The sequence below is a fragment of the Canis aureus genome, chromosome 30 (genome assembly GCF_053574225.1).
Source record: "Canis aureus isolate CA01 chromosome 30, VMU_Caureus_v.1.0, whole genome shotgun sequence".
NCBI lineage: Eukaryota > Metazoa > Chordata > Mammalia > Carnivora > Canidae > Canis > Canis aureus.
The window spans coordinates 40,060,179-40,200,744 of record NC_135640.1 but is presented as its reverse complement, the minus strand read 5'-3'; the positions used below and the strand labels follow the sequence as shown (position 1 = coordinate 40,200,744).

General features: G+C 53.0%; 3 protein-coding genes and 3 long non-coding RNA genes across 8 annotated transcripts; 3 read left to right on the top strand and 3 right to left on the bottom strand.

Moving 5' to 3' along the window:
* The first annotated feature begins 2,033 nt into the window (after positions 1-2,033).
* On the top strand, positions 2,034-29,019 carry LOC144301676 (uncharacterized). The gene is made up of 3 exons (XR_013368415.1): positions 2,034-2,188; positions 15,592-15,692; positions 28,565-29,019. It is a non-coding gene; the product is annotated as an uncharacterized LOC144301676 (long non-coding RNA).
* A 488-nt stretch (positions 29,020-29,507) lies between these two features.
* On the bottom strand, positions 29,508-30,492 carry LOC144301675 (uncharacterized). Its single transcript, XR_013368414.1, has 2 exons — positions 29,949-30,492; positions 29,508-29,704 (listed from the first exon to the last, which is right to left on the bottom strand). It is a non-coding gene; the product is annotated as an uncharacterized LOC144301675 (long non-coding RNA).
* A 1,612-nt stretch (positions 30,493-32,104) lies between these two features.
* On the top strand, positions 32,105-33,393 carry LOC144301674 (uncharacterized). Its single transcript, XM_077878718.1, has one exon. It carries the CDS (start codon positions 32,279-32,281, stop codon positions 33,137-33,139), a length of 861 nt encoding a protein of 286 aa, XP_077734844.1. The 5' UTR covers positions 32,105-32,278; the 3' UTR covers positions 33,140-33,393.
* A 4,154-nt stretch (positions 33,394-37,547) lies between these two features.
* On the bottom strand, positions 37,548-38,704 carry LOC144301691 (uncharacterized). Its single transcript, XM_077878733.1, has one exon. It carries the CDS (start codon positions 38,658-38,660, stop codon positions 37,548-37,550), a length of 1,113 nt encoding a protein of 370 aa, XP_077734859.1. The 5' UTR covers positions 38,661-38,704.
* Positions 38,705-76,231: 37,527 nt separating this feature from the next.
* On the bottom strand, positions 76,232-87,031 carry LOC144302002 (uncharacterized). The gene is made up of 3 exons (XR_013368923.1): positions 86,921-87,031; positions 77,469-78,809; positions 76,232-77,255 (listed from the first exon to the last, which is right to left on the bottom strand). It is a non-coding gene; the product is annotated as an uncharacterized LOC144302002 (long non-coding RNA).
* A 17,188-nt stretch (positions 87,032-104,219) lies between these two features.
* TMPRSS2 (transmembrane serine protease 2) lies at positions 104,220-139,961 on the top strand. Of its 3 annotated transcripts, none has more exons than XM_077879276.1 (14): positions 104,220-104,358; positions 113,256-113,326; positions 115,511-115,733; positions 119,892-119,978; positions 120,716-120,835; positions 126,088-126,214; positions 127,682-127,792; positions 130,884-130,927; positions 132,367-132,538; positions 133,762-133,937; positions 134,924-135,019; positions 135,971-136,113; positions 136,450-136,602; positions 138,531-139,961. In XM_077879276.1, the coding sequence occupies exons 2-14, from the start codon at positions 113,312-113,314 to the stop codon at positions 138,540-138,542; spliced, it is 1,479 nt and encodes a 492-aa protein (XP_077735402.1). In that variant the 5' UTR covers positions 104,220-104,358; positions 113,256-113,311; the 3' UTR covers positions 138,543-139,961. The 3 variants fall into 3 exon arrangements, with proteins under 3 accessions (XP_077735402.1, XP_077735404.1, XP_077735405.1); XM_077879278.1 differs by having other exon boundaries at positions 104,285-104,419; XM_077879279.1 differs by lacking the exon at positions 104,220-104,358 and adding an exon at positions 110,327-110,600.
* The last annotated feature ends 605 nt before the right edge of the window (positions 139,962-140,566 follow it).

The window sequence follows — 140,566 nt, the reverse complement described above, 5'->3', positions numbered from 1 at the left end:
CACCTGGTCAGACCTCATGTCCACACAGCGCATCCGAACTTAACCCAGTGTCACCTGCTACCTCATTTCCAGTCCATTAGGCCATCTTAGTATCCTCCGACCGTGGAGGCCGGGCAGCTTTTCATCCCTCCCTCTCCCACTCCTGCTGACCTGCCTCTGTCTCAACTTGGACTCCGTCTCCTGGGGACTTAACTAATCACATGCCTTTCCCTCCCTTATACTATTACTCATGAGATCAGAACTGAAAATGACAACATTGTAAACAAAATAATAAATTTTGTTTTAAACTCACTTTACATTTATAAAAAAAAACATTGTATTTTTATATTACATAGTATAAAAGTATTATATTTTATTAAAGTAATTTAAATAAATAGAAATATTTTTTTAAATAGTTTTGCTATAGAGCATACGACCTCTATGATTTCCTTGCTGTCTGAGGATCTTATATATAATCTCACAATTACATCATTCCCTTAAAGACTTTTTTTCCATTCCCTTATACTTTCTCCCCTGAATTCTTACCATCCACCCCAAAATAAGTTTGTCCATCCCTCAGTAAGAAAAAGAAATTCACTAACAGCAGCAAAAAGGCCCACGAGAGTATCTGAGGTATGATGCCAGGCAGGAAGGGCTGAGCCCTCTGCTGGGCGCACAGGACCCCCTTGTCCCTTTACAGAAACGGCTTTAGATTTCTAAGTTTTCTATCAATATTTACTTCTGTTTTCTAGTGTAGCACTATTCAGACTTGTAATACTGGTTTCAGAGCATTTTTCAGAACACCCAGGGGTAGTTCTTTCAAAGTGCATTGAAGAAAATATATCATGCAAAGTTCTATTTTGATCATTTTTTTTGGTTAAAGATTTTATTTATTTATTCATGAGACACACAGAGGGAGGCAGAGACACAGGCAGAGGGAGAAGCAGGCTCCCTGCGGGGACCCCAATGCGGAACTCGAAACTGGGACCCCGGGATCATGCCCTGGGCTGAAGGCAGACGCTCAACTGCTGAGCCACCGAGGCTCCACTCACTCCTCTGTTCTAATGCATATATAGCTATTTTCCAAACTTGCATCATTATTAAAAACATGGTGATGAATAATCTGGTACATAATATCCCTTTGCACACAAGTAGGGGTGTACAGTAGATTCCAGAAGTCAGATTATTGGGTGAAAATATACATATGGTGTTGCCACTCGGGCGCCCCCATTTTGATCTTTTTTTTAAAATTTTTTTGAACTGTTTTTTGAAGTGATAGACCTTTTTTTCTAAATTTTTAATTTTTGTACTTATAAAGATATATTTTGTATATATCAAGTAGTCTATTTATTTAACAGACGTGCATAAGCTACTTAAATAGAACCGAGAAAGAGAGTTGACATTCAACATATGCTGAAGGGATGACTTTTTTGATGCCTGTGGAGACCCTAGTCATAGTCTAATCAAGTGTCCATTTCCTGCCACGTCCTATGTTATCAGGGAAAAGCAAATTAAAACAATAATCCAGATGCGACTCTGCACCTACTAGCATAGCCTGAATCCAGAATTCAGACGGCGACAGAGCGACGAGAGCGCTCATTCACGGCTGGCGGGGAAGCAGAATGGGACAGCCACCTTGGAAGACAGTTTGGTGGTTTCTTCCAAAACTAAACCCACTCTTACCATATGATCCAGCAATAATCATGCTTCTTGGTGTTCCCCCAAAGGCATTGAAGACTTATGTCCATAAGGAAACCTGCACACAGACGTTTCTAGCAGGTTTATGCATAACTGCCAAGACTTGGAAGCAACCCAGCTGCCCTTCCAGTGGGTGAACGGATGAATAAATTGAGGTCCATCCAGTCAATGGGAGAGTGTGCAGCGCTAAAAGGGAATGAGCCATCACTCCGTGAGGAGGCCAGGGAGGATCTTAGGTGCCTATCACTAAGTGGAAGCAGCCCCCAACCTGAAAAGGTGGCAGGCTGTAGGATTCCAGCTTTTATGACATTATGGGAAAGGCAAAACCACGGAGACGGTCAAAATCAGGGGTTGAGGGTGAGGAAGAGACACAGGCAGAGCAGAGAGGCTATTTCGGGCAGTGGAAACCCCCTATACGATGCTATCACAGTGGACGCATGTCACCATATCCTTGTACAAACCCACGGAACATAGAGCACCAAGAGGCAACCATGCAAACCATGGAGTCTGGGTGAGTATGATGCGTCAACGTAGGGTCGTCCTTGGCGAAAAAGGCACCTTTGGGTGAGTGATGTCGGTATCAGGGAGTCTGCAAATGCGGCGGTGAGGGTCCGTGGAAAATTCTTCTGGCTTGCTCTCAATTTTATCATAACCCCAAAATGGCTCCAAAAAATATATATAAAATATTAAATGAAAAAAAAAGTTCCATCCCCAGGGATATTGCGTCACTCTGGTCTACCAACTGCCCAAAGTCTCCCCTCTGGGCCCCCGTTTGTCACAGTCTTCCGGGTGAGGCTCCAAGGACTCACCCAGGCAGAGGCCCGCATGGAAGGATGCCTTTTCCATCCCAGCATGAAGCATGCCCCCCGGGGGGTGGGGGGAGGGGAGGATTCGATGTGTTTGGTGGATGGGTGACTGCATGAGCGGCCAGCAGGCACGGGCTCATTGGCCACAGGGGACGGGGAGCCAGGAGCGTGCGTTCTGTGACTTCGTGGGAACGCACGGGCGCTCTCTGAGCATCCAGGCCGGAAGCCAGGACGGGTTTGCACCTGGATGTCTGGAGCCCCCCCCCCCCCAGTGAGATTGGGGTGCCTCTGGCTGTCCTCGCGGCGCCTGCGCCCAGCACCGCAGGGGAGGGCGAGGGCTGGGATGCCGGGGCTTGTTCCCAGCAGGAGCCGCAGAGCTTCCCACACTGCGCTCGGGACCCAGATCAAAGCCCCGGCCAGGCCCTCCGGCTAGAGTTGCTGGAGGCGGGCGCACATTCCTGCGTCTTGGCAGGAGGCGTCCTGGCAGAGGGCAGGCAGGGATCCGGGAGGCTCTGCCTTTGTTTCGAGGACGCTTTCTGAACCCAGATGCACAGATGCTCTCCTAGAGGCTGAGGCCTGGCCTGGCGGGATGGCCTGAGTGCAAGGCCGTGGGCCACATGGGGGTGCAAGGCTGTGGGCCACACTGCCACGGTGCCCCCGCTGTGGTTCCACCTGATGTCCCCATCCTTCCCGCCTGTGCCCGCGTGTGGGGGCCCCCATCACTCAGACCCTCTGCTCCCCGGCGCGCCACCCCTAGAGGACTCGGCCCGCCGTCCTTGGTTTGCCCACGCTCAGCGAAGCTTCAGCAATGACGGGAAGCCTAGAGCTCCAGCAACTGGATTCAGGGCATTTAGCAGGAACCGGTTTTGCTAAAAAAAATAAGAGCCAAAGCCTCTTTCATCGTTGCAGCGCTCAAGACAAGGGCAGGGAGCCTTCGGATCGCCTTCCCGAATGCCCCAGAATCCAGAGCAGGTGTTTGCAAAGGGACAAGAGGGGGGCTTCACTTCAGGATTTCCACTGCCTCTCCACCCCCATTTCCTGGGGACGGGTGCTTCTTTTCGCCCAGCACCCTGCGTTTCTGGGGCTGGGTAAGCCCAGGCATCTGGGAGAGTCGGGGCGAGGCTGGCTGAGTCAAGGCAAGGGCTAGAGCTCCCTCGTCTGGGAGCTGCAGCTTCCTGGACCCAGGTGTGTGCTCTGCTCAGGTTCAGCCAGGGTCCAGCAAACAGGAGTCCCAGACAGCCTTCGGCGCACAGGACCGGCTTGTCTGTGCACGACACGTGTGGGGTGGAGGCCCAGAAGCTGGGCTGTGTCCCTGGTCCCGAGGGGCTGATGCTGGTGCCACGCCGCCTTTCTGGCCCGGGGACCGCCTGGCCACCCACCCTCCACTGAGCCCCTGTCGTGCGGGGTCCAGATGCGCCTCACTGGCCGGCGGCTTAGGGCAAGACCTTGCCATCTCTGTGCCCCATGGGTGCTGTTCAGTGATGTAGCCTTTCACTGCATTCCCCCTTCTCATAAAAATTAGAGGCAATTGAACAATCAAGGTGATATAAAACCCGGTGCAATAAACCACAATGTCTCTAGATGTAACCCGCGCGAGGCAAGCGTGGAAGCCGCTAGGCAGGAGAAAGCGGATCCCGGGCCCTGGAGAGGGGGACCCCTGGAACCCCAGGACCCCTGGACCCCAGGGCTGACGGTGCTGGTGGGAAGGGAAGCCAGAATGGAAGAAGAGGCTCAGGATGAGAGAAATGTGTCTGAGACAATCATATCCAAAGGGGCCGGGCAGGTGTTTTATTATCTTTTAACTCACTGGACCCGGGATCCCACATTTGCACCTTCGCGCCCAGGGGATTCGTTGGTCACAGGGTGGGAACGTTTCGACCAGGCGAGCCTCGGGGCGGCCCACGAGCCCCGCAGGGAAATGCCAGGAGAGGAAGGCATCTTCCAAAGCCGACGTTCGACCGCTGACTTGAGTAATTGAAAGCAGGCAAACAGGTGTAAATGAAAGTAAACAGACAAACCCCAGAGAAGGTTCTGGGGTGTCCCGGTAGAGCAACAGGAGCAGTCCTGGGCCTTGACTTCCTTCCCCCTGGACACCTTCTAGAGACGTGGAGTGACTCTTAGACCTTAGTCCTTGAAGAGACGCACGATATTTATCAATATCTAATTTATCAATATTTAATTCATCAAGACCTAATTTATCAGTATCTAATTACACGATATTTATCAATATCTAATTTATCAATACTTATTTCAAGACCTAATTTATTAATATCTAATTACACGATATTTATCAATGTCTAATTTATCAATATTTAATTCAAGACCTAATTTATCAGTATCTAATTACACGATATTTATCAATATCTAATTTATCAATACTTAATTCATCAAGACCTAATTTATCAATATCTAATTACACGATATTTATCAATTATCTAATTTACAATTTATCCCTCGTACCTTAATTCTCCCGAGCGCATGACCCCGGGCTGGTGGTTTCCCGCTGCTCCTGGCTCACCTCTCCTCTCCAACATCGTGCTCCCGCTGCCGCAGTCTGCCCGTGACCATTCCTCAGCGCGTTCCTATCATTTGACCTGGACTCCATTCATTTTGAAACAAGGAATCGAGGCTTTTTAGAAAATGAATTTAGGGTACCCCGGGTTGGGGGCTCAGTGGTTTAGCGCCACCTTCGGCCCAGGGCATGATCCTGGAGTCCTGGGATCGAGTCCTGCGTCGGGCTCCCTGCATGGAGCCTGCTTCTCCCTCTGCCTGTGTCTCTGCCTCTCTCTCTCTGTGTCTCTAGTGAATAAATAAATAAAATCTTTATTTAAAAGAAAATGAATTTACATCATCTCAAGCCCCTGTGATCCCTCCAGACCATCCGTGGTGGCCTCCAAGAAAACAGCAGAAGCACAGCCCCAGGTACAGCCTGACCCTTCTCAGGAAAGGGCCGATCATTGGCACAGGTCAGGGTGCAGGTCGCCGGGGAGCCCAGGGGAGAAGGCACGTGCCACCCTGCCCCCTGCTGGCCAGAGAGCGCCAAGTCCCGTCCCCCCCCCCCCCCCCCGCCCCCACCTGCCGCCTGCATCCTAACAGCTGGAGGGGGGGCATGAGTGGGTGGGAGGTAATCACAGATTGCCCTTGACACATCCCCATCCCCAGGCCTCTGGGGAGCCAGTGAGCTTGCACAGGCTCAGCCCAGTGGAAAGAGAGGGGAAAAAGTGGGCCTTTTGCTCCTTGGCGAGGGGGAGGAAGGCTCCCCACTGTCCCCATGGGCCATCACGACCTAAGGCGCTTTAATGAGTGACCCCTGCCCCCTGGCCCAGTCTGGACAATGCACCCCAGTGTGAAGCCTCTGGAACTTACGCTGCAAGTCTCAGGCCCCAGCAAGGTGACCTCTTGCCTTCATGGAAGCCGGGGAGCCAGGGGGGTGCATAGCGGCCAAGGTGAGGCCTCCCTTCCTACCTGGGTCAAGCGCATCAGGAAACTCCGTCTGGCCTGGCGGAAATACAATGCTGGCCGCGATCGGGCGCCGCGGGTGTGGTGGTAGGCTTGCCGGGAGCCGCATTGGCAAAGGTTAAAAGAAACAGGTAAAATTAATTCCAATCGTATGATTTAACCCCACGTATCCAAAATACTATGGTTTCAACATGTAATGGTACAAACGTTAATAAGGACACATTTTACCTTGTCTGCGCTGTCTCCGAAGGCCAGTGAGCGCTTGGCCCCACGGCACCTCCTCCGAGCAGCCTCGCGGCCGGCCGCTGGGTCCGAGGGGACACAGAGCTCCAGACAGAAGGAGCCGCAGATGCCACAGTCCCACCCCTCCCCGCCAAATAAACTTCATGCCACAGCATTCGACTCAGCTTCGAGCTGGAAACAAGGAGTGTGACTTTCCTTTGTCCGAGAATTTAACTCAGATCTGCCAAAAAGCCTGGGTACCATGGCACGGGTGAGGGATGCGAGGCGGCACCCGGGGAGCTGTAATCACGGGGCTTTCGGTTGGGGGGGGCTGATTTAGATTCAGCACCAAAGAGCAACGCCGGGACAGATCGGGCGCCCGGGACGGCGACACAAAGGGCCACAACATGCTGGAAGCAACAGAAATGTGTTCTCACCACCGTGGGGGCCAGAATTCGAACTCGGCATGTGGGCAGGGCTGGTCCCTTCTGGAGGCCCCGAGACAGAGTCTGCTCCACCTCCCCCCTCCCTGCCCCGGCCAGGGCTTCTGGGGCTGCCGCAACTCTGGGGTAGCTGCTGGGCTCGCACACCCGGCACTCAGCCGCCTGCCTCTGTTCTCACATGTCCTGTCTCTCCTCCCTCTTCTGTGGACACCCGGGATTCCTCGGGTCGTGGGTGTCCCCCCTCCAGCCTCCAGCCCTGCCTTCGCACAGCTGTCCCTCTGTGACCTCTCCCCCTCCAATAAGGACACCGGTCACGGGGGGCAGGGCCCACCTGCTAATACAGGAGGAGCTCATCCATGGGTTGCACACAGGCCGCGCCCAGAGCTCTTTCCTTTTTTTTTTTTTTTTTAAGATTTTATTTATTTATTCACAGGAGACACAGAGAGAGAGAGGCAGAGACACAGGCAGAGGGAGAAGCAGGCTCCATGCAGGGAGCTCGATGTGAGACTCGATCCTAGGTCTCCAGGATCATACCCCGGGCTGAAGGCGGCGCTAACCGCTGAGCCACCCGGGCTGCTCGAGCTCTTTCCTTTTACTAATATCACCTACTTGGATGGTGGAGACAAGCATTGACAGCGCAGGTCGTGCAGTGAGACCGGAAAGGGCTGGCCTGCCTTTATTAGCTTTGCCCCTTGTGTGTGGCAGCTGGCAGAGGCTGCGTCTGCCGGGACTGTGTGATGCGCGCATCAACTCAACCTGGCTTTAATATGGGACTCCATGGCTCTCACTCCCGGGAAGTCTGGGAATCCCGGGGTGGTTTGATCCACACGCTCAACAGTGGCATTGAGAACTTGTGGACATAGTCTCTGCCTGCCTCAAGGGGCCTCCCTCATGGTGACAAAGAGGCTGCTGCAGTTCCAAGTATCCCACCTTCATACGGTACCACCCAGGAGAAAAGAACTCTCGCTTCCAGAATGTGTCTCAAAAAGCTTTTTGTTCTCTCAGGCCTCAATGGGGACAAATGTCACCCGTATCTTCACAGCAGTGAGCTGCCTGCAGGCTCATTTCTGAAGCATCTGTCTGGTCATGGGAATTCTGTGTACTGATAACCTTAGGTCAGGGTCGCCGACTAATCCCTGGGCTCTCAGACAGACTCATCTGGCTGCGTTCGACTGACCGAGGCCTCCGTCCTCAAACCTGTGACCGTGACGTGACTTGAGGGAGCTCAGGAGGCTGCAAGTATCTCCCTGCAGGAACCCTGTGTGGCGGTGGCATCTGACCTGACTTTATTTCTAGAAATGATCCTAAGGAAACCCCCGGAAATATAGGATGCGTGATTTATGCATGAAGATGTTCATTTTGGATTACATTTATTTATTTGTTTGTTTGTTTGTTTATAAATATTTTATTTATTTATTCATGAGAGACACAGAGAGAGAGGCAGAGACACAGGCAGAGGGAGAAGCAGGCTCCATGCAGGGAGCCCGACATGGGACTCGATCCCAGGTCTCCAGGATCACGCCCTGGGCTGAAGGCAGGCGCCAAACCGCCGAGCCACCCGGGCTGCCCTTGGATTACTTTTAAATTGCAAACAGTTGGAAGCAATCTAAATAAAATCGGTTAGCTGTTTGATGGGATATTATAGACCCATTTCAAGGAATATTTAATTACACAGAAAAATGGTGATGATATTTCAAAGGAAAAGTGCACAGTCTAAACCCAGCTTGGTACCCATGGCAAAAAAAAAAAAAAAAAAAAAAAGGAAGAGCATATACCAAAAAGTGGACCATCTCTGAGAGGTAGGGTCTTACCCAATAAGGTCACATTCTGAGGTCCTAGAGGTTAGGACTGGAACATATGGCTTCTAAGGGGACACAGTACAGCCCATAACTGTCTGCATATATATGTTTAGACACACACACATTTTTTAGAAAGATAATAATGAAATAGAAAAAAGTGCCTTTTCTCGGCCAGTGTAGAAGGATGCCCGCTGGCCCCGCCAGTCTCTGTCCCACTCCCGGCCTCCCCTCTCCCTCTTTCCCCGCAGGCCCGGCCCCAGCTGGCGATGCCGGCCCCCACATCCCCCCTGCCCCTTGCCCTTCTGACTCCGTCTCTGGTGGCAGCCTGCTTTCCTCTGTCCTCTGGTTGAGGACCTGCAGACCAAAGTCACCATTATTCACTGACGCACAGCAACTCGAGGCCAAGAGAAGACCCCGCCTTGGGAGGATGTGGACCGCGGAAGAGGGTTGGCTCCCGGCCGGTTGCGGAGGCCGGTCTGCTCACCTCACTTCCACGGAGCTCCCTCCAGAACGAGCCCCGGGCTGAGCAGGGGCGCAGGTGCAGAACCACAGTCCCCGCCTGCGGGGAGGTCCCTGTGGGCAGCACGGGACACAGGTGCACAGACACCAGCGTCAAGGCTCCTTCTGCAATGCGGGGGCTTCCCAGGAGGTTTCCTGGGGGAGGCAACGTAATAACGGGGTGTCCAGACCTCGAGAGCAGGCTAAAGGGAGTGAGAGGGCACAGATGGGCAGGAGGGCATCAGTCAGGCTGGGCACACAGTGTCCCTTGGGAGCCTAGCGGGAGGCGGCACTGGGCAAGGGCTGGAGCAGGGCTTTACCCTGGATGCCACTGGCAGGGCTGTGTAGGGCTGAGGAGGGGTAGGGGAGGGGTCATAGGATGAAGGCCCCGTGTGGCCAGGAGGGGCTATGGGAGTAAGGGGGCAGCTCCGGGGCCTCGGGGGGAGAACCTCACCCCTTCTGACCTTGGAGGTGGCCCAGGACAGAGAACAGAGCTGGGCCGGGTTTGAGCAGCAGAGGGGAGCTTGCTTCCAGGAGCCGTGGAGCTTGAGCAGACTCCGGGACAGTGTGCTGGAAATTTCCAGCAGGTGTGGGAAGAGGGTGCAGATTATGGGCTGGGGGACAGACGCCCCCAGTCCAGGGTGTAGCCGGGAGAGCCCCAGTCCCAGGGACACCTGGACTTAGGGACGCCCTGGCAGGATAGGGGCTGGTGGAAGGACGGCTTCCATTCTAGGGCCTTCTGCGTGGACGTGGTCAGCTGGGCCTATCGGCGGGGGATTGCGTAGCCTGCAGGGTCCAGGTAATCCGGGGTTGGCCCTCCCTGCCTCCCCCTGCACCCACGGCTCTTTCTGCAGGAGGCCCAGGCCCTGCCCTCCAGCGTGGCTCTCCCTTCTCTATTGCACTTTCCTTCCGAGCTGGCATAGGGCCACCGTGGCCTGGGAGAGCTCCTGCCCTCCACGGGGTCGCAGCAATGCCACATGGGGGTGGGGGAAGCACCGCAGTCGGCCGGAGGAGGTGGGGCCACATCGGGGCATGTGTCCCCTGCGGAAGTCCGCATGCTGGGACTGGAGGCTGGAAGCCAGAGAGGGAGGCGCCTGTGGAGGGCCATGCTCTCTCCAGAGGCCCCAGGGCAGAGTGATTCCCGGCCACTGTCCCAGCTGCTGGGGTGGCTGGGGACTCTCGGCATCCTTTGGCTTGTAGACGCGTCGCCCCCGCCTCCGCCCGTGTCCTGGTGCATCTCTCCGCCTGTGTCTCTTTAATCCAGGACACCATCGTTGGATTTGGGGCCCAGCCTTGTCCAGACCGGCCGCCTCATACCTTGGTTACGTCTCCCCGATTCCGAACGAGGGCACATCCGCAGGCGCCCGGGGCTGGCACCTAGCCCCAGCTCTCTGCGGGACTCGGGGAAGCCCCCGCGACTGGAGAGAAGCCCACATGCCGCAATGCGGGCCTCGCGCTTTGCCCCTCGGGCCCTGGGGAGCTAGCCGTCCAACGAGAAAGGCTCCCCAGGGACCGGGGCGTGGTGAGGGAGTAGCTGAGAAACCTCAAGAATGCAGAGCCCCAAACTTCCTTAACCTGAGACAGTGAGAGTCCCGGATCAAAGCATCCCCAGAACAATGCCCCGGGCCGCGGTGTCTTCCCCCGGTGTCTCGTGTCAGGCTCCCGCCCGCTTTTAACCCCGGCCAGCACCGCGTGCGCCCGGCCTCCGGCTCCCTGGGGCTCCCCACCGAAGTCACCAGGCAGGCAGGGGCTGGGGCTCCGGGGCTGCGAGCCACCTGCCCGGCTCCTCCCCGGCCGGGGGCACCTGTGCCCACCGGCAGTGGCTTTGACTTAGGTCCTTCTCAAGCCCTTGGGACCTGCTCCCCAAGCCTCTGCGCTCCTGCAGCCTGAGCCCTGGACAGGCTGAGCTGGGCGTCAGGAGCCTGCGGGTTGGGGTCCTGGCCCACCTCTGCGCACTCGGGGTGGGGGTGGGGGGCGGGACTGGCGCGTCCCCGCAGGTGGAAGTCATGCCCCAGGCTCGGGATCAACCTGTCTCCCAGATTCCAGCCCAGCTCTGCCTGTGCGGCCTCAGGGACTTGGCAAAGGTGCTCAGCCCTGGGTGGCTCGCTCTCCTGTAAAGTGGGCCAGTGCGAGCACCGCCCCCAGGGCCGTGCGGGGTGGCCGGCACCGTGCCCTTCATGCTGCAGTGCGGGGCCTGGCGCTCGCTCGGAGGGTCCCCGCTCACCTGTCACTCTGGGCCTTCCTTTCCTCGCATAACGAGTGACATAACCCCCGGGGTCCCTTCCAGGGTGGGCGCCAGGCACACTCTAGCCCCTGCCTGAAAAGATAAATGGGGACATAGTAACAACAACTCCAAGAGCCTGCTTATTTGACTGGGGCAGTGTCAAGCAGGGGTGCTGGGGGCGCGCCCCCGACAGAGGCCAGGAGAAAGATTTATGCAAAGTGAGGAGACGAAAATGAAATGGTTTGCTTGCTGCAGCGTGAAGCCTAGGTGGCTGCGGTGATTGGATGTCCTTAGAGCTTTGGCTTGGCGACCTTGAGGCATCTGCAGACTCAGTTTGCGTTCTGCTTAGGCAGGCCCCAGCACTGGAGTCACCTCAGTGTGACGGCCTCCTTGTTTACTTAATTCACACCCTTAATTCACAGTCCCCAAGGCAACCCTGCCCCCTTCTGCACGGTGAGGACCACGTGGGTTCCCTAGACCAAGCCTCTGGCCAGGCCGACCTCACAGGCTGTGACCTTGGCAATCTCACAGGGTGGAACTCACTGGGTCCTGAGGTCAAAAGACCCGAGGTCTGCAGCTCACAGGGCTCCAGGGTCCCAGGGCCCCAGGGTCCCAGGGTCCCAGGGTCACAGGGTCCCAGGGCCCCAGTATCCCCAGCTCATAGGTCTCCAGCCCACAGGTTTTCCAGCTCACAGAGTCCCAGGGTCACAGAGTCCCCAGCTCACAGGGTTCCAGGGTCTCAGGGTCCCAGCTCACAGGGTTCCAGGGTCTCAGGGTCCCAGTTCACAGGGTCTCCAGCTCACAGGGTTCCCAGCTTATAGGGTCCCAGCTCACAGGTCCCCAGCTCACAGGGTCCCCAGCTCACAGGGTCTCCAGTTCACAGGGTCCCCAGCTCATAGGGTTCCAAGGTCCCAGGGTCCCAGCTCACAGGGTCTCTAGCTAACAGGGTTCCAGGGTTCCAGGGTCCCAGCTCACAGGGTCTCTAGCTCACAGGGTCTCCAGCTCACAGGGTCCCCAGCTTATAGGGTCCCAGCTCACAGGGTCCCCAGCTCACAGATCCCCAGCTCACAGGGTCCCCAGCTCACAGGGTTCCAGGGTCTCAGGGTCCCAGTTCACAGGGTCTCCAGCTCACAGGGTCCCAGCTCACAGGGTCTCCAGCTCACAGGGTTCCAGGGTCTCAGGGTCCCAGTTCACAGGGTCTCCAGCTAACAGGGTCCCCAGCTCACAGGGTTCCAAGGTCCCAGGGTTCCAGCTCACAGGGTCCCAGCTCACAGGGTCCCAGCTCACAGGGTCCCAGCTCACAGGGTCCCAGTTCACAGGGTCTCCAGCTCACAGGGTCCCCAGCTCACAGGGTTCCAAGGTCCCAGGGTCCCAGCTCCCAGAGTCTCTAGGTCACAGGGTCTCCAGCCCACAGGGTCCCCAGCTTATAGGGTCCCAGCTCACAGGTCCCCAGCTCACAGGGTCCACAGCTCACAAGGTCTCCAGCTCATAGGTCTCCAGCTCACAATGTCCCCAGCTCATAGGGTTTCAAGGTCCCAGGGTCCCAGCTCACAGGGTCCCCAGCTCACAGGTCCCCAGCTCACAGGGTCCACAGCTCACAGGGTCCCCAGCTCATAGGGTCCCAGGGCCCCAGGGTCCCCAGCTCATGGGGCCCCAGCTCACAGGGTTCCCAGGGTCACAGAGCCCTGGCCTCAGAAGGGTCTGTCCTCAGAGGGCCCCTTGCCGGGCTCAGTACTATGCCCCTGCCACTCAGAAGGTCTCATTACTACTTGAACAAAGGCCTTGCATGTTCATGTTGCCCCGGGGCCCTCCAAAGCATGTGGCCCTGCTGCCCCCTCTAAAGGGACCCTTGAGCTTCCCTCTCGCAGACTCAGGCTGCATCAGGGCAGGTATGTGACCTCTGAACCTGCAGGAGAGGGGAGCTGTGAGTACCTGGGTATAAACCCCCACACCAGACGGACCCCAGAATCTGGGCTGCTGATCCGTGTTCGCATGAGTGGGGGTGGGCACCAGAGAAGGGGCAGAAATCTCATCGGAGGAGCCTGGCTGGGGGCCGGGGGCCGGGCTGTGGGGGCTCCTGGGGACAGGGAGGAGGGTCCCCACTAAGGATGGGGAGGACTGAGCGTGTGTAGGGCCAGCAGGACAGGGAGGGGAGGACAGAGGAGAGAGTCCCAGAGCGAGGCCGGGGAGCACAGTGGGGGTGGGGGGCAACGGAGGAGCTCCCCATCTCCCTGCTCCTCTCGGAGGCTGGGCCGAGCCTGGATGACGGAAAGCCCAGTGGCCCCACCGGCTGGGCCTCTCTGCGCAGGGAGTGAGGGCCTCTCTTGCTGTGGGCCAGCACTGAGACGGCGGCGACCACCGTGGGGGATGCAACACCTGCTGGCCCAAAGCAGAGGGTGGCAGATGGTGGGGTCAGCATGTTGGCCCGTCGAGGCTGGTGGAGCCAGAAAGCATGAAGGCTCAGTGCTTCCTGCCTGTGAGCCTGCAGGGTTTTACCAGGAGGGTGGGAAGGAGCGAGGGGCCGGGGCCAGGGGCTGGGGGGGCTGCAGGTACAGGTGCTATCAGCCCCGGCCTGCGAGGTAAAAGGACAGGGGACGGCTGTCCCAGGGGCTGCTGGGCAGGGGCACCTGAGAGCCAGAAGGATGAGGGGTCACAGCGTGCAACGCTCAGCATGGCCTTGCCCGGACCGAGGCCTGGCCTCAGCAGGTGGCCGCTGGGGGGTGTCCAGGTGCCCCGGAGTGCCGGGTGCCTTGTGTCTCTGTGGGCCTGGGGGCTTGGGGCCTCCCCGAATGGCCTGTGTGCCCCTGGAGGCCTCCAGCCCACCGTCATAGGAAGTAGCCCATGGAGGTGGAGACCGAGCGTCTCTTCCAGAAGCTCTCTGGTTGGCATCGGCCGGCGGGCCCGGCCTGGTCGGCTCATCCGGGAGCAAGAGTGTGGCCGGGAGAAGCCAGTGTCTCCTGACGCTGCCCCAGGAGATGGGACGGCGCGAGGCTTGCGTGGGCACAACCGGATAGTGAGCCCTCCCTGCTGGAGCACATGCACCTCTGCAGCCCAAAGAGGCGGGTGGGGGACCCGGATGCTTGTGGGCCCCCCACCCCCGTGAGCACAGGCTGGGCGCTGCGGGCAGCTCTTCCCAAGGCCTCCTTCTCCCAACCTCACCCCGCCTCCCCCACCTGGCCTTCAGGATCTTGCACCGTGGAGCGCAGGTCTCAGGGGAGGGGCGCAGGGGCTCTGCACCCCCATATGATGGGCAAGGACCCCAAGGACCAACATTCGTTTTCTGGGGTGACCGTAAGGAACGGCCACGAACCAGGAGCATAAATAGCCGAATCGTGTTCCCTCGCAGTCTGGAGGCCAGAGTCAGAAACCGGGGTGTCAGCGTGCCTGTGTTCTCTCTGAGAGCTGCAGGGGGGGGGTCATTCCTCCCTGCCCCCCCTCCTCGCTCCAGCCTCAGTGGTCACGTGGCCTCCTCATGCATCTGTGTGTCTCTAGCTCTTTCCAAGGACTCCAGTCATTGGCCCAGGGCCTCCCCCCGTTCCCCCACCGATCCTGGGGGACCTCATGGGAAGCTTGATCACACCTGCAAAAACCTTAATTTCAAATAAGGTCACTTGAGAGTGACCAGCGTGTGTTTTGGGAGGACGTGATTCATGGCACACCTGGGACTCTGCTTCTCTTTCAAGACAGTGCGTGCTCCCATCTGTTTACCCCTCCCCTCTCCCCCCTGCCCCTGCCACCTCCCACCCCTCTCCACCCGCTGCCCCAGGACTTCCTCCAGGACTTGGCTTCCCTGCCCTGAGCACCCCCTGCCCCCACCAGGAGGTCACCTTCCCCAACTCCCACACTCAGCGGGCTTCACCTCTGCAAGCCTGGCCTTGACCCCCTTCCGCAGGCCTGTCCCTTTCTGTCCCGCCCCCTCCCTGCCAGAGCCTAGAAGGAGCACAGGCTGCAGAGTCCGAATTCCATGGATGGTGCAACCGGGTGGTGCTGGAACCTGGGGCGGTCACCACGCTCATTTTGGCGACTCCTTAAAGGGAAATGCAGACCAGATGGTGCACGAAGACCATCGCGGCAGGGCGGGCTCAGGAAGGCCCCCACGGTGGAATGCACCCCGTGGTCCCACCACCATCCCGCCCGTCCCTCCCAGCCATCCTGTTCTGAGTGGCCTCCCACCCTGGCTCATAAGTAACCCCTGTGTCCTCCACAGTAGACTCAAGGGGTCTCATCCATCCCTCCCTGCCTGAGCACCCCACCCCCTGCCGAGCCCAGAGTCCTCGCCCCCATGGGGCCCTGCAGCCTGGCCTGTGCTCTGCTCACCCCGCGCTCCCCTCAGCCACAGCCATCCACTTCAGCCACTATCATCGCCGCACGATCAGTGATGTACTAACTTTTATGGAGTCTGTTCTCAATACAAAATTAATATAGTCTCATGCTAATTTTGTGTGTGTGTGTGCAAATTCCAGGGGGAAAAACAAAAGCTTAAAACCACCTGTATTCTCACCATCCAGAAAAGAAAAAAAAAATCACTTGTAACCTGTTGGGGTCTTTCCAGCACTTCCTGTAGGTAAGTGCTAGGGCTGGAATGTTTGCGTGCCCCCAAAATTCAAATCTTGAAACCCTGATGTCTGGGGTGAGATTAGGGGGCAGGGCCCTCGGGAGGTGCTGGGGTGAGGAGGGTGGGGCTCGTGAAAGAGACCCCAGAGGGACCCCTGGGGCTACATTTGGCTCAGGGCGTGATCCCAGGGTCCCAGGATCAAGTCCTGCATCAGGCTCCCCGCAGGGAGCCTGCTTCTCCCTCTGCCTGTGGCTCTGCCTCTCATGAATAAATAAATAAAATCTTCAAAAAAAAATTTTTTTTTAATGAAAGAGACCCCAGAGAGCTCCCCGTTTCCTTCCCCTGTGCGGATGCAGTGGGAAGAGCACTCTCACCCCGCCATGCAGGCAACCTGCAGAAGTGTGGGAGGCGCATTCCTATGGTTCGTGAGCCCCCCAGAGCATGGTATTGGGGTACAACAGCCCCAACGGGCTGAGCCAGTCAGTTCTAAAGCAGAAGTTGAAAGGGTAAGGTTTTGGGTCCTGCTTCGTGGCCTTGATAGCACAGCACCCACAGCCCTGTGCCACCCCGGGGCCTCGGTGTGTTTGTGGGCTCAGCCCAGGGAGGCTGGGAGCCAAACTGGGGGGCTGTTGGGCCCACGAGGGAGGGCGGGGGCGCTCCGGCTCCCCTGCCCCACTGCCGGCGGGACAGCATCTTGCTTTCGGTGTGGGGGCCACTGTGCAATATGTTTAAATGTTCAAAGAAGCCTTTTAGTGCTAAACTCTGGGGGGACCACTGTTTAGTGCCCCCTCCTGGGGTCCTACACGGCGAATACATCTGACGCTAGTTAGTGGCTCTCTATGGAGACACGTGTTGGGGACTTTGATCACTGTTCCAACGCAGGGGACCTCATGGCTGTGGAGGTAGCTCCTCGTGCCTCCCATGAGAAAGGCCGCTGGCAGGTGGAGGCCACCACCGACCCCCCACGGACGTGCCCCCTCACTGGACACCGGTGTGTCCAAGTGCACTTGCAGCCGCGGCGAGTGGACTGGAAACCCAACAGTCAGGGCCGTGTGACTCTGAGGCTTTAGAGTCCAAGTGCCAACATCTGAAGTCACCTTTAGGGTAATAAATAGGACATAAAAAGAGGGAGAGAGGGAATCAGGGGGGAAGCGAGCTGGGCAAGCTAGCACAGGGTGGAAGAGAAATTTATCTGGGTTTGGAAGCAGAGGGGGAGGTGAGGAGGGGGAGAAAGGCAAAGTGGGGGCAGCCCGGGTGGCTCAGCGGTTTAGCATCACCTTCAACCCAAGGCCTGATCCTGGAGACCCGGGATCGAGTCCCCGCAGGGAGCCTGCTTCTCCCTCTGCCTGTGTGTCTGCCTCTCTCTCTCTGTGCCTCTCAGGAATCAATAAATAAAATCTTCTAAAAAATAAAATAAATAGAATCAAATCAAATCAAATCAAAATCCACTGCGGGGCCAGGGGCCCAGCAGTCAGGAGCGGGACGCACGCTGGGAGCTGTCCTGGTTCGCTGCTGAGGGACACTGCCCTGCGGGTCCGCGCCTCTCCCGAGGCCCCCTCCTGGGGGGCGTGCGGCACAGCCGGCGTGGAAACCAGGGTTTTCTTACTTCAAATATTCAGCTAGACCATGCAGGCTCCAGTAACGAGCCGCCAGGCCCGAGCCTGGGCCCTGCCCACTGTCACCCCCCCACCCCCACCCCCACCCCCGTCTGTCCCTGGCCAGTTGACCTTGTACCGGACAGGGACGTCTTCTCTTATTTGATAAAAGGGTTCTCGGGGCCGTGAGTGGGGTGAGGACAGGGTACTCCGGGCCTTTGCACACCAGGTATTCTCAAACTGGGTGCGACTAGCACAGGGGTGAACTCTGGGTGGCTGGACGGCCCACTGAGGCCAGATCACCCCCCCAATCCCCCACCGCTGCGATCGGTGGCAGGTACGCCTCCCCCAGGCTGCCGCTTTGGCATAAGGATTCTTTTGAGATTAGGGTGCCTGAAACCCAGCCTGTGAAGACAGGCTCTCCGGGTCCCCTTCCTTCCTAAGAGCAGGGGAGCAAAGTCCCACAGGAATGGTGCCCTCTCTGTGCCGGGAAGAAGGGCGCCTTCCCGTCACCAGAGGCAGGAAGTTCCACACAAACAGCCCCTGTTAAAATAACTCCGACCTCTGCCCTCCCAGCCCGCCCGCCATATATTATAGCGACGTCCACATTCCCCTCTCAGCTCAACTTGCTGTAAATGCACTTAGGTGGTGCCCGTTCTTGGGGTCATTTCCTTATGAAGGCTCGCACGCCCCATGGAACCTGCAATAAATGAGAGTGTGCTTTGCTCCTGTCCTCTGCCCTATGTCCGCTGAATTCTGGGGCCCAGCTGGAGAGCTTGAGGGGGAGAGAGAGCTCGGCCCCCCACTGCTGCATGGCACTAGGCACGGATCCATCAGATGGACTCTGGCCGTGGTGTAGAGCAGGGCCCTGGGGACCCCCTGAGCCAGGGCTTACCTCTTTGGAGAGGACTGCACTTGGAGGGTCTTGGGGAAGCAGCTAGACTAGGACCGGACTTGCTTCAGGGACACGAGGTACAGCCCTGCAGGTGCATCCAGCTGAGCACTGTCTCCACCCTCAGCTCTGCACACACTGGCCCCCCCAGCTCTCTGTGCTCCCCATCACCCCTTCTGCAGACACCGTGGGGCCTTATCGTTTCCTAAGAGTAGTACTGGCTCTTGCTTTCACCTGTGATCCCCTACATGCACCTTGTATGTGGTCGGGGTTCATAAGCGTGGGGTGAGTTGAAGAAATGTGTTTGTTGACTGAATGAACAACTCTGCAGGCACGAAGAGGGCATGACTGTATATGGTTATGTTAGCTATTGCTGCGTAACAAATTGACCCAGGGTGCTTGGATCACTTATCACCTCACAGCTTTCATGAGTCAGGAATCCGGGAACGGCTTGGCCGAGTGTCCCTTCTCCAGAGCCCCTCCTAAGGTTGTGCAGCAAGGTCGCCTGGGGCCTCGATCATCCTAAGGCTCAGCTGGGCCCGCTCACTCAGCAGACATCAGCGGGATTCGGCTCCTTGAAGCCGGGCTGTTGGTCAGAGGCTCCCCTCAGATCCCGGCATGGGGGCTCGGGCCTCTGGGACAGGGCTGCTCGCCTCCTTGGAGCGTGCAGGCAGGGCAGGCCATCGAGAGAGGGCCCCGCAGGGTGCAAGTCGGTGCTGAAAATAATTGTGGACGTGATGCTCCATCACTCTTGCTTTCAGTCCATGAGAAGCAAGTCAGTAGGACCGGCCCCGGCTCCAGGGGAAGGGACGGTGCAGGAGGTGAGCACCCCAAGGTGGCATCACCGAGGGCCGGCCTGCCCGGAGCCCGCCGGCCGCCCAGCGCTGAGCACTGGGGTGGAGCCGACTGGAAGCAGCAGCAGCAACAGCAGGGACAAGTGACACTCGCCTCCTGCTAATTATGTGCCCGCCCCTGGCCCAGGGCTTTATGTGAAACACCTGCGGCTCCCCAGCCCCATCGTGTTGGTGTCCTCAACTATCATCTGATAACACGGAGACTCAGGCGGTGAGTGGCTTTCCCACGGTGATCCATGAGGGACGGAGCCGGCCACCAGCCCGGATCGCCTTGGCTACAAGGGTTCAATCCCACTGAGTCTCCATCTCAGCCTTTCTCACCCGTGAATGATCTCCTCTAAGCAGGCTTCCCGGAGGAGGTGGCACCGGGTTCAATCGTGAAGGTGGCAAAAGCCTGTAGCTGGATGACACAGTTGGAGGAAATGCCAAAGTGCCGAGGCTAGGTCCCCCCGACCTCCGCGGCCGGAGTCTGCTGCTGGGAATGAGGAAGCAAAAAAGCATGTCCTCGGGCTACTAATTTCACTGCGTGTTCTGGAACCTGCTACCATATGAAGTGCGCTTCTGCCCTGACATTCCTGACAACACCCTGTTGCCACCAGCCAAGGTTTACTCTTGGCAAAAGGACACGCGTGGCCTGGGTTTACAGGTGACCAAGCACCAAACAATGACCAAGCTGCTGTGCCAACGCTCCAGTGATCCTCTCGTTGTGGGGCCTCACAGAGGCATCGGCGCGAGGCCCGCTGCTTGCGGGGCTGCTCTGCACACGGGCGTGATGAGCCACAAAGGCAAGACAAATAATTGCACAAGGACGGGGAGGCAAGAGGCTAACAGCAGCCCAGGCCCGCCCCGGAGGAGGTCCGGCCCTCGCCTCGGCCGGAGCTGCCCCGCTGAAGCCCCCCCCGGATGGCCTGTCACTTCCAGGAACGGACACAGAGCGGGAGCGCCACCCGTCCCCGGGGCCCCAAATCCATGAGACCTTTTCTGGGCTGCAGGCCCGTCTGTCCAGTGTTATAGGTTGAAGGGGCTGCGCACTGCAGGTGAATGAAGGTGTCCTTACAGGTCGGGTGGCCCCGGATCAACACGCAGGAAAAAAAAAGGAGACGGTGTTTGGGGTCAGTAGCGCTGTGGGGTGGCCTCGGCCGTGGTCACATCTGCAGCACTTATCTTGCAGGCTGTATGTTCTGTGGGGCTCCTTGTGTGGCGCCCGAGTGTCCTGGTGCGGAACCCTCAGGGTATGGGATGGAGGGGAGCTCCCCCGGGGGCGGCTGGAGGAAAGCACGACACACAGATGGCTCAGAAGCACAGGAGTCGACTCTCTCACGGTTCTGGGGACCGGAAGGCGGAGACCTGTGTCACCAGACAGTCAACAGACTGTCGCTCTGTTCCTTGCCTCTTGCAGCTTCTGGTGGCAGCCAGAAATCCCTGGCTGGTGGCTGCTTCGCTGTGTTCACGTGGCTTCCTCCTGTCCGGTGTGTGAAACCTCTGCCTTTCTTTCACAAGGACATGCAATGACATTTAGGGCCTTTCTGGATGACCCAGGACAATCTCCCCATCTCAAGGTCTTTAATCACACCTGCAAAGCCATTATTATTATTATTATTATTATTATTATTATTATTATTATTATTTGCCTTTTCAGGCCACATTCATAGGTTCCAGGAATAGGGCTGGGTTCCTTGGGGAAGCACCGCCTTCCACAGACGGTGACCGCGGGGTGGAGGGGTTGTCCCACGAGGCTCGGGCGCCTCTGACCACTGCCTCTCCACCCCACGGGGCAGCAGGTCTGTATCGCAAACAAGGTTTTTTTTTTGGGTGGGGGGGCAAAAAAACAAAACCAAAAACAAAACCAGGAAACCAATTTAGAGCAACGGCACGACCAGAACTTTGTCAGAAGCACAAGCAAACTGCCTCCCACCTCACACAGTGCAGAGAAAGGTGTTTGCTTTTCTTTTTTAAGTGTACCGAAGTCTGAACAGTGGTTCTCTAGGGAGTGGGAATGTGGGATGACTTCTCTTTTCTCTTTCCTTTTTTATGGGGGTTTTTGACCTGCAGGATGGACGGAAACCCGGCGGCTTGTCCTGTGGCACCGAGCAAAGACAACGCTGGCCCTCTCTCGAGTCTGGGACCCTGAGCTTTGTGAAAGCACCCTGTCTCCTTTGTGTGGACAAGTGGGGGGGGGGCGTATTCTTTGTATTTGTTTTTTGGGGGGTTTTGTTTGTTTTTTGTTTTTTGTTTTTTTGTTTTTTTTTTTTGTTTTTTTTTTTGGTGCCAGTTTACCATGGGAGGAGAGCCGCAGCCAGACTGTCTTTCCCAAGGGCATACCTTAAAGTTTCCGAGATACTTGAGTCTCAGGATAAGCAAACGCTTATCTAGGATTATTTGCCTGGTGATCGAAGTGACTCCTCGAAAAGCCTTTCCCCGCGCTGTGTCAACAGTAACTCTGAGCTAGATGTAAATGATTAACACGTTCTTATGGAGAAAAAGATGCAGAATGCCCATTAGTGGTGTGTCAGGGTTGCCTACCCCATCTTATTTAGTAGGTGCTCAATATATTTACAAAGCCTAAAGGCTATATAAACGTCCGGGGAGGCAGGCCAGGAAATCTCTCTCGTTTGCATGGCAGCTTTACAGATTAGAAAGCAAATGGAATGGATCATATTTCAAAGAGTTTTCTTAACACCTATTGTCCGCTGGCCCAAGGAATCTCGCCTGATTTGGGAAGAAAGCTTCTTTCGGAGACAAAAAAAAAATCTGGCACCTGTCAGACCCCTTCCCAGAGGGGGGCTAGAAGCCTCCCTTTCTGCCCACCTCCACCCACCCACCCCCGCCCCCCGGTGGCTTTAGACAACTCGTTTTTCTTTAAGGAGGACTGTCGCCTCCACAGTCTGTGTGCTAATAATCCACCAGGGTTAAGTGTCACAGGAGTGGGACCGAATAGTGTCCAAGGACGTCATCGCCCTTCTCCGGTTGCTAGGCAACACCTCCTTCACCAGAGGTGGACAAAACAGGTTGGAGGAGATACCAGAAAAGCAGCCTTCTCCCAGGTCACGGCCCCACTGCCTGCTGGAAAGGGACAAGACAGAGGAGCCTCTCTCGAGGCCACCCACTCAGTTCTCCTCTCCTCCAGAGCCCTGCAGTCAATGGAATGATCTCGAAGCCCCTGGGTGCGGTCGGTGTGTGTTACCAAGTGGGCTCCCTGGGGGCACTGGGCCTGCCCGCTGTCTCATCGGCCGCCTCGCCACGACTGCGCCAGCACCGAGTGCGGGGGCTCACGGGCTCCACCTGTTCCCTGGATGCCAGCGTTGCGCAGCCATGGGGAGGCTCACGAACCCCAGGTTCGGCGAGGGCAGGTTTCAAACGGTCACATGTTTGCAGTGGCTGTCAGCAGGATGGGACACGACCGCAGTCCCCTCTCCATTTCCCGTCTCCGAGAGTCCCCTGAGCGGGAGGCAATGTGGGAGGTCCCAGTGGGGACCAGCTTTTGGGATCGCACCTCTGGTTGTAGACACCTGCTCAGCTAGGAACTGACTGCCGCCTCTGGGCAACGAGTCTTTAAGAGTCTGCTGATGCTTGCTTTAAAAAGTGGATATTTCGGGACACCTGGGTGGCTCAGTGGTTGAGCATCTGCCTTTGGCTCGGGTCGTGATAGCCGGGTCTTGGGATCGAGTCTCGAGTCCCTGTGGGGAGCCTGCCTCTCCCTCTGCCTGTATCTCTCATGAATAAATAAAATCTTTTTAAAAAAGTGGATATTTCTCCCAGGAATCAGCCCAGCAGGAGTGCTTGCACAAAGATATGCGTGTTTAGATTCACAGTGTTTGCCGTAGCAACAGTAACAGCCAAACAGACAAGAGGAAGACCATTAATGGAGGCATAATGTTATTTTAGCATCTCTGAATAAGGAGACGCTACACAGTCACTAAAAAGAGCAGGGTAGATCTAGGTGTGTGGGTGTGGAAGAGGTCCTTGATGTTTTACCCAGAGGAGCAAATTGACGGATAAGCACCATATAAAACTCTGTGTGTGGATAGACGCGTGTCTAGTCTATTTATGTAACATATATCCTGGGAGCATGTAGACGCATTGAAACACTAGCCTATAAACAGTGGAAAACTAATACCTAGTTCAGTGGGATTCCTGTGGTGTCCCCTGGTGGAAGCAGTCCCCGTTCGGGAACTGGGACCTCTAAATCCGTAGAGCTCACAGTGGTTGGGGGTTGGCGCACACAAATTCCCCAACCGGGTCACTGGGTGAAATGGTAAGTAGGGACCCTCCTACTTTCCATCCCTTGGTTTCCAGACTCCTGCTTTCTACCTATTGTGGACCATATAAAGGCCACTGATGTGGAGGGTCTGATGATGTTCTGGAGGATGGTGCACCCTCCTCATGAGATGTCACCTCCAGAATGGTCTTCAACAGGTCATATCCAGTGGTATTGGGCTGACAGCCTTGGGACGGTGTGGTATGTGATGTGGCCAACGGGTCCCACGGCCACGTACCCATTCATCCATCCCGTTTGTTGAATGCTGAGTCCCCTGGTCCAAATGCAATGCAGGTAATGCCGGTGGATCAAGTGCTCTATGGACTCAGAGACGGTGGTTCTGGCTGAGCTTCTGCAGTCAGGAATTCCCAACCCAGGCCCAGAATATGTGCCTATTTTTGTTAAATGTATTATTACCTCTCCCAGTGTCTAGTGCAGTCAACTTAGCCTCTGTGGCTGACTGGTCTCCTTGAGGAGTTGTGTCCGAGCAAGGATCACTCGTGGTTTCTATTGCTGGAAGGCTGGGCACTCAGCAGCAGTAGACAGCTAGGTCAGTCTCAGGAAAGAGGAAGTACCTGCAGTTGCATAGCCTCCTGCACTCACGCATCCTCTGGGCTGGCCTCAGAGACTGGCTAGCCACTGCTGGCCCTGTAGTTTTGTCTACCTGACTGTGTAGCGCCTCTTCATGGGAGCTGTTCTCTGAGTCCTGGTAGTCTGGTCCAGCATGGAAGAAGCTTGGAAGTCACGATTCTGTCCCAACAACAAGTAAATAGCAGAATTGAAAAGTCAGTCATTCTTCTTAGATCTGTAAGAGAAGTGAGGTCACAGGGCAAACCACTGCCCTTCAAAGTGGAGGCACCCACAGATGAATACGGAGAATTACAGTTTGCTGGGGCTGTGGCCAGGGCTAGGAGACCCCGACTGTAATTCCCAAACTGCTGGAGGCTCAGTGTAGACAAGCCTGAGAGATCGAGAACTTCAGGGGACCCAGTCATGAGGGATGGTCTCTGCACTTTTGTGAGTTTTACCTCCTAGAACTCTTGGTGTCAGAGGAAAATCCCCTCATGCTTCTGGCAGGGTGAAGGGATAAAAGAAACACCTTGAAATACAGTAGAGAATTCTTAATGAGGCTCCCTCACAAAAAAATATTCACCAGGGCTTAACCACATAGGTTTTTATCAGCCTCACTGACCTATGGAAAGGAAAATACACAACTCAGCCCCTCTAGTCAACCTGTCTCATGTAAGGGGGGAGGCCTGAGAAACTCTTGAGAAGAGGCATTGGCTCACTGGAAGCCTGAGCCCTGATCAGAGGACTACAGAACGCATCCCTCCCCACCAACACCTCACCACCATGGTACTAAAGGTTATTTACAGCAGTTCCTTCGACTCAGGTCATCATGTCTGGCTATCGAGAAAAAAAAAAAATCACAAGGCAAAAGGCTAAAAAACACATTTGCAGCCAGAGCAAGAGACAGAAGCAGACATGGCCAACATGTTGGAATGATCAGACCATGAATTCAGAACCACTCTGACACATGTGCAAGGGCTCCAATGGGTAAAGCAGACAGCAGGCAAGAACAGATGGGAAAACGTAAACAGAGAGATGGAAAGAACCAGAAAGAGACAGAAATGAAGAATGCCTTTGATGGGTGTCCTAGTAGACTGGACACAGGTGAGAAAGTATCTCTGATGCTCTCTGATTTATTGGCAGAAACCCACAAAACTGAAATGCAAAGGGAACAAAGACAAAACACCAGAACAGGACACCTGAGGACTGTGGGATGACACAGGGGATGTACCCTCTGTGAGGTGGGAACGGCAGAGGAGAAGAGCAAGAGGAGCAGAAATAATGACCGAGGCTCCCCTAAACTACTGTCAGACACCAAACCACAGACCAGGAGGCTCAGAGAGCACCACCCAGGTCAGTGCAAAAATCAGTACATCCAGGCACATCATTTCCAAACTGCAGACAATAAGAGATGAAGGAAAAATCCTGAATGAGGCCAAAGAAAAGAAACACCTTACCTACACAGGGCCACAGGCAAGGATTACACCGGCTTTTCCTCAGAAGCCATGTAAGCAAGGAAAGAAGAGAGAGAGAGATTTAAAGTGTGTTGAGAGGGGAAAAAAAAAAACCCATCACCTGAGAATCCTATACCCTGCAAAATTCTCCCTCAAAAATGAAGGGAAAAATAAAGACTTTCTGAGACAAATCATACTAAAGGATTTTCTTTCTTTCTTTTTTTTTTTGCCAGTAAACCTGCTTTGCAAGAAGATTTTTAGAGCAAAGGAAGTGATATAGGTCAGAAATTTTGGTCTATATAGCGTAAGGCAGCATAATGAAGGAATAAGTGGAGATGAAAAGAACAATTTTTATTTTTCCTATTTTTAATTGATTTGGCATAAGGGTTTGTTCACGATGATAATACCCACATATCGTTGATTATGTATACTTATGCATATATTATATATGTACACATAAGCATACACATTGTGCTTATTTACATATGTAATACATAAGCATATATAGAAACATATATATAGGAAATAATTAACTACAGTTTTATATTTAAAGTGGGATTTCTGGTAGATAGCAGATAGTTGGGTCATGCTTTCTTATCCAATTTAAAAATCTCTGCCTTTTGATTCTGATATTTAGGCCTTTCGCATTTAGTGGAAGTTGTTGATATACTTAAAGGTAAAATGCCATCTCGCTGGTCGTGTTCTATTTGTGCCATCTGTTCTTTTTTCTCTTTTTTAATTATCCCATTTCATCTCTATTCTTGGCCTCATTAGTCACACATCTTTTCAAAGTGGATTGGTCCACTCTGGAGAGTTCATAATTTACACCTTTAATAGAACACAATCTACCCCCAGATGCTATTTTGCTGTTCACCTGTAGAGCCGGGACTCTACAGCCGTGTCCTTTCACATCACATTGTCTGAGTGAGTGTTGTCTTGCTTATGTCTACACATGTGAAGAACCCCCATTACAGTGTTTGCTCCAGACAGTCAATTATCTTATAAAGCTTTTTGGGTTTAATTTCTCTCTAGAATCATTTCTAGAGCTGTTTTTTTCTCTTGTGTACATCCCAGGTTCTCTCTGCTCTCAGAATCACTAGCTTGAAGAAATTTTCTGAATATTTCTGGCAGTGTATGTCTTTGGCTAAGTTTTGTTTATCTGAGCAAGTGTTTGTTTCATTTTAATTTTTAAAGATGTTATCTTAAAAGTTTCATAGGGTTGACGGATTTTTCGTTTAGTATTTTATTTTTTAAAAAAGATTTTATTTTATTTATTTATTCATGAGAGACACACAGAGAGAGGCAGAGACACAGGCAGAGGGGGAAACAGGCTCCCTGTGGGGAGCCTGAAGGGGGACTTGATCCCAGGACCCTGGGGGCATGTGCTGAGCCAAAGGCAGATGCTCAACTGCTGAGCCACCCAGGCGTCCTTCTTTTAGTATTTTAAAGATGTCTTTCCATTGTCTTTTGAATTGTATCATTTCTAGTTAGACTCTGAAGAAATTCTTATGTTTGTTCTGTATGGAGCATGTCTTTTTCATGAGGATGCCTTCAAGATTTCCTCTTTTCTTTTGGTTTTATAGTCAGACTCTTAATGATGGGCTCAGGTCATTGTTTTTTGTAGGAGTGGAGGGCTGATATTTTTATCCTACTTGGGGTGCTCTGAGCTTCTGGGATCTATAATTTTATGACTTTTGTTATTTTTAGAAAGTTAATGATAATTTTGAAGAAATTAAATATTTCTTCTGCCTTATTGTCTCTCCCCTATTTCTAGGGCTTTAATTACAGACATTAGTGATGACTTAAGATTGTCCTAGAGCTCTTTGAGGTTTTATTCTTATTTTTTCCCCTACTGTTTTTTCCTTGTGTTTTAGTACTGGGAATATCTATTAACTTATCTTTAAATTTTATTTTATTTTTTAAAAAAGATTTTATTCATTTATTCATGAGAGACACAGAGAGAGGCAGAGACACAGGCAGAGGGAGAAAACAGGCTCCATGCAGGGAGCCTGATGTGGGACTCGATCCCAGGACCCCAGGATCACACCCTGGGCCCAAGGCAGGTTCTAAGCCTCTGAGCCTCAGGGATCCCTTATCTTTAAATTTTAATGATTCCACACTTGGCTGTGTCAAGTCTACTGATGAGCCTACGGAAGGAATTTATTTTTGATATTGTATTTTGGTTTTTACATAATCTTTTTGACTCTTTCGTATAGTGCGCAACTCTCTGCCAAAATTCTCCATCAGTTCATATATGGAATCCATGTTTTACTCTTGATTATTTAACATATTAATCTTAGTTATTTTACTTATTTATTTGAAGCTTTACATCTCCCACATGATTCAATGCTTCAGTTCATCCTGAATATAACTGTTATTCTCAATTTAACATTTATCATTCCCATGCTTTTATTTATGAATTTACCACACATATCTCCCCTAATAATTTAGTCCATCTCTTAACCTCTCTTACATATTTGCTACTTTTTAAACTCTTTTTGCTGCATTTGGAATATTGTCTTTGGATCTGCCTTCTGATTTCTCTAATTCTCTCTTCAGCTGAGTCTAATATTCTGTTTAGGTTGTTCACTAAATTTTTAATTTTCATTACTTGATTTTTTTTATTTCTAGACGTTGTCTTTGTTTCCCTCACATCTGTTTGTTTCTTCTTCTTTAATAGGTTCTCACTCTGTTTTCATATTTATTGTTCTGTCTTTTATTTCTTTAAACATATTAACTTGGTGTTTTCCTTTTATAGAGATGCTGTACATTACATTCCCTAATTCATTTGTCTTATAATTGGAAGTTTGTAACCTTTGGCCACCTTCACCCATTTCACTCACCCCTTGCCCCCACCTCTGAAATTCTCTCTCTCTCTTTTTTTTTTTTGATTCCACATATAAGTGAGATCCTACAGCACTGTTGACTCTTTTTTTTTAAATTTTTTTAATCTTTATTTATTTATGATAGTCACAGAGAGAGAAAGAGAGAGAGGCAGAGACACAGGCAGAGGGAGAAGCAGGCTCCATGCACCGGGAGCCCGATGTGGGACTCAATCCTGGGTCTCCAGGATCGCGCCCCGGGCCAAAGGCAGGCGCCAAACCGCTGCACCACCCAGGGATCCCAGCACTGTTGACTCTTGAACAACATGAGTCTGAATGGCCTGGATTAAAAAATATATATATAGCATAGTACTGTAAAAGTATTTTCTCTTCCTTATGGATTTTAAAGATTAAAAAAAATTTTTTTTATTCATAGAGACACAGAGAGAAAGAGAGGCAGAGACACAGGCAGAGGGAGAAGCAAGCTCCACACAGGGAGTCCAATGCGGGACTCGATCCCGGGACTCCAGGATCACATCTTGGACTGAAGACGGCGCTAAACCACTGAGCCACCCAGGCTGTCCTGTCTTCTCATTTTTGATTGAATATCAGATATCATGTGCTAAGTGTTTCTTCCTGGAAATGGGTGGGTCTCTCCAGTCAGGTTATGTGTGTGATGGGGGGGAAGTTTGGATCAACCTGCTCAGATGTTGACCTTGGTTTGGGTTTTATTGTTATTGTGATGACCTTCAAGGTACCTAAGAGTTTAGATTCCTTTATGGTGGGTTTCCAGGGCCGTGTGCTTAGGGCAAGGGCTGGAGGCACAGTGTTCTTGCTCTGCCCTGAGTTTTCTCCTGCCCTCGTGTGTCTGGCACGTGGAGGGGACCTCTACACATGCCTGCCTCCCCCTCCAATGACTGATCCTCCTCCTGCAGCTCTACCAGCCAGGCTGAGTTGGACCAGGAGGGCTCTGTTGTCCTGGCCCAGGGTCAGTCTTGAGCAGGCCTATGTGCCTGGGTCGTGGAGGGTGAGGCTTTCTCACTTCCTACTGCTTCTCCCTGCAAAACAGGCCAGACTCCACTTTGTAGTTGGGGAGGGTTTGTGTGAGCTTCCCCTGCCCCCCCGCCTTTTGCAGCGCTCTTATTCCCGGCCCCTGTTCAGTGGGGGTAGCTCTTCCTCTGCCCTTCCCCATCTATAAAGTGAGTCTCGGGTGCTGGGTGTGCACCTTCCCCCTACACCCTCCAAGCCCCCCTCCCCACCCCCAGCTGAGCTGTTGGAGAAAGGGCTCCTTGAGGAGGGGCTGTTGTACTTACACTTATATATGTCTTTGAGATAAGAACTTCAAAATATGTGAAAATAAACTAGAGGGACAAGCTGCATCAGGAAGGCACAATTTATTTGGCTCACATAGGGTTGGTTCCCCGCTGGAGACAGAAGCCCCTGGAAAACCAGGGCTTCCCAGGGGTGGGGGGCACACTTCCCAGGGTCACAGAAGGATCCAGATCATCCTGCTCCATCCTTGTCACTGGCTTCAGAGGGTCTGCTGGGCATGTTCTTCATCTGCCCCGTGCAGAACCTGGAGACCCACCGAAGGCTTGTTCCAGGAAGGGTACAGGTGTGGCCCCCATGCCTTGGGAGTGGCTGGGCAGGAGGCTCATGGTCAGAAGCAGGTCGGGGTGCTACAGGAGACGGGCCTGCAGACCAGGGTGGGGCGGGAGGGCTGGCAGGACCCAGGGGACTGGCAGGAGGAGGTCACAAACACCAGGGGCTTGCAGCTCACGGGCAGGCACACGGAGGACTGGGAGGAGGGGACGACATACACGGAGGGCCGGCAGCTCACGGGCACGGACACGGCAGGCTGGCAGCTCACGGGCATGGACACAGAGGGCCGGCAGCTCACGGGCACGGACACGGAGGGCCGGCAGCTCACAGGCACGTAGCAGGACGCCTGGCAGGGGCTGGAGGTGAAGCAGGAAGCCTGGCAGCCCGGAGAGCAGCTGGTGTGGCACATGTTGGCGTGGAGCTGGGCTGGTGTCAGGGAGGAGGGTGGAGGTGTCTGGAGGGTGCTCCCGGGGCGGCCTTTATACCCCGGCTGGAGCGTCCTGGAGCATGACTGCCTGTTGACTTCCTCAGTTGTTTCCAGCACGCTTCCCCCCGCATCCTGTCGCGGGTGTGCTCTCCTGTGTCAGGCTCCACCATAAATAGGTTTAGCGTAGAGGCCAATTTCTTCTTCTGTAAACAGGTTGTTCTGGTTTGACTTTGTGTGGGGTTGGGGTGATCTCTCCAGGCCCGCACTGTGCACACAGCACCACTGGCTCCACTCCGGACTGCATCCTTCATCCCTTCTTGCCTCATGCCGTCTGGGGGCACTTTGGGGCAGTGATGCATTCTGAGCTTTTGTTCTGCACAGAGAACATTAAAGTGGGGATCCCTATGCTGGGAAGCAGGGAAGTCTGTGGGACAAGTCGGGCCTCCACTTGTTTTGTAAATAAAGTTTTATTGGAAACAGTCATGCTCGTTTGCTTCCGTGTTGTCTGGGGCTTGCTCTGTAACGCGGGGTGCTTATCGAGAGCACGCCACTGCCAGCCTGAAATAGTTACTCTCCTCCCTTTATGGAGAGGTGACCCCTTCTGCCTCCTAGTAATCTATGCAACAGCTGGTTTGTTCGTGCAACACATATGTATTGTGTGCCGGCCACAGAGACGTGCTGGCCCCGTGAGCCTTGCGGGCGAGGAATGAACGAGTGTGTGAAAGTTAATGCGTGAAATGATTCCAGAGCAGGCCAAGTCCCAGAAAGAAAAACAGGTTCAGCAGGTAGAGAAAAATGAAGGTGCTGGTGGGTGGTTTGGGGCCCCCCCGGGGGGAGGCGATGCCGAGCTGGCATGCAGGTGACGTGGCGGGGGCAGGGTTCCAAGCAGAGGCAGTTGTGGGGGTGTGAGGACGCTGCCGCAGAAAGAGGCACGTTCCTGGAACAGCGGGCGATCCTGTAGAGGGGGTGCTGGGCTGCAGGGGGCCAGGCTCAGCCCACACGCTTGAGGTCCAGGCATTGCACACCCGGGCCCATGGGATGGGAAAGACTGTCCACGGGAGGACACGTGAGTGGGAAAGACCCAATGTGAAGAAGAGAAAACAGAATTAAGACACACGAAGAGTGACTAGGGGACCATATCAGGAAGTCTAACAACGAGCGATCCCAACCCAAGGAGGAGCAGAGAATGATATTGAGACGTAAATAGTGGACCAAAGTCCCCGATGGTTTTTCAAGTAGGCTCCATGCCCAGTGTGGATCCCAACGGGGGGCTTGAGCTCACCACCCTGAGGTCAAGACCTGAGCTGAGATCAAGAGTCGGATCTTTAACCAGTGAGCCACCCAGGACTCCCCCCACAAATTTGTTTTTATTTAAATTCTAATTTACAGATCCAAGAGTCTCAGAAAACCCCTAAAGTCCCACATAATCTGGCACCGAGGTCGAGGCCCCGGACTCCAGGGTGCAACCGAGCAGCTTCAGATTCCTGCTGCTTCACCCGGTGGTGAGAAGGCCCACATGTCAGGGACTCTGACTGCACCTTCGTGTAAGTGGGGTCCCCCCCACCCCTTGGATGGTGACAGGGATTGGTGACTAATCAGGGATGAGCGGATCCATGTGCAAGGGTCCCGCACGGCGCCTGGTGCAGGGCTGGGACAGTGTGACATGTGTGAAGTGGCCATGGCCGCCGGCCACGAGGAGTCCTGCTGCTCGGCTCTGGTCTGTCGGGAAGATTCTGGATCACGGAATTTCCGAATCGATCCCGGTCTGGTGAGGGGGACGGTGCTTGTGTGGATGGAGGATGGTGTATCAGCTCAGGGAGGCCCCCCAACATCCCGATGTGGGGGTCCCCTGTCCCCAGCTGATGGTCCTTCACCATCCTACCCGGGCTCTGAATCCAGAACTCCCGGGGCCGCTGGGTCATGGCAAGCCTGCAGCTGACACGGGGTTTCCTGAACTGAGTCACTCGCACCAGGAACTCCGGGGAGAGACGCGGAGGAGGAGGAGGAAAACCATCAGGCAACTGCAGGAAGGGACGCCACAGCTGGGTATAAAGGCCACCGGGGAGGAGCCTCCAGACCAGCCTGTCCTCGTCCCCGACTCCACTCCAGCCCCACTCCACCATGTGCCACACCAGCTGCTCCGAGGGCTGCCAGCCGGCCTGCTGCGTGCCCAGCTCCTGCCAGGTGTCCAGCTGCGTGCCTAGCTCCTGCCAGGTGTCCAGCTGTGTGCCCAGCTCCTGCCAGGTGTCCAGCTGTGTGCCCAGCCTCTGCCAGGTGTCCAGCTGCTTGCTCAGACCCTGCCAGGTGTCCATCTGCGTGCCCAGCTCCTGCCAGGTGTCCAGCTGTGTGCCCAGCCCCTGCCAGGTGTCCAGCTGCGTGCCCAGCTCCTGCCAGGTGTCCAGCTGCATGCCCAGCCCCTGCCAGGTGTCCAGCTGCGTGCCCAGCCCTTGTCAGGTGTCCAGCTGCGTGCCCAGCCCCTGCCAGGTGTCCAGCTGCGTGCCCAGCTCCTGCCAGGTGTCCAGCTGCGTGCCCAGCCCCTGCCAGGTGTCCAGCTGCTTGCTCAGACCCTGCCAGGTGTCCATCTGCGTGCCCAGCTCCTGCCAGGTGTCCAGCTGTGTGCCCAGCCCCTGCCAGGTGTCCAGCTGTGTGCCCAGCTCCTGCCAGGTGTCCAGCTGCGTGCCCAGCCCCTGTCAGGTGTCCAGCTGTGTGCCCAGCCCCTGCCAGGTGTCCAGCTGCGTGCCCAGCTCCTGCCAGGTGTCCAGCTGCGTGCCCAGCTCCTGCCAGGTGTCCAGCTGTGTGCCCGTGAGCTACAGGCCAGTTGTGTGCTTTCCAGTGAGCTGCAAGCCTGCCGTGTGCCTGCCCGTGAGCTGCAAGCCCATCGTGTATGTGGCCTCCTCCTGTCAGTCCTCTGGCTGCTGCCAGCCCTCCCGCCCCACCCTGGTCTGCACCCCTGGCCCCTGCGGCACCCCTAACTGCTGCTGAGCTGTGGCCTCCTAGGACCCCCTCCTCCCTGCAATCAGAAGTAGCTGCTCTGAGCTCCTACCAGGCAGCCCAGGCATCATCCATCTCAGACCTTCTGGACCCAACTGGATCATCTTCCAGCAAAGCCACTTGATCCTCATTAACCAGGCAGAGCGGGTCGCCCACTGGGTCCCCCGGCCTGGGTCACCCACACAGCACCCAGCTGGCTGGTGCAAGTGCCCAGGCTCTGCAGCTGCCCCCACGAGAGTCTAATAAATCCCGGAGCGTGTGCAAAGCCCCCAAGTGTGCGCGGCGTGTCTCCTTTAGTGCCTTTCTCGAAACTGCTTTCTCCAGGTGGCTCCCCAGGATCCAGGAGTGCTCCCTCTGCCGAGGCGCCCCGGTTACTAGATGGCCATGCCCAGGCGGCGAGGGGGCGAGTGGGCCTCCTGCTCAGCCTGAGGCGCCCCCGGGGCTTCCTTTGGTCCCACTTTGTCCCTCGAACCACCGAGGTTCGTTCTTGCTCTGCTGGGAGGGACTGAGGGTGCGTCTCCAACCTTCCCACCTGCCTTTTAGGTACAAAGGTCCCCACTCAGCCACTGACATACGAGGCCAACCTGGTCGAAAACCGGGACGTGTATGCTCCGGGGAAGAGCACAGCTCCTCCTTCGTCCACGGGGACAGGGCTCTGGGGGTAACTCCCCCCCGGAGTCGCCCGCGTCCCCCTCCCCAGGACCGGTCAATACAGCCCTGCAGGCGAGGCGGCTCCGCAGACGGGCGACCTGAGGCTCGTGCACTGGGAGGTGGGCCGGGTGGGCCGGGTGGGCCCTCGTCATCCACGGACTCGCGAGAAGATAGATGGGCAGGGGGCACGGAAGAGGAGGCCGTGGGAAACGGGATGCTGCGCTGCGGGCTTGGAGCACAGAGTGGGGAGCATGGAGCGCGGAGCACGGAGCACCGAGCAGGGAACACCGAGCAGGGTGCAGGGAGCACTGAGCAAGGAGCACCACACAGAGAGACGGAGCAGGGAGCACCGAGCAAGGAGCATGAAACAGGGAGCAGGAACAGAGCAGGGTGCAGGGAGCACTAAGCAGGGAGCACCACACACGGAGCACGGAGCAGGGAGCCCCGCTCACAGAGCAGGGAGCACCGAGCAGGGAGCACCGTGCACGAAGCAACGTGCACAGAGCACGGAGCAGGGATCCCCCGAGCAGGGAGCACCGAGCAGCGTGCAGGGAGCATTGAGCAGGGAGCATCACGCACAGAGCACGGAGCAGGGAGCAACGAGCAGGGAGCACCGGGCAGGGAGGACCGAGCAGGGTGCAGGGAGCACCGAGCAAGGTTCAGGGAGCCCCGCGCAGGGAGCACCGAGCAGGGAGCCCCGAGCAGGGTGCAGGGTGCAGGGAGCACGGAGCAGGGAGCCCCGAGCAGGGAGCACGCAGCAGGGAGCCCCGCGCGGGGACGGCGCTGCGCCCGGGGGCCGGGGGACAGGTGTGCGGGCGCTCCGCAAGGACCGGGCTCCCCAGAGCGCGGCCGCCGGGACCTGAGCGTCCGCCGGGGTCGGTGCTCCAGCAGCGCCGGTGCGTGCGTCCCCGTGGCCCCCGCGCAGACTCAGCCCCTGCGTCGCCAGCCTCGACGCCCGCCGTCCGCGCTCCCGCGTGGGGCCCGCGTGGCTCGGGGTGGGGACCCCCGACCCGCCAACCGGCCCTGCCCCGACGCGCCTGCGCCCCTTGCGGGGGACCGCGGACACCCTCGGGCTGACTCCCCGGGCCGGGGCGCGGGCCGCCGGGGACACACGAGGGCAGGGCAGCGCCAGGGGAGCCGGGGTCAGCGGGGAGGGGGGGGGGCGCCTGAACCAGGACGTGGTCCCCGGGGAGCGCCCGCGGGGTCCTGACCGCGCCGGGACCGCGCACCCACGGTTCTGGGAGCGCCCGGCACCCCCAGGCCTCGGGTCGCGAGCATGTGAGGGTCGGGCCGGGGCGCCTGCGGGGCTCCCTCCTCCCGGCCCCGAGAGCCCCACCGCGTGTCCAGCCGGGGCCCCTCCCCCCGGGCGCCCCCGGCCCGCCACAGGCAGCGCGCAGGCCCCGCCCCGGGGATGCCCTTGAGGGGTGGGAGGGGGACCGCGCTGCTCCCGGGTGCACCAGGCCGCCGCCCGCAGAGGGGCTCCCCGGGGTCGGGGTGGGGGCTGGGGGGCTCGGAGGGTGGGGGCGGTGGGGGCTTTGAGGCTGGGGGTGGTGGGGCTCGGAGGGGGGGGTGGGGGCTCGGAGTGCTGAGCCATGTCTCTGCAGCGGAACAGGCATCGTGGACGCTGACACCTCCGATGCATTCTCTCCTTGGGCAACCGGGGCTGGCTGGTCGTGTAGACGCCCTGTCTGGGAGCAGTCTGGCTGACTGTGTAGATGCCCCGTCTGTGAGCAGTCTGGATGACCGTGTAGACGCCTCAACTATGAGCAGCGTGGCTGACTGTGTAGAGGCCCCTGCATGAGCACACTGCCTGGCCGTGTAGACACCCCACCTGTGAGCAGCCAGGCTGACTGTGTAGATGCCCAATCTGTGATCAGTCAGGCTGACCGTATAGATGCCCTGTCTGGGAGCAGCCAGCTGACTGTGTAGACATCCTATCTGTGAGCAGTCTGGTTGGCTGTGTAGATGCCCTAACTCTGAGCAGTCTGGCTGACCTTGTAGATGCCCCATCTGGGAGCAACCAGGCTGACTGTGTAGACGTCCTATCTGTGAGCAGTCCAGCTGACTGTGTAGACGCCCTGTCTAGGAGCAGCTGGGCTGACCGTGTACATGTCCCATCTGTAAGCAGTCTGGCTGGCTGTGTAGACACCCCATCTGTGAGCAGTCCAGCTGACCGTGTAGATACCATCTATAAGTGGCTGGGTTGGCCATGTAGACGCCCCGTCTGGAAGCAGTCCAGCCGACCGTGTAGACACCCCGGCCAGGAGCCGTTGGCCGCAGGCAGGCTGGCCAGGCCTTTACAGGGTAACTGAGCCTCCTGCAGGAACCGTCAGGTGGTCCAGGGTGTCCAGCCGCCAGCCCAGGGCAGGGGTGCCTCCTGCAGGGCCCCACCCAACCCTCCCGCGCACATTTTGGCACCGTTGTGGGCCGCTGGTTTCCTCAGGAGTCAACATCTGTGCCCTTCACGGCCCTGGGGTCTGGGGTGTGGAGCCTCCCTTCGCCTCGGGGTGCGGAATCCACCCGGGTCTCCGCCTTTATCTGTGCAGATGGTCTGGTTTTCTTAAAATTTAAATGAACAAGTAACGGGCACAGGTTTTGAATAAATTCAGGCGAACTGAGGGGTTTAAGAGCCCAGCCCCTTTCCCTTTCGAGGCCCCTTGGCTCTGGGTCCTCCCCCGGGGTAGAGCCCGCCTGGGGCCAGGGGAGCCAGCCTCTGAGGGGGCGCCTGTCCTCTCCCGCCTGCCGCGCCTCTGCTCTTCTGCCCCCGGGCCTCTCCCCCCTGTTCCTGGTACAAGACATAAGGGGGGCCTGATGCCGGCCTGGTTGGTCTGCCTGGTGCCCGCCTGGCCCCCCAGCGCTGTGGTCCCCTGAGACTGCAGGCCCGTCCTCCCCCGCTGTCCCGAGGGTTTGTCCACAAGGCACCTTTTTGCCCCCATCTCCTTAATCAGGCCTCGAAGCCTTGAGTAGAGTGGATGATGCCTGACCCACCCTGCACCCCTCTCGGGGCCTACGGGGATTTACTCAGAGCGCCAGCCCTTGTGCCCACCCAGCAAGCGGCTGCTCCTCTGTGTGGGGACCCCTCCCCAGGGGAGTCAGCACGGTGCTGGGTACTGAGCCTCGGGGTCCCGCCAGTTAGGGTCGTGCAGCTCCCCTTCACCTGCAAGGGCAGGGGGCCGGGTGGGCCAGAGCCTGAAGGCCACTCAGGGTGCGGGCCTTCTGCGGCCCTGCTCACCTCCCGGGCCCAGGCTGGGAGGGCTCCGCACCGTGGGTGGGTGTGGGTGTGTGTGGGTGTGGGTGTGGGTGTGGGGGGGTCCTGGGAGGGGAAGGGCCAGGTGCGTGCAGGTGACATCCACATTCTCTCAGATGCTTTGAGCTTGGACGTGAGACTGTGTCGTCACTGTTTGCGGCCCCACCCACAGCAGCCGCGGCTCCAACTGGGGGCTCTCAGGCTCGGAGGAGGAGGGACAGACACACGCCCATCTCTACTTCACGACACAAACGCTTTATTGATTACGGCGATTGGCCTTCGTCACACGGATTACAAGCCACGGCTCATGCAGACGAGGGCCTCGGGGCCGCAGGTCGCCCCTGCTGAGGGCTGCGGGCCGTCTCCCCAGAGAGGGGCGGGCGGCCTGTTCAGGTTCCCAGTTGGCAGCAGCCGCATGTCCACCGGGGGCAGGGGGTCCCGGGGTTGGGGGACGGGGGGCTCAGCAGCTGAGATGGCAGCTCCCGGGGCAGTTCAGGCTGCTCAGCTGCAGGCGGGGCGGCGGCAGGCCTGGCGGGAGCACACGGGGCGGCACAGCAGGGACACACTGGAGGCCTGGGGGCGGCAGCTGGACTGGCAGGGGGAGGGGGAGGCGCAGCAGGCGGGCCTGCACACGGGGCGGCAGAGGAGGGACACGCAGGAGGAGGGTCTGCAGGGGCTGGGCTGGCAGCAGGGGGAGGCCTGGCAGCAGACAGGCTTGCAGCAGACAGGGGTGCAGCAGATGGGGGTGCAGCACACGGGCTTGCAGCAGACAGGGGTGCAGCACACGGGCTTGCAGCAGACAGACCCACAGCTGTCTTCCTGGCAGGGGGAGGAGCTGCAGCAGGAGGGCTGGCAGCTAGACTGCTGGCAGCAGGGGGAGGCTGAGCAAGGGGATGCCTCACAGCACACGGGCTTGCAGCAGACAGGGGTGCAGCAGACAGGGGTGCAGCACACGGGCTTGCAGCAGACAGACACACAGCTGTCTTCCTGGCAGGGGGAGGAGCTGCAGCAAGAGGGCTGGCAGCTAGACTGCTGACAGCAGGGGGAAGCCTCACAGCAGACAGGCTTGCAGCAGACAGGGGTGCAGCAGACGGGGGTGCAGCACACGGGCTTGCAGCAGACGGGGGTGCAGCAGACGGGCTTGCAGCAGACAGACACACAGCTGTCTTCCTGGCAGGGGGAGGAGCTGCAGCAGGAGGGCTGGCAGCTAGACTGCTGGCAGCAGGGGGAGGCTGAGCAAGGGGATGCCTCACAGCACACGGGCTTGCAGCAGACAGGGGTGCAGCAGACGGGCTTGCAGCAGACGGGGGTGCAGCACACGGGCTTGCAGCAGACAGACACACCGCAGCCCTCCTGGCAGGGGGAGCAGCTGCCGCATGAGGGCTGGCAGGAGCCGGGGCAGGCTGGTGGGCAGGGGCTGGACCCGCAGCTCGCAGGGGTGCAGAGGAGGGTCAGGCAGGAGGCCGGGGCGCAGCAGGGGGGCTCGCAGTAGCTCTCGGGACAGTCGTCCACCTGCCAGGAGGGGTCGGGGCAGGAGTCGCCGGAGCCGGGCAGGCAGACGCGGCCACCGTAGCTCAGGTCGCTGGAGCAGACAGACAGGGTGGAGGCGGCCATGGTGTGGGTGCTGGGGTGGGTGTGGGTGTGTGTGGGTGCGGGTGTGAGTGTGTGAGTGTGAGGTGCTTGAGCCATCTGTCAGCTTTTATACCCTCCAGGCGTGTGTGTTGGCCCGGGTTCCCCACGCCTCCCTTCCGTGTTGGCCCAGCGCTGGTCGCAGGGGACCCCTCATTAGCGCCGCTTTATTTTCTACAATTAGTTTTTACTCATTAAACCAGCGAGTGGGTTGCAGGAGGCTGTTTTCCCGTCTGCGCTTTGTTTGGCTCCACACACCTTGTGGAAACTACTGGAGGCGGGGTTGGCGGAGTGGCCGCCAGGGTCTCTAAGGTCACCCTCACGCGGGGGCTCGCTGTGCCTTTGGGACCCGCGCACGGGCCGCGCCAGCGTGTGAACACGGGGGAGAGACTCCCAGCACCGCTGCAGGCCCAACTGTGAAGCGCCGCCAAGCAACGTAAAGAGGGTGAGACACGCACAGAACAGGACGACTTGACCAAAGACCCCGGGCAGTGCGTGCCCACCGGGTCAGAAACACAGGGCGGCGGCGTCTTCTACTTGCCACCCCCCCACCCATCCGTCTTCACTGGTGTCATTTCAATCAAAGCCCAAAGGGAATCTCTTTGGCACATAAATTGAAGATACTGAACGGCCCGAAAATATTGGCAGGATGCACGGTGGGCGAAAGGTTAGTATGATTTTAAAAATCCTCACAACCGGGGCAGGAGAAGGTACGAAAGAATCAAATACAAGATTCGAATCCTTCAGATTCCCAGTTAGCGGTGGAATTGCCGGGTCCCGTGGTAACTCAGTGTGAACGTTCGAGGAACTTCCAGAAGACTGCTGTCCTCAGCCCCTGTGCCTTTTTACTTTCCACCGGCAAGGTTTCTCCACATGCTCCCCAATGCTGCTTCTGTTCTGTTCTTTTTATTTATTTCTAATTTTTAAAAAGGTTTTATTTATTTATTCATGAGAGAGGGGCAGGGATACAGGCAGAGGAAGAAGCAGGCTCCCAGTGGGGACCCCGATGTGGGACTCGATCCCAGGACCCTGGGGTCATGACCTGAGCTGAAGGCAGACGCTCAACCACTGGGCCACCCAGATGCCCTGATTCTGTTCTTTTTTCTTTCTTTCTTTTTTCTTTTTTAAATTGCAATCACTCTAGTGGGGCTGATGTGGCATTTTATCGTGATTTCGATTTTCCCTGATGCCCAGTGGATATTGGGCTTCCTCTCAAGTGCTTGTCGGACGTCGGCGTATCTTCTTCAGAGAAATGTCCATCAAAGTGTTTAGTTCATTTTTAATTGGGTTGTTTGTCTCTTGGCTGTGGACACTAGACCCTTATCAGAGTGACGATTTGCAAGTATCTCCCCCATTCTCTGGGCTGGCTGTTCACTCTCTGGAGAGCATGCTTGGTTCGATACATAAACCTTCTAGATTTTGGTGAAATCCAATTAATGTACTTTTGTTGTTGTTGTTGCCTGTGCTTTTGGTGTCACATCTAAGAAACCGTTGCCAACTCTAAGGTCATGCAGGTTCACCCCTACGGTTTCTTTCTAGTGCGTGATAGCATTAGCTCTTATATTTAGGTCTTTGATCCACTTTGAGATGATTTTTTAGATATGGTGTGAGAAAGGGCTCAACCACTGGTCTTTCTGTTCTCTGACTTTTGGCAGCTCTTAAATATTAGGGATATGGCACATTTTCTATGGTACTGGCTCTGAATATTATTTCCTATCTTGTTTTTTTGTCTTACACTTTCCTTATGGCATTTTCATTCCCTATCTATCTATCTATCTATCTATCGTCTATACATCTTAATATAGAATAAAGGCAACATAGGGACATCTGGGAGACTCAGCGGTTGAGCGTCTGCCTTTGGCTCAGGTCATGATCCTGGGGTCCTGGGATCGAGTTCCGCATCGGGCTCCCTACAGGGACCCTGCTTCTCCCTCTGCCTGTGTCTCTGCCTCTCTGTGTGTATCTCTCATGAATAAATAAATAAAATCTAAACAAAAAACAAAAAACAAGGGGAGCATCAGATAATCGAAAAATTCTACAGTTCTCTGGTGGTTCAGTCTTTTCCATCTTAATTCCAATTTCTTCATCGTACGACCAAACCCTTTACCCAGTAGTTGGGTGTAGTGAAAAGAGTGTGTGAATATTAGTGAAGAGAAACTTCGCTAAATGGAGTAGAGGGGCATGCAGCGGGGAGCTGAGGGCCCTACACCTCCTCTTCAATCCCAAAGCCAGCGGGAAGAGAGGGGCCCTGCTCTTGCTCTTGCTGCAGCTTTACTCCCCCCAGGAGGAGGACGTTTTCTTCTGCTCATGGCAACAGCCCCGCCAATGAGAAAAGCCTGAACGCTTCCAGCTCCCAGTTTACGCCGCCAAAGGGCTTTCACTTGACAACAGTCTCCCCAAACCACCGCCCGCCCCCACTCCTCTATCAAAGAGCCTCCTCTCTTCTATTCTCACTTGTCCCGGATTGCAATTCTCCATCATCCCAAATGCACCCATCTTTCGCTGGTAAAACAACTAGCAGTTTTATTTTTAAGGTTAGCAAGGGAAAAATATAAGTAATCGATCACAGAATGGATAAATGCAACAAGTGCTTTATTTTTTTAAAAAATTTTATTTATTTATTCATGAGAGACAGAGGCAGAGGGAGAAGCAGGCTCCCTGCGGGGACCCCAATGCGGGACTTGATCCCAGGACCCCTGGGTCAGGCCCTGAGCCGAAGGCAGATGCTCAACCGCTGAGCCACCCGGGTGCTCTGGAAGTGCTTTCTTTAGAGTCAGAGAGCCCGTTTCTGGGTCCTCCCAGTGTCCCCCTGGGGACCATAATCGCTCTCCGTGTGTTTCCGGTAGTCCATCGGTGTAGGAGGGTAATAAGGCCCATTGCGGCCAATCCCACTGGTGCTGCCCCCAGATGCTCTCCGGCCTGTCACCCACCACACCTGCCCCCGTGAGGGTCTGCTACTGACAGCACCCCCCCACCCAGGGCTCCGTGGGGGCACTGCTGTCACCACCCAGCTGGGGATTTACGGTCACCCACGCACCCCCACCCCAGCTTCCTTACGCTGAGATCCTCCCCCTGGGATCAGGCTGGAACGAACTTGACCTGAAGCCACACATCTTGTCTACCTTCTTATTCCAGTTCCCTGGGCTGCCTGCCCCGCTCCTGGGCTTGTGCACGTGTCCTCGTCACTGGCTCGGCTCCTGGGAGAATTGCGTCACTCCCAGGGCCGCGATGGGGACGAGAGGTGACAGCGTGCGGAGCGCTCCGTGCCTGCGGGGTGTCGCGTACAGGTGAGCACCCCTCCCACAGTGGCTGCTGCTGCGGTCGTCTGGCCGGCCGTGCCCCCGCCACCCTCGGCCCCCTCTCCGTGCCACAGCGGGGTGCTCCCACGACTCCACTACCTGGCCTCCCCTTTCACCCCTGAGCTTCTCCTTTCAGGGTTCAGTAGCTTCGTGTTCTTTTCAAACCTTCCCCTTCTCCCTTAGCACCGGCTGGCACTTCTTTCTGAATCCCAGTGCCATCTGTCCCCTGGGCCAAACCATGGAGTTCATAATGGTGAAGTGTCTTGGTTTTTATTTTTATCTATTTTTAAATTTTTTTAATGTCCAATAATTTTATATTATGTATATATATCCTACATTTAGGATATATATTACATTATTACAACATCCAATAAATTTATTATTATTTCACTTAGGGATTTTTCTCTTTAAGGAAGTCTAATAATTTTGCTAGGATATGTCTTGGAGTTGATTGTTGAAGTTCAATTTTCCCAAGTACTTGATGGACTTGTAAAATATGAAGAATCAGATCCTTTTTTATTTCTGGAAACTTTTCTTTTCTTGTGTGTGTGTGTTTTATTCTTTTTTTATTTTGTTTAAAGATTGTATTTATTTATTCATGACAGAGAGAGATAGAGGCAGAGACACAGGCAGAGGGAGAAGCAGGCTCCATGCAGGGAGCCCGACGTGGGACTCGATCCTGGGACTCCAGGATCACATCCTGGGCCAAAGGCAGGCGCTAAACCACTGAGCCACCCGGGCTGCCCCTGTGTATGTTTTAAAATCAAGATTTTTAAGTACCATATACATTTAAATACAGGTTGTGTTTCTTTCTCTTTTTTTTTTTTTGTATTTTTTTATTGGAGTTCAATTTGCCAACATATAGCATATCACCCAGTGTTCATCCCGTCAAGTGCCCCCCTCAGTGCCCGTCACCAGTCACCTCCACCCCCCGCCCTCCTCCCCTTCCACCACCCCTTGTTCGTTTCCCAGAGTCAGGAGTCTCTCATGTTCTGTCTCCCTTTCTGATATTTCTCACTCATTTTCCCTCCTTTCCCCTATGATCCCTTTCACTATTTTTATATTCCCCGAATGAATGAGACCATATAATATTTATCCTTCTCCAATTGACTTACTTCACTCAGCATAATACCCTCCAGTTCCATCCTCATTGAAGCAAATGGTGGGTCTTCATCGTTTCTGATGGCTGAGGAATATTCCACAGTATACATAGACCACAGCTTCTTTATCCATCATCTGTCAATGGACACCGAGGCTCCTTCCACAGTTTGGCTATTGTGACCATTGCTGCTAGAAACATCGGGGTGCAGGTGTCTCGGTTTTTAAATTTATTTCATGCATATAAATCTGGTCTCTCCAAACGGCAGCACACGCCAAGTCAAGATAAATAACTATTTTTTTAAAAGATTTTATTTATTTATTTATTTATTCATGAGAGACACACACAGAGAGAGAAAGGGAGAGAGGCAGGGACACAAGCAGAGGGAGAAGCAGGCTCCATGCAGGGAGTCCGATGAGGGACTCGATCCTGGGTCTCCAGGATCACACCCTGGGCTGAAGGCGGCGCTAAACCGCTGAGCCACCCAAGGTAAATAACTATTTCATGGACTCCAGGCCACGTTCATTGACTCCAGGCCTCCGAACAGGGAGATGTCTCTCAGGTGATGACATAGCACAGTTTGTCTAGCTGGAAGCTGTTCTATTTTGCTGAGAGGTACGTAAAATCATGAGGCATCTTTACGATTGGATGAGATCTGAGTCTTTTTTTTTTTTTTAAAGATTTTATTTATTTATTCCTGAGAGATGCAGAGAGAGAGAGAGAGAGAGAGAGAGAGGCAGAGTGACAGAGGAGAAGCAGGCTCCCTGCAGGGAGCCCGACGTGGGACTCGATCCCAGGACCCCGGGGTCACACCCTGAGCTGAAGTCAGACGCTCAACCGCTGAGCCACCCGGGTGCCCCAAGATCTGAGTCTCGATAAAATGTGGATGTAGGATGTGTGTATCCTCGGTACTCTGCGGCAGAGTCTCCTCCATGTACCCCCTGCCCCGGCAAGACTGTGCCAGCAACAGTCGAGGCACAGGAGTAATAGAAGTAAGAAGCACTGATGCTAAGTAGGAGGGGCAGGTGAGAGGGCCTCCCAGAGCGGGCAGCCAGCACACGTGTCTTACAGCAGTGACCGGGCTTAGTGTCCCTAGGCGGCCCTCTGGGGAGCCCAGAGCAGCTCTTCCTGCGGGAGGCAGAGGGACACCTCACCCTGTGACCTGTGTCCTGTGTCCTTTGTCCTGCTGCTCCGTCAGTTCACGGAATGCAGCCGGATGGGTCTGGCCTGAGATGGAGTGTTTGCAGAGCGAGGGCCGTGGGGACAGAAACACTCCGTGGTTTCTCAGCAGGCTCACCCAGCAAGTGGGGGTCAAGGGCCTTGCGTGGCTGCCCTCGGGAGCCCCCAGCCACCCCCATCTCGGGCGGGGCATCCTTTCCCGTACACATGCCGGCACCTGCACTGATCCAGCAGACGTGAGAGCAACATTAAGTCACCTGGAATGTAAATATTTGGGTGTGGGGGTGACCGAGTTCATACCAACCCCATTATATACTTTGTGTACATTCTTGTAAAACAGGAAGGAAAACAAAACACTTCTCTGATAAAAATAGTTCTGTTTTATGTGGAAACACTTTCCTGCTGACACCCCAACAGTACATGGTCGTTCATCAGAATCAGGAAAGGTCTTCCAGGGAAATCTCTCTCTGTCCCTCCCCACCCCCACCTACTGGCCCCCTTGCCCCCGAGGCCAGGTGAGGGAAGGCCACCAGCAGAAGAAGCTCTAACCTATAGGAAGAACGAATAGAGCCAATCCAGCAAACAGAAGCTGAGGTCCAGGGAAGCGGAGATTTTGCCTTTGTGCCGTACACCTTAGTGGTGGACCCCGTAGAACTCGCGGCCCAGACATGCATCCAGCCACGTGTGCGGGGCTCTGGGGGCAGGCGGGGCCCCCCAACACTTCAGCAGTCATTGCTCATCCCAGGGGTCCCCTTCGGTGTCCTGCCATGTGCCTCCTGTGTCCTTGTGAGCAACAATACAGGGGAGGCCAACACGTCCTCCTGACTCCAGCCCCCGTCTATCCCGATCCTACTATAAACCTCATAGGAGCTCTGGGTCACCTGCCAATAACATGCGCCCTGACTAACCCAGGTCCCGCTCTGGGGCAGTGGCCCCACGGTGCCATCAGGGACCCGCACCCCTTCCAGCGCCCTCCCCTACCATCCCCGATGATGATGGTCCTTCCTCAGACCATTGCTCTGTGATCACAGACGGCGCCCGCTGCTCCAGGTGCTCCTGCCGTGGTCCAAGAAGGAAGGAGGAAGGGGAGAAGGAGGTGCCTGTTTCAGGGAAGGACGTGTTCCCCGAAGCCCCAGCAGGTCCCTGCTGACGTCTTGTTTGCCAGAAGTGTCCTGCGGCCACCCCAAGCTTCGAGAGAGTGAATTGCCAGTCCTTTCCCCGGGAGCCTTATCTGGCCTGTTCGTTGGGATGTGGCAGGGGGATGGATGGATGTTGGGCTGGCTGCCACCTGTGTCTGCCCCTGGCGGGGGTGGGGGGGGGCGGGTGGTGGTGAGTGAGGAAACCAGAATCCTGCCCCACGAGGTGGGGGGTAAGTGTGGGGAGGGGCGGGCACATGCCAGCAGGCCACGTTCCCTTGCGAAAATCACAGGGTCCTATTGCCCATTTCTCCCTACTTTTTGGGGCATGTTAATAGAATTCTCACCTTAAAGGACTAAGATCGCTGGATGCTAGTGCATTGCAGCCAAACCAACTTCCCTTCCGGTGGCGCAGAGAATCCCACGCGCCGGGACAAGCTTGAGGGAAAGGAAGGGGCGGCTCTGGACGGTGCGGGAGGCCCCTGGACAGGGCAGAGGGGCTGGGCACCCGTGGCCCCGCTGTGCCAGCCCCAGCCTGCTTTGTGGGATTTTCACCTCGGACCCTCGGCGCCCCGGCCACGGTCAGTGGGGAAACCTGAACGCCCTTCAGAACAACATTATTCTGGATCCAACTTCCCTGACCCACTTTTTCACCCTGGAGAGTAAACCTGAGTCCAGGGGTGTTAACTGTTTTTGAAAAAAAAAAAAAAAATGCAAGAAAAAATGGCAAATATTGACACAGGCCTGGTACTGCACCAGTCACCGCCCAGGGGGCCGCACCTGCCCCACGTGCACCATCCCCATGCCCTTGAGGAAAGCAAGGTTGTCCCCGATCTCCAGCGGATGGTCGAGTGGGCTGCCCCGAGTCCCAGTTCACACCCGTGCATGTTCCCCAGAGAGGATGTGCGAGTGGCCAGAGTCCCACCGGGACCGGTGTCACCTGCATCCCCCCGTGGGCATCTCTGGGTCTGAGGTCCCTGCCCCCATCCATCTCCGGGCGCCTCAGCCCCCGGGGCGCTGCACCCCCGCAGGGGACCCCACAGCCTGGCGGCCCTCCCCCGGCTTCCCCTGGAGTCCTGCCCGCCCCTGGGGAGACGGATGCTCCCCTGCTCACACGCCGGGAACGGCATCCCCACTCAGAGAAACCAGGGATGACGGGCCTTTTGTCCCACTGTCCTGGATGGGAAGAGGGGAGGCCCCAGATCCGGGGGCCCCTCCACCCAGCGAGCCTGCTGGCTGATGCAGCCCAGGTACAGCCTGGCACCTGCACAGGCAGCGAGCAGCCCCCGGGCCCAGGTGCCGGTCCCCTCCCACCCTGGCACCTCCACGGTCCCACCTGTCCCGTGCCCACCCTCGGGGTCACCACTGCCAGCCCTGGCCCCTTCCTCCATCATCCTGGGCTCTGGCTCCTGCCCCCCTCCCCATTCTCTGTGAGGGCCTGGTTCAAAACCAAGACACAGCCTGCTGCTCCCAGGACGTCAGGCAGGATTCAAGGCCCTGAGGAGGCCAGGAAACAGCCCTGATCGTTGGGCTGTGCAGGCCCCGCGGGTGGAACTGGCCTCGAAGGAGTAGAGGCCGGGGCTCAGCCTCCTCTCAGGCCGACAGGCGGCCCCTCCGGGGGTGTGGGCCCCTGGGCCCCACCGCAGCCCCGTCACCCCTCTCCTGCTATCTTTGCCCCTTTCCCTGGCTCCACCTTTATCTCTGTGCACTGTGGATGCCGGCAAGCCTGTGAGCCCTCGGAGCAAGGTAGGCAGGTAAACAGAGCTCCGCGGCCTGCCCGGGGGAGCCTGGCACTTCCCCACGGTGCCAGGCAGCGCGGGTCACGGGCGGGCACCACGCAGCCCAGAAAGTACACACCGGCCACTCACTGGCCCTTGGGCAGCCCGCCCAGCGCTGCTCTTTGTCGGGTGGCTTGGCCCCTAGTGCCGGTTCTCTGACGGAGCCTCGTCCCTGCAGAGAGACGGGGACAGTTACCCCTGCCCCTCGGCCTGTCACTCCTCGCCTCTTCTGGGGCCGCCCCCCCCTCCTCCTGCCCAGAGCCCCAGCACCCGGCACAGACTCCGAGACAGGGCTCCTCAGTGACGGCAAACATCTCCCGGTGGGGTTCGGCCCGAGGCCACGGACGGTACAGAGTCCGTCCCTTGTCACTCTGGTTTGGGGACCTGCATATAGATGCTCCCTGGGATTCATTATGCGGGGCTGTGTCCCAGCCACTATCCTGAGTGGGAGGAGGACCCTGTAGGGTGTGGGGAGGCTCCCTCGGTTCCAGATCCAAAGCCTGGAACAGAGTGCGACGTGATGGTTGGCTTCCATCTGAAATCAACGTGAAGAATAATGCAGGTGACTTTCCAGGAGGCCCCGGGTGCGGCACCTGCGGACGGGGTGTGGAGGGAACCCCTGGCCCCGGCCAGCCCCGACTGCTGCGGGAGGCAGAGCGCGTTTGCAGCCCAGCCCGTCGCTCTGTCCTTCCCCGGGGCGACCTGTGTGCTCTGTTTGGTCTGCACCTGGTGAGTCACCGGCCGAGGGCTCGGGAAGGTGAGGAACTGGGTCACTGTCGGTATACCAGGGGACATGGGGACAGCTGTCAGGGACCAGAGTTCTTTGCGGCCAAGTGCAGTCTCCCACTCCACAGATAAAGAAACTGAGGCCAGCTCTGGCCAGGCCCTTCTCCCCTGCTGTTCCTCCAATGTGTCCACGGGGCAGCAGTCCTCTGCCTAGTCCCCAAGGAGGACACCCGGCTCCTCTTTGCTTCCACGGCCCCTCCAGGCAGTCCCACCCCAAGACCCCGATGCCTGCCCGTGTCGAAGGCAGGTGGTCTTCTGGCTTCCCATAACCCCGAATACCTACTAGTCTGCTCTTGGGGAAATCCGGAGATCCCAGCACCCGTGGGAGCAAACCTCCTGGGGACTTAGGTTACTGTTGGGATGGCCTTCAGGAGCTGGAGAGGCAAGGGCAGTGCCCCGTCTGACGTGAGGAGGGACAGCCTAAAAGCCATTGAGGCGGCACCCGGCCGGATTCCATCACCCGATTGCTGGGTTTGCTGAGCCCAGTCATCTTTGCCAGCGTGTTACCCTAAATCACGTCCTCAGGAAAGTCAGCGGCAGGCAGGCCATCACTCCCAGACCTGGTCCCTGCAAACCCCGACACCCTAACTGTCCCACCTCCCCTGTGGCCACCCCCGGAGGAATTGCCTGCGAGTGGACAATCGGTAATGTTGGCCTTTGTTGGTCGATTCTGCAAACTATGCATCAGACCTCCTTTCCAGCCCTGACGGGATGACAGTGAATTCAATGCACAAAGTCCCTGATGTTATGGGGCCTCCATTTTAGGGAAACAGGTGCCCTGGCTGGTGGTGCAATGGAGCAGATGTGTCTCAGCAGGGTTTTTTTTTGGGGGGGTGGGGGGGTATTGTTTTGTTTTTTTAAAGAATAAGCAAAAATAAAATAAAAAAGAAAAGAATAAGCAGCTGGTGGAGAAGCTTGCTGTGGCCATGAGATCACGTCCCATCATCAGAGACATACTCTTCACCACCGTTGGTGGAGGTTAACTGTGCCACCACTGTGACTGCAGTAGCCCACACCCTACGGCAGAGGCGTACGCGGCTACATTTGCGTTACGACCCCTCTCTTCAAACATCGGGGTGCATTTTCACTTCCACAGACGTAACTGCTTATTCAGACCCCCCATCTGTCTGTGTGCTTTTCTCATTTGAAATAAATAACCCCACTTCCTGTTGTTGGAAGATGTGCAGCTTATGAAGAGTTATCTTGAGTGGATCCCAAAGAATACAAATGAGCCACTGGTGCGGTGCGAGTCGTAAATTAACACTTCGGTCTTTGAGTTTATTAAAGCAAATGGCTGTGGATCGAGTAAACTGAGACATAAACATTTGGAGTGTGGAGAACTACAGTTTGACCGAGACTCCGAAGGCTATCTTAAGGAAAAGAGAGCATATGATAACTTGCGTTTGTTCGTCAGGGTTTTGAGTGAGTTCCACTTCTGCGTATTTGGACTGAGTAGAGAGTTTAGACCAACAACCCCAGTGAAAGCAACTGGGTAAACTGTTTTTTAAAACAGTTTAAAGTGGGGATCCCTGGGTGGCTCAGCGGTTTCGCACCTGCCTTAGGCCCAGGGTGCGATCCTGGAGTCCCGAGATCGAGTCCCACGTCGGGCTCCCTGCATGGGGCCACCTTCTCCCTCTGCCTGTGTCTCTGCCTCTCTCTTTCTCTCTCTCTATGTCTATCATAAATAAATAAAAATAAATCTTAAATGAATAAATAAATAAATAAATAAATAAATAAATAAATAATAAAACAGTTTAAAGCAATTGGAGCCCTAACAAGGCGGTAAAATGGTATGGACATAGATTCAGAAGAAGATGGAAATCTGGAGAGGGATGGTCAGCATTGGATGCTGCCTCTGTGCTGAGGGTGTCTGTGGATTCACAAAGAGAAGGCCAAGCATCTGAGTAGCACTTTGGCCACCTCGTGGGGCAGGAGGTCCAGGACAGGAATCCAGGCCTGCCAAGTCTAGGTTTTTATAACTCCCTGAAACCTTGAGTTGGGAACACAATGGGTCACACGTTAGAGGTCAAGAGGAAGAAAAAGCCACTCAGCCCCCACGTGGACCACCGCGTAGCCTCAAGACACCCACGTGGTCCCAAGTATGTCAACCACTGAAATTGTATTAAGGCAATCCCAGGTTGGTGGTACCTCCCAGTACCTGGCTGAAATAGGAGAAAATCCTGTCTAGAGAAAGGTGATATCCCACCGCACCTCAAATTTTTTCTTTTCTTTTCTTTCTTTTCTTTTCTTTTCTTTTCTTTTCTTTTCTTTTCTTTTCTTTTCTTTTCTTTTCTTTTCCTTTCTTTTCTTTTCTTCTTTTCTTTCTTTTCTTTTCTTTTTTTTTTAAATTTATGATAGTCACACACAGAGAGAGAGGCAGAGACACAGGCAGAGGGAGAAGCAGGCTCCATGCACTGGGAGCCCGACATGGGATTCGATCCTGGGTCTCCAGGATCGCGCCCTGGGCCAAAGGCAGGCGCCAAACCGTTGCACCACCCAGGGATCCCCACCTCAAATTATTTCTAAGCAATCTCTGAAATACAATGTTTGGCACTCTATCAAAGACAACCAGAAACACAAGGAGACAAGACAACATAAATCAGAACTAGCGAAAGGAACAGACAATAGAAAGAGGCATGCGAGGGCTCTGGGTAAAAGAATTATCAAACACAATCACTACAGTAATCATGCTTATGGTGTTCAAGGTCATAAAAGGCGATATTCAAAAATTTTAGCAGGAAACAAAAAACTTAAAGAAAAAAGTGAGAAAAGTTTGGGAACAAAATACAAATTCCACAACTGAAAAAATACATCACAAATTGAGAACACAGTGAGTGTGTTTTACAGCAGGTTAGACCCAGCTGAAGAGAGAATTAAAACCTGGAAGGTAAGCCAGAAAAAAAAAAAAAATCCAGATCCAAGCAAGTGGTGACAAAGAAACCGGAAAAGACAAAAGAGGGCACTAAAGATGGAAGATACAGTGAAAGTGCAACATTTCAGAAGCGGAGAGAATGGACACAATGATATTTGAAGAAATGGCAGCTGAGAAGGTAATTTATTTTTTCTCTTTATTTAATAGGGAACTAGGCTCACCGTTCTTTATGACTTTCTCCTTCGGGAGCTGAAGTGCATTAAAAAAGACCCAATCATCACCATCACATAACTAGGGCGAAAAGACTCTATTTTAATGATATGGAAACAGATGAATTTCACGCAAGCCTAAACAATCTTCTTTACAACTATCATTCCTTACTTTGGCTAATAAAGGAATGATAAAAATAGAATTATTTTAGCTAACACACTATCCGTAACTGTTTTGGTGATTTAGGAATACAGATGAGCAGCTTTCCAAGCATTTGAAATGAAAAAGAAACTAAGATTGTCCTATGACAGTGAAACTGAAACTCGGAAATAGCTCCCGGGGAAAAAGATGTGCAAAACTTTCTTAATTGTACAGAATAGCTCCCGGAAAGTGTGGCTTGACAATGACCTGGATGATGTAATGTCTTGAGTAAGCTCTACGCCTGACGTGGGGTTTGAGCTCACAACCTCCAGATCAAGAGTCACATGCCCTCCCCACTGAGCCAGCCAGGTGCCCCGACAATGACCTGAATGATGTACTATCTTGACCTAATTAGGTGTGGGGATGTGGGGCAGACTTATCAGCCAAAGGAAGCAGAAAAAAAAAAAAAAAAGGTGGTCACAGAAATAGATATTCACTGGGCTCAGGAAGCACGGTCCAGGGCAAGGACTGTCACCATCCCCATACTCCAGACAAGACTCTCCCATCAAAACACCTTGTATATGTTTGAATAGGAATGAACTCCCAGGGACGCCTGGGTGGCTCAGCGGTTGAGCAGAATCTGCCTTCGGCTCAGGTCGGGATCCCGGGGTCCTGGGATCGAGTCCCCCATCAGGCTCCCCGCAGGGAGCCTGCTTCTCCCTCTTCCTGTGTCTCTGCCTCTCTCTGTGTGTCTCTCATGAATAAATAAATAAAATCTTAAAAAAAAAAAAAAAGGAATGAACTCTCATTTATTCAACTAATTCCTTTATTTGGGGTCCAGGTCTCCCATTGCAATTTTCTGGTTCCATTTGGGCTTCCAAGCTGAGTATCCACGTGAAAAAAATGGTCACTTGGGCAATTGTTGATTATAGGCTGTAAGTTAGCGTTTATACCTCAGACTGTTGGGTTGATTGATGTGAGTCTACTGCTGCAGAAGCATCGACTCAAAAGCTAGGGATCTGAATCCATAGGGCTGGGGCCCCAAATCTAGACACATGTTACGTTTGCCAAAATATATACCAAACTGTGAGTCCTCTTGGATTTGTTGTTCATTCTCTGGTTGCAGCTCCAGTGCTGTTATTGGCTAAAAATGGTCTTATTTTTCTAAATGTATCTTTTGAAAATGAAACCACTATGATTACACACAATGAAGGGTCATCATCAAACAGCTTATCCCTCCCTCACCCCTACCCATTCCAGTCATTAAATGGTCACTTAATTTCTTCTGGAATGTCTGGAATCTACCACCATAACTTTAAAATACTGAGCATATTCTATTTACGAATTTATTGATTTGAGATACGTAGAAGAAAAAACTAGAAATACGGTGAGTTTCTACCTCCCAAGAGTTTTCCTTGCCTTTATTTAGAACGTAAGTTTTGAAATTCTATATCGATGATCAGATTGATATTTTACGCACATGCTTTCTTTTTCACTTATAGCTTCTCTTTCAAATCATGCTATTTGCTTTATGAATGTAGTAATTTTAATCTCACAAAAGGTATTCATGATAGGGGTGCCCGGGTGGCTCAGTGGTTGAGCGTCTGCCTTCTGCTCAGGTTGTGATCCTGGGGTCCCGGGATCGAGTCTTACATCAGGCTCCCTGCATGGAGCCTGTGTCTCCCTCTGCCTGTGTCCCTGCCTCTCTCTCTGTGTCTCTCATGAATAAATAAACTTTTTAAAATAAAAGGTATTCGTGATAATCTTTAAATGTTCTTCTATTCACAGAATAATTTGTGTCCTTCACATTTTTTCAGTTCTTTGTATTTGTTTTAGCTGTACTAGTATACCACAGCTTCTCTGGAAAGTCCAGAAAAACTTGGATCTACACTTGCATTTGTGGGAGGCAGACTCACAAAGTGGTCCCTGCAACTCCCACCCCCCACAACCACTCCCAGTCCTGGAATTCACACCGTGCAATGCCCTCGCCTCAAGCGTGGAGAGATGTGTGCCTGGCTTCTAACCAACCCAACACCACAATGGTGTCTGGATGTATGTGGTTCCAATCATGTAAGACTTCATCATTCTTTTTTTTTAAGATTTTATTTATTTATTCATGAGAGACACAGAGAGAGAGAGAGAGAGAGAGAGAGGCAGAGACACAGGCAGAGGGAGAAGCAGGCTCCATGCAGGGAGCCTGATGTGGGACTCGATCCTGGGTCTCCAGGATCATACCCTGGGCTGAAGGCAGATGCTCAACTGCTGAGCCACCCAGGGATCCCCAGGCTTCATCATTCTTGGTGGAGTCTCTCCCTCTTGGGTTTCTCTTCCCTCTCCCTCTCCTTCCTCCCCTCCACCCCAACTTTGCTCTCCCTCTCTTGCTGGCTTTGAGGAAACAAGCGGTCATGGTGGATAACCCTGCGTGACAGGAATCTGGGGTGGCTCTAGGGGCTGAAGGTGGCCTCTGGCCAACAGCCAATGACATGCTGAGGCCTCAGCCCAACAACCATGAGGAGCTGTAAGGTCAAGAGTGGGCTTGGAAGTGACCCTTCTCCATTCAAACCCGGGAGGAGAACACAGCCAACCTGACACCTCGATTACAAGCCTGTCAAAGACTCGAAGACTCCGAAAGAGAGAATCCAGCTAACACATGCTTGCACTCTATTTATTATGGAAACACGAACAAGTTTATAGGAAACTGTGTTTTCTGAAATTAGAAGACTGTAACCATGTTGAGTATTGTCCAGTTGTAGCAGCTGTTAATATATTCTGGACACAAGTCCTTTGTCAGATATTTGTATTAGAAATATTGTCTCCCAGTCTCTGTGTTGCCTGTCCATTTGCTTCATGGTTTTTATTGGAAGATCCTAAATGAAATCACCTTTTTTTCTCTCATGTCCAGGGCTTTTGGCATCCTGCCTAAGAAATATTTGCCTGCCCAAAGATCGAACTTTGCAGTTTTAGTTTTTACATTTAAGGCAATAATTACTGCAAATTAATTTTTGTGCATGACACAGGGAAGCGGTTTAGGCTCATTTTTCTAATACAGATATCCCCTTCATCCATCTCCCTGGCTCCCTTCTCTCCACTGAAATGCGTTGGCTCCTTTCTCAAAACTCACTTGACCAGATACATGTAGGTCTATCCCTGGATGCTGTTCTGTTGCACTGGTCTATCCTCGGCCGATACCGCTCCATCTTGATTACTGTAGCTGTAAAGTAAATCTCGACATCAAATAGTGCAAGTCCTCCAATTTTATTCTTTTTTTAAAAAAAAAATTGTCTCTTCAGAGAGACATGTAAATTTTAGAATGAATTTTGAAAAATTTTACAATAAAATGACTCAGATTTTGCTTGAGATTGCATTTAATCTGTAGGATACTTTGGGGACAACGGACATAGTGTGGTTTCCAATGGAATCTTTGGATCCGAAAACATGTTCTATCTCTCCTACTTAGACATTTTTACATTTCTGTCTGCACTGGGTTTTAGTTTTCAGTGTAAATGCTTTATAGATACACTCTGTTAAATTTATCTCCATGTATTTGATCTTTTGATGCTATGGTAACTATTTTTTTAAGGTTCGTTTTCTAGTTTTCTAGTATACAGAAAATTTTGACTTCTAAAAGCACTGGCCTTAGGGGCTCAGTGGGTTAAGCATCCAACTCTTGGTTTTGGCTTAGGTCATGGTCTCAGGGTCATGAGTTCGAGCCTTGTATTGGGCTTTGCCCTTTGGAGTCTGTTTAAGATTCTCTCTCCTTCTTCCTTTTGCCGATTTTCTCTCTCAAAAAAAGAAAAAAAAAGAAAAGAAAAGAAAAGAAAAAGAAAAGAAAAAGAAAGAAAGAGAAGAAAATACCAAACTTGCATCCTGCCACCTTCCTGTATTTGCTCATCAGTTCCGCCCATTTGTTTGTGTTTTGTAGATTCCTTGGGATTTCCCACGTGGCACGCCCAGTCATGTTGCCTGTGAACAAATGTCATTTGACTTCTTCTTTTCTGAGCTTTAGTCCTTGTGTGCATTTTTCCGGTAAAGCGCTGAGCTGAGATGAGAGTGGGCACCACCCCTGTTCCTTCCCCGTTTTACACACGAATTCTATGTTTATGATTTCCCTTTTCTGTTTCGGTGCTCTCTGCAGCCTTCCTACAAGGTGTGTAGATAGGAATTTCCTTCTTACTTATTTGCTTTGGAGTCATTCCTAAGACTTGATGTCTATCAAAGTTCTGGAAAGTTCCTAGCCATGACCTTTTTGAGTACTGCAGCCTTCCCACTGTCTCTACTATCTGCCTGCAGAATTCCGCTTAGATAATCATCAGATTTTTCTCACCCCATCTTCCAGGCCTCCGTCTCTTCCATCTCTCCCAACTCTGTCTCTCTCATGTCCTTTCCACTTCTTTGTCTCCCTGGGCTATGTTCTGGATAGGTTTTTTTTTTTTTTCTTTTTTTTTTAATGTGTCTTCCAACTTACTATTAAATGTTTTTACTGTTTAACTTTTTGCTTTGAAATAACTCCAGACATCGAAGAATGTTGCAAACAAGGCATGCAGAAGTCTCAAATATGCTCCACTCCGATTCCCCAGGTGGGTGATGACTCCGTCCACGACCACTGAAGTCAGGGAGTGAAACTGGTCTAACGCCGCTGTCTCGCCTGCACACCCAGTCAGACCCCCCAAGTTCCCCCCCTCCCCGGGTGTCCCTATTCTGGTCCAGAGTCACAAGCTGCATGTCATCACGGCCATGCCTCTTTAGTCTCCTTGTATTCTGGGCTCTCTTTGACTTTCATGATCTTGACTCTTTGGAGGAGTCCTGGTCGGTTATTTAGCAAAATGTCCTTCCATGTGCGTTTCCCAGTGTTTCCTCCTGACTAAATTCCAGTGATGCATTTTTGGCAGAAATGCCACCTTACCAGGAGGAACTGGTATCACTTTGTGCTGCTCCTGGGCTGTCACCTGTGCTGCCTGCCTCTCACTAGTGCACTTGGGCCATGGTAGTGATGGATCTTCATACAAGACATTCCCCTTCCGCTCAGAGTAATAAGCTCACTCTAGGACCATTTACTGGCTGGCTCCTTCTTCTGGCAGTGGGTTTATTTGTCATTCATTTGTCACTGTATGCCCTGGATATAAGCTTTGGAGACACCAGCTGTCGGCATGGGCCGCTATCAGTTTCCCCCCTTGGAGGGCCTGATGCTTTATCACCTGCCTTGAAGCCCTGCACAGTGCAGCTCCCTCTGTACTTGATCACAGGGAGTCCCTGTCCCTGCTCATAGGGCTCACCCGGGCTCCCAGTCCCCTCTGGAGGAGAGATGCACCATCTCCCACTAGGCTGGATGTCTCCAGGGAGTGTGTCTATGAGCTAACAGGCTCCAGGGCCAGAATGACCCTGCCACCTCTCTGTTGTCTGGGTGACCAGCAGGACTGCTTTAGGAGAGGGCATTGAATGACACTCTGGAAGCTCTGTAAGGAGATGAGCAGGGCATAGGAAAAACTCACCTGTGCTCAGGGCATGCACCTGAGAGCCAGGTGGTCAGTGAGCAGCCTAGACACATCCTCTCTGAGGTCTGGGCACCTCTCAATGCTCTTTGCATGCGGCTGCCAGCAAGCATCTATGCCCACTGCCTCACCAACTCTGCTTCCTCCCCTTTACCCTGGGTCTCCCCACCTCCCTGGGCCTCTGTGCTCATTCTTTCTCTTTGGAGAGGGTGTCCTGCACACAGGAAGGGGGTGAGACAAGCCCAAAGACCCCAGCCTAGAGAAATACGTCCTATGGACTTTGCCAACCTTCAGGGAGCCGACAGTTCTGGAATTTACCTTAGTGGTGACTGGCTACGTGACCAGGAAACAGGAACCAGGTGTCTGTTTGCACAGCTCCCTTCCATAAAATGGAAATAGTGCTGCAATCTGCTTTGCAGCAGCAGTGTGAACCGAATCAAGTGTTTTAAAGCCTTGTAAAATCACCTGGAACACAGAGGCGTAATGAAAACGCTGTTAAATGTAACCAAGCTGCATGAGCTGCCTCGAAACACCCACAGAATGCTGGTGAAGTCAAAGTACCTCCTTCCCGACAGCTCTTGCACCTCCACGTGGCCGTCTCCAGCCAGGGGGTGCAGGGGCCTGCCCTGCTCCTCTCCCCGGACGCCCTGCACTGTGCCCTCTGAGCCCCTCACAGCTGCCCAGGGTCAGAGACACCCCTCCAGTCCCTCTCCCCTCCTTCTGCCTCCTGTGACTGTCTGCCAGGCCCCTCGGGCTCTCATCAGCTCTTGGCCTCAAGGTGGTCACGGCCCGGCTTGGTATCCGGAACCTGGACCCATTGTCATACGGAGATTAGGTCAACATGCTAACGGAGTGTTTGCTCTTGAAGCTGAGCTCAAAGCAATTCCCAGGAAAATTAGGAAGATCTGGCTGGCAGCGGGGTCTGTGCAAAGCCTAGCTGTGGAAGGTGTGGAAGGTGTGGAAGGCAGAGGCTCTGGGCCGCGGGACCCGCAACTGGGGCGGCAGCAGCGGGGGGAGGACCCTGAGTCCCACAGGGACGAGGATCACCTGCTGGAGCCACCACAGGGAGTCCCCAGCAGGCAGCCACACCACAAAGGACACTGGGGCAGGGGCCCGGGTGCATGATCCCCAATCGACCCCGTGCAGCTTGGGGACGTGCACTGCCCAAGCATGGGCTCCAGCAGCCCCTCGGGACAAGCCCCTGCCGGTGGCCCACCGCGCATCCTGGCCCTGAACAGGGCTTGGCACATAATCAATCCAGCAGGAGGAAATGGGACTTGGGGACAAGACAAAGGAGCCAGGGCAGCCTTGGGCAGCAGAGGGAGTGCTGGACGACTTCGGAGCAGGGCAGGTCGGGGGCGTATAGGGACCTGCCTGGGGACCCAGCGAGCCTGCCACACACGTGCCAAGTTTCCTGAGCTGGGATCACGGCTGCTGGCTGTCGTCTGCCACAAGAGGAGGGGGCGGGGCAGAGGGGGTTGACCCTAAAGCCAGGCTTGCTTCTTCTGGGGTCCCCGTTCTTTACAGTGCTTGGGTACAAGGTCACCTCTCTGGGGCTTTCAGTGGACTCAGGGCCCATCTGGCGAAGACTGTAACTTGGACAAAGATTACATTCAGGGCCCTTTCGTTCCCTCCTGGGACTTTAGGTCTCTAAGCCTTTTATAACCCAGTGCTCCCCTGCCTTTCTCTGTTCTATGTGGCTAGCTGTCAGAGGGCAGGAGGAGGGCAAGTAAATACAAATTCTCACTAAAGTGTAAAAGATGGATAGGGTTTGTGTTAAGTTAGACCTCTTGAGAGAATCCCATGTAACACAGAAACCAGTCCCCAAAAGTGGCGCCCAGGCCATTATTGGCAAGGCTAGTAGAATTCATTCACTCGTTTTATTTCACTGGAGAAGCAGATGAAACTACCCACACCCCCCCGCCCCTGACCCTGTGGCGGGATACAGGCTGTGCTTATTTCCATGCAGGACAGTGGTGCCCATTGCCCCCCACCCTCCCCAAGGGTTCCCGGGTTGGGGGGAGGCCTGGGAGCTGTTCCCTTGACCCCTCCCTCCAAGAAAGCCCCATCTAGGAAATGGGAATCCGGCTCCTGGGCTGTCCTTACCTCCTAGGAATAGCCCCAAAGGATTGCATTGCCTCTGTGCCCTTCGGATTACAAAGGAGGGTTCAAGGAGCCCCGAGGGAAGTCAACTGTAGGACAGTCATCGGGATAACTCAGCCAAGGCCAGATCTAATTTAAGAAAATGTTGAAGAAAAAATAGAAAAAAAGAAAAAAAGAAAATCTGAGGGAATCTTTAGCTCAACGGTTAAGAGCCTGGCTCTGGAGTTCACACTCTAACAGTCGCCAGCTATTGGCCTTTGCACAACAAACATACTATCCCCGAGTCCCCATAAAATGGGGCAGTGCCTCCTCTACAGATTTATTTACGGTGATAAACTTAAAAGTGCTTGTGATGGTGAGTCGTCCATTCGGCGCACGTGGCCTCTGCATGACCCGTGCCTGCTTCCCGGGCAGGAGCAGGTGCCCCGGGACCGCAGACGCGTCATCCAGGCCCGCAGGCCAACCGCAAGGGGCGCGAGCGACAAAACCGTAAATTCTGGAGGCGTGAGCTCATCCGAAGGTCAGGGACAGCTTCACGGAGGAAGGAGGGCTCCGAGGCCAGGGCTGAGGGTGGTTTTGGCAAAGAGGATGTGCGGGGTGTCCGAGGCAGGCAGTGTGGCTGGGACGGCCTGCAGGGAGAGTTTGCACGTCACACCGAGGAGTGGATGAGAGCTGGCGTGAGCTTGAGGGAGGGCATCCGCCTGCGCACTCAGCCATCAGCAGGGTTGTGCCAGGAAGAGGACGTGCTCAGACAGCAGAGTATATTCGAAGTTCCCCTTCGCACTCTTTGTCTCCGTGCATGGCATCTGAAAAAAAAACAAAAAACAAAAAACAACAACCTAAAACCCTATTTCATTGGATTATGGTGACATGGTTCCTAAAGATCAAGTAGAGGAAGCGGGTCCCAGAGTGCACACGGTTTAAACAACATTTAATTTTGTGTCATCAAAGGGAGATCCCGATGAAAGCGGGCAATTCCGCCGGCCGATTTTAGACACAAATTTTAGACTTCATTTAAAATGTATATTGAGGGACACCTGGGTGGCTGGCTCCTGATGTCAGCTCAGATCATGATCTCTGGATTCTGAGATCAAGCCCTGCGTCCGACTCCAGCTCGGTTCTTGGCAGGGAGTCTGCTTAGGGTTCTCTCTCCCTCTCCCACTGCTCCTCCTCGCCAACCCCCCCCCATTCTCTCTTTCAAATAAATAAATACATCTTTTAAAAAAATAAGCAGAATAAAATGCACATTGACAGTTGCTTGAAAGACTACTGTATACTGAAAACTGGTTTGACTCTTTTTTTCAGACTGATTTGCTATAAATTGTGATACTTAACGTGTGAGTAATATTATCAGGGCGCCTACTCAGAGTTTTGGGGAGAGGAAGGGGATAATGAGGGCTTGACCAGCAGGTGATGATTCTGCATGGGAACGTGTCATGCGTTGCCCTTGAGCTGTTGGGGAGGGTAAATCATGTGAAAAGAGGAAGATACAGGGAATAAAAGAGGGACTCCCCGAGGAAGTTCATGCTGTGTTGAGCATCCCTCAGATGCCCTTTGAAGAAAAAAAAAAAAGCTCTAAAAAGAGTTCATATTTAGAAACAAGGAAGCTATCGGGCACTGGGGAAACTTTAGTTCCCAGGTACGAGTGACTCATAAACCACACCAGTCACCCCGGAAGTCAACCATTTTGCCGAAAGGTGGAGAAAGGCAGGAGGATGTCACTGTTGGGGCAAATGTGTTGGAGGCATTCCCTGGGAATTTGCAAGAATTATTCTGGTGTGTCTCAGCAAGAAACTGACCGTGGGCAGGTGACAGTGACCAGGGCCCCATTGGAAAAGCCAGACCCAGGGTCAGGTCTGGCTGTGGCCGCCTTGCACCAGTCCCTGACAGCCACCACCTGCCCTTCCGGGGTGGCCTCTGCGTGAATTCCTTGTTTTCCTTCACAGAAAATCATGGTCCCCAAGCTGAAAGTACATATGCAGGAGGTCTAAAATCAAAGTGAATCGTAGTGAAAGCTGCCTCTTCTGGAAGCTACATAAAAATGAAGCATGGAAGGGAGTCTGGGGGGCTCAGGGGTTGAGCATCTGCCTTCGGCTCAGGGTGTGACCCCGGGGTCCCGGGATCAAGTCCCACATCTGGCTCCCCTGCAGGGAGCCTGCTTCTCCCTCTGCCTGTGTGTCTGCCTCTCTCTGTGTCTCTCATGAATAAATAAATAAAATCTTAAGAAAAGAAGAAGAAGAAACGTGAAGGGATGAAGGAGTGCACCTGTCGTGATGAGCAGCAGGTGATGTACGGACGTGTTGGATGACTCTATTGTACGCCGATTAATATGTGTTAACTTTACCAGAACGAAAATAAATCACCTTTAAAAATGACCTCTGAAAATGACCAAAGAGGGAGGAGGTGTGTGAGTTCCCCAGATACGGGGGGCCTTGAGAACCCCCCGTCCATCTCCTCCGTCACCGCTGGTCCTCTCAGACTTCCCGTCCCCTCTGCTTCCCATCCCTGTGCGTCTTGGAGCCCCACTCCCCCCGCCGTGACCGTCCCCTCCCTGTCCCCATCTCAGAGCCCGTGCTTGCCTCTGGTTCTCAGGGTAGCCCTTCCTTACTTGCCCTCGAACCCGAAAGAGCAGCGTGCGTCCGCGTCATGCCCCCCCCGCTCCGTCCTGCGGCTGGCGGCCACCTAGACACAGTACCAGCTCCACAGAAACTGCTAGAGTGAGAAGCTAGAAAGGACACCTCCCTTCCAGAGCTGCTTCTGCTCCACCAGTCGGGGTCCCCATGCCTCCCAGGCCCCTTGAAACCTGGGAGTTAAGGATCTACCAGTTGGGGCTCCCGGGTCCCCCCAGGCCACAGGCCACCCCCAGTTGGGGGGAGCAGGGAGGCCTGGCTGTGCGTACATGGGAGCAAAGGGAGGATGGAGGCAGGACAGGAGAGGGGTGGCTCCGTGCTTTCCTCAGGGCTGGAGCTGCGAGGGGCAAAGAATCATCTTTTCTACCCTCTGTCCTTCAGGCCTCTGCTCAGCAACATCTCCCTGGAGCTGCAGGAGCTGTCTGGCCTCCTGGGTGCACCTGAGCAGCCCCTCCAAGGACGGGGTGGCCGAGCTTCCTGGTCCACAGCTGCCTGAGAGACAGAGCCTAGGACAGAGGTGGAAGGTCCTCTGGCCATGGCAGGACACACACGATGCCAACTGGTACAGTGTCAAGGGAGGGAAATGAGGAGCATGGAACCAGGGACTCCTCGAGTGCCCGCCTTTGGAGGCACAGAGGAGGAGCCAGCAGGGGCCCCGGTGCAAGACAGGCAGACATTCCACGGAGGCCTATGTGCTGGCAAAGTCAGGGTCTGGCAGGGGAGGTGTGTGAGGACTGCACGGTGGCAGGGGGACTGAAACGGGGGGAAGGCCCCAGAGCCACCTCAGAGCAACTTCCGGAGCTCCAGGTGGACGCCAGCCTGCAAGCCGGTACAGAGCTGCAGGTAGCAGGTGCTGTTCCGTGAGGTTCGACCCGGACAGGCCAGAAAGGAGCGGCGTGAGACAGGGTCTGTGAGTGGCAGGATCCCACACACTGGGCGGCTTATGGACAGAGGGACGGCATTTGTCTGACAGTCCTGCAGGCTGGAAGTCCAGGATCAAGGGCCCAGGAGAGCTGGTGTCTGGTGAGCCCCGCTTCCCGGTTTGCACTGGCCGGGTCTTCCTGCTGTGGCCTCCCGTGATAGAGGGCGGCAGGGGGCTCTCCGGGGTCTCTTCTGTGAGGACACTAACCCCATTCACCAGGGCCCTACCCTCATTACCTGAGCATCACTCAAGGCCCCATCCCCTAATACCATCATCGGGGGCGGGAGCGGGGCAGGAGGTGGGGGTGATGCTATTTAACATAGGGATTTGGGGGGACACCAAAGTGCCGACTACAGCAGGGTCACAGTAGACATCACCTGCCACCTGCAGGAACCACATTCCCAAGTGGGTGACCTACTAGGTCAGCATTTGTGTAGAGACAAGCCCAACTCTTGAGGAGCTTTGGGGGAGCTGGAGGGGTGCCGTGAGGGCAGCCTTTCATCATTCTCTTGTTCCATTGAGCGGTTGCCGTTTTCTTAAGGGTTGTTTTCTCGCTTGTAAGGCAAAACCCTCCCAACTTTGGATGTGGGTTAAGATGCAAAATGCTGTGTCACATGTAAGTGCGGCAGGTGGTTCACGTCACCGGCTCGCTGTGACTGTTGGTCCCGCTGGGGGTTTGGTTGCCCGAGTGCCTCGACCACGGGCCCTGGGAACCCAAGGAGCAAAGGCGCATGCATCCTGGCCACCACAGTGGGGGCCCTCAATCCAAGTCGCTGGTCCTCCCTTGTCTGCACTGTTGGCTGGGTAGTGAGGGGACGACGGGATGAAGTCACACTGTCCTGGATGACGCTCCTTCCTTTCCTCCAGAACTGTGATTTTAGCCGGAGTCGACCTGTGGAGGCCTATAATCTTGGAGGTTGTGTGTGTGTGAGAGACAGAGACAGAGACAGAGACAGAGGCAGAGGGGGCTGTAAGCCCATTGCCCTCCTGAGAGATAAGAGTTGGGTTTGCAGACCTGCCAATTCCATTGAGGACCCACTCACGACCCTGGTGGGACAGTGAGAGCCCCAGGTAGAGCCGTTCAAAATCAGCAAGGGGTGTGGGTCATGGGGCGTTCGAGGGCTCTCCCCACTTCCACCTCAGTAGGGTCACAGACCCCGGCTGTAGATAAAGGTGTCAGAAGGTCGACACACCACAGACATCTCAGTGTGGGACCGGAGGGGAGGGGAGCCAATCCCCTTCGAAAGCCTCAGTTTCCCTACGTGTAAGATGAGGGAACGGAACCAGTCCAGCGTTCTCAGAGACGCACCAATAATCCAACTCTCACAGAGGCACGCCCTTTGAGGGGCCCCTGAACAAGGCTGACAGCAGCCATTCACAGTGACAGTGTCACCGTGGCAACCGAGGCATGCCACCGTGGCGTCGCCGCACCGATACCTGTAAAGTGTTGCAGGAAAGAAAGAATCCATACACTGTAGTTCCATATTCTCGCAGCAGCAAGGCAGCCGAGTGGTGGATTTCAGGGTGTTGCAAGAGTGACCCCCACTCTGGGGACTTCAGCCCCAGGAGAGGCACAGCGGACACCCCCGGCCATTGGAGGACAGAGCCAGCGAGAAGGCAGGCCCAAACCTGCAGAGAGCGGAGCCGTGTTTCCCCAGGTGTGACCCCCCTGGGTTAAAATGCAGATTCCTGGGCCCTGCCCCAAGCCCACCGACTCGGATCCCCTGAGGGCAGCCCCAGGGAATCTATATTTTGCACCAGGTGCTCAAGCGGTTTTCATGCAAAGTGCGGAAGACAGAGACGAGCCAGCCAGCAGAATTTGAGTTTTAAAAGGGAGTCCTTGAACCCCGCTAAAGTTGGCCAGCTTTTATTTTATTTTAGCAAACAGGTCTCACCTAAATCAGCCCAGAAATGCCCGGATGGAGAGAGCCGTGTTGATCAACACCTTGATTTGGGTGCACACGCAAACAACAGCCCCCCACAAGCTCATCTTCTCGACCCGCACAGGACCATCGTCTGCTCCTTATGCATTTAAGTCTGCAACTCTTGTTCCAGGAATGCTTATACTTGGGACGGATTTTCAAATTTCAAGGCAGGGATGGTACCTTACTTATCCCAGACTGGGATGTGTCAGGGCCAGAGGCAGTACGCAGTGGGGGTGCTCCATGTAAATGCCTGTTGAAGTGAATTAAAGAGAGATGTTTGCACAAAGGCTATGAGGCTTCCTCGGAAGCCCCAGATAAGCACCTTATCTTCCACCACCACCCAAGGCTTGCCCCAAGAGCACACTATCAGGTGACTGCAGCCATATGTACACTCAGGACTGGTCGGGCCTCCCCACTTCACTGTTAAGGAAGTAACCCCAACATACAATAAATTGATGTGTCCAAAGTCCCCCAAGTAACAGCATAGTTGAGATAAGAGTTTTGAATCCATCACGTTCCCAAGAACCAACAGAGGTTCCAGATATGAAATGCAGAAGTAGGCCTAGGATAATTAGAAGTCAGCAATTCTTTAAATTAGCCACAGATCCTCTTGATAGTCCCAGTGCGTCCAAAAGACATCAATTTGGCCCATGTATGAATTCTTTGTTTAAAATAAAGATGAGCAGTATTTATTTGTACCTTTTAAAGGGCTTGGTGATCCGTTAAGCCCAGGTTTCCAGAGCAGTTCCACACCTGAGTCAGCCTCCTCTGCTTGTTCCCATGTCCTTGGCTGGAGAACCTGTTACTCAGTGGGTGTCCACCGTGGCTACCCCTGGGGAGACCTGAGAGTCCCGTCACTGTGGCCTCACCCCGTATGCACTAAAGCAGAACCACAGGGTATAAACCCCAAGCATTAAAAGGTGTGAAACACTCCCCAGTTGTCTCCAGTATGCAGCAAGATGGCATCCGCTGCCTTCCTTCATGGCCTCATGCCACTAAACGGAACTTTCTCCTCCAAACAAATGCCAATCATGTCACAAATGAGTGAGAAAAATCTATTTGGGATAGAATGAAGCCAGAGAGCTTAGATTATGCAATAACCAGCTCACCCAAACCAATGAAGCTATTATAGGGGAGTATTTTTTTTTTCTGCAAAACAAGAGTCCGTAATATTAACTAACATACTTTACTGATTCCCGTGCTCTTGGGGAAACTCTCCTGGATCCATTTTCCCTCTTCTTCAATTTTTTTTTAGGTAGCACGGCTATTTCAATGCTGGCTGACTGTCAGACCCACCTCGGGAGACGTGAATGAGCGGACTCGTGGCCCTGGATGTGGCCCAGGCCCTGGAATTTTTAAATTTTCCCCAAAGTGGCTTAATGGGCACCCAAGAGGTTGAGAGTCACTGATTCTGTCTTTCATCAAAAGTCTGTGCTAACATCTTCATTCCTTTTAAGACTGACGTCTTTCTTCCACATTCGATCTTAATAGTAATTTGGTCACTCGCAGAATTCTGGGTTGGAAGTCATTTTTCCCTGCATTTTGCAAGTGTTCACTCACCACCTTCAACTGTCAGTGTGAATGTCACCTCTTTTCCTTTGTGTGGGTTGTCTGTCTTTCTTTCCTCCCCAGCACCCCTCACATCGTCTCTCTGTCCTTGACATTCTGCATTCTTACTGCAGTGCATCTGGCTGGAGGTTTGTTGGTGGGTATCCTGCTTGCTTTTCAGTGTTGTCTATTTGGAAAATGCTGCCTTTCTTAAATTTTGAAAACCCAACAGCTACTACGTGTAGGGCTGGAGGATGTAGCCACAACATCTATCCTATCCTATCCTATCCTATCCTATCCTATCCTATCCTATCATCTGTCATCCTGGAACTTGTATCAGATGTATGTTTCAGCATCTCAGTTCATCCTAAGTTTGTTTCATTCTCTTTCACATCTTTCCTTTTTTGTCTCATTATCATTAATTCCCTGGTGTGATCTTCTCTTTCACTAACTCTCTCTTTAACTGTATCTGCTTTAGAGTTAGTTGTGTCTCACTAAATTGTTTATCTCAATATTTCCAGTTTTTAAAAAATTTCCAGGCTCTCCAGTTAGTCATTTTTCTCACCTGCTTCTTGATTGCCAGCTTTGAGAGCTGTTTGTTTCTACTATTACCCCTGCCTCCGTGTCTTTGAAGAATGCTACAGTGAGTTAAAGCCCTTTAATAATGGCTCTAGTGTTTGGATTTCCTCAGAGGCATTGTCTTATTTGTTGTAGTTATTGGAAATGTTTTCAAGGCATTTATTTCTCTACTGTGTTCTGGGATGTTATTTTGCAGTCTCCTATTGTTTTGTCCATTCAGTGCCTCTACTCTCTCCTTTTATGGTTGGCAGGTTCAGGGTCAACTCCACCTGTGTATCCACCCCTCATCAAAGCCAGGAAAACAATCTTTATCAAAAGAAATTAGCTGTTTGTTCACAAGAGGAAAGCAACAGTCCTGCTCTTTGTTTCTCAGAATGAGCCAATTGCAGGCTCTTGTCACACATGGGGCACCATTGGTGTCCTTTGCTGCTTGGAAGTTGACATACTGATGGCACCGCCTGTCTGTAGGCCTAGACCCCATAGGCAGGTTGCTTTGGCCCTTTCCAAGAGTTTGCTCATTCAATTTATAGCATAGCTATAGAATAGAATAGCTGTGTATGTAAAGTATTTTGTGTGCATGTGTATTCGGATGCTTTGGGGTGGTAGAAGGAAAAAAGCCAATTCAATGTGACTTTAAAGAACTTTGCTATGTCATGCAGCTGCAATCTGGCTCTACTTGGTCCAGTTGTTCTTCAATGTGTTAGAAAGCTTCCATTCACCCTTCTAGACTGTCTCTCAACCTCTCTGGGTCCCCTCTGAGCTCTCCACCTCAGAAACCCACCCGGACGGACTTCCAGTTGAATTTTGCTAATGACGGCCATCAACAGAAGATCCTAGTGGGAAGTGGCTGTGAGGTTGAGCATTTCGTCTCCCAGCTGTCTCCTTGTAGGGACCCCTCAAACTGGCTGCAGTCCCCACAGTTGGACCCAACTTCTCAGAAGGCCATCTCCACACAGCCTGTCTGCCTCCAAGTTCTGGGAGGGATCCTCTCCCCTTTCAGGACTTGAGGTGCAGAGGGCAGGATGGAACAGCTGCCCTCACTGCTACTAACTACAAGTGGGCACTATACTCACCTCCCATATAATTTTTTAAATAATTACTTTATTAGACTCTCCACGTTATCCTGATTCCAATGTGCCATCTACTGGGAACTTGACTGGTTAAAAAAACAAAGTCACCAAGGATCAAGGTATTTTTTGAGTCTCCAATCTGCCATCTACAGTATGACCTTCCTCCTAATAGTGGTTGGTTGTCAGCTGGTGCCAGCAATAACTGTGCATACATGTTAACGTTCAGTGAGAGAGAAGAAATCATCTCTTCAAAGATCAAGGAGTCTTTCCCAGGGCTGCCTACCAACCTCCCTTGATGTTTCGTTGTCCATAACTGCTCACGTGTCCATGCCTGAGCCAATTCCTGGCCGTCAGAGAAAGGCCATGTATTGGTTGACTTCCATGGAGTGTTCAGACCCATTGCTATCAAAGAAGCTGCTATGATTGGCTTAGGAGGATGCTCTGAGATCCATCCTCCAATCCCAAGGCTGTTGCTACATGATGGGGCAGGAGTGGAATGGGTGACAAGGAGACATTCACCATTTCTGCTAAGTTTGGAGAGAACAGAGGATAACAACTCTGAATTTTAAGATGTATTTCCATGACAACTCCCTTTTCTTGGCAGTCTATAGAATTTTGCGGTTCTTTTTTTTTTTTTTAAGACTTTATTTGAGAGAGAGAGAGTGTTAGAGAGCACTACTGGGGGGAGGGACAGAGTGAGGGGGAGAGGGACAAGCTGACCCGTTGTTGAGCATTGGTTCCCAATGTGGGGCTCGATCCCAGGACTCTGAGATCATGACCTGAGCCAAAGTCAGACGCTTAACCACCTGAGCCACCCAGGTGCCCAGAATTTTGTAGTTCTTCTGAAGACACTTGTTATTTGAAAGTAAAGTCTCCTGTAGCCTTAATAAGTCCCCAGATCCAAGACTACTTCCAAGATGCAAAAATGCTCTTGGTTTCCTTACCTGGAAGAGAATGACTATCACAAGAGCATTGCCTTGAATGAGGTCTTGTGTCCCATAAGGACATCCACACCAGGTGGGGAGGCAGCCAGCCAGGTTCGGGTATAGCTCTGGGACTGGCTTTTATCCTGATGCAGTCTGACCATGGCAGTGTTCCAGAGGGCCATTGTCAAAGGCTTGGTGGGGTGGGGGGAGTGTTGTTCATGATGGGTCCAATGCCAACCGAGTGTCAAGTGTCAGACACCACACCCTCTCTCCCTTTCTGTGAAACCAGACCTGGAGACAGTTTTTATTTCAAGATCCATCATTTAAGTAAGTTTCTTCACAAGAAGAGAAATGAGAATTTCCGTAAATTACATCCGATTGCTACATATACCTATAAAAGGTGATTCTATATCCAGTGTACGAAACTTGTCCTGATTCTTCACCCTCTTTCCTCCTTCCTTCCTCCCTTCTCTTGTCAGCAGTAAAATTTGAAGCCAGCCTGCTCCCTCTGGGTGAATCTTGACCTGGAGAATAAAATTGTTTTTGTGTAAAAAGAAAACAAAGAATGACAGGAGTGTGTGTGTGTGTGTGTGTGTATCTGTGTTGTCATGTTTGAACATATATGTGTGTGTGAGGCCATGTGCATGCATATGCATGTGTGAGTGAGCATGCCTGAGATCATAATGGGGCACGTGCATACAGGTGTGAAGGTGCATATGCATGTGTGTGTGTGTGTGTGCACACAACGTGCTCTCTACTATGCATAGACCTCCTCAGCTACTAGAAATTTAAAAAAAAACAAAACAGGATTTAAAGATTAGCTAACTTTACAATCTTTTTTTATCTCAATGCATTTAATTAGAGCAAAAGACCCAGAAATCTGCCATCATCTTCCCGTTTTTGTCCTTCAGCAGAAAAGGACTTGGTGACCACAACAAAGATGAACAGAAGTTGATCTCCACTTGCCCTGCAGATGTACATGAATCATTTAATTATGCCTCCATTAGACAAAAGTATCAGCCTAAATATACTACCCAATATTATAAACTACACTCTATAAAATTTCAAATGATCTGATGATTTTAGTTATACTTTCCTCGAGAGAATTTTGCCAATACTTGAATCTATGTGGATTTACAAGCAGCACATCGTAACAGCCCCAATAAGCTCCCCAAGCGTGAGCTTCCATCCACGCCTGCCTGGAAGTGGGTGGGTTAACACACGTGAATGCCAATGGCACAGGGCTTAGTTATTAGAAAATTCTAAACCAAAAATCCTAGTAAGGCATTACTGTAACCAAATAACCCCAAACCCATTACATTAATTTAAAAAAACTAACCCAAAGGCAATTGATAAGCAAAGAGTGTAATAGTGTTAACTAAGAGCCACCAACAATAAATAAATAAATAAATAAATAAATAAATAAATAAATAACATATAAAAGCCACCGAATGATGCCATGACATCAAAGTCTTCATCAATCACAATCACTGCTTCTATCCATCAGGAGAGTGGTTCCCCCCAAAAAAAATCATCCCCCAGAAAAGATGAGGCTGCCTCTGTTAAAGTTCGTACAGGGTTCCTCATCGTGCAAGGCACTCCTACTTGCTTTTCAAACAGTGTTTGTATTGTGAAGTACGACATCAGCCGCTTTTTTACAGAAGACAAACTTCTCTTTCCTAGAAGCACGGTGGCCTGAAGTGACCCCAGTCCGTGCTCAGTCCGGATGCTTTGAGTGGCCCCCTGGTTGAATCACTAACAGGAGATAGAGAAGAAAAGCTATTCAGTGAGGATTGAATTAGTCCAGGAGGTCTGACCTCACCCTCCGAGGACGAGGGTGTTAAAAGTAAGTTGTTTTTGTTTTTGTTTTTTAAAGGCCGCACTAAAAGCCATAGGGTGTCCGTGTTACACCCATTCGCCTGGGGAAGGAATGGCAAAGAAACCAGGGTTGTTCCCTCAGTAGCACAGTTTGGGATAAGGTGTCCAGTGGCAACACCCTGCCCAGCCAACTGGCTGTAGCTCAAAGGAACTAGACAGAACCGAAGACCCCAGGGTGGACCCTGGAGGAGTCCGCGGCACACATGCGCACGCACAGAACTCAGGGGCACCTCTTCATCCAACCGGGCATATGCAAAATCAGCCCCACAGTAACTTGGAATTTATTTGTATGCTCTCTGTTTTTTTTTAATGTGTGTAAGGAAATTACCAAATGCTATATATATATACTTTTAAAGATTTTATTTATTTATTCATGAGAGACAGAGAGAGGCAGAGACACAGGCAGAGGGAGAAGCAGGCTCCGTGCACGGAGCCCAACATGAGACTCGATCCCAGGATTCCAGGATCACGCCCTGGGCTGAAGGCAGCGCTAAACCACTGAGCCACCCATGCATCCCCAAATGCTATATTTTAAGTGAAGATTTGACCATTAATCTGTCATTAAAGCTTATATGGGATTTTTCATATGAGAATGTCTTTGGTGGCCTATGTCCCTAATCTTCAGATCTGAGGCAGAGTGGGAGGCACCCTGGGCATAGGCCCTGGACACCGCTTACGCATTTCCAGCAAATGAGCAACATGCTGATTGTATCTAGTGCCTATAAAACATCAGTAACCTTACTCATTCATTTCATAGGTCACAAGTAAATAGCCCACTGTTTTGCACAAAGACAAAAGCCAACATAACTATGCTTCTTTGTGGGGCCTCTGGGTGGCTCAGGGGTTGAGTGTCTGCCTTCGGCTCAGGGCGTGGTCCCGGGGTCCCGGCATCCAGTCCTGCATCGGGATCCCCTCGAGGAGCCTGCTTCTCCCTTTGCCTGTGTCTCTTGTGAATAAAGAAGACCTTTAAGAAATATGCTTCTTTTTCAGATAAGAAGCACCAAAAAAACTCTATTTCTTTCCATCCACCGCGGCTCCCCAGGAGGGCCCCTCCTATCCTCTGGCTCCTCTCCTAGTCTTCAAATTTTCTCTTGTGTAACTTCTAAAGTACTTTTGCAAGATCATATGCAAGATCACTTTCTAAGCTGATAGGTAAACACCAGTATGCCTGTAATCAGTCAAGGATGGAATCCAGCCCCTTGTGAATATTGACATTTTTCAAAAAAAAAAAAAAAAAAAACCTTCTATCATCTCTCAAGTGTAACCAGTTGAATCTAAATAACCCAGCGACTTGACACCAAGCCACTGGCCATTGGAGAAGCACAAGAGCCAGCTCTTCTTGGATAGTCAGGAATTTTGTGTGGATTCTTTCCTCTCTGAACGTGGATCTCCGCCCTCCCACGTCTACCGATGTCAACCGAACATGGTATATTAAATACTGACACTGTTGAATGTTGCCTGAGGGTTGAGAAATCCCCTGACCCTGTTGTGCCCCAGTAAATGGTTTACTCCAAGGAATGCCCTTCCTCCTGTGACTTGGTAGGATTCATGGATGCCCCCCTCGTTTACCTATGACGGGTTCAGGCACAGATCCCCCCAAGTTCCTATTCTTTGCCTCATCAATAATTAGCTCAACTGCTCATTCCCACTGATCGACTGAAACAAATGCTTCTTATCAGAGCTCATTAAGGACCATCTCTTCTGGGTCACCGAGCTTTGGCCTGAGCCAACAGCCACCCCTCCGGGAGCGTAGCAGGTGTCTCCAGCTTACTATGGGATCCTGCGGTCTCTCCTCCACCTCACTTCCTCATACCTTGTCCCTTTGAGTTCTGTCTACCCCTCTTTTGGAACAAACCTCCTGCCCCCGTTGCCTGGCTCTTGAGAAGCTGCCAAATCTTCAGCCAGTGTGATCTTACTGTGCCCACGGTCCCCTCCTCTTGGCCAAGGTGCCTTTCCCTCCCTCAAGACTTCGTTCAAAGTCTCTCCTTACTAAAGCCCAGATTGGTTTTTGATTTGACAATATCCATTTAAGGCTTTTTGAGTTACCTTGACGTGCTCTCCTAGTAAAATGTAATTTTTAAATTATCTGGGATGTAGGGCACTGAGTATGGAAAAGTGACTCTTGAATTGCGGTCCTCACTCTGATCGATGCACAGCTGGGGGCAGTGATGTAGGTCCGAAGTACAAACTTTGACATGGTTGTAACTTCTGGCTTTACAAAGTGTTTATTGGAAATGCGTCTATTAATGAGACGAACTGATTTGAGAGCAGAAGCAACACACACACTCCTCGGTTCAAGGAAAGGATCCCATCCCACTATGCTCACTAGCATGACTTGACTTGACTCCTGGCATCTGCTCCCAGGCAAATGGCTTGAGCTTTCGGTGTAGGAAATTCCTGAATGATCCATCAACTTTCAGTGGACAGTATCCACAGACAGCCCAAATATTCTCTCCGTACCCACCCCCTCTCAAAATCCCTTCCTGGCTATTTCCAACAATCCTATGACTCTAGCCATTTCCAATCAAACCTACACCTAGCGGGACTTCAAAGTTACAATGAATCCCGACCTTGCCTTTCCCTCAGTGACTGGACTTTCCCAGTGTCTCTGTCCACCATCCACCTAGTCCTGGAGCACCTGGGACAGAGGGACCTGAGCGAGTGACTTCATCCGCTCACGGCTGAGTCCACAGAGACTGTGCCCCCTCTGCCAGAGGGGGTGACCTATGTCACAGGTAAGCCCCCTGGGTGACATGTCGGTGAAGAGAAGGAATGCCCCAGGAGCCTAAGGCGATGGTTCCCAAACTGTGCAACAAGGCACCCCGAGGAACCTCAGCAAGTTCACTGGGGCACTGTGGGGTATTTAAAATTTCTCAGGGGTACACAGAGACACCTGCAGGACACCAGACAGCCTGCTGTTATTGAGTTGTTTGGACCTAATAAGTTATCAACAATTAATCGATCGAACTATTCGATATTTCTTTTGGTTGAGGGTGAAGGAGTTAGACAACACCTCCCCCAAGAACATGCTGCTTTGACACAATTTTGAGCTAAAGGCAACTGAGACCCAGTTGGTCCTCTCTTAACTCCATAGAAGGATCTAAATTGGGGGTCTTTCCAGAATAAGGGTTCTTAGCAGAGATAAATTCTATCTATATAGCGGAGCAACCATCTCATCACCAAACATCTGCTTTCTTTGTCGGCCTGTGAAGTGCCTTCCTTCCCCCTGAAGCCCCAGACCCCTGGCTGTCTGTCCTTCCTTCAGGATGACATCTGTGCCTCATGCTGCCTGACTGCCTGAACGTCCACACCCGTGTGGACTCCCTGATGCACACTATTAAATTTGACTTTCTCCTGTCAATCTGTGTCATGGCAACTTGATTTTTAGTCCAGCTAGAAGGACCCTTAAGGGGGCAGGAATCCTTCTCCCCGACACCCTCTGCCCCCCTCCCCCATGGCACCTGCAGCCCGTGTCGGCCCCCCAGCAAGGGCGGGGCTGCTCCATCAGGCTCTGTTCCATCTTCTGCTCTCTGCGAAGGTCCCCGAATGGTTCCACGCTCCTGTAATTTTAATTCTTTGAGTGCCCGTCCTTTTTAACATGCATATCATACTATACCTTTTCTTTTTTTAATACAGATTTTATTAATTTATGAGAAAGACAGCATGAGCGGGGGTAGGCAGTTGGAGAGGGAGAAGCAGACTCCTTGCTGGGCAGGGAGCCCGATGCGAGACTCAATCCCAGGACCCTGAGGTCATGACCTGAGTTAAAGGCAGACACTTAACTTACTGAGCCACCCAGGCACCCACTACTATACATTTTCATAAAAATATAAAGAAAATCAGCATTTCTATTCTTCTGCAGGAGACATGGATGGCCTCTAATGATCGCTATTGTCACCTACAGTTCTGGTTTTTCCTATTTTAAACTGCAAAAGAAGGTGTGCACATGTGTGTGTGGGGTGGGGGCTGGGTGTGAGCACGTACATGTGAGCTTCTTTCTATGAGTTTTTTTGTCTATTGCTATTGTAACAAATCACCATAAACCTGGTGCGTTAAATAATACGGATTTGTTGTCCTACAGTTCTGGAGATGGAGAGTCAGACACAGATCCCACCAAACTAAAACCAAGGCTCTAGAAGGGCTGTGTTCCTTCCAAGGGCTGTAGGGGAGGATCCAACTCTTTGCCTTGTCCATCTTTGGACAAGTTAGGTTGTTAAAATTAAAAAGTGCTTCAAAGGGTTTTGTTTGTTAGACAACTAAAGTACTTGAAGGGAAAATAAAAATATTTTATTTTTTTAAGGTTTTATTTATTTATTCATGAGAGACACAGAGAGGCAGAGACACAGGCAGAGGGAGAAGTAGGGTGCCCATGGGGAGCCTGATGTGGGACTCGATCCCAGGACCCTGGGATCATGACCTGAGCCAAAGCCAGATGCTCAACTGCTGAGCCACCCAGGCACCCCCAAAATAAAAATATTTTAATATAAGAAATGCATTCAAAATATTTATGGACATTTAATAAACAGGTTCAGAGGCTTCCTTTCCCCCCCAAATGATTATTCAAATTCTCCAAATTTATATGCAATAAGGTAAAGTAAACATAAAAGCCCAAGAAAAGGGGCACCTGGGTGGCTCAGTCGGTTGAACATCTGCCTTTGGCTCAGGTCATGATCCCAGGGTCCTGGGATCGAGTCCCGCATCAGGCTCCCTGCTCAGTGGGGAGCCTGCTTATCCCTCTCCTCCCTGCTTGTGCTCTCGCGGTCGCTATGTCTGTCTGTCTGTCTCTCTCAAATAAATAAAACCTTTAAAAAATAAAAATATAATAGACAGCTGTGGATAAAGCAAACATGAGATTGTTGCAAATAATCTTTCCTATACACAAAAATATCCTCCAGGACATCACAATATCTAAATCGAAAAATAGAAGCTCCTCTGCCAGGTATGGCTGTGAGTTGACTTATGTACCCTATATAAAGCCTTTGTCAGGGATGCCCGGGTGGTTGAGCATCAGACTTTGGCTCAGGGCGTGATCCCGGGGTCTGGGGATCGAGTCCCGCATCGGGTTCTCTGCAGGGAGCCTGCTTCTCCCTCTGCCTGTATCTCTGCCTCTCTCTGTGTTTCTCATGAATAAATAAATAAAATCTAAAAAAAAAAAAAGCCATTATCAGTTCTTCTGTAAAATGAATTTGCCCAGAGAGAATTTTGCAATATAAAGATGAGTTTTCCTGTGTGTCTCCCAGCATTCGAGTTTATAACGAGGTTCCTGTGTGCAGCCCCTTCTAGGAGAGCTCGCCCACCCGGTGCCCTGGAGCCCTGCAGCTCCCTGTCCAGAGTCAGCTCTAACCTGGGCATCCGGGGCCCCTTCCCGCCCTCACTGGGGAAGCTGGGTGCGACAGCGGGCCTTCTCCCGTTTCCTGCTGCAGCTCCCTTGTCCACATACCTCCCGCTTTGTAAGAGCCCCCCAGGAGAGGTCGGTACAGATCTGTCCCAGCCTGTGCTTCGCCCCAGTCTGATCCCAGCTCCTCATCTCTCCCAATGCCCCGGGTGTCCGTCCTCCCCCCATCCCGGGAGCCCACCCAGAGCACTGTTGCTCCATGTCGGCCCCCGAAAAAGGTGTGGATCTAGTTTTTACCCTGCATCTGTCTTCTCTTTACATACTTCCTTTCTAAATTGTTTTGATTGATTGAGAAACAGAGAGAGAGAGAGAGAGCAGGGGGAAGGGGAGAGCGAGAGGATCTTGAGCAGACCCCGAGCTGAGCACGGAGCCTGGCACGAGTCTCGATCTCACGACGCGAAGACCATGACGTGAGCTGAAACCAAGAATCGGACGCTTAACCGACTGAGCCACCCAGGCATCTCCTTTTACACACTTCTTGTTATTACTGTGTGTTCGAGACAATGAAAATGTTTCAAGGCACCAGACAGCGTAGCAGCTTCGAGTTTCTTCTCATGTATGTACATATATATTTCTGCAACATTCAAACTATTTCAAAGATTTAGCTGCCCATTTATTATCAGACAAAAATTCAGAATGCAACCTGGGAGGTCACGGTCAGTCCTCACCTGATGTGGCCCCCAACAGCCTCATGACTGATTGTCCCCCACCTCCCGGGGCACAGTTTCTCTTGGATGTCTGTAGGAGTCCCCTGGGGCTGCTGAAGCAATCCTATAGCCTGAGGAACCATCCTCTTACAGTCCAGACGCTGGAGGCCCGAGAGCCAGGTGTGGACAGGGCTGGCGTCTCCCGTGGCATCTCTCCGAGGCCTGCAGACGGCTGCCTTCTCCCGTACCCTCACGTGGTCGTCCTCTGGACACGCACTCCCTGGCGTCTCTGCATTTCCTCTCCCTCTGGCACCAGTGGGCTCGGGCAAGAGCCACTCTAACCCTCTCATTTGAACTGAGCACTTCCTTCAAGGAGCTGGGTCTCCAAACACAGTCACCCGCCGAGGTTCCAGGGCCCAGGCCTTCCGTGGATGAGCTTGGGGGGTGGCGCACAAGTCAGCGCAGGGCCCCACCCTGCCCCATTCCACACCCTCTGCTGTCCCCAGGGCTCCGTCCCCTGAGCTGTCGCTACCAGCTTGAGGCTCAGCGACCGGGCCCAACCTCAGGCTTTATTGGCTCTCTCTGCTTCTGAGCTCAAATGATGGCCACGTTTCCACCTTCCCCCGGGTCTCTCTCTGCAGCTCCAGACTCAAGCCTTCGTTTCCCTCCCTCAATGCCATCTCCATTTGGGCCTCCCTGGAATCTGTGCTGCAGATGGAACTATCCAAGCCTGAATGAGTCACCTCCCGGCAGACACTCAGTCTCCTTCCCACCTACGTTGATCCCCCCAACACCAGGCCCAATGGCCTCAGTGCGCCGCTCCTTCTAGCTAGTAATTAGGGAAAGAGAATGGGCCACGAGTGCTTTTCTTCTAAACTAACCAAGTGAGGCTGCAGAAAAATCAGGGCGCAGAGGCTGGTCATCACAGAGGGCACCCGCAGGATGGGGTCTGGGCTCAGTCCTGTCACCTGTAGAAAGAGACACCAGAAGGTCGGTGGTGGCTAGGCACCTGACAAGCAAAACCCTTTGGAGCATTTATTCCATTTTAACAACCTAGACTTATAAACTTGCAAACAATCTTAAACATTTCAATATTATGTTTAAAACTTAGTAAAATTCTCCCCTGCAGGAGGCCAGGCTTTGTCCTGGAGCCTCGAGGTGGAGTGCAGAGCGGAGCTCACCTGGCAGCCCTGGGACGGCGACCGTGCGGTCACAGCATTTTGCCAACATTGCAAAGGTGAAATATTTTCACTGCAATCCTGAGGACCACAGCTTCTTTCTGCCCACATGTTGGCTTTATCCCAGGGCTCTTGAGGATGCTACAGCCGCCGCGGGCACATTTGGACGCGTGCTGAGGGGAAGCTGAGTTGGGGGTACATTTCGGTTGGGATGAGTCATTTTGATGTTGTCTGCCGTCATGTGTAGGTCATTTGTGGTTAACTGTGAAGGGTGGGAACGGCTTCCAGGGACGCTCCGACCACCCGCAGCGCTGGTTCGGGTTCTCCGATGCTGCCCAGCGCCCCACGTTTGTGGGTTCCAGAGGGCTGGAGACAGAAGCTTCCAGGATGGGGAACGGCAGAGGGTCCATCCATCCCCTCCTTAGAAATGCTGTTTATAAATTGTCATAAGAAGTGAGCAAAGCATACGCACCCTGAAAATGTAGTTCAAATATTACAGAATTAAGATTCTTCGGTCGTTTGATGTTGCAGTACTGCTGGTTTTTGAGCATTTATAATTCATTGCGGGTTCTTTTCTCATTTTAAATAGATACCTGCTCCTGGGCTGCTGTCGTATTTATAATTTTGTGTCATATTTTATAATTTTGTGGCTTACTTCTTAAAGAGGGTCTTCCCACAATGGATAAACTTCAGCCCCCGTACGATACGGGCCCGGCTCTAGTAGAGCTTCTTGCAAATATGCACCGCCCTCTTCCAGAAGCATAAGATGCTCAGGCCTTGTGTAAATAGGCCGTTGCTTCAGGGAAGAACTAGAATGTGCCAATACCTAAAAAAATCCAGTCCCATCTGCGCCCAGTTACTGGGTCCTTCCGACCATGGTTGGAATTTTATGTTTGGTTCTGTGCATTGGTTTAGCACTTTCTTCTCTTTTTAAAATTGCCTTCTGATCCATCATGTCCTGGGACAGCTGGGGCAGTGAGGCAGGACTGGCAGGTCACAAGTCCCTGCTCGACAGAAATAAACACCGACCAAAACAGAGGCTCAGCCATTGGCAATGTGCGCTCAAACCTAGGGGCCTGGAATCCAGACTTAGACACTCCAGTCCTTGCCTGGATGCACGGCCAGTGAATATGAACATACCCAGTGAGGGTCAGAGGCTGACATTTGCAGGGGCAGCCAAGATGCGTGCAAGGAAATATTCTCTCCTTCAGGCCCAAAGGAGGATGCTCATGAGCCCCAGGGGTTAATGTACCTCAGCAGGCGTTTCTGGTCCAACTGGAAAAACCAGGCCAGGCCCTGGGTGGTTGCAGGCTGCCCAGTGGGAAGAGGAGAAGTTTCCTCAAGCTAGTAGTGAGAAAAAAAGGTAAGAAAAGAAGCTGAATCACTAAGCAAGTAAACACACACCACCCAGATTCCCACTGGTGGAACCGGTCCTGGGGGGCTCTGGGCCCCTCACCCCGGGCACCCTGGCTGCACGTCCCGGCCAAGGAAGGGTCAGGGCTCATGCAGCCTCTTCTCCTCACTGATTCCCATTTCTACCATTCTCCTTGCTCTCCATCCCATCTCCCGGCCTCCCACCCAACTCCCAGGTAGGACCCGTGACCCTGCGCCTCTTCTAACACCCCAGCCAGCTCTGCTCTTGTGGCCGAGAAGTAAACTTGGAAATGTGAGAAACCCAACTTCCCGGGCGAGGCTATCTGGGAGTTGGGGAGGGTGGGAACACAGTCTGTGGGCTCAGGCTTGGGCATGACTCTGCTGTCACCCACTCTGGGTGCAGGGGTGCTGGTCCAGCCTGGATCCCCAACTCTGCATCTCGCTCACCTTGATGGTGGTACCATATGATGCCCAGCCCAACTACTCAGCTGGAGGACATGCAGTAGATGTGGACTCCGGTCTGTCCCATCTCCTGAATGGTGGCCCAGCCCCTGACCACCGTGCAACTCTGAAGGACACGCTCAAACTCTGTGTCGCTTCTGTAGGGTAGGCTAATGGCCCCCGACTTCCAGTATCATGCCCAGAATCTAAGGAGATCATTTTTAGCAAATGCCATCAAAGGACCCAGCACATGGTAAACCCTCTTAAAACTTAAAAAAAAAAAAAAAAAAAGATTAAACCTAGTGCCTTAGTCCATTCGGGTAGCTACAACAAAAATACCACAGCCTGGGTGGCTCAAACAACAAACATTGCTCACAGTTCTAGATGCCGGAAAGACTGAGATCAAGGTGCCTGCACATTCTGTGAGGTCACCTCTTCCCGGGTCATTGCCAACTGTGTTCTCCTTGTGTCCTCACACGGAGCCAGAGGCCAGGGAGCTCTGCAGGGGCCCCCTCCATGAGGGCACTGACCCTATTCATGGGGCTTCATCCTCATGACCTACGGGTCTACCAGAAGCCCCACCTCCTAATATATTGGGGGTTAGGATTTCACCATGAAAATCTTTTCGGGGGGGACACAAATATTTCATCTATAGCATTATTGTACTGATTACATTCCCATTAAAAATAATAAAATTTTAATTTGTGAATAAATACACAAAATTATTATTATTATTATTTTAAAAGATTTTATTTATTTATTCATGAGAGACACACAGAGAGAGAAACAGAGACATAGGCAGAGGGAGAAGCAGGCTCCATACAGGGATCCTGATGTGGGACTCGATCCCCAGGACTCCAGCATCACACCTAGGCCGGAAGGCAGACGCCCAACCGCCGAGCCACCCAGGCATCCCAAAATTTTATTATTTTTAATGGGAATGTAATCAGTGCAATAAGTAGTACTGATTTAATATGACTTGCATCACAGATTATATTCTAGAAATATTGACCATATACTCTCCTTTCTCAAGTCTTTCTCCTGTTTGGGTTCTCCTGAATAAGAACCAACATGGCACCGGGAAATTATTTTATCCTCCCAAACTCCTCCTTGATAAACCGGAAATTACATTCGTCTAGAGTTTGTAAAAATAAGAATGTACGTGGCTTCCCTTTTACCACCTCTTCGCTGGATTTCGGGAGGAGGGAAGACGTTTTATACCTAGAAGTCAAGCTACCTTTGAGTACGTGTCAAGCTTCATGTCGACAGCACCAAGGCCACGGTGAGATTATGGGTTTAAAGTTCATCAACAACCAGACAAAAATGCCCAGGTTCTGAGAATTGGGCCACAGGCTCCTTTCTCAAGACCAGGACCTGGATGTTTTGCTTCGCTGGGCGGGCCATCCGCTGGCTCCCGCCCGTGGCTCCGTGTCAGGCCGTCATCACCGTTATTCTGTAGAGGTAGAAAGACTCTTCCCTTCCCGCTCTATCTTCTCGGTGGCTGGTCCCTGGAGAACACCTGTGAGGGCGTTCTAACAGGTGTCAGATGCCGTCCAGGTGTGGTAACGACAGGCTGGGCGCATGAGAGGCCGGCAAGTGCCTTTCTACACCTCGTGTCCCTTGATCGTCTCAGTAACGGGGAGCACTGGGCCCGCCTTGGAGAATGTCATCTACTTCTCATGATTACATTTCAAGGATGACGGTGCCAGGGTTTAAAACCAGTTGTCTGGCTTCAACCAGCTTGATCAGAACACACTGCTCAGCTAGCCCCTCTCCAGGGAGCGCCTGCTCATCCCAAGCAAGAGTTAATTATTGGGATCAGGACGTGGCCGAGGGGCCATGGTGTACGGCCTCATGGAGATTTTAGCTCCAGCAAAGGTGTCTCTCAGGTAAGGAACTGCTTTTCTGAAGACTAAAATCACCCTGGGAGGTCATTCACTTTGCTCAGGTTGCTTCTCGTCTGTCTCACACTGTTCCAGCCAGCTCCATCCATTCACAAATTAAAATTTTATTATTTTATAATCTATATTATAGATTATATATCTATATATCTATATATCTATGTATTATCATCTATATTATTTATTTATGACCCTCTGCCTCCCCAACGAGACTCCATAATGGAGTCTGCTCCCAACCCCTCCTAAAGCCTCCTCCAAATGCTCTCCTCCGCCCAGCACCCAGCAGCCCCCTAAGTCTGCCACCACTCCCCCCAACACGCCATCTGGGCACCTGGCTCAGGTGAGGCTTCTCAGGTGGGTTCTCCACTCAATGCTTCCCAATGCTCACATGTGTCTTTTAAAAGGAGAGTCCAGTTGGCTTTTAGTATGACTTGTGAAATACGACACTGAGGATCAGCGGTGGATGCGGTCGCTCTGGCTACTTACCAATGGGACAGAATGTAAATCCGGTCCTCTCTTCATCTCCACGCAGGGAGGGCATCTCAGGGACAGCAGGCCGGCGACGAGGTGGGGAGCTTTGTCAAAACATTGCTTCGTGATTTAATTTAACTTTTAGGTTTAAACCCACCATCACCCCTGTGCCGGTGTAAAAGCCAAGCTGCAAATGTGCCCCCTTAAATATGCCATTTCTTTTCCGATGATTTTAAATTTTAAATCAGCATAAGGAAGCCAGCAAGAGAGTGATCTCTGAGGGCATGGAGGTCCAGGTGGTCACCAGTGAGGACCGGAGGAGAGCCCCCGGGAAAGTCACAGTGCAAGGCTGGCCCTCACCCTTCCAGGTGAAACCCCATCCATCTGACAAGGTCTAAAACCCTGCTCGAGGCAGCCTCCTGTCCCCGAAGCCCGGAGGCGGCTGGGAGGGGGTGGACAGAGTGTGTCCCGGACCACCAGCGTCAGCCTCACCCCTGAAACCACCATAGAAGGCTCTTGGAGGCAAAGCTCATAAATTTGCATTTTCTATCAAGCTTTTGAGGTGATTCTTACATAGAATGACCCCCGAGAATTACTGGAGACATCACACACTCATATATCCATACAGATGACCTCCGTGGCGGCACTTTCCCCATCTTCCATGTCTGATCAACCCTCTTCTGTTTTGTTTGTTTGCTTATTTTAGCTGGATTCACATTGGATGGAATGAAGGTGAGGTCCCGCTGGTGCGGAGCTGGCTGCCTGCCACCTGACCCCCTGTGACCTGACTTGCACAGTTGTTTTACCATCAGGAAGCAACCGACCCATTATTTTTGAGCCTTTGGGTCACTTCTCCATGCAGGACAAAAAGTGCTTTTAAAAAATCCTGTTGTGGGTCACCTGGGTGGCTCAGTGGTTGAGAGTCTGTCTCTGGCTCAGGGTGTGATCCCAGGATCCTGGATCGAGTCCCACATCGTGCTCCCCACAGGGAGCCTGCTTCTCCCTCTGCCTATGTCTCTCATGAATAAATAAATAACATCTTCAAACAAAAAAAGAAATCCTGTTGTTTTTGCTAATCTCACTGTTACACCTGAAGCCACCTACACAGTTGTGGTATCATTGATGGTTTCATGTGTGGCTGGACAGTTTCAGGTATTAATTCATCTGCTTTCCTTACCCTCTCTCTTTCCTCTTGGTCCAGACCAAGCCAGCACTGGACTTTGTTTCTCTGGAGCCCAAGGAGGGAAGTGGCCAGAAGTGGGTCTTTCTGGTTCTTTTAGTCCAAAAGCCTAAAGCCTTAGCAGAATATTCTAGACAGCAGCCTTTTAAAAGGCTGTAAAATGAAAGGAGGAAGACAATTTGCTTCGAGGGAGAGGAAGTTCCCTTTGGCGGGGCAGGCCCTCCTCCTGGCCCTGCAGGGCCCATGGGGACAACATTCTGTAGGCGATGCTGGTGACGGCTTCACATCTTTTTCAGCAAAACATTGAGGGTAGATGTGCTTCCTCACGGCAGCCACCCCTTACCTCTAGCTGTGCTCTGGGTTTGTGGCTTCCTTTCTAAGCAACTGCGAGGCATCTCACTCTAAATTTTTATATTGAAATGGGGAGATTCATTCGGTTGGAAAATTCGAGAATTAAACGTCGATGTCATGATGACGAGACACGTCTTAAAAATAAATTTAAAAAATTAAAAAAATAAATCCATGTTTTAAGTGTTATGTCTATGTTTTATGTCTATTTTATTCCAAATTAAAAAAAAATAAATCCAAAGTTTAAATAAATCCTTAAGAGGCTACACGATGAGGGTACCTGGCCTGAAAGAGCTGGAAGGGACCCAACAGGGAATGTGTTTGCAGAGACTGTTTTATACACGGCTGGTCTCAAGAGTTGGATACAAGTATAGAATGGAAAGAAAGAAAAACTAAACAATAAGGTGAGCAACATAAAGAAACAGGACAGGAGGACAAAGAAGAAGAAAAAGCAGCTGACCATAGAGGTGGACACAATAAATGTGCTTCTGAGCTTCCCAGAAACCAAGGACGGAGAAGTGGGGGGAAGCTCTGAGTCCTGTGGAGGGGAAAGCAGAGCAGTTCACCTTGGCAGATGATGGTCCTTTCCAGAAGGACCAAATTCTGCACTGCAATCCCCCTGCCGGCACAGAGACAGGGCCGTGTGCGGCCTGGGGGGCCAGTAGGAATGCCCGTTCTCTACACGGGTGCTCCTTCTATAAACAATACAGAGGGAAATCCTCTATTATTGGACTGGCTGTAAGATTGTGCCTCAGAAGGAGGACGCCTGGGTCCCTCAATGGTTGAGCGTCTGCCCTTGGCTCAGGGCGTGATCCCAGGGTCCTGGGATCGAGTCCCCTGCAGAGAGCCTGCTTCTCCCTCTGCCTGTGTCTCTGCCTCTCTCTCTCTCTCTCTGTCTCTCATGAATAAACAAATAAAAATCTTTAAAAAAAAAAAAAAAGAAGGAGAAGGGCATGAGGTGTCACTTCCTTCTCTCATGCTCTCCTAATTCTACAACAACCAGGTTTTTGTCACTCTAGAATCCCCCTCACCATGCTCCCCGGATCGAGACAGGTGCAGCCTGGTCCTCCCACACATCACAGGCACCTGCTTCCTTCTCCTTGCACTCTTGTCACGCAGCCTCCCAGACGCTCCCCTGGCTGGGTGGCCCCCTTCCTGCCTGATGACGGGCTGCACCTTCTCATCCTCCTTCTGTGGGCTCCCTCTGACCCCCTGGCAGGTGCCCCCTGGGGCTCTGTCTCCCCAAGCCCCTGGCTTTCAGCAGCATCCCCCTGCTGACCCCCAACCGCGCCGTGTCCACTCCCCCGGCTCCGACTGCGTCCTGACCATCTCCGCCCAGAGGGCTGATGGCCATCTCTGCTCACTGCCCAGGGCTGCTGTCACTACATACCACGGGCCCGGCAGCTGAAGCAATTTTCTTCCTCAGAGTTCTGAAGGACAAAAGTCCAAGATCAAGGTGTCGTCAGGGTTGGTTTCTCCTGAGGCCCCTCTGCTTGGCCTTTGGGTGGTGGTCTTCTCGCCGTGCCCTCGCCCGGTCATCCCTCCATAAGTCCAAATTCCTCTTCTTATAAGGACATGAGTCCAACGGATCAGAGCCGCCCTAAGGGCCTCATTTTAACTGAACCACCCTTTTGAAGGCCCCATCTCCAAGTACGGTCACCCTGGGGCTCTGGGGTTAGGGCTTCACCCTATGGGAGGGGTGGTGTGGGACCATTCAGCCCACAGCAGCGTCTCAGACTCAGTACGCCCACGGCCGCGTTCTTGGTTTCATCCCCCAAATCTGCCTTCCCCATCCCAGTCAAGGGCACCCGATTGCTCTAGCCGTTCAGACCAAAGCCCCTGGGGGCCTCCCTGACTTCTCACCGCAAGGCCCACATTCTTTCGGCTAATGTGAATCTTATCTGCTCCCCCACCCATCCCCAGGGACCGTGACACCCAGAGCACCACTGGACGCCCCCTTTCCAAGGACCCTCCTCACCCGCACAGGGCCCCAGCAATTCAGTCTTATCGTGGCCGAGAGCACAGTCTTATCGTGCCTCCCGGACACAAGCCAGGTCGTGTGATTTCTCTGCCACCGCCCACCTCGGAATACAACCCAAAATTCTTTTTGTTGCTCGGAGGCCTTGCATCATCAGCCCTACTCCCTATCTCTTACACTTTATGGTTCTTGTCTCTTGGGCTGTTCCTCTGGGCCCCATGTGAACTCCTGCAGGGAGGGACCTCTGCCTGGAAAGCTTTTTCTCTGGCAGATGCACCTGTTACCTCTCCTACCCTACAGGTTGGACGGGAACCCTCTCCTATCATCGCTCTGTCCCCTTGCAGTGAGTTTTATTTTTCTTTTTAGCACTTAGCACCCTCTGATTCCACGTGTTTATTATTTATAAGTTTCTACCTTCTCTGATGGGATGAAAACTGCACGATGACTCACAGTGGGCTCCCTCTGTGCCCCCAGCACAGGGCCTGGCACAACGCAGGTGCCCAGTAAATGTGTGCGGCCACCCCACAGAGCAGAAGGAGATATGTGGGAGCGGGGGGGCCTCCTCTGTCGTTTCTCTAAGCTGAGGAATTTAAGAGGCTAGGAGAGAGAGAGCAGAGAAGGCAAGGATGATTCCTACTCAGTAGTAGCTTCTGACCTCAGCCCTCTAGGGAGACGGGGACTCTGGGACAGGCCACGAGGCATCGGGCGTCCACCAGACCCAGCAACTTCTGGAACAGCTCATGACGGTTCTAAGCATGTTCCATGCAGGGCCAGCCCCTGGGAGGCCATCCCTGCTCCTTATGGGCCGTGCAAGCTGGCAGCCAGGTCTTCCAAGTTTTAAAGAGGAGCTGGAAAGCTGCATTTTTATGTGAAGTTTCTTGATTTTAAACTGTTAGTTCAAACGCTCTTAGCACTCTGATTCTACTAAGACACGTCATAGCAGGTTTGGCCCGTGACAACCAATTAAGAGGTTTGTTATAAATCAATCTAAAGTGGCTGGGCACATTTTTAAAGTCATTGATGCCTCTACTTCTGGCCTCTAATTATATATTTAAGTCAGAGAACAATTAAGATACAAAACCATGATTCAACTTTACAAACCACGTGCAGGAGAGTAGTGCTAGAGGGTTAGTTTCTCCTACCTTTCGACAGCACATGGACAGGCAGCCTCATGAGGGGCTCACGAGGAATTTTCATATGAATCGGAATAAATCGTCTTTTCCATGAGACATTTCCTGGCTTGTTGGAAACCTGCCATGTTAAAACTGCCATACAGTGTGATCCCGGGGTCCTGGGATCAAGTCCCACATTGGGCTTCCTGCATGGAGCCTGCTTCTCCCTCTGCCTGTGTCTCTGCCTCTCTCTGTGTCTAACATGAATAATTAAATAAATTAAAAAAAAATAAAACTGCCATACATCTGAGTACAAATGTGGAAGGCACTCCTTGGATTTGGTCTGTACACGACATGCACAGCCACACAGGCCAACCCCAGGTATGAATGTCTCTGTCCAGCCCGTCCTAGACCTAAACTGCTTGAAAGTTGTCTGAATTCTCCCTTCCTTGGAAGAGGTGGCAACTTTTACTTGCCCAGCTCTTCACGGTTTGCAAAGTCTCTCTTCATTCATTGGCTAATTGAATCCCCTGCAATACAGATATATGTTATTATGCCTATTTTATGGATAGAGGAATTCATTCTCAGAGGATTTCAGCAATTTGCCTGTGAGATTCTGAAAGTAGTTAGAGGCAAAGTGGAGTACAAACCCCAATTCTCTGACGTAAGGAGTCCCTGAGGTCTGGGCTGTTCCACCTGGCATGGTCCGGACCGCTTTGCCCTTGTCCTCATCCTGGCGGGCACTCTCACTCACACTCAGCCCTTTAGCTCACTGAACAGTGATCTCCAGCCCTTCCCAGGGCACACAGCCAGGGAGATACGGGGGGTGGGGCCAGGGACCGTCAACAGTCCCTTTTTTAAATCAGTAAAGAAGGAAGTAGATTTTTGTTTTCTTCCTTCTTTATAGTGGAATCATTTGCTGTTTTACAGCAGACATTTTGTACTCAAGACTGAAAGACTTTTACAACTGGGAACATGACCAGTTATATTTTCCTTATTACTTTGCTGAGTAACTTATCACTCTCCATTTACATAAAATTGTCCTTTATTGTCAGGTGCGGGCTCCCCAGATAACCACCAACACACCCAGACAAAGACCAGTTTATCAGTCATGATGATAAGGCCCTGTGATGTCTGGGAGAGGGGAAGGGGGGCAGGACCCACCCAGGCCTGGAAGTGGAGCTTGAGGTGGGGCCTTCAGGGTAGGGTGGGGGGATGGTTTGAGCGGAACTGGGTGTGGATCCTGTTGCAACATTCGGGACTGGTGGAAACAGCTGGGCAAGGAGTGTGAGGCAGGGATTTGAAGAATCACAGGGCATAAATTAATGATATTTGTCACTGAAGAATTGGTGGGGCCTCCTAGAGGTTTCACTAGTGAACAATCAAGTCATTTCCCTGGGCCAGAGATCTCCTGGAATAGTGCAGTCATGCTACTGAAGACAGTCAGATCTTGTTAACGGAGACAGTGAGCTGTTTTGAGTGTAGGCCTAAGTGGTCTCTGTGCTCATTCTTTAAAGGGCAGATTCACTAAAGCAGTTATGGTTTCTGAAAACCAGTGAGAAAAAAAAAGTGCACACGTGTATATACACATATGTGCAGATGAGCACATGTATGTGCATATTTAAATTGTGTCCGGCATGTCAGAGATCCCCAAATGAATAGAACGAGGAGCATTCAAGTCAAGATGAGCTATGCTGTTTGTCGATCAGTTATGGCTCGTTTTCTAGGTGGACGTATTTGTGATAACCAAGTTGCAATGTGGGGCGTCCTCGCACCTGAAGAAAGGGAAGGAGGAGCAGAGCTCACTGCAAGCTGTTGGCTGTCCCCAGATGTTCCTGTTCTGCTTCAGAGCACATTGACCATTGACCCACCCCAACATAGCTGTCGCCTGCTTCACCTGTTGTAGTGGCTCTCATGGCTGGACATTGTGTTTCTCGGGGGAGAGAGATTTAAGAGTTTTGTGTAACTTTGGGCCAACCATTACCAGGAAGGAGACAGAGAACTGGCATAGCTCCCCAAGCTGACTTCCTAACTCAGAGTAGTAGGGCTTGGAGGGTGGGGGCAGGAAGGGACTGGGACAATGGTGACAAATTCAGCAGGTGTACCAAGGTCTGGTTATAGAGGCTCTGGGAGTCCCAAATATCCACTCAAAATCTGAAGGATATTTAAGTGTGAATACGGAAGAGAACATCTATAGAATCACCAGGCCGGTTTAATCTTCTTTTTAAAGTTGTGTATTTTAGCCAGAAAAAAGAAAATATATAGAAGCGGAGGGGGGGGGGGGATATGTTTAATGATGAGAAATACCCTTATAAGAAAACCTTGAATTTAAAATATTTAAGAACTTACTATGGGGACACCTGGGTAGCTCAGCCAGTTAACTTCTGGACTCTTGGTTTTGGCTCAGGTTGTGACCTCAGGGTCTTGAGATTGAGCCCCATGTTAGGCTCTGCACTAAGCAGGGAGTCTGCTGGAGATTCTCCTTCTCCCTCTGCCTCTATCCACCCCCTCACTCATGCCCTTTATCTCTCCCTTAAAAAAACAAAACAAAACAAAACAAAACAAACTTACTATGAATGAACTATTTCTAATTCTTCTCTCTTTCAAAAAAAAATATTTATTCAGATCAATACCCCTAAAAAGACTTATTTTTGTAAGGTGGGGCTGGCAGGAGGGCAAAACTCCAGGGATCACATGAGGGGTTCGGTAAGACCCATTTCATCAGAGCAACCATTCTGGAAATAGAATTGCATTGGTAGTTAATACATTTAATTTCTCTTGATAGACCCTAGGTAACGTGCTGTTGGGGAAGAAAAATTTTCCTTTACCCTTCCAAAGTTCCTGCATCTGGTCTAAGAACCAAATTGACATGATGCAGATTAACAGGAGAACAATAAAATTTAATTTCATGACTACGGAAGCCAAGTCATGAAAGGTAAAATGATTCCAAAAGCAAAAGTTTCCAAGACAGAAAGGTAAAATGAGGTTGTCTATGCCCCCCTGAGCTAAGGAATGGGTTAGGGGTCTGGGTTTCAAAGGGAAAGAGAACACTTCACAGGGCGATGAGACGAAGAGCAGATGTTTGGTAATCAGATGTCCACCCTGCCCACAGATGGGTCACCCAGATAAATTCATCTCTGCTAATAACTCCAATTCTGGGAAAGATCCTCAATTTGGATTCTTCTATGGAGTTAAGGGATGGGTAAAAGTTTCTCTTGAGCCAACAGGGTCTTGGTTGCCTTCAGCTCAAAATAGTCCACAGGCCAAAAGGGTGTATTTGGGGGAAGACATACTCTGAACCCCTTCAGTGCATTCTGAGATGAATAATAAAACCTGCATTACTCATTTAGAGACAAATTTAATAAAACGCTAAAAAAAAAAAAAAAAAGAGAGAGAGAGAGATGGAAAAATATTTGCTATACCAATGAAGCTGAAAGCTATTTCTGGTTTCTAACCACCCCCATCCCCTGCAAGCACCTCCCCTCCCTGCCCTGTACCTGGGTGGGGGAAGGGAAGGGGGCAGAAACCAGAGGTGCAAATTCATCTCACCTTCCCGCTTAAACCCTTAAGGATCCCCTCACCCCACCCCGCACTGAGGTCAAACCAAATTCTTTGAATGAGTCTTTGAGCTCTGATCCAGCCCCTTTTTAAATGTTGTCAAGGAGCAGCGTTTGTCCTTCCAGCAACATCTGGCACACGCTCTGCAAAACACACCCAAGCAGAGTACAAAGGAGGGGATTTGGACCTGCTGGTGCCTGCCCTGCCTCGGTGCCCACCACAGGCATCTCCTCCATGCCTGTACAGGTGTGGCCCTGCCCTCTGTAGCTTGTCCACACACATGTAAAGTGAGGGAACAGGTCTCCCTGTCTGGGGAGGAAAGGGAAGCAGCCCCTTTACATTCCCTGTCCCACACTAGAGCCACTCGCTGCCTCCCTCTAGCCTCAGGTTGATGAGACTGGCAGCCTGGCTTTGTACAGGTGCAGAGGATTCCCAGCCCCTCCCTAAAGAATCCTCATGGATAAGATGGGCAGCAGGTCTGGAGAGCAGGACGTGTGGAAGGCTTTGTGACAGCCACGCCACCTTGCAGAGTAGCCCCTGCACGCCTCAACTAGTCCCGACTTCTATAACCTTGCATTCAAAGCCCAGGAGCTGGGCTTGAAATTGAATTCTGGAGGCTGAACTTTAAAGAAGTTTGTTTAACCATGAATTGTTATTGTTAGGGCTAGTGCTGCATTTATTAAAATGCTTTAAAGGGCACTGCAGGTACCCATACCCGGTTCGCATCTGCACTCTCCTGGGAGCCTGCAATTATGCTGTCATTAATGTCCAGAATGTTGGCACTCGACAATGTCATGTAAATATTAGTCTTGACACAGTGAAAACAAGTTTTTCTTTCACTACAACGAGTGGAACATATTCCATTGAGGCCCAGGGAGAGGGTAGATGGAGGATGGACAACACTGGGGAGGCAAGACTTGGATCCTCCAAAGTAGACCCAAAGTGTTTTGATGAGAGGCAGATCTTAGGACTCCCCAGGCTGAGGTTGGTGGTTCATCCATCCAGAGGTTGATTCTAGAATGGATTAATTCAAAATGGATTAATTCACATAGGTAGGAAGTGAATACATTTACTTTATGGTTTTTAGAGCCACAGATATCATCTTGAGAGTCTAGAATATGTCCCCATAGGGATGCGGGTCTGAGTCTGGGTAGGTGTTTTGCTAGGCATGTTTTAGGAGGAGGGGAGGCATCCTGAGCACTTTTCTAGTAGTAGTAGCAGTAGTAGTAGTAGTAGTAGTAGTAGTAGTAGAAGTAGGATTAGAAGTAGGAATAGCAGTAACTGGGCATTTAGTAGGTGCTGGGTGCTCTTCGAAATCTTTAACACGTCATAACTCATTTGAACAGAGTTGCATCTCTATGAGACTTTACAGAGAAGACTAGGGCATCAAGAGGTTAGGAGATTCTGTCCTGTTGCAGGTTCTCCGGCAGGAAGGAAGTTTCCTGGGGAGTGTTACTGGGGTCGGCCTTCGGGGAGTGAAGGTGGCAGAGTCAGGCAGAGGGAAGCATCAAGCTGTGGGGCAGTCACCCCAAGGTGTCCTCCACCACCCTGGGCAGCTCCGGCTCCACCTGAGTTGTCCCGAATTGGAGACAGGGGCTCCAGTCAACCAGCCATTGGATGCAGGCTGCCTCAGAAAGCGCTGAGCTCACAGGCCAGGTGTCTGTCGGCAGGACAGCCGTGGATTTTGTAGGCTGGGGTGGGGTGAGGTGGGGGGATTAGGAATCAGAGGAATGGGCTTCAGCAGGGGCCCGGGGCTTGGGGGGGGGTAGGCAGGTAGTGGTGGGCACATGTAGGGAGCTGACTAGCCTGCATATGAAGAGCCTGCACACTTGGAGGCGATGGGCTGTGTCCCTGTCCCTTCATCCCTGGGCGAGGGTAAAGAGAGTCACCCATAAGTAAACCCAGTAGCTCAGGAGAGGAGAGAAAACAGACATCAAGCAAGAGAAAGGTCACAAAGTCATGTCAAAGGCATAATGTGGCCTCCCCTCCCTGGCCTCCTGGGACTGGAGGGGTGTCTCAGGAAGGCGGTGGGACCTCGTCCGAGCACCTCTGCTCTTGGGGACAAGACACCAGCTGTAAAGACCAGAAGACCAGGCTCCAGTCTGGCTTCGAGGACTGTGTCTGACTCGGACTCTGGTTGATGGAAACCACACCCAGGAAAGCCCGGCACAGACCCGCGGCCAGAGAAGCCCAGGTCTGCCTCAGAAAAGTCTATGATCCCTCCACTCGGAGGCACAGATGCTTCCAGGTGTTTTCATCGGGCAACAGACGGTTGCTCAAGCAGCTGGGCAGCGGGAGGAGCCCTCCCCTGCCCCACTGGACCAAGGAAGTCCCCTGAGGGCAGAGCTGGGGGCTACCAGGACCTCGGGATAGCAGAGCAGGAATCCTGGTCCTTCCTTCTGGACAGGGTCCAAGGGAAGCCATGTGACCACCAACTGCTGCTTCTCCTTCCCCTTCTCAAGTGAAGTTTTTTGTTTTTGTTTTTTTTTTTAATCACAATTACCCCTATTTTTCCTCCATCCTTATGAATCAGGTGTGTTGGGGACAGTGATAGTGATAACTTAGCCTCTCAATGAATGCACATCAGCCAGCCCCCGCCGTCCGCATGGGGTGTCCCCCTGGGGCTGAGAACCGCTGGGAAGGAGGACCAAGGTTGGCTGGTGGGACTCAGGGCATCGGAGGAGGCTGACAAGGGAAGCCGGAGATAAGAGGTGTTCTTTCTCCGCTAACAGCTTCTGCTGGTCCTCCCACCGCCCCCCCCCCCCCCGCCCGCCCCGGTCCCTGGCACCCTTTCCCCTGGAACTGCCCGCCTCTGGGGTCTGGAGTCAAGGGGACTTTAGGATTTGGGGGCTCCGATAGCAGGACAGCCTCCCTGGCAGGGGCCTCTACCCAAGCCCTGGGCTGGGAGCCCAGGCCCTCATTCCCACTTAGCTGCCTAAGCGACACCCAAGACCAGAGACCCAGTTCTGGTCTCCGCACGCCTGTGTGACCCCGGGAGCTCTGTGTCCTCCGGGACACCGTGTGTCCTCAGCTGTGACACGGGGATACCTGTGCGCCTACCTCCTAACGAGGTCACCGGCTTGGTGACTGTTTAATAAAAGGCCATTGTTATTTTCACAGGGCCCGGGACGCAGTGCATGCTGAGCCTCGGAGCCAAGCCTTGCAACTGGCTTCCACCTCGAAAAAAGAACAAATACGGAAAACATTTTCCTTTGTTTGAACAACTGGGATGCAGATTTGTGTGAAGAACTCGCTGAGAGCGTGGTGTCTGCCTGAAGGGGCCCACGGGGTGAGGTTCCAGAGGGGCCTCACCCATCTCTCCAGGACTCGCCAAAGATCCTGCACACTCCCAGGGATGGTTTCAAGTGGCCGAGGCCTTGACACTCCTCCTGCAGCACTTCACTGGGAATAAATCCTGTGCCCCGCCTTTCCCAGGGATATGTTCAGTCTCTTTCTGACTGTGGGTACCGATGGGACTCTCGGGGCTCATTAACACAACGGAAGTACAAAATTACCTTCTCCGTCATAAATAGCGTGGAGCAGAAGGTCTAATTAACAGCTGACCATGAATTACTCCCATCAACAGACTTGCTTCTAAGGGCACATATTTTTTTATTTTATTTTATTTTATTTTATTTTATTTTATTTTATTTTATTTTATTTTATTTTATTTTATTATTTTATTTTATTTTATTTTATTATTATTTTTTTAAAGATTTTATTTATTTGACCCATAAAAAATATTTTATTTATTCAAGAGAGGCACAGAGAGAGGCAGAGACACAGGCAGAGGGAGAAGCAGGCTCCCTGTGGGGAGCCCCACACGGGACTTGATCCCAGGACCCCGGGATCATGACATGAGCCAAAGGCAGATGCTCAACCACTGAGCCACCCAGGCGTCCCTAGGGACACACATTTTAAAACCAATCAGTCTAATGATTATGCCCACGTCATTTTTATTTTAATTTTTTCCCACGTCATTTTTAAAACTATGAAATATTCCATACATATGACAGCATACATATAATGCAAAAAAAAAAATGAGGTATAAAGAGAAAAGGAAGGGAACACCTATGTCCTCATGGTCCTGGTTAACAATGGTCACCAACACCAGCCCGTTGGTCCCCTCACTTAAAATCCTTTCCCATTACACGCCCCCTATTCCCACTGGGGAAACCACAATATCAAATCTTATATTTGCCCATTTCGTTCTACGCTTCGTGGTTTTATATGTATGTATATCTGCATATACCGAAAAGCTATAAATATATCATCTAATGTTAAATGTTTGGATATTTATGTAGGTGGAATCACCTGCATGTGTCCTTGCAGCAAAAAACTTGCTTTTTTGCTCAAAAATTTGTAGGAGTTTTTTTCATCGTAATGGGTACAGTAATTTCAGTCTTTTGAATAGAGCACTACACATGAATTCCCTTTCCTATTAGCAAGAGCTGACAGGAGTTTCCTGTCCATCTTTGGGTGGTTTCCAGTTTTCCGCAATAGAAATGGTGCTTCTGTGAACATTCCTGGGGGAATTTCTGGGCACAGTTCAAGAGTTTCTTTAGGGTGCACACTTCAGTAGAATTTCTGGGTAAAAATCTTACGTTTCTTCGACATGGTGGGGTGATACAGAAAAGGTTTTCAATGTGGTTGTAGCAATTCAAACCCTCTTCTTTTCTCGCCCCCTCCCAGCTGACTCAGTTTTGGTCATACATAGTATTGAGCGACTTTAATTTTTGCTTATCTGGTGTGTGTCTGTGTTAAAATATGCTTGACATAAAATTTACCATTTTAACCATTTTTAGGGGTACAGTTCAGTGGTTTTAAAATACATTCACTTTATCGTGCAGCCATCACCACAACCCATCTCTAGAACTTTCCACTTTGTCCAGTTGAAACTTTGTCCCCCTTAAACAATAACCCCCTCCCCCCCACCCCTGGCACCCCCGACTCTATGAATCTGACTATTCCAGAGACCTCATATCAGTGGAATCATACAGCATCTGTGCTATCATGTCTGGCTTAGTGCACTCAACGTGGTATCCTCAGGGTTCCTCTACGCTGGAGCACTTGCTCAGTTTTGTGTTCGATGTACTATAACGGGGGGCATGTGTGTGTATTTTCCAGGGTATTGGGTAGAGGACTTGAGATGGTGCAATTGAGGGAGCTGCCAACCAGCCCCTGTGTGTCCCTTGTCTCCGCATGTGATGCTGAAGCTTGACGACCACAGAGCAGGGAAGGATGTTGTCTTGGCCCGGGCTGCTCTAGCAAAATACCACAGGGGGCAGCTTAAACAGTGAACGTTTATTTCTCACAGTTCTAGAGGCTGGAAAGTCCAAGGTCAGGATGCTGGCCTGTTTGGTTCCTGGTGAGGACTCTCTGGCTTGCAGATGGCAGCCTTCTTGATGTGTCTTCACATGGCCTTTCATTGGGGTGCACACATGAAGAGAGGGAGACGGAGACAGAGACCGAGACAGACACACCTGCAGAGATCTCTCTAGCTCTTCTTATAAGGGCCATCAACCCTGTCAATCACCAGTCCACCCTGTGACCTCATTTCTGCTGGATTATCTAAAAGCCCTAATTCCATGTACAGTCACATTGGGGGTCAGGACTTCTACATGGGCATTTGGGGGATCATCATTCAGTCCACAACAGATGTAAAGTGGGGGACAGAAGAGGCAAGTTAGAACCCAGATGCATGGGCTGGAGCCCATGAGGCCAGAAGGTTGCCCATGACCTTGATGAGAGTGTCCCACTGAAGCTGGGGCAAGGGCTGGTCATCACAGAGCTAAACACACACCAACAACCAAGGAGTTGGAGAAGCTGAAGGATCTGCGGGGAAAGGCCTGGCTGTGCCTCATGCAAGGAGGGGTGTCAACCGACCAGCAACACGATCCGGGAGCAAAATCCAGTCCTGCTTCACTTCTGCCCTCCAGTTCCCCCAAGATCCCTTCTGGCCCAACCTAAACCCATACACACAAAGTAGGGAATTCTGGTGAAGTCGTGTCATTGCAAAGCTACTACATCTCCTAGAAGTTCTAGCACGTTTATTTTCACGTATGGTCTTTAATCCATCAGAATTGACTTACGCCTATAATGGGAAGGAGGATTCTAACTCCATCTTTTTCCATACGATCCTCGGTTTCCGTGAGACTTCTCCACGGACCTGTATGCCGCCTGTTTACACGTCACATCTCCATACGCACGTGGTTCTGTTTCTTGGCTCTCTGTTCTTCCCCTTCACCGTTCTTCTTTTCCCCACGCCAGGACCATTGGGCTGCTTCTTATAATAGTCATTAGACTCAATCTCCTGCGATTGGTCTTCTGAGACAGTTTATTTGGGAAGAATCCTGCCATGTCTTTGCTTTTGTCAGGCGTGTTTTGGTGCTTTTTAGCTCTTTGTTCTTCCATGCTCTTGCATATATATTTTAACTCATCAGTGAGCTCCAGGACACATGCATCAGAATTTTGGTTGCAACTGTGCTCAATATATGACATCAATTCGAGGGGACAGTTGACATCCTTATAATACTACATCTTCTGTAAATGCAATGTATTTCTTTCTCTTTTTTTTTTTTTTTAAGGATGTTATTTATTTATTCATGAGAGACACAGAGAGAGAGGCAGAGACACAGGCAGAGGGAGAAGCAGGCACCATGCGGGTTGTGGGACTCGATCCCGGGGACTCCAGGGTCATGCCCTGAGCCGAAGGCAGACACTTAACCGCTGAGCCACCCAGGCTTCCCTCTTTCTTTCTATTTATTTAATCTTTAATACCTTTCAGCAAAGGCTTATAATTTTCTCTCTAAGGGTTTTCACATATTTGGTTAAGATTTATTCAAGGCAACTAATTTTTGTTGCCATTTAAGTGGTAAACCTTTGGCTTTTTTTTTCCCCGACTTTTTTGATGACACATTTCAAAGATGCAGAAAATCTGAAAGATTAGTACAATAGACATATGTCCACACTCCTCCTAGAGCCAACAACTCTTAACATTTCCCCATAGGTGGCTTTTTCTAATGAGCCATTTGAAATTAAATTGCAGACATCATGACACTTCATTCCTCAATATTTCTACATGCCTCTTCTAAAAATGACATTCACTCACAAAATCATGCTACCATGATTAAACGATACATTTTTAAAAAGCACTTCCAGTGGCTAGTTGGTGACATAGAAGAAAGCAAGTTGGGGATCCCTGGGTGGCGCAGCGGTTTGGCGCCTGCCTTTGGCCCAGGGCGCGATCCTGGAGACCCGGGATTGAATCCCACATCGGGCTCCCGGTGCATGGAGCCTGCTTCTCCCTCTGACTATGTCTCTGCCTCTCTCTCTCTCTCTCTCTGTGACTATCATAAATAAATAAAAATTAAAAAAAAGAAGAAAGCAAGTTATTTTGTGCATTGTCTCTGCGTCTTGCATCAAATATAGACCACTAAGCTTTCTTTATAATTCTGTTTTTCTCTTGAATCTTTGAGGTTTTATAGGTACACAACGACATCAACTTCAAATAATGACAGACTAATTTCTGTCATTGTAACTTTCATCAGGTTAATTTCTCAAATAATGACAGACTAGTTTCTTCCATTGTAATTTTCATCAGGTTAATTTCTCATTCTTGCTAAAAAACATCCCATACAAAGTTGAGTAGAAGTGGTGCTAGCAACAATCCCTTCCTTTTCACCACTAAGAGTGATATTTTTGGAAATTTTTATAGATCTCCTTTATCAAGTAAGAAAGCTTCCTTTCATTTCATCTTTGTAAAGGACGTTTTTTTTTATATTATCATGGAGACATGTTGAATTTTATTGAATGCTCTTTTTAAATATATTAAGGTAGTTTATGATTTATGTTGTCATGTTGAACTGTAGTGAGAGGTTTTCTAACATTAAAGCAACATTATATTCCTGGGATAAATCCAACTTGATTGTAATCTTTCTTGTAGAATGTTGGATTCATTTTGTTAATATTTGTTTAGGATTTCTACATTTATATTCATGAGTTACATTGGCTTGTGATTTTCCCTTAACTATCTTTGCTGGTGTAGGCATTGATAAATAAATGAATATTTTCTGTTTTTTTGATTCCTTGGAAGAATTTTTGGAAAACTAGAATACTCAATTTCTTAACTGCTCCTAAGAATTAACCTGGGAAATCATCTGGCCAGTTATTTGGTGTAAGTGTCTATATATTCCTTAAAAAAAAAAAGTGTCCATGTATGTCCATCAATAAAGTCTGCTCGTTGTGTTGTTCACATCTTTTATGTTTTCACTGATGTTTGTTTGCTTGACCTTTGATGGTCAAGAGAGAAGGTGGTAGATTTGGAAAGATTTTGTAATTCTATAAATGTTTCCTTTATACATTTTTGGAAACTATGTTGTTAGGTATATGCAAGTTCACAACTACTATACTTTCCAAGCAATTTGTTTATTTTATTATTATAAGTGGCTCTCCTTATTCTCAATAAAGCCTTTTGTTTTCAGGTCTATTTTGTCCATTATTAATATAGCCAAACCAGCTTTCTTTTATATATGTCCATTCTACATATGTTTCATAAGTAGCACAGCATATGGCTGTCTTAAAAAACTAGATGATCTGATAATCTATGTATTTTTAAAATATCTATTCATGGTAACTGGACAGTTCAGAGTATATTTTTAAAGATTTTATTTATTCATGAGAGACACAGACAGAGAGGCAGAGACATAGGCAGAGGGAAAAGCAGGATCCATGCAGGGAATCGGATGTGGGACTTGATCCCAGGACCCTGGAATCACACCCTGAGCCAAAGGCAGGTGCTCAACCACTGAGCCACCAGGTGTCCCCTAGTTCAGAGTATTTACATGTACTATCATTGCTCATGTATTTTGCATACACTTATCCACGTATATTTTGTGATTTCTTTTTGTCCTGTTTTTTTCTGGGTTCAGTCTTACTCCTTTCACCATCATCCTTCTTTGCTTCACTTTTTTTGGCTTCATTGAGTTCTTTCCCACTTATTCCATTTTTTTCTTCTTCGGGTTGGACATATCAACATACACTGTTATTCTTATACCTTATACCTTATTGTTTGTTTGTTGGTTGGTTGGTTGGTTGGTTTTAAAGATTGTATTTATTAATTTGAGAGAGAAAAAGAGAGAAAAGGCATTTATTTATTTGGAAAAAAAAGAGAAAAAGCATTTATTTATTTGAGAGAGAAAAAGAGAGAGAAAGCATGAGCTGGGTGGGGGGAACGACAGAGGAAGAGGGAGAAGCAGATTCCTCAATGAGCAGGGAGCTCGATCCCAGGACCCCGGGATCATGACCTGAGCTGAAGGCAGATGCTTAACCGACTGGGCCACCCAGGCGCCCCTATTTCTTATTCTTTTGTAATTATCCTTTTAACAAGCATTTCAGCAATGTCGAACATTAATCAGTGTGTTTCTTCTATTCCAGAGGAATACAATCATCAAAATGCCTTAATCTTATTCATTATGCTAGGGATAACACTAAGTTTTCATGCTTTTATTTTCTGGTATCTCCATTCTACTTGTTGCTGCTGCTGCTGCTTCTTCTACCTTTGCAAATTAAACATTATTAGAGGTACCGTGTTTTGCTGGCAATATTGGTTTAGATTGACCCACATCTTTACCACATCCTTCACTCACCACCGCCTCTTGTGTGTCAGGCTTCTCTTCTGGGATCATTTTCCTTCTTCTTGAACTGTGTCCTTTTCAGGTTTCCTTGTGGTTAATACTGTCTTGATTTGTCCGAAAATGTCTTTTCCCTCTTTCTTGAAGGATATTTTTTGCAGGATGTAAACTTCTAGGTTGACAGTCACTTTTTCCTGATGCTTTGAATATTTCATGCCATTTTATTCTGACTGCCCTTTAGGGAGCTAAGTCCTTTGCCCCAGGAGGTTTTTCTAGAATTTCTCTTTATTTTAAGGATTCTGCCTTCTAACTATATTATGTTTAACTATGGATTCCCCTTTTTCCTGCTTTGAATTTGTTGTGCTTCAATAATCTAAAGACATATAACTTTTATTAATTTTGGGAAACTTTTAAAAAAAATTTATTTGTTTTATTCTTTTAGAGAGTGGGGAGGGGCAGAGGGAGAGAGAGAACCTCAAGCAGATGCCTCCCAGTGCTGAGCCTGATGAAGGGCTCAATCTCCCAACCCTGAGAACATGACCTGAGTCAAAATCAAGAGTTGGACACTTAACTGACTGAGCCACCCAGGTGCCCCAATTTTGGAAAACTTTTAGTCATTATTGCTTCTGCCTTGTTCTACCTCTTATCACGTTTTGGAAGTCTAATCAGACCTATTTTATTTTATTTTTAAGTAGACTCCATGTCCAGCGTGGACCTCAATGTGGGGCTTGAACTCCTGACTTTGAGACTAGGACCTGAGCTGAGACCAAGAGTCAGATGCTTAATGGACTGATCCACCCAGACTCCCTTAACCAGGTCTATTTAGATCTTCTTCCTCTATCTCCACATCATACAGCATATTTTTCATATATTTTTAAAAAAAAGACTTTGTCCTTGTGTGAATTTTGGATAATTTCTCCAGGTCTGTATTCCATATCATGGAGTCTCTCTTCGGCTACTGAAATTCTTTTTCTTCTGGAAGTTCTCTTTACTATTCCCCCTCTAGTTCTACTAATTTTTTTTTTTTTAATATTTGCTTCCAGGGCACCTGGGTGACTCAGTTGGTTAAGTGTCCAGCACTTGGTTTCAGCTCAGGTTGTGATCTCAGGGTCATGAGATCCAGCCCCACGCTGGGCTCCTGGCTCAGCAGGGAATCACTTGGGATTCTCCCTCTGCTCTTCACTTCACTCTCTCTCTCTCAAATAAATAAATCCTTTAAAAAAATCCTTGTTTCTTATTCATTTTTAGATTCTCTGTTTTCAAACGTAATGAACATACTTATTGTCTCATCTGTGTCTAATAATTCCAATATGTATGGTCTGATTCCATAGCTTTTTTTTTCATGATGTCTTATTTTAGTTCTTTTTAACTCAATTAAAGCTCATTTTAATTGTGACTGTATGGGAATTTTTCTCCTGGGCTGAGTGGCAAATAGTCAAGGTTATCCAGAGAAAACAGAACCAATAGGCTATATCCATCTCTCCCTCCCCCTCCCACCTATTGAAATTGGAATCAGCTCATGTGATAATGGAGGCTACAATCTGTTCTCTGCAAGCTGGAGGACAGAAAAACCGGTGGCATGATTTGATCTGAGTTAAAGGTCTGATAACCAGGAGCACCAATGTTGGAGGGCTGGAGAACATGGATGTCCTAGGTCAGGCAGAGAAAGCAAATTAACTCTTCCTCTGCCTTTAGTTCTACTCAGTCCCTCAAGCGATTAGATAACATCCATCTACATTGGAGAGGGCAATGCTCAGTGTATTGATTCAAAAGCTAATCTCTTCCAGAAGCACCCTCACAGCCACACCCAGAAATGGTGTCTTACCAGCTATCCCGCCAATCCTTAACCCAGTGGAGTTGACACATAAAGTTAACTAGCACATGGGGCGCCTGAGTGGCTCAGTCGGTAGAGCGTCTGCCTTCTTCTCAGGTCACGGACTCAGGGTGCTGAGATCCAGCCCAGCATCGGGCTCCCTGCTCAGCAGGGAATCTGTTTCACCCTCTCCCTCTGTGCTCTGTTCCTCTCTCTCTCTCCTTCTCAAATAAATAAATAAAATGTTTAAAAAAAAATTAACCAGCACAAACAGCATTCCACTAGAGAGGCTCTGAGTCTGCTTTGGCCATGTGCCGAGGGCATCACCAAAGTACACTATTTTATTTATTTTTATTTTGTAAAGGTATTTATTTATTTATTTATTTATTTATTTATTTATTTATTCATGAGAGGCAGAAAGCAAGAGGCAGAGACACAGGCAGAGGGAGAAGCAGGCTCCATGCAGGGAGCCCATCGTGGGACTCGATCTCGGGACTCCAGGATCACGCCCTGGGCCGAAGGCAGCGCTAAACCGCTGAGCCACCCAGGGACCCCCAACCTACACCATTTTAGATTAAACTCTTGGCCTGACGTTTTCTGACCACAAAGGTGGGAATTTGGGTTCAAAACCTAAATTGTGATATAAATTGTGATATGAGGACTCCCTTGTAATTATAAATTCTCACGAGACCATTATTCCTTCTGTAAACTATAGACAAATTTATACCTCCACATTCCAGTGGGGTGTATATCAATTTTTAAAAATCATTATTTTTCTGAGGGAAGAGATTTTTGGGTGTCCACTTGCTAGAGTGATATCACAGCCACCTTGCTGAGGCCTGTGACTTTACTCACCCTCACCCTCACCCCCTGTGCACAAAACTCTGCAGTATTTGAGAATGGTTTCGGGATGTCTGCCACTAAGATTCCTTCTTCACTTCCCTAGATACATACGCCCACTTCACTTTTGTGCCTCAAGATTTCCTAAGTTTTCTTGCAAATTCAGCTGTAATTTTAAAGGACGTCACAACATATATCCTAGCCAGCCTCTTCGGTTGTTTGTAGTGTAAGCATTATTTCAAGATATTGACCCTGCCATATGAACAGAACTCTGTTGCTTATTTTTATTTTCTTTTTATTTTTTTAAGGTTTTATTTATTTATTCATGAGAGACAGAGAGAGAGAGAGAGAGAGAGACTCAGAGACATAGGCAGAGAGAGAAGCAGGCTCCACACAGGGAGCCCGACGTGGGACTGGATCCCGAGACTCCAGGACCACGCCCTGGGCTGAAGGCAGGACTAAACCGCTGAGCCATCCAGGGATCCCCTGTTGCTTATTTTTAACATTTAATAATAGTATTTTGCTTTCATTGCATCACAGCTACTTCCCTTGGTGAGCAATCCTGATTTTCCGCTTGTATTCATGCAAGAAGTGGTAATGTGGGCTTTACTTCAGAGCCGATTTGAGTCAGTGGTTCAATGACACCATGAAGAACCGGGTTTCTAGTCTTCTCTGTGGTGTCGTTTTTGATGGAGGAACTTTGTTTATTGGGCTCTACCTTCCTGGTGATGGAAAGATAATGATCTGCAATTCCTGAGACCACTAGCTTCTTTTTCCGAGGACAAGGAAGTGGTTCTCTGGAAGTTTCCTTAGAAAAGTGAAAAAAAAAATCCAACCTCCCTCCCCTAAACCCCACATTTCGCTGGCCATAAGCATGTTGTGTGTTCATCCCTGAAGCGGGAATGTGATTAAGCTGCTGAGCCAGAGACTAGCTGGCTACATGCCCACCTCTAGCGCCGAGGCGACGTTGATTATGCAGGCTGACAGTCTGCCCCAGGGAGGTGTGTATACTGCAACAAAAATTCCATGAAGCGGTCGAGAGGAGAAATGCATGTTGAGAGAATAAGCTTCAGGAGAGCTGAATATAGGGACCCACATACCACCTGGGGTGAAGGTGGACATTAGGGGTTTACATAATGGGGTCACTCCTAGACAGCTCCAAACACACCCGTCTGGACAGAAGTAAGCGGGTTGCCCGGAGGACAGAATCTGACCTGAGCGTATCTGCCATACATGGTCCTGGATTGTCTCCTCCTTGGGGCAACCTGGACACCTGTGAGGTATGTGAGATGGGTGGGTTCCCCGCACATGGGACGGTTCCCTTTAAGGATCTAAGGCAGAGCTGCCTCCGGGACCACCTGCCTTCTGCACCTGGGGGGGTCAAGGTGCAGGGTGGGAAAGAACTTACTAGGAGAGTCCAGCTCCCAGGCCAAGGAGACATGTGATTTCGAATGAATTAGGTTTTCTTCTGCTTCCACTTTATTGTAAAGCCATGCATGCTACTTAGTGTGCTGCAAACTGCATTGGAAAGAGTCTGCAGGACAGGGAAGAGCCACGCCTCTCCTGGACTGAGGCTTATCTCACCGCGTCCCTTGCCTGCCGTGCTGGGAAGACCTGTCCCCGCTCCCTGGGGTGTCCGGAGGGTGGGAGGAGCTGGGGACCTGAAGGCCAGGAAAGGCTGGCACCGGTGGGCTGGACGGGCCTTGGCGCACGGTGCTGTGTCCTGGGCGCCAGAGCCAGGGGTCCTGGGGGCCTGGGTTCTGCTTGTCGGGTCCAGGAGCTCTCGGAGCAGCTGCTTCTGGGGCTCCCGCGGGGCTCAGGCAGTGCTCCCCAGAACTCTGCTCCTCCATCCAAACCGGAGCGGTGCAGAGGACAAGGGCAGGGACACACTGCTCCCAGCCCTGCACTGCCGGCCACCGCGGTGGGGGGGCCCGGAGCTCCATGGGGTTCCCCCGCCGGGCAGGGGCCGAGCCCGTCCCGGGCAGTCCCTGGGGCAAACTCCTCCCCCCCGCCTCCGCCCCCGTCCCAGCCGGGACCCGCCCCGCCCGGGGCCGCCGCACCTGCCCGTCCCCTCCCTCTGCCAGAGGTGACCTGGGACCGCGTTTAGGGGTGTCGCCCTGGGCACTTGGACACCGCCTCCCGGGATTAAAGCGAGAGCCGGGGAGTGCAGGGCCGAGGAAGCCGAGCGCCGCGGGAGGCGGAGGAGGAAGCGCGAGGGGCGGGGAGCGCCGGCCGAGCCCCGCAGGTGAGCGGCGCGCGCGGCTGGACGTGAGTGAGGCCAGGTGTGGGCAGCGCCAGCGCAGCAGGTGCGTCCTCCCGCCGGCGGGACCCTCCGGGCCGGGCCGGGCCGAGCGCCCTGGGGGGGCTGGAGGGCGCGGCGCCCCCGGGACCCCTCGGTGCGCAGCTCCCAGGTCCCCGGGGCCCCACGATCGCTCCGCGCGGCCGGGACTCGCTGCCCCGAGTCTCTCGCTCACTGGTGGGAGCAGGGGGTGCTCGGGGCCCCTCGGGGTCGGGCCTCTCGGCCAGAGCCGCCTCCGGGCCCACCTGCCTTCTGCGCCCCGGAGCTGGGGAGCCCGCGTGCGCCTTTATCTTGGGGGCGCAGGGGGCGGGGCAGGAGGACCGAGAGTGGCCTGTCCTTTTCTTTGTTTCGGGAAAATCTCTGCAGCCCCGGAGTGTTACCTGAACTCCTTCTGCTCCTTGGTTCCCTCCGGAGGTTCCGGGAAACTGGAAACTCGCTGAGATTCTGGGAGCGATAGGGCGGCGGGCGGGGATGGGATCCCGGAGGGCCCCCCACCCCGTCCCGGCCCCAACCCTGGGCGAGGAGGGCGCCATCGGCTCGGCGGCGCGGGACCGGCGGTGGCCATCAGAGCCAGGCGTCCTGGGCACCGGGGTCCGCAGGAGGCTGCCCCGGAGGAGCCGTCCTGACCCCACGGTGCGCTCCCTGCGGGGACAAGGGGACCCGGGGCGCCTGTCGGCCGAGCACACCAGCCTGGTGGTGGGCGACCTGCCCGCGGCCCCACGGGCCCTGCACAAGCGGAGTCCAAGCGCCCCAAAGCCCGTGCGTCCTCTCTGCAGAGGGCCCTTGCGTGCCCAGAGCCCTGAGCCCGCCCTGAAGCGGGCTGCGCCTCCCCAGGGCACAGCGCATTGGTCCAGAATTGCAAAGCCCGAATGCCTTTACCAAGACACAGGCAGCGGCCCGCCGGAGAGGAATCCTAGTGGCTCCTAGTGGTTCCCCGCCCCAGGTCCACCTGGTGGGCAGGTGTCACCCACCGCTGGGCCCTGAGACTGCAGCCTCTGGGTCCTGGGACTTAGGATGAGGACACCCCCCGGGGGCGAGCTGAGCCTTACGGTCACCGTCCTGGCAGCTGTAGAGGGTCACCGAATCATGGAAAATTATAAGGGCTGCCAAGCGGAGTTCCAAGGTGTTTAGGAAACTCGAAGTGAGACAAGGCTTGTTGACTTAGCCGGGGAGGTTGGGAAGGTTCTCCAGGAAGTGAGGCTGTCGCCAGCCTCTCCTGAAGGCGAGTGGCCGCTGGGAGTGTGGGCAGAGATTACCCAGGCTCAGGAACCTGGGGGCGCAGGCCCCCATGGAGCCAGGCCGGGCCAGGTGAGGGGAGCCTGGCTGGCCAGGTGATGGAGGAGACTCCCCCTAAGTCACTGGGGAGCTGCTTCCCTTCCTCCAGCTTTTCCAGGGGTGAGGCCTGCCTCCCTGCCCCCAGCACAGCAGGAGGTTGGGGTTATCTAGGAAGGCAAGCATGCAGAACTGGGGGAGTCCTCACTGGTGCCTGGAGATCCATTCAACACCTTCCTCTCCGTATTTGTTTTTAGTTTTTAAATATCAATGGGTGGGCTGCATGGGCCTTCACCAGTCCAGCCAAGCAGCTTTGCTCTTCCGCATTTCCAAGGTCAGGCTTCTCCTAGCAGGGCTGTGCTGTTGCCAGAGCCCTGGAGGTGGCCTGGAACCCTGGGCTTGCCCAGGGGCTCAGTCACTGGAATGGTAGGAGAAAATGTGGCCGCGTTAGTATTATAATAACAGCAAAGGTGGATGAGGCACTTTCTTCCAGCCAGGTGTCATTCCAAACTCTTGATAACATCCTTCACTTAGTTGTGAGTTAACTGAGGCAGAGAGGCAAGATCCTCGCCCAGTGTCCTGTAACCCATGGGAAGCCCTAAGGGTGAAGCCTGGCCACCAGGCTCCGTAGGGCTGTGGCCGGTCTTGTGACCTCCTTTTCCTCCGGGAGATTGGAATGTCTCAGGTACAGGTACTTGGATGGAGCGCCAAGGGAGCTGAGAAAGGGACCCAAGGGACCCAAGGAATCCTCAGGCCGAAGGGGTGTGCTGGTGCGCTGGGCTGGTTCCCCCTGCCCAGACAATGGAGCACCTGCCTACAGCTCCCCCTGGGTTCTGTGCTGAATCTTCCAGAGTGACCGGGGCAGAAGGGTCTGGGACTCCTCGGTAGGGCGGTGTAGACAACTGAGCTCCTTGGAGCAATGAGGGACAAGAGTCAGATGAAAACATCCAGTAGACGGTGTAGCCTAGACACACATGGGCCTCCCAGGAAGTGAACACCAGGAGTCCAGGCTGGTGGCTCTCACTCTTTCCACCCAAACCTGTGTCAAGAGTCCCAAGAGAGCTTCGTAATAATATGGGGTCCTTGCCCCCGTTCCAGTCACTGCATCAGATTGGCAGTGGAGCTCACGTCTCTATTTTTTTAAGCCCTCCAGAAAATCACAGATTTGGGGGGACCAGAGTCAAGTCCAAGCCTTGGTAATGGAAGCAGAGAGGAAATGGACTGGGTCAATTTAGTGGCCGATCAGTTTTGGTTAAGGACTGGAAGCTGGCCGGCTGGTGAGGAGGGTGAATGGGGGGGAGGGGGCGTCTAGAGAGGCACTCAGGGTCTCTGCGCTTTCTGAGCTTTCTGACCTCTGTTCCCTCCTACTGCTCAAGGTCTCCGGGGGTCATCCTGTCCCCCACACTGCTAAGCCTTTGCTGCTCGTCCTTCCCTCTCCTTTCCAGGGCACCTGCGGGGACCCCCTGATGTTGGGTCTGCCCCAGGACAGGCTGGTGGCTTCCGGGGATGGAGGAGGGAGGCTCACACCCCTCTGTGCTGTTGACCGTCCTGGCCCCAACTACATGTGGAATCCCAGAGAGTAGCAAAGGGCTTGGCTGGTCAAACAGGCAGTTATAGGGGACAACCTAGAGGCAAAGCTTGCGGTCAGGAAGGAGAAGAGCCAGCCTGAGATTTGGTTTGTCCCAGCTTCCAGACAGTGATCGGGAGCCGAGGGACTCGGACGGGTGGAAATGTCACAGTCAACCTTAGAAACACGGAGGGAGAAAGAGGTGGAGGGTGTGGGCAGTTACTTGGATTGTGAACAGTGTGGACTTCGAAGAGGGAAGGTGGCTCAAAGTCACACTTGTCGAGGTGAGTCCAGGAGGAGGAGGACAGGGCTTGCTCTGGGTGAGAACTCCAGGCATTCTGCTGGTGTGGACGGAGCCCAGCCATGAAGCCCCTCCCGGGCTGTGTGTGCAGGAAGGTGAGGGTACAGAGATGTGATAAGAAAGCACAGAATGTTTGAAGGGCACCAAGTGTTGGCAGGTGCCGGCCGCTGAAGTCTGGAAGCTCCTGGAAGTTCATGCAAATGCAGAATTGACAGAAGGATCGAGGGGAGCTCAAGTGGAACTGAGAAGAGGCGATGGCATCCAGCTCAACAGAGAGATATTTTCCAGTGAGAGCTGAACTGGAAGATAAAACGGCCCAGGTTGCACGTAGGCACGAGACCTGGTGCCAGAGGCCCCCCTGGCCACTGCTCCCAGGGCACCACACCTGACCTCATGTCAACCCTCGATCAGACTCCGGGCACGCAGAGCCCCCGTTTTCTAGGGACGTCGGGTTTGGAGTTCGTTTTGCGAGTGTCTCATCACAGGCGATAAAAGACCGTCCTGCCTGGCCCCCGACCAAACTCAGTTCTGTTCTAGAATATACTCGGATAAAATACGCGCGGATAGCCCACCTTCCGGAAACATTGGATCAAATGTTTCTCAGTTTGGAGAACTCTGTTCTTTCCAAGGCAACTGGTGGATACTTAACACCTGCCTTGTTGGAAATGTGGTTTTCCCGGGTTGAGTTGAACCTGCCTTTCTGACCACTGGGATCCTGCTTTCTTTCGCCCTTTGGATATACACAGAATCAACTGAATCTCCTTTGCACGTATTCGTCCCTTTGATACACCAGCAGGTAAAAGCTTAGTTGCCGTCGTGATGTTATTAGCGTGTGCCATCGCGTGTCGGCCCCGGTGCTGGAGGCAGACACACTCGTTCCTTGGAAACAACCTGTTCATTGATCATCCCATTCCACAGATGGGCCCGGGCAAGGTCTTTAGCCCTTAGCACAGCCTGGGACTCCTCCCTCCCGGAGGGACCTGGGCACCTCTCCAGCCGGCATGCCGCATTAGGTATGCAGTCAGTTTTGTGCACCTGCGTCTCTGAGGTCACCCACATCCCCACCTTGGAGGCTGGTTCTGTCCAGGTGCGGGCTTCCCAGCCTGCTCTCCTCTCTCTCTCTCTCTCTCTCTCTCTCTCTCTCATTCCATCTTACTCATTTGGCTTCTGGAACTCGAAAAATATCAGAACACTTTTTTTGTATGCTACAAAGCTTAGCTTGAAAGAAAAAGAAAAGAAAGAAAGAAAAAAAGGAAAGGAAAGGAAGAAAGGAAGAAAGGAAGAAAAAGAAAGAGAAAGAAAGAAAGAAAGAAAGAAAGAAAGAAAGAAAGAAAGAAAGAAAGAAAGAAAGAAAGAAAGAAAGAAAAAAGGACCCGACCCAATTCCTGGCCTAAAAAGTTTGTAATCTCACTAGGACAATGGGGCATTCATAGAAAGAGAAACTTGGAAGACGCGGGCAGTACCTCTCCGAGGCGATGTCTCTGTCTCTGTCTGTCTCTCTCATCCCCGTGTGAATCACTGCGCAGGCCTCTCGATCGCTTGTCTTATATTTGTTTACATGGATCTGTCGCTTACACCCTCAGTGTCCGATAACCGGCACCTAACCTCGCTTGGTATCCGCAACAGGATACGAGAGCATCTTTGCATATCATATCCTGTGATTTTATGGCCTGGTTGGGGTGTAAGCAGCTCCTAGCGATCGTTTGTTTGTTGGACAGGGAGCGTCTATTGGTGTTGTTTGCTTCGGGGATTGAAGGAGGTGGACAGGTCAAGGAAGGTAGGGCCTCGCCGTCTTGTCACACCTCCTCACGCCTCCTCACACCCCCGGTGTCTTAAAGGCGCTCAGTGGGGCTCGGGGCAACAGCAAATGCATGATAGAGGTGTGTGGTGGGGTCCACGGGGACCCCGTTATGAGGAATAATACCCCGGGGCCCCCTGGATGGGAGTCCGGATCGATGAGATGGACCTCATTTGCATTGGTTGGGTGGTTTTCAAAGTACCTCTCCAGCAAATGCTTCCAGAGATCCCCAGAGAAAAGACTGTCTTGGTTTGGAAAGAGCTTCGTCACGTCATGGGGTGGGGGGGGGGGGGCAGGCAGGGGCCCGGCAGGTGCTCGGGATGACTCAGCTCTCTGAAAAGAGAGCCCGGAGTGACCGAAACCAGGCAGCGCGTTGTGTGGTGTGGTGTGACTCAAGTGGGCCCTTCTGTTAGTGTTGGCACGGGAGCTGGCCGAGGACCAGGAGGGACCAGGAGCTTTGTCACACATTTGCTCTATTGTCGCTTGAAGGAAACGTGCTTTGTTAGGTCTGGCTTTCCGGAATCGAGGACAATCATCCGTGTCCTTTAAATGACAGGAAAGAACGTTCGAGAAACTGTCCTCTCTCGCTACCTCGGGCTGTCTTGCTCTGTTCAAAAAAAAAAAAAAAAAAAACCCAGTTAAAGAGATGTGCTTTGCTGTGGAAAGACTTGGGGTTTTGTGTCTCTTTCGTTCTGTGCGGGTGTTGTGGTTTGTGTGTGTGCGTGGTTTTGTGTTTTTTTGTTTTTTGTTTTTTTTTCACACAACGTTATATGTAAACGCCTGTTTGGAAGATGAACCGGACCCAGTGGCCTCCTGGTCATTTCGGACGTCGGTGCTTCCTGTAGGTCCAGTCCCAGAGTGAGACACTTCCCCTTCTTTGCTTTTGGGCCAGAGAAATTACAGGCAGCTCGACTCCTGTCTTCTGTTCCAAAGTCCGCGGAGGCCGATCTGGGCGCGCTGGGTGTTTCTGGTTCTAGGTTTTGCGGGTCAAGGGATCTCTGGATGAGACAGGCTTATCCTGCGGTTACTTCTGGGTCCTGTGGTGTTTACTGGACAATTCGCAGCTGCGGTCGCCTGCGCTCCTTCCTTCCTTGGCTACCTGGCCCCTCGCTGTTGGGGATCGCAAGGGAATAGGAAGCGTGGATTTTGAGCGTTGACCCATCATCCCCTTCAGAGGGCTCTTAACCGGGTAAAGCCGCCAGGAGGATCGGATTTTCATTTCCTGAAACTTCACCCCAAATCTATAACTGGTGAGATAGCTCAGAGGCACGGGGAGCTGGAGACCGGAGGGCTGAGAACGTGTGCTCAGGCGGGACGCTTCGGGAAACAACGTCAGGGACGTGCTGTGATGGTCTCCCCTGCTTGGACCAGAGGGGAGTGGGGGGGGGTCCTGTCTTGATGGCGAGTCTTAGATAGAGCCCCCGTCCTTGATAGAGCCCCCGTCCTTCAAGGAGTGGACATCGGACAGGTGTCTTCATATGTGATGTATGTGATGATCACATCGTTTAAAGGCTTACACGAAGATCCTCTCACCTGTATATGGGTCACTTTTCTTCATTCCCAGAAAAGTGTTAATCTTTTTTAAAAACTTAAAAAAGCCTCAAAGCTATCAATACGAACTCATTCTTTTTTTTTTTTTTTTTTTTTTTTAAATCTGAGTGGGCTCCATGCCCAATGTCAAGCCCAACACGGGGCTTGAACTCATGACCCTGAGACCAAGACCTGAGCTGAGATTGAGAGTCGGACGCTCAACCGACCGGGCCACCCCGGTGTGCCTCATTCTTGTATTTTAGCTTCACGTGAAAAGTAAATAAATGACCTGGTGCATTTTTATTGCGACCTGTTCCTTGAGGTTTCCTAAGATTAAAAAGCCATACTCACATTTTTATTTATAGCAAGCCAATGTGGGTTTTTTTTTGTGTGTGTGTGTGTGGGGGGGGGGTTGTTTGTTTGTTTTTAGTTTAACGAGTCCAACAACCATTGTGCTCACGAGGTGCAAGGCAGTGAGTGGGCCGGAGCTGGTCCTGTTGCATGTAGCTCCCAGTGGACTTGGGACTCGGGGAGAAGTGCCAGATGCAAATCTGCAAACCTGCAAATGTATCCTATGTCGCCTCCTTCCCTACCCCCTTGGAGGCAACAGTTATCAGCTTTACAATCACCTTTATTTAACAAAAATGTCAGCAGCCCTCACCGTATGCCAGGCACCAAGAGTACATTGGTATCAACTCATTTCACACCCCAACAACCCTGCTCTTATCTCCTTTTGCAGACGAGAGCACAGAGGCCTGGGAACATTTAACCAGCCTGCCCCAGGCCCCAGGTCCCAGAGGTCATGGGTTCAACCCCCGCACTGTGCCGCCCTTTGAGCACCTACTGTGCACCAGGCCCTTGGCAGGCGCTAGGAAGCCCAGAGCCTTCTCATCGGGAATGTGGTCTGGAAGGCTTGGAAGGCCGTATCCTCCAGTCTTCTTTGGTCACTCCGAGACAGCAGGGAGGGGCGGAGAGAAACCCTCCGTGAGCACCCGGAGGGCGAGGGTGATGCCTCAATGGGGGCTTTACTATAAAGCATTCCATGTTGATGGTTTTTCTAGAAATTACGGTTAACTGTTCACAAACATCTGCAAACAACAGAGCCTTCTTTTCATTCCTGCTAACCTTAGAAACTGTCAAAATGGTTCGTTCTGGAATGTTTTCTTCTCTGGATTTGGGGTAGCACGTGACTTAGTGGGTGCATGTGGGTGAGCTTTATGGAATTTTGTTACACGTGTTTATTAAGAAGTGGGAGATTCCATAAGGCTTATTTAGAAAGAAACGTGTGGCCTCCATCTGGTATTAAGTTGTGGACCACTTGCTGCACAGTGGGAGCGTCCCCCTCGTCCCCGTGGGTGGGAACCTTCCCCTCGTCCCTGTGGGCAGGAGCCTCCCTCTCGTCCCATGGGTGGGAGGCTCCCCCTCGTCCCGTGGGTGGGAACCTTCCCCTTGTCCTGTGGGTGGGCACCTTCCCCTTGTCCCTGTGGGTGGGAGTGTCCCCCTTGTCCCCATAATTGGGAGCATCCCCCTCGTCCCCGTGGTTGGGTGCCTCCCCTACGTCCCCATGGGCAGGAGTCTTCCCCTCGTCCCCCGTGGGCAGGAGCCTTCCCCTCGTCCCCCGTGGGCAGGAGCCTTCCCCTTGTTCCCGTGGGCGGGAGCCTCCCCCTCGTCCCATGGGTGGGAACCTTCCCCTCGTCCCTGTGGGCAGGAGCCTCCCTCTCGTCCCATGGGTGGGAGGCTCCCCCTCGTCCCGTGGGTGGGCACCTTCCCCTCGTCCCTGTGGATGGAGGCCTTCCCCTCACCCCTTGGACCCTCTGCAGGAGGGAGCAAGGAGGGGTGTCTCGTGGGATGCTGTTGCTCACCTGGAGCATGAGCTGGACCCACCTGGACCCCCTGGTTAAATCCTCACCCGAGCGAGACTGTGCCCAACTCCACATCCATGTCCATCCCAGAATCAGAGAGGCTCAGGCATTGGCATGATGACACCTCCAGGAAGTGTCAGTGCCATGAGGTGACCCCAGGTCTTTGCCCACCCTTCCCCTCCCTTGACCTTGATGGTCTGTGAGTCACTTTGTGCTTTGCGTCCCCGGGTCCTCCGTCGCCAGAGGCGGCCCGCGGGACATCTCGGCCTCGGCGAGAGCTGAGCTAAGTACAGCGGCCCCGGCCCTGAATGCAGGCAAGCACCCAGCTCCTTCCGTGAGCGTTGGGTGGGGAAGAGGCAGGTGGAGGTGAGGGCCAAGGTGAGTGGGTAAAACTGCTGTTTGCTCCGGAGAGAGCTAACTCTCGTCTGGAATATCTTCTGGTTTTTTTCTCCACGTGTCTCCTAAATATTAACCGGTCTCAAAATAATACAGTCTTATCATTCTTTCTTCTAGGTCATCTCGAACGTCCCAAACCTTTGCCATTACCTGATGCTGCTGATAAAATCAAGATGGCCTTAAACTCAGTAAGTGGTTAATTATTACTTTCCCAGTCTTCTCCGTTTCCTTATTCCTGCTGTTATTTTCCAAAGCGTACGTTGGGCAGCATTTTAAGAGCCGGCTGCGGGGCTGCGTGTGCCCCGTGGACGCTGGTCAGGGCTCTCTCTCTGGGGCGGGTGGGCGGGTGGGAGTGGGTCAGGGTGCAGACAGACCCAGAGCTGTCGGGTGGGTGTGGGGTGTGTGCACTGCTCACCTGGGCCCCTCCTCTTCCTGCCCTGCAGGTGAGTTTCGGGGTGAGCTGTGGCGACAACCAGGGGCAGAAGGGTGTGTGTGGGGGGGTGGGGAGTAAGTCCCAAGGTGGAACAGGTGCGGGGGTCACCGCCGGCCGGCAGACCCCTGTGCAGCCCCTGTGCAGCCCGACGTCCTGATAAAACCGGGGGAGGCTACCCCTCTCCCCGGACGCCCCCCGACGTCCCCCCGCAACAACGCTGGGGGCAAATGCAGTACCTCTGTTCCCTGTTCTATCTCACCGACTCATCTCCCCGGGGACGCGTGCATGCGGTACAGGGTCGTGGTTCCTAACCAACCAGATTTTCCATAGCTCGTATCTGGAAAGCGGACCTTTTGCTTTTCCCTCTTTAGCAGTTGCTGGTTTTTATTTTCACTGGATCCATTTTAAAATTCCTATGCATTGCCCCGGGGCTTCGCTGGGACAGACGCTGTGCTGCCACGACCTTTCCCGGGTGGGACGGCGTGTTCTTAGATGCTTCCGATAGAGGCAAACACAGGCTCTAGGTTTTTTTTTTTTTTTTTTTTTTTTTTTTTGGCCTTCGGTGGCCTGTTTAGATGAGAGATTACACTGGTTCCCTCTCTGTCCACTGCTCTGGTTCAGAGTTACGGTCTTTGGACTCGTGAAGGAGAGCATCGGTGAGTTATTAAGCAGAGGTTAACTCCGGCAGCCCGCACGCGGCTGCGGCTCCGGCTCCGGCTCCGGCTCTGGCTCCGGCTCCGGCTCCGGCTCCGGCTCGTTCCCGTTCCCATATAATCTTGCTTCCCGGGAGGCCCCATTTAAAATGCTAAGCGGTGCCTGGGCTCAGAACCCGGGTCCTACCTGAGACCCCGCTCAACAAGAAGCAGGAGGAGAAGTGAACGAGGGGAAAGAAGTTTGAGGGTCCCCCAGAGAGGACGGCCCAGCCGGTGGGCGATGGGGGAAGGGGGGGCTCGCAGGTGCAGCCAGAGGAGGCAGCGTTTACCTGGGCAGAGGGCTAGGGGGAGGGTGTCGTGCACAGACCCAGCGCTCCCCTCAGAACTGGCTCCTCGCAGCAGGACTGCCGTGCACACGGTTCAAGGGTCCCCCGGTAAATGGTGACACATCGCCTAAGGGAGGACGAGGTGGAAAAGGAACTTTTAGAATAACATGGATAGCATGAGCCTTTAGGTAACTTTCTTAACCTCTATCATGCACGCTCCTCCCTGCAAAATGGGTCTGTCCGTCCGACCTGCATCATCCAAGGGGGGGGTGTGGCCGGTTTCCAGGAGGCAGTGAACACAGGCTCACACCCAGACCTATACACATTTTTTTCTTTTTTCTTTTCTTTTCTTTTCTTTTCTTTTCTTTTCTTTTCTTTTCTTTTCTTTTCTTTTCTCTTCTCTTCTCTTCTCTTCTTTCCTTTCCTTTCCTTTCCTTTTTTCTTTTACTTTCTTTTCTTTTACTTTATTTTATTTTATATCATTTCTTTTTTTTTTTTTTTACTAAATCTCGGTATTGATCATTCACTTTATTTCAAAGTATTTTATTTATCTCTATTTCAAAAAAAATAGTTAACAAACACACACAAAACTGTTGACACTTTTTTTTTAAGATTTTATTTATTTATTCATGAGAGAGAGAGAGAGAGAGAGGCACAGACACAGGCAGAGGGAGAAGCAGGCTCCATGTGGGGAGCCCGACGTGGGACTCAATCCTGGGACTCCAGGATCACACCCTGGGCCGAAGGCAGGCGCCCACCGCCGAGCCACCCAGGGATCCCCAAAAACTGTTGACACTTATTGAAAGTTCTGGTTAGTTCTTGGTCTAGGTGACTTCAGTGTTTGAACCTGAGGGGAATCTGCAGCAGCTTTTCAGCACCTTGTCCAAGTGTGATGGATGCACACCTAACCTCTGGGGTAATTGGGGTTTCCTAGCACTCACCTTCTCTTTCATCGTTTAGGGGTCACCGCCAGGAGTTGGACCTTACTATGAAAACCATGGATACCAACCCGAGAGCCTGTACCCCCCGCAGCCCGCTACGGCCCCCAGAGCCTACCCGGTGTATCCGGCCCCGTACTACCCGCCTGCAGTGCCCCAGTACACCCCGAGGGTGCTGACGCACACTTCGACACCTGCCATCCACACGCAGCCCAAGTCCCCGTTGGGGACTGGGTGCACCGCAAGTAGGACCCTTTTGTGTTTCTTTCCTACAACAGCACCAGCGCTGGGGTCCACCTTCCCCAGGGGGCTCTGTCGCTGACTGTCCTTCCTCTGCGGGGGCTGGTCCCGCACCCTTCCCCTCTCCCTCGCTGTCACAGCTGTCACTGCCTCTGTCACCTCCGGCCTGGGGCCCTGTGAGGGCTGCCAACCTGCAGCCCTCCTTCACTTTCCTTGACCACCCGGGGTGGTCTTCCGAGCTGGGCCTCTGCCTGTTCTTGCCAATGAAGGGTAAGCTCCAGAGCGGGAATCCCGTACCCCCCTCCCTTTCTTTGTGGCATGGTTCCCTGGATACAGCAAGTCACGTTTAAGTTGCTGGACGAGGGCTTGGTGCTCAGCCAGTGAAGCGGCTGGTGTGGTTGGCGCACACGGAAGTAGGTCTCGAATTCAAGGATCTCACGGGCAGAGTGCAGTGCGTATTGCAGGGCGAGGGCTCCCGGGACTGATCCCCTCAATGCCACGTGCTTCCTTCTGACTCTCTCGTTCATCTCCTTTCTTCCTGCGGCCCTCCCAGCTCGTTGTTTTTGTTTTATTATTTTTTTAAGATGATTTATTTTAGAGAGAGCACTTGGAGGGAGAGAATGGCGAGCAGACCCCCCGCCCCCGAGCATGGAGCCCAACGTGGGGCTCAATCGCATGACCCTGAGACCGTGACCTGAACCCAAACCAAGAGTCAGATGCTCAACCCACTGAGTCACCCAGGCTTCCCACCCTCCCAGCTTTGACTGCGGGCTAGGGGAAGGGTGAAGAACTGCCCGGGGAAACCAGTATAGCTGGTACCAGTACCAGCCACTGAACGGTTACCATTTTTGTTGACGATGTTTTTATTTTATTTTGCAAGCTCGCGTGTACATGCAGCTTGTACAAAGAGCAATAGCGAAGTGAATCTCCACACGCCCCCAGCACATCGTAAAGCATGGAAATGAGTCCTTAACACCTGTGCTGCCTAAAGTCCCGGCATGCCCCTCCCCAGGCCCCGGCAGCCCTTAACCAGCGCTGTCACCCTTAGTCCTGCCCGACACTCACCTTTGCAAATGGCTCCTGGTCCTTCCTTCCCTTCCATAATCTCTACTCTCATTTATTCCCTCATTTCCTATCCTTCAGTCTTCCTCCTTCTTTCCTATATGGTTCCCTCTTTCTTTCCATCGCTTACCATCTCCAGGTTTTACCCCTGGAAGACTGGGGATGTAGGTGTCAGGCAAGTGGGCTCCTCTTGTCTGCCTGGGTAGGACGGTCACTAGTATGGATTCCACCCTCTGAACGTGCTAACCTCAAGAGGGGACTCTTGGTTTCTGACCATTGCCCCCCCCTTTTTAGGACTTTATATATTTATCAATGAGAGACACAGAGAGAGAGGCCAAGACACAGGCAGAGGGAGACGAAGGCTCCCTACATGGAGCCCAATGTAGGACTCAATCCCAGGACCCTGCAGGTTGAAGGCGGACACTCAACCACTGAGCCCCCCAGGTGTCCCAATCAATAGACTAGTTTTTAGAGTAATTTTAGGCTTGGAAAATTGAGGAAAAATTGAGTCCTGAGTTCCCACATAGCCTTTCATTCACCCCCCAAGGTTTTCCCATCATCTTGCCTTAGGGTGCTACACTTGTTGCAATCGATGGACTGATGATGTGGATACAGTCTAATTAACTAAAGTCCATAGTTTTACTTTAGGATCACATTCCTAGTACATTTTGCAGCTTTTGTTAAATGTATAAAGACATGTGCATCGTCACAGTAAAATACTTCAGTGTCCTCAAAATCCCCTGAGGCGCGCCCATTCATCCCTCCCTTATTCCCCCAACACGTGGCGACCACCGATCTCCATCGTTCTGCTTCTTCCAGAACGTGGTGTGGTGGGATTCGTGCCGCACATAGCCACACATAGTGTCAGGGCCTTGGCAGTGTCTAGCGAGTTACTCACGAAGCACAAATCCAGAAGAACCCATCGGGAGTGCCAGGGCCACCCTGGGCCTCACTGTATCCGTTTGCTACGGCAACGGTCCCAAATGTCTCACACCGAGTCCCCACATCTATACATCCTGAGGTCTGGGTTTTGGAAAACTGAAGGTCAGCGGTCTGTGAGGCAGGTCGTTGGCCCTGGACGTGGTAGGGCTGCATCAACTGACTAAATTGAGGACGATGAGGGTGCACGAACAGTACGTCGTAGTGAAATGCAACAGGAGCACGATTGCAAATCATGACCCAGCGTGGACTGAGCAGACCCTGATGGCAGGTGCCCATCCACCAAAAGCAGGGTCGGGGCTTCCCACTGCCTACGTGCTCCTAGGGAGAGCTGGGCAGACGGCCGTACTCTCAGTGAGAGGTTAAGAATGCTTAATTTAATAGCTTTTAGCTCGCCAGGTGTGTTATTGTATCCCAGATAAAATACACAGGAAACCCCCTACTCCCCCTCCAACGGAAGAGATCGTCCTTGGCGAGTGAGTTCCAAGGAATTTAGAATTTAGGATTTCCCCCGTGAGCTTCCCCTGCCACTCCACCCAGCTCAGCCCTGACACGTAATCACCGGAGGCCTGGTTCTGATAACGTGGCTTTCAGTGTCACCTGGCCCTCCGCAGACCAGTGGCCTCCGCCTCAGCTGTGCACCTGTTACGACTGTAAATTCACGCCTCCCCTCTCCCAGCGGAACCGAGCTCCTGGTAAGGAGGGCCAGGAAAGTGGTTAGCAGACTCCCAGGCGATCCCTGAGCCTGCTGCGGTTCCAGAACATGCTCACCCAGAGGTGGGTTTGGAGGCCAGGCGGGTGGGTGGGTCAGCCCCGTCCACCTGTGTCCAGAAGCACAGATGCATACAGGGAGTGGCCGGCCTCCCCGCACACTCTGGGACACCTACGTACAGGGTGTCCTGCTGTAAACCGAGGGGCTGCTGAGGGTCTGTTGAATGCCCCCACCCCCCCACCCCACCCCGGCCTCTCCGCCTTTCTCCTCTGAGGAGGGCTCGCAGGAGCCGCCCTGTAGGAACTGCCGGGTGTGGTGTGTCTGGCGCTGCTCTCTGAACCTTGATACGGCGTTTGGTTCACACGTTGACCAACAGTGACCTGCCGGTGTGTTTTGACTGGAGAGCATGGGTGACTTTCTCCAAATGATGTTACTCTTGGCTGAGGTGTGAGCCCAGTGCTCCTGCCTCAAACCAAAGGGCCGATGTCAGCACTGCCGGTGGAACATTCCACGGGGGGCGAGAATGTTCCACAGCTGCCCTCTCCGGTAGAGCAGCCCCTGGCCGCACGTGACTGCTGAGCTTTGGAATTGACATAATGACCTTTAATGAATAGCTACTCAGTACGTTTCATGATAAGTAACTGAAGTGCAAACAGGCGTACGTGGCTGGTGGCTGTCGCTGGGACTCTGGGTCGGCGGCATCCACTCCCTGAACTGTCTTGGGTAAGACGATTTATTCTACCTTGAGGTCGTAGTTTGGGGGCATTATGGCTGTTTTCCTATGCCTGGAATTACCAAAAACAAGGTACTTGCCCAAGTTTTAGGCAATGTTCTACATTAAACATGTATTTGACTATTCTAAGACCAGACATTTAAAAAAAAAAGATTTATTTATTTATTTATTTATTTATTTGAGAGAGAGAGAGACAGAGAGCACACAGGCATGTAGTAGGGAGCCCAGTGCGGGGCTCGATCTCACGACTCTGAGACCATGACCTGAGAGGAAACCAAGAGTCGGCGGCTTCACTGACTGCACCACCCAGGCGCCCTTAAGACCATGGCTTTTTAAAACTTAACGTAAGGGTAGGTTACGTTCATATCATGGCTGCAGAAAGCATGAAACTGGGACCCGCAGGTGGCTCAGCGGTTGAGCATCTGCCTTCGGCTCAGGGCGTGACCCCGGGGTCCTGGCATCGAGTTCAGCATCGGGCTCCCCGCAGGGAACCTGCTTCTCCCTCTGCCTGTGTCTCTGCCTCTCTTTTTCTCTGTGTCTCTCATGAATGAACAAAGGAAATCTTTAAATGAAAAATTCAAAGTCTCACTTCTCACTGTATGAGAAATTACTGCTTGACATGCTGTACTATCCAAGTGGCGGGGACCGTTGGAGAGTGTGACTCAATTTGAGCAAACGCTGCCGCTCCACAGTGTGCTCCCCCCCTCCCTTTCCTAGAGACTAAGAAAGCGCTGTGCATCACCGTCGTCCTGGGGACCATCCTGGCGGGGGCAGCTGTGGCGGCGGTCCTGCTCTGGAAGTTCAGTAAGTGTGGGAAGGGGGCCGAGGCTTTGCGGGGGGCCCTGCCCTCTCTTCTTCCTGCAGTCTCTCCCAGCAAACCAGCTGTCTTCTCTTCCCCTCTGTTGGGTGACAGGGAGGACCCCTCTCACCCGATCTCCTTGTCTGGGTTGTTAGGAGTCACTTGCGTGCATCATCCTCATCTGTGGGTGGTCAGCACCCCGTGATGTTGGTGGCGGGGTGACACACGCCGTGGTGACACACTTTGGGTAGATCCGGGGCGCTAGGTGTTTCCTGGCACTGGTGAGCACAGACTCCCCGCCGTGTAGCCACACCTGTCCCCCGGATCTCAGCGTGCCGTGTCACCTGCTACGTGCGGGGGCGGGCCTTGCCTGTGCCACCTCGTTAACCACAGCCCGGCTTCTTCCACCAGCGCAGGGCACTACAGGCTCATGGAGTTTAGGGACCACAGGAGTCACCTGTGTGGCAGACAGGAGGTGGGGTACTATCCAAGTCCAAGGCCCCGGGCCCCTCGGGGTCCCCCTGGAGGTGATGCTGCGGGGGCTCCTGTGGCTGCCAGCCCTGCCTCCCTTGCTATCGACCGTGGCAAGGACACATCTGCTCCTTATTAAACCAAAGGGGGGGAAAGGTTCTTCTCTCCTGTTGCTTCGGGGCCCAGAGAGTGGTCTCTGGAACTCGCGGCAGGTGCGTGAAGTTTGCTCGGTGTCTCGGGCTGACCGGTCTCCCTCCCGTCTCTCTGCAAGTGGAGGACAAGTGCTCGGTGTCCGGGATAGAGTGCGGCAGCTCGGGGACCTGCATCAGCCCCTCTCAGTGGTGCGACGGGGTCCTGCACTGCCCCAGCGGGGAGGACGAGAACCGGTGCGGTAAGTGCAGGGGGCCCCGGGCGTCCACCACCGACACTGTGGCCGGGCCTGGGTCCGGCCCAGCCACCCGTTCGGGACCCTGAACCTTCGCTCTAACCCCAGATGAGGAGCAGGGCTCAGAGAGGCTGCGCTCCTGGCCCGGGGTCACACGGCGGTAGGAGGGAGACCGCGGGGCCGGGGCCACGCTGATGGTGTGCGTGCGACCGGCCCAGGACGTCCCCTGACAGCAACTCCATGAGCAGAGGGTTTAAGGTAGCGAGTCGGGAGTGCCCTCTGTTATTTTCCAAGCCAGCTCGCCTTTAAGGCGACGTGTATCTCTCGCCGCGGAGGTGGCCTGCCTGATTTTCCGATCACTGTTCCAAGTGATTTCCAGGGTGGAGGAGCGGCTGTCCTGAGCAGGTGTCGTGCTCCTACCCACCGACGGCCACCCCCAGCGTGACTCCCACCCCAGTCGGGCACCTGCCGAGGGGCCTGCACACGGGGGGGCTGCTTGCTCCCCGTGTCCTCTGGGTGGGCCGAGGTGGGCGAGCCAAGCGTCACCCGCCGCGTGTTTAACTGCTCTCTGCCCCTGGCAGAAACTGCTTTTTTGTTCTGACAAGCTTTTAGCTTGTGGTCCTCCAGCAGAACGAGTGAGCCAGCCAGGCCAACGGCTGCGCCCCCCGAGTCCCGCTTCCTGCTGTGCCCTCTGACACCTTCACATGAGAACCTCAGTTTTCTAAACAGACAGAAATTTCAAAATTGTGGTGTCAGAGGGGTCACCAGAAATCGGACAAGCAGCTTTTCCTCTTCTGCCCTCAAGTGTCCCCTCACTCCTCAGGGTTTTGTTTAAACCCGAGGAGGGCTGCGGCGGGCGGGGGATGCGGGTCCCCTCTCTTGTTCCGGGCCACCCCGGGTGAGGACTGCCCCCCTGCCCCTCCTCCCCGCCCCGTCACGATGCTGGTGTAGGGCACACCACTGGGCCTGGCCGGTGGGACTCCCCGGAGAGGAAGGCTGGGCCCTGGATCCATGCAGCCCCTGGGGTCACCCATGTCCCTCGAGCTGTGCCTGCATCTGGAACATGTCCACACTCAGCAGCGACCCATGTGTTCCTTACACTTTCAACACAGCGCCCTGCCTGCGTGTTGGTGACGATGTGACCCTCCCCATTCTCTTAAGAAAGGGGCGTTGAGGTTCATAGAGCGCCCTTAAGCTATCATGGGTGATGGCTTTTGGTGTTTTCATCTGTGTGCACGCACGCGTGCAAGGAGAGACTCCGGCAAGACACATTTGTTCTATTTCCTGCAGACTCTCCCCTTCCTTCTTCTCTTCTTGATGTTTACGTTGTGTTTATTTAAATACTTGGAGTTGACATCCTCAAGTAGATCGAAATCAGGAAGGACCATAGGGTGCAGGGAAAACTCATTCTCCCCCACTCTGCTCACACACACGCACACGCACATGCACGCATGTGTGCCCAGGCACCAACCAATCATCCTACTTTCTCAGGAGCAACACATAGACTTTTTTTTGTTTTTTGTCTTTAATTTTTATTTATTTATGATAGTCCTACACAGAGAGAGAGAGAGAGAGAGGCAGAGACACAGGCAGAGGGAGAAGCAGGCTCCATGCACCGGGAGCCCGACGTGGGATTCGATCCCGGGTCTCCAGGATCACGCCCTGGGCCAAAGGCAGGCGCTAAACCACTGCGCCGCCCAGGGATCCCCATAGACGGGTTCCCCCCCCTTTTTTTTCTTTAAGGTTTTAAGTGAAAAAGCAAATAGGCGTGTGCCTATTTCCCACGGTCCTCATTTTCCCGTGGTCACTGCCCAGCCGACCACGCAGGCCTTGATGCCACGTCCTGAGGACCACTTCTGGTTGGGACGCGGGTCCCCGTGTTCCCCGCGGCGGCCCACCCCGTGCTCCCGTGTGTGGCTCCAGAGCCACGGGAGCTCTCTCTTCTCGGTGGACATAACACGCGTGTTCCAACCACAGGAGCACATTGGCAGGAGACACGCCCCAGAAGCAGAATTGCCAGGTCGGAGCGTTTGCACATCTGTAATTTGATCGACTCACCTTAGTTGCAGTTTGTATCATTTCCACGCTGATTATTTACATAAGACCAAGTAGATGAACATGACGTCGTGTGCGTGTTCTGCATCCCATCAGAACACGCATCTGGTGTGCTTCTAAGTCGCCCACCTCGCAGAGCAGAAATGATTCTCAATGAAATGCACGTCTTCTGGTGCTCGAGAACATCCCCCGTCCCGTGGAAAGCGTTCAAATATACGTGCAGAGCGTTCTCTGCCTCGGAGTATATATATTCTCGAATATATTCATGTGCGTATTGAATGTGCGAGCGTTGTTAACATTAGTTCACTTTCTGCATCTGTTGCCATGGTTTCTGTGACCTTTACCTGTTACGAGAGAAACAAGAATGGCTCGGGGTGGCCCAGCGAGCGCGCTGTTTTGCACGCTTGAGACTGGCCGAGGGGGAAGACGTCAGATGTGCTCGCCACAGAGGAAAGCAAAGCCGTGTGTGGAGATGGGTGTGTCACCCTGCTTGATTGTGGCCCACGTGTCACGGCGTGTGCATGAATCCAAACGAACGCCAGGCCGTACCCCTTAAGTATATACAGTGGTTCTTCATCAATTGTGCCTCAATAAAGCCAAACAATCCCTAATACTTAAAAAAAAAAAAAAAAAAAAGAACTTGAGCTTGAGACCATTTCCAGCTCACTGGCACATCCGCTGTCGTGTTTCCCCAAGTTGCATTTTTTTTTTTTAATTTCTTACTTAAATTCCAGTTAGATAACCTACAGCGGAATATTGGTTTCAGGTGTACAGCGTAGCGATGCAACACCTGGTACAACTCTGCGCTCAGCACAGCAAGAGCCTTCCTTACTCCCCATCACCTACCCTAGTGAGCATTTGATGGAAGGGGAAAAAATAAATCTCTTAAGAGGGCCACAAGTCAAGATACAAATCGAATAGTCTCCTTTACTATCTGCCATGCCACAGTGTCAGTTTTATTTTTAGTTTTGCAATTATGTTTAATTCCAGTTATTTTTTTTAAAGATTTTTAAAATTTATTTATTCATGAGAGAGAGAGAGAGAGGCAGAGACACAGGCAGAGGGAGAAGCAGGCTCCACGGAGGGAGCCTGATGCGGGACTCAATCCTGGGACCCTGGGATCATACCCTGAGCTCACCCGCTGAGCCCCCCAGGCGCCCCTAATTCCAGTTATTATTTTTTTTAATTTAATGGACTTTATTTTTTAGCAGTGTCAAACGTACAGAAGATTGAGCAGAGAGTACAGACTTCCCGAATCCCCGTCCCCCACACACAGCTGCCCATTTTTGACCCCTTGCACTGGGGTATGGGGCTTCCATTTTCATGGATGAGCCAATGATTAATTAATGCATTCTTATTAACTAAAGGTCTTAGTTCACAGTGGAGTTCGGTCTTGCCATTGTGGACACGTGTATCATGCATTTGCGTTTGAACAAACGTGCACTTTCCAGAAGCTCACATGGGGGAATCAGTCTGGAGCCTTTTCAGATTGGCTCCTGTCACTTAGTGACGTGCACTTAGGTTTTCCTCCCTGGCTTTTCCCATTTGATGGCTCATTTCTCTTTAGCACCAAATAATACTCCATCATCTGGACGGGCCACAGTGTGTTTATCCACTCACGTAGCACGTGGCTAGCCTGCACGCACCTGGTATGTGGGATCAATCATCCCGGAAGCATCAGGAAATAATCCGACCTACAGATGCTCACCTCACAGGGGATGAGCCCCCAGGTGTCGGTCCGAACGTCCAGCGAGTGGGCTGGTGGGGGTGGCGATGTGAGGTCTGCGATCACCAGGTCCTCATTTTATATTTTACATCACACGTAGTCCCCCCCACCCAGACCTCCGGGCACGCTTTCACCCGCTTTTAGACTTTGCTTAGGTGACGTCGTGCGGGACACAGCATTCGGCAGCGTGCCCTGGCTCCTGGCGCGCTGTCATCAAGGTCGTTTATATTCGTGCACGACACCCGCCGATCCTCGAGCCATACGGGATCCCGCTCTGTGGCTGCGCCCAGCTGCCCACGCGAGGAGAATGCTCAGAATTCTGGACTGTGGTGACCTCCGGGGAGGGGAGAAGGCGCTGGAGTAGCGAGAGGCTTAACCTATGTTATGTCTATAATGTTTTGTTTCTTTGAACAAAACAGCTGAGGTCGCTCGGGCAGAGCTGAGTTGCTGGATTTAGAGGTAGAGCCGTGGCCCAGGGGACTTGGCTCATCTCTGGGTGCGCTGCCCGGATCCAGGGTGTTGAGCAGGAGGGGTCAATTTATTGTTCAAAATGATTATTTAGAAGATCATTTTTTAAAAAAAATATCCTTGATCTTATTCATTTATTTAAAAGATGCTTTGGGACGGCCTGGGTGGCTCCATGGTGGAGCATCAGCCTTCAGCTCAGGGCGTGATCCCGGGGTCCCTGCATGGAGCCTGCTTCTCCCTCTGCCTGTGTCTGTGCCTCTCTCTGTGCCTCTCATGAATAAATAAATGGAATCTTAAAAACAAAAGCACCACATTAGCTTTATCAAGGTATAATTCACATGCCATAAAATTCATCCTACAATTCAGTGGCTTTTTCATATCCACAGAGAAGTGCATCCATCACCACGTCAATTTTAGAATACTTGCATCACCTGCTCAGGGAAGCAGGAGCAGGGATCCCCCCCGCCCGCCCCCCTGGCTTGTCCCTCCTTCCGTCCCACCCGGGGCCCTAAGCAGCTGCTAATCTACTCTCTGTCGCCTTGGATTTCCTACTCTGGGCGGGTCACAGAGCCTGGGGCATAGGGTGTCTGGAGCATCCACGCAGCAGAGTGTCGTCATGGCTCCCACGGCTTGGAGCATGGGCCGGGGCCTCGCTCCTTTCCCGGCTGATGACGCTCCTCGGTATGGATGGACCGCATTTTGTTCGTTCATCCGTTCGTGGCCGCTTAGGTTTTCCCACCTGGTGGCTGTTGTGAAAAACGCTGCTGCTGCACATCCGTGTGCAAGTCCTTGTCTGAACACCTGCTGTCAGTCCTTTGGGGTGGAGAGCACTTTCGAGCCGGGAAGGGATAGACCGGGGACCCCCTTGTGTGTGGTCAGCGCCCGCGGAGCAGGGGGCCTGAGGCCTGGCACCTCTGAGTCTCTGTGTTGGGGGGAGGGGGGGCGCGGGAGGGCCCGGGTGGCGTTCGGACAACCTGCAGAGACTCACAGACTGTCTCCCTTGGTGCAGTTCGCCTCTACGGACCGAACTTTATCCTCCAGGTGTACTCGTCCCAGAGGAAGTCCTGGCACCCCGTGTGTCAGGACAACTGGAGTGACAGCTACGGGAGGGCCGCGTGCCAGGACATGGGTTACCGGTGAGTTGTGGCCCCAGACGCAGAAACAGAGCAAAGATTCTCTGAGCCCCTCCCCGGAGGTGCCACAGCACACACCCCAGTGCTGGCGACAGCTGTCTCCTTCCCAGCACTGGTCGGGGAAACCAGCAGGGGCCCACCCTCCCCTGCATCTAGAGGACCCGACTCACTGCGCCCAGCCCCGCCGCCTCCCCACCGCCATCCGCTCCCAGATACTGGGGGCGTCTAGTGCCGCGGCCACCAAGGTCCACGGTGCTGGCCGAGGGCCGAGGGCTGGGTGACGCCTGGCTGGGGACAGGCAGGGGGCTCTGGGGGAGATGCAGGGGAACAGATCGTGCTCAATCTTCACAGCGGGCAGGCTTGGGGGATGGCCCTAGAGCTTTTGAACAAGAGAGCAGTGACATCAGATTTACACAGAAGGGGATTCGGTCCTGCAGGGGGCCCCAGGGAGGGTGGGAGAGGCAGAGGGTCCCTCCCAGGGGTTCCCAGTCAGGGGCGCATGGCAGCTGTCTGGCCCCACGGGGAAGAAGGCTGTGTGGTTTCATCACCACGGCCTTTCCCTCGGGGTGTCCCCGTGTGGCTTCCCTGCAATACTAAGAGGATCTCTATATGCCATTTTTCAGAATTAATTACCACTTGATAAGAAACTTGGCATCTGGGCAGCCCCGGTGGCGCAGCGGTTTAGCGCCGCCTGCAGCCCGGGGCATGATCCTGGAGACCCTGGATCGAGTCCCACGTCGGGCTCCCTGCATGGAGCCTGCTTCTCCCTCTGCCTGTGTCTCTGCCTCTCTCTCCCTCTGTGTCTCTCTCATGAGTGGATAAATTAAAAAAACCTTAAAAAAAAAAAAAAAAAAGAAACTTGGCATCTTAGCTAATGAAGTATTTCAAAATGCCAATCCCCAAATCGCCAGGGAATGACACAGTGAAGCCCTCATCACCGTTCAGGACCTGATGGGATCGTGTAGCTGACGGTGTATTAATACCTGCAAATTTTCTTAAGTTTCACGTACTCATACATCCCTACCCCAAACCAGGGACGCCTGGGTGGCTCAGTGGTTGAGCATCTGCCTTCGGCTCAGGGCGTGACCCCGGGGTCCTGGGATCGAGTCCCACGTCGGGCTCCCTGCAGGGAGCTTGCTTCTCCCTCTGCCTGTGTCTCTGCCTCTCTCTCTGGGTCTCTCATAAATAAATACATAAAATCTTTTAAAAATTTTTTTAAAAACATCCCTAACCCAAACCAGATTAGAAAACAACCGGCAGAGAGAGCTTCTCCCCGACAGTTGTGGGTTATCGGGTGCAGAGAGGCTCCTCACACCTGACGTGGCTTGATTAGACCTTGTGATCTTCGTCTTCCTCAGCTCTTCCTCGTAGTCTGAGCACCGCCGGAGAGACGTGTGACGATAGGGCACCGGATTTGCAATGGCTTGCAACGAAGCCCTCGTTTCAATGAACATTTTCTGCCTCTTTTAGGAATAGTTTCTATTCGAGCCAAGGAATAGCGGATGACAGCGGGGCCACCAGCTTCATGAAGCTGAACATAAGTGCCGGCCATATGGATCTCTACAAGAAACTGTACCACAGGTAGGTGGCGATTTCGTGTTTCCTTTAGGAAAATTTGTCCCGAGAGCGAGTAGGAGACACCACGGAGAACCACGAGGTCCCGAGGCTGGTTGCTCTGCGCCGTAATTCCTCGAATCGCTGAGTTTCTCATGAGGAGACTGGACTCCACGCGGGGCTGGTTGCTGTGGGTTCATCCTTGGGAAGCAGCTGTGGGTTATTTGTCATTTTTTTAAAAGATTTTATTTATTCATGAGAGACACAGAGAGAGGCAGAGACACAGGCAGAGGGAGAAGCAGGCTCCATGCAAGGAGCCAGACGTGGGACTCGATTCCGGGTCTCCAGGATCACGCCCTGGGCCAAAGGCAGCGCTAAACCGCTGAGCCACCGGCTGCGCTTATTTGTCATTTGGTTTGTGCCCTTGCTGCCACTGGATAACATCATAAAATGGAGAGTCCTCCTTACTGCGTTTTTTTTTTTTTTTAAGATTTTATTTATTTATTTGAGAGCGAGCGAGCATGGCAGGGGCAGGGGGGTGGAGGCACAGAGGGAGAGAGAGAGAGAAAAACAGGCAGCCCCGCTGAGCAGGGAGCCCAATGCGGGACTCGATCCCAGGACCCCGGGATCATGACCCGAGCGAAGGCAGACGCTTCACCGACGGAGCCCCCCAGGCGCCCCCCTTACTGCTATTCTTTACTCCCCAGACGTTAGCGTGTCAGGGTGTATCTCCAGGAATCCCAGAGAAAGCCTTGGGGTCCCAACTGGGGCGACCAACTGATCCTGCTTTGCCCTGGACTTTGCCAGTTTCAGCCCGGACGTCCTGCCGCCCAGGGACCCCCTCCATCCCAGGCGGCAGGGGAGGCTGGTCCCCTGGCCCTGGGCCACCTGCCAGAGGCCGCCTTCGCCAGGGGGGGGGGGCAGCATTCCGGGGCCTGGGCAGGGCGGGGAGCGATGTGTCTTGCACCTCGGAGCCAGCGTGTGGCCCTGGGCAGGTCACGGTGTGTCCAGCGGGTGGAAAATCACCCGAGCAACAGATCCCGGGACGGACGGCTTGACCGGTCAGCAGGGCCGAGGGAAGGAGCGGAAGCTCCGCGTGCTGTTGTGCGTATGTTCACCGGGTGTGCGGGCTTCCTAGGATCGTCGTTACTCCGTGGCTGTCCTTTAATGGCAAAGTCACACAGCGTCCTTTGTGCACGAGCCTTGGTCAGCTCCCAGGTCCCCATCAGTCACCCCCAGGTGGCTGGCCGGGCCGCCTCCTCCCCGCCACCCAGGTGCCAGCGGCTGCATTTCGGGGCAGGCTGCGGTAGCCACGGCGCCCCTCCTTTCCTTCCAGGGGGAGCCTAGTGGCCGGTTTGCATTCCTGGCGGCTGCGTGGCTGGGGGGCTGGCTTCCGCCCGGCTGTCCCCAGGAATGTGACGGGGTGAGCCCGGGAGGAGGGCCGGCCTGGCCAGGTGCGCCCGCCTGCCCGCCCAGGAAGCCAAAGGCAGCTGCCCGGGCTCTCCGTCAAGGCCAGGTGTTCCCGTCCTTCCCCGTGACGCTCACGCGTGGAATCAGGGCTGAGCAGGGGGCCGCTGGCACCTCCCCGCAGGAGCCTCGGGGCCTCACAAGGTGGCAGCCGGGTTTGGGGGGAGGACAAGGCGCTCTTTGCCTTGGCACGGGGCGTCCCGGACATGGAAAAGGGGGGCCAAGGCTCCTTTCTCTTGGCTTTGATACCCAAGTCACAGGCTCCCGGCGGGGCTCACCTGCGTGACCGCGGGCGTTTCCACGCGCTGGTGGCTGCAGGCGCACCTCCACACGGAGGACAATCAGCCTCATGACTCTTAGAAAATTGTTCTTTTATTTACTTTTGTAAAGATTTTATTTATTTACTCATGAGAGACACAGGCAGAGGGAGAAGCAGGCTCCCTGCGGGGAGCCCGATGTGGGACTTGATCCCGGGACCCCGGGGTCATACCCTGAGCCGAAGGCAGACGCTCAACCACTGAGCCACCCAGGTGCCCCCAAAACATCCTTTTTTAATGAAAACATGTGTTCTCTTGGCGTTGTTATGTCTTGCAACCGGAGACCACCGGGTGTCCTTGGAACCGTGGGGCCTCTTGGTGTGAGGGTGTCAGAGGTGACTTGATATATAGGACTCAGGCTGGTGTTGGGTCCTTTTGGGGAGGTTCAAGGAAGCAGGGGCTTTGCTCTGGATTGGATGCTGTTAGGAAGCGAGATGATTTTGTGATTGGTATTTTTTTTTTTTTTTAAGATTTTATTTAGTTACTCATGAGAGACCCAGAGAGAGAGGCAGAGACCCAGGCAGAGGGAGAAGCAGGCTCCCTGCGGGGACCCCGATACAGGACTCGATCCTGGGACCCCGGGGTCACGCCCTGAGCCACCCAGGTGCCCCTTGTGATTGGCATCTTCACGCTTTTTCCTCTAGAAGGGGGCTGGCATGGAGCCAGGCTGCAGCGGGATTGGCCAACCGGTGCCGTCAGCCCCACTGGCCAGCGGAGGAGGCTGTCGCTCACCGCGTGGCTTGGGCTCGGCTTGGGCCTGGCCCCTGCGGGTCTGACCAGCTGCAAACGCCCGCACGCTAGGGCTGCTTCTCCCCCTCGAGATGTATTAGGGGCAGCTCCCCCTGGGGCAGGACGCGCGGGTTGTTCGTAGCCTCGAACACTCTCCTCCCAAACAAGTAACTGCCCTTCGGCTCCTGAGCAAACGGTCGGTGGTTCTTGCTGCGTGTGCGGTGAGCGCACAGCAGTCGCAGGGGCCTGCGCGTGCCCGGGGGGCTCCCGTGCAAGACCAGAGGCTGACTTTTAAGTTCTTGGAATAAAAACAGTAGCTCGTGTAATCGGGCGCTTCCCCTTACAACCAGTCCGACCTGCTACCCTCATTCTCCTGCTCTTCGGATGGGGGACACTGAGGCACAGGGAGATTAAGTAACCAGCCCGAGGTCACACAGCGGAGACTTGAAACCCCCCACTTGGATCCACTCCCCTTATTTGAGTCTTCAATGGTGGGGAGGCGGGGGAGTGAGAACACGGGGAGAAAATGTTTCTTTCTAAGAGTCTTGAGAGTCGAGCATCCCCTGCTTATCACAGTGACCAGAACGTGCCCTGTTCTTTTGTAGTGACGTCTGTTCTTCAAAAACGGTGGTTTCTTTACGCTGTATAGGTAAGTGATGCTTGGTTACCCCTTTTTTTTTTTCTTTCCCTAAATAGGAACAGTCACTCTGTACCTTCAGAAATGCCTCCCCTGGGTCTGGGGAGGCGGGGTGATGGGCTGGGATGCGCCCAGAGGCCTTGCGCCCCATCTGCACCCCCCCCCCCGAAGGGAAACACCTGTCTTGGCCCGCGGTGTCCTGGAGACGCCGTCAGCCTCGCGTCCAGGAGCACCGTCCCGTGAGGACGTCGAGCTCGGGAGACGGACGGGCCCTGGCAGTTCCCGTCTCTGTGTCGGGATTATGTATGGCTCCCACACTTTTCCCAGGGTGGGTGCACCGTCCCTGGGCTCCCCTCTCTGGGATGGCCCCAGAGCTCAGCTTTTCAGGGTGAGCAGATGGAACTAGCAGCTGCTCTGGGTGGGCTGCGTGACCCCACGGTCCCGGCCGCCGCCTCCTGGCCTCGCGCAGCTCAAGCTGCTTTAGGCCTCAAGAGAGTGCGGCGCACAAGTGGCACCAGGCCAGGCATTGAGGGTCCCACACTCCCTCCCCCTCTTCTTCCTCCCTCTCCTTCCTCCTTCCCCTTCCTTCCTCCTTCCTTTCCCTGTTCCTTCCTCCCTTCTCCCCTTCTCTCCTTCTTCCCTCCTTCACTTCCCCTCCCTCTTCTTCCTCTCTTCCCCTCCTTCCTCCTCTGTCTCCCTCCATCTTCCCTCCTTCCTCCCCCTTCTTTCTTGTTCTCCCTCCCTTTCCCTCCCTCCTCCTCCCTCCCTCATCCTTCCTCCCCCTCCCTCCTCCCTCCCCATCCTTCTCCCTCCTCCCTCCACCTGCTCCCTCTTCCTCCTCCTTACCCCTTCTTCCTCCACCTACCCCCTCCTTCCCTGTACTTCCCCCTCCTTCCTCACCCTCCCCCTTCTTCCCCATCCTTCTCCCATCTCCCTCCCCCTCCTCCCTCCCCTTCCTCCTTCCCCTTCCTTCTTCCTCCCTCTCCCCTCTCCTTCTTCCCCCTCCTCCCTCCCCCGCCTCCCTCCTCCTCCTTCCCCCTCCTTCCCTGTACTTCCCTCTCCTTCCTCTTCCTCCTCCTCCTCACTCCCTCCTGCCCACCCTCCTGTGCTTTGTTCTGAGCATCGGGTCTCCCCATGACTCAAGCAGGTGCAGGCCCTTTACTATCCAAGGCCCCCCGGGCCGCGCCTGCCAGAGACACTGATGGGGTGATTGCTGAACAGAAGGTGGCATCAAGTGCCCGCAGAAGCGGGGCTGCCCCGGGGCCTGGGGGGCTGGAGGGCCATCCTCTCCTCCCCTCCACCGGAAAGAGATCGGGACACATTCTCTCAAATTCAGATCCCAGAACAGTGGGAATGAGAGGCGGCGAGAGCAGCCACCTGCTGGCTGGGCCCGGGCTGCGGGATCCCGGGGCGGCCCTGCTGTGCTCACCGGCGGTGCTTGTGGCTTTCAGAGTGCGGGGTCTCTGCGAAGGGGAGCCGTCAGAGCCGGATCGTGGGCGGGACCAGCGCCTCCCTGGGGGACTGGCCCTGGCAGGTCAGCCTGCACGTCCAGGGCACCCACGTCTGTGGAGGCTCTATTATCAGCCCCGAGTGGATCGTGACAGCCGCCCACTGTGTGGAGGAGTAAGTCCCTGACAGGGTCGGGGGGGCGGGTGGCTCTCAGGGCCGTGAGGTCGTGGGTTTGGAGGTGGCTCTGGGGCCGTGTGACCCGGAGGGAAGTCTCTGACCTCTGCAAGCTCCGGTTTCTTTGCCTGGATGTGGGCACGGCACCCGCTGCGGAGGCCTTGCCTGAGGGTCGGGTGAGCTCGTGCGTGGGGAGCAGATGCCGAGCCCGTCCCTTCAGCAGGTGCGCTCCGGGCGGGCTCCTGTGCAACAGGTGCTGCTGTGAGCGGGGCCCCTTCCAGCCCGCACCCTCCCTGGGTTCTCAGCACCCCTGGCCCCGTGAGAGGCCTGGTCTCCCCTGGACGCCCATCCTCAGGAGCACACCAGGGGACCTCCCGTCGCTCTGCCCCAAGGTTCCCTCGGACGCCGGCCACGCAGATGGGCAGGGAGCGGGGAGGTGGCCGTGACGTACAGCGCTAGCTTTTGTGGAAGGACTCGTCCTCCTCCTTGTTCCTTAAACATAGAGACTTTTGGTCACGTGCCTGTTCTGGAGGAAACTTGGCGCAGCAGAGCTGCCTTTCTGATTTGGAGTGAGCTCGAGCCTGGCTGGGGTCCGGTCTCTGCCATTCCCCAGCCGCGTGGCCGCGGGCCGCTCACTCAAGGTGGCCGGCCACAGCGTCACCTCTGCACACCTGCCGGACAGGCGAGCCGGCGCCTCCCGAGGGCTGTTGGGAGGGTGGATGGACCCACGTTCATTACCCAGCGGTGTTCCCTCTCTGACCTCCTTCCCCCTCCCTGGGACTGGGATTCTCTCCAAAGGGAAGCACCTAGATAAAGCTAATGCCCTGATGGCTGTTAGGCCTGGAGCCCAGGCATCCGTGCACATTTATTATTAAGCACCTACTGTGTACGAGAAGACGCCCCATAGGTAAGACCCAGTCCTGCCAGAAATGAGGTTTGAAGCCTCAAGGAGGCATCAGGCCCAAGTGAAAGTGTCCTCAGAACCCGGAGGGTTTGCAGGCCGGGGCAGGAGCACAGGAGGGACGGGCCTCACGGCGGGGAGCGGAGGGAGCCGTGTGGGACCGAGGGAGGAGCCTGAGACCTCCTCGCCAGCCCTGCCCTGTCCTGAAGCTCCTAGTGGGTCGTGTCACCTACGGGACACGTGGCTCCCGCTTTTGAATGTCACCAAGTGAGTGACATTCGTGCGTCTGAGATGCTGAGCGGTGTCCGGCTCTGCCTTCCAGACCTCTAAACAACCCGCGGTACTGGACGGCCTTCGCGGGAATTTTGAGACAATCCTTCATGTTCTATGGACACGGACACCGAGTGGGAAAAGTGATTTCCCATCCAAATTATGATTCCAAGACCAAGAACAACGACATCGCCCTCATGAAGTTGCAGACGCCTCTGACTTTTAACGGTACGGACCTGTGTCCCTGGGGCTCAGGGTGCGCGGAGAGCTTTGGCCACATCTTGAGGACAGAGGTCGATCTCACCGGGCGGAGGGGTTTGCGTTGAGCGATGATTTCATCAACACGGGCAAGTCCAGAAGGGGTTTCCAGCCACAGCGCTGTTGACACTTGGGGTCAGATGCCTCTTGGCCGTGGGGCCCTCCTGCACATAGTAGGACATATATGGGATCCCAGGTATCCACCCACTCGGTGCCCTTTAGTTGTGACAAAAAAAGTGTCCCATTGCTGCGAAACATCCCCCGGGGGCCAAGTCTTCTCCGGTTGAGAACTATCTGTCTAAAATTTATCACTACTTTACTTTCTTTACATAAATCCTGAAAACCAGATTTTACTTCACAGTTTACAACAATAAAAAACACCGATTTCCCTTAGCTTCTCATTCGGCCCCCGTTCTAGTCCATCCGAGGGCCCCGCTGGAATGTTCCGGCCCACGTGGGCACAGAGGAAGCCCAGCCTCATCCCTCCCTCGTAGGGGTTTGGATTCAAGCCGGGATACAGTGTAGACCCCAGAAGGAATCGGTCCAGGGGGCATCGGAGGTGCGGGCTGGGAGTGCCCGTCAGCTTCTCGGCCGCTGCCGCCCGTGTGTCCTTCTTGCCACCGATCACCTGGAGACACTGTGTATTTTGAAGTGTGTGCTCCTTGAGGATTTAAGCTTCGAAAAAGGTTTCATTGTTTGAAACCTATTTACTCTTTTTCTCGAAGGTTTAAGTCTGGAAAAAAACAAAAAAAAACAAAAAAAAAACGTTAGTTGTGAGTTTTTAGAAGCAGAGCTTGCAAAGAATCCCATTGCCAAGGAGAAGGGAGCACCTTGCTCGTGGGAAGGAGGGGCCTGGCAGGGACAGGAGGCAGGATTTGTCCCTGAGTGATGGAGGCGGGTACCAGGCCCCCGGTCCCACCGGGCCGAGCTCACCGCGCTTTCTCTCCCGGGAACAGACAGAGTGAAGCCAGTGTGCCTGCCTAACCCGGGCATGATGCTAGAGCCGGAGCAGTCCTGCTGGATTTCCGGGTGGGGGGCCACCTACGAGAAAGGTGAGGCTCCCCGGGGTCCCCGCGGGGACACAGCACCGGGTCTGGAAGTGGGAGGTCCAGGGTTTAATCCCCCTAACCCCATGATTAGAGGACTTCGGGCTCCAGGCTCAAGAGAGGAATCTGCTTGAGGATTTTCCCCCTCTCTCTGCCTCTCCTCCTGCTCGGGGAATCAATACATCTTATTAAGAAAAGAGGAAGGAGGGGACGCCTGGGTGACTCAGCAGTTGAGCATCTGCCTTTGGCTCAGGGCGTGACCCCTGGGTCCTGGGGATCCGGATGGAGTCCCACATCGGGTCCCCGCAGGGAGCCTGCTTCTCCCTCTGCCTGGGTCTCTGCCTCTCTCATGAATAAATGAATAAAATGTTTAAAAATAAAATAAAAAGAAAGTCCACGTCGGGGAGCGTGAGGGGCCCGGGGAGGGCAGCTGCTTGCTTCGTGCTCTGAGCCCCAGGGTGGGCCGTGGTGCTGCTTCCCGAGCCGGGGAGTCCGGGCCGGTGAGGATTTGGGGCAGGGGGGGGGGCAGGGAGGGGCCCCGTGTTGGCACGTGAAGCCTGCGGTGCCCGGAGGACACCCATGTGGAGGCGGTCAGGTGGGAGCCAGGCGGCGGCGGTGACAAGAGCCCACGCTGGCTTAGAGATATCTGGACGTGCAGGGGAGCGGAGAAGTGGGGCCATGGGGTGGTGAGGGTGGGAACACAGGAGCGGGGTGGTGTGGGACGGAGCCTCAGGGCCCAGTGGCTGGGGGGTGGGGGGGAAGAGGAGGTTCTAGAACACAGAGGAGGCCCTCCCGGGACAGGAAGGGTCCAGATGACCCAGCTTCCCCAGGGTGGGGTGCAGGGGGGACGGGACATGCCCAGGGTGCTGCTCTCACCGCGGCGTGTCCCGGGAGGGAGTGCACTGTCCCCTGCGGGCCGCTGGCCACGCGGCAGCTGGGCGTCATCCTCTGTCCCAGGGAAGACCTCAGACGAGCTGAACGCGGTCATGGTGCCCCTCATCGAGCCCTGGCGCTGCAACAGCAAGTACGTCTACAACAACCTGGTCACTCCGGCCATGATCTGCGCGGGCTTCCTGCGGGGAGGCGTCGACTCCTGCCAGGTGAGTGCCCGCCATCACCTGCGCTGCCGCCCACCTGGCGCCGCCGCGTCCCCCCCCCCCCCCCCCAGGGTTTTCATTTTGTCAGCTTGTCGGTGGGACAGAAAGAAGCTTCTGGACTATTTTAAACTACGGTCGACAATTTAGCTAGCAGCTCCTACCTGGTACTCGCTAGTCTCGGGGTTATAGGTTACTGTCCCTCGGGGGAGGGGGGGACACGAAAGCTGCACACCCACTCCATGGGGACCCCGACCCCCACCCCGACCCCCCACCCTCTGTGCGTGGCCGGCTGCGTGCACGGGTTGCAGCTTGAACCCCTGCTCTTGCTGTGTCCCCCAGGGTGACAGCGGAGGTCCCCTGGTCACTCTGAAGAGCCGCGTCTGGTGGTTGATCGGCGACACGAGCTGGGGATCCGGCTGTGCCAAGGCTAACAGGCCGGGAGTGTACGGAAACGTGACCGTTTTCACCGACTGGATTTATCGGCAAATGAGGGTAACTTTCCCGCGCTCCCAGGCTGCTGTCGAAGCCCAGAAGTCTGGGGGGTGTGGGCTCCCGGCGGGAGGCTGACGGTGGGGGGGGGCACCCAGATTCTGCCTCCCGGGCTGCGGTTTGCAGTGAGCACCGCCCTCCGTCCCTCTACTGTGCACCCTCATCCCTCTACTGTGCACCCTCGCTGCTGCGTGCGGCCCAGGGCTCACTCGGGTGGAAAAACTCCAGGAAAGAGCTTTTCAGAGTCCAGAGCCAGCTCTAGATGGGCTTCCCCGTGCTCTGCTGGCCCTGTTAACCCACCCAGACCTCACGGGATCACCTTCTGGGGATGGGCGGAGAGCAGAGCAAGGCCAACCAGCCACAGGGGACGTGGCCGTGCCTGTCCCGTGGGCCCCAGGCTGGAGCTCTCTGGCACGAGGAGAGGAGGTGAAGACAGGGAAGGGTCCGGGGGGTTCCCTGCAATCCTTCCCACCTGCCTCTCACCACTTCGCAGAGTCCTTTTCTCAGGCTCCGCCCAGATCTTGGGCTAGAAACGGATCTCACCCCCCACCCCCACCCTGAGGACTCCCGGTGGGCACTTTGCCCCGATTTCACCCCTTCCAGGGCCAGGCTTATTGGTTAAAGAGAAGCTTCTGTTGTCTCCTCTCTGCTTCCCAAGGGGCCCACGCAGTCGAGGGAGGGGCACATCCTGTCCACGGAAGATGAACAAAACTTTTAGAATTCCTTAAAAAAAAAAAAAAAGAGTTTTATTCGAGCCCAAGTAGTGAGGATGGCTGCCCGGGGTGGTTCAGAGTGAGTGCTCCGGGTTAGGGACGTAGACTAAGGGGTTGTACGTGGCCTCAAGAGGGACACGTCATCATGACGAACATCCCGTAAATTTGCAAACTGTATCCTATGTTTTCAGTGTGTGCGAGGCTGCAGGCCTCAGAGGAGTGGGATGGAATTAATGGACATTCTTACTCTTATTTTTATTTTTTATTATTATTTTTTTAAGTATGATTTTTATTTTTTTTTTAAGATTTTATTTATTTATTCATGAGAGACACACAGAGAGAGAGGCAGAGACACAGGCAGAGGGAGAAGCAGGCTCCATGCAGGGAGCCCGATGTGGGACTCGATCTCGGGTCTCCAGGATCACGCCCTGGGCTGAAGGCGGCGCTAAATCACTGAGCCACCCGGGCTGCCCACATTATTACTCTTGTTTTTAGTTTGAACCGTGTCTGTGAGGTTAGTTGCTAACAAAATGGACGTACAATGCATGCTCAGGGCAGTAATAGAGCCCAGGCTTCGAAGTCTGGTTAAATCATTCTGACCAGGGTGAAAATTAGGGTGTAGCTTCCCTGGGAGGCCAGGAGCAGGGCTCACAAACACGGAAAGGTACAAACTTCCTTTATCAAACCAGAAGGGGTGGCCTGATGCAGCGCGGCCTGCATGTCCCGCAGATCACACACCGTGGGACCTGACACCTTCACGTGACCCCGGGGCGGAGTCGGCGGGGGCCAGGCTGTGGCTGGTAAAGGGCCGAGCGCTGGAAACAGGCCACCACCTCTGTCCTGCTGGGGGGCTGCGGGCTGGAGGGGGAGCCGGCTGGGCCAGGCCAAGGGGCCGACTGTCCAGCGCATGGAGTGACAGGCCCGAGTGGCACTAATTAAGCACTTGGGCTGCAAGGACTCAGGTCACGTTTGAGGTCCCCGGAGGAGGCCCACGTGCCGGCTGTGCTAGCCACACGCGTGCACACGCCACGTCCTCGCACCTGCCCTGTCCACCTCCTCCAGCCCAACGCTTTGACCTCCGTGCTGTAGGAAAGATACCTCGTGGCCCCTCTTAGCTCGCTCATTAGGTTCTAAGTCAATCTAGGGAGGAGAAAAACCATTGGCTCCCCTTTTATGTCTGAAGAAAATAACGTTATTTCTTTTTTTCCCGCCAAACAGGCAAACAGCTGATCCCCGTGGCCTTTGTCCTTGTTCCTCGAGGAGATGAAGGGGCTGATTCTCCATTCCTCGCACATGATGTATTTTTAGAGATGCTTCGAAGGTCCTTTCATCGTTATTAAATAGTGAATTTGTCTGTCTTTGGCACTCTCCACGGTTCTGCAGAACTTGCTCCCTGACCCCTCGTCCAAAAACGGTGGCCAGACCCAGCTGGGTGCGGGCACCCAGCGCCAACGCGGAGCAATGGGGTGAGGGCTCCCCCATTGGGATCTTCCTTCCGAGCCCTCTCCGGGGTCCACCTTCGGATGCATATGGGGCCAGTGACTTCTCAGCTGCTGGATGACTTGAGATTGAAAGGGAGAAAGCCAGGTGGGACCGTCAGGGGCAGGCTCTGAGGCCACTGCTCTGGAGGGCTACCCCAGGGCCAGTCTCCCCACAGGGGTCTTCGTTGATCATTTTTTAGTGCCTTTTCAGTAACCCCGGATGGTGGCTGGAAATAAAGGGACCAGCCCTTCATGGCTGAGGACTTGAGGGCGAGGGTGTAGACAGAGCCCTCAGAGCAAGGAAAGCCATTGCAGACACGTCCCGCATGCGCGCTGCTGGGCGGTTGGCCTCCGCCTGTTGGGCAGGGGCGCCCCCAAGGGAGACCCAGCCTCACTCCCCATCCTCGTCCTTGGGGGTGCCGTGCTTGACCCTCTTGGGGCCTGCCAATCACATGGAAATTGAGGCCACCCCCGGGGGAAATCAGGGATGTGTGATTCAAGAGACACTGTTTCGGTGTGAAGCTTCTACACCTTACTTACCTACCTCAGTGCTCACCGAGTCTTGATGCCTCCGCGTAGTCGCTGCCTTTGGCTCTTTGCGACTATGGTCCCGGCCAAGTGCCAACGGTGGCGGGCTAGAACGGGCTTTGCAAGGGGTTCTGCACACAGGTGTTGCAGAGGAGCAGCACCTGGGCTTGCACCAGAGAAGAGGAGGGGGGTGGGGATGCCCTGAGGCCCCTTCCTGCCCTGCGGCCTTTCCCTGGAGGGAAGGGCCAGGCCTGAATGCCGGGCGGGGAGCAGAAGCGCTCTTGCCCCGTGTACTGCTTTCCCCAGGCTCTGCCTCTGCTCACGCACGATTCTGCTGCCGGGGCTTAACCCCGAAAGGGGAAGGTCGTGGGGTCCCATCCCCAGGCGGGGGTGCGGGATGCTTCAGATCCGTGTGCCTCCTTGGCCGCAGCATCCCTGGGGGCCTTCCCAACCCTCGGCACCGCCGGTCCCGGCTCTCCAAGCCAGATTTTGAAAAGCATCGTTGGGGTGAGAACGTGTTCCTTCCTTAGCTTCTTTGTATGTGACCACTGTTTGTCTTCTTTGGTTTGTATCTTTTTTTAAAACTGTAAAATTGAATTGTGAGCATTGTACAAATAAATTATACTTTTTTTTTTCCAAATGTTTATTGAGTCTTTGGAGATCTGCATGGGGAGCCGACCAGGTCTGCACCTCCTTGTCGGGCAAGGATGCTGAGTAGCTGCTGCCCGTGGAGGCAGGGGCGGGTGGGGGGGGGCTGGTCTGAGGACCAAGAGGGGCCGGGGTGGCAAGCGCAGATGGGGTCTTACGGTTGGTCCTGTCGGCCCTCAGGCCTGGCCGGTCGGAGGTGACCCGCAGCATCTCCTGCATGGGCATCACCCGTGGCTCCCGCTTCCCCTAGACTCAGACCCTGAGACCCAACTCCCTTCCAGACCTCTCTGCCCATTACCCCACACATCATCCCCAGGCCCGCCTGCTAAAAAATGCGTTCAGCATCTTGTCCCCTAAAGCTGTCTCCCCCAAAGCGCCTCTTGGTTCTTGGTGGCAGCACCGCCTCCTCAGCCGGTCCCGTGGAGTCGGGACCGTGAGCAGGAGAGAAAGACTGGATGAGTTTTTCATCTGCCCGAGAACAGAAATCCATTTGGAGCTTTCATTCCACAAACCCCGTGGGCCCTACATACATGACAGGTGATCGTCTTCATTATACCAAGATGGGTTAAAATTATGGAAAAAAACCTGTATTTAAAA

Coding starts and splice junctions, on each gene's coding strand:
- LOC144301674 (XM_077878718.1), top strand. CDS start 32,279: ATGTGCCACACCAGCTGCTCCGAGGGCTGCCAGCCGGCCTGCTGCGTG.
- TMPRSS2 (XM_077879276.1), top strand. Junction 130,928..132,366: donor GGTTTCTTTACGCTGTATAG/GTAAGTGATGCT, acceptor TGTGGCTTTCAG/AGTGCGGGGTCTCTGCGAAG. Junction 132,539..133,761: donor GCCGCCCACTGTGTGGAGGA/GTAAGTCCCTGA, acceptor TCTGCCTTCCAG/ACCTCTAAACAACCCGCGGT.
- LOC144301691 (XM_077878733.1), bottom strand. CDS start 38,660: ATGGCCGCCTCCACCCTGTCTGTCTGCTCCAGCGACCTGAGCTACGGT.